Source organism: Haliotis cracherodii, unplaced genomic scaffold, assembly GCF_022045235.1.
Source record: "Haliotis cracherodii isolate W230 unplaced genomic scaffold, xgHalCrac1.p SCAF_2, whole genome shotgun sequence".
NCBI lineage: Eukaryota > Metazoa > Mollusca > Gastropoda > Lepetellida > Haliotidae > Haliotis > Haliotis cracherodii.
Window position 1 is genome coordinate 43,405,630 of NW_027266275.1, and position 144,179 is coordinate 43,549,808.

General features: G+C 38.3%; 1 protein-coding gene and 2 pseudogenes across 1 annotated transcript; 1 reads left to right on the forward strand and 2 right to left on the reverse strand.

Annotated features, from left to right (window-relative positions):
- Window positions 1–2,079: 2,079 nt before the first annotated feature.
- Window positions 2,080–103,088, forward strand: LOC139468134 (uncharacterized). The gene is made up of 4 exons (XM_071249906.1): window positions 2,080–2,512; window positions 33,659–33,889; window positions 97,540–98,049; window positions 99,459–103,088. The coding sequence occupies exons 1-4, from the start codon at window positions 2,152–2,154 to the stop codon at window positions 101,144–101,146; spliced, it is 2,790 nt and encodes a 929-aa protein (XP_071106007.1). The 5' UTR covers window positions 2,080–2,151; the 3' UTR covers window positions 101,147–103,088.
- On the reverse strand, window positions 53,991–55,692 carry LOC139468966 (uncharacterized; annotated as a pseudogene).
- Window positions 90,920–94,508, reverse strand: LOC139469182 (uncharacterized; annotated as a pseudogene).
- Window positions 103,089–144,179: the final 41,091 nt, after the last annotated feature.

The window sequence follows — 144,179 nt, forward strand, 5'->3', positions numbered from 1 at the left end:
CTGATAGCTTGGCGCAAGTTGACGACGCGCATAGGGAGCCGGGAACCAGCTTAGGGAAACCAAGGCCTCATAACGGCATGACATTTTAACGCCTATTGTGAGCTTCGTACTTTCACTGTGAGAAAAATGAGTGTATATTCTCAAACACTGATAATAACTAATTCCAAAATTGCGTTTGATTAAAATAAGAAAGAAAGTGATATTTGCGTGTACACTTCCCCTTTAAGAAATAATGAATGATAAAGAAATCATTACACTCGTTTGTTTGTCATACTGGTTTTACGAAACACGTGAAATACATTCTGACACTCGTTTTGTAGAAACAGCGTGACACATCATGGGCGGATACAGCTTTTTTTAAAAAGAGGGTGGGTGGGTGCACAATTAAGATCTATTTATTGTCTTTGGTGGTAATTTTACAGAAATAAAGATTTTTTTCGAAATAAAAAAAGTGTGTGTGGGGGGAGGGTGGGGGGGGGGGGGGGGTATGCACATATGCTCTCACAATAATCTCTATTTATTAAAGAGCTCAAAAGACAATGTGTGTGACTTTGCGCGAACTTATGTTGATGTATGTATCATAATACTGATTCTTTACAACAAGCAATTATTTATCTTGAGAAGAATGTTTGTGAGTAAGTGAGGTTAAACCCTCTGGGTGGCTAGTTATTTTTCTGACGCACATTTTCATAAGTTCTGAAAAGTGAAGGTTGTGCGGGAAATGCGCTCGCGCGGCATTGGATCTACCCTCGGCTTTTTAATTACGCAGAGATGTGCAGTATTAAATTTCCTTTCTAATGATGTAAATGTAACTGCAAGTATTAAACCGGTTTGAAAAAAACACTGCTAAGTGTTGTCCGAGATTTTGCTCTGCGTTAAAAAACAGCAAATTTCTCCGGGTTTTTGTTTGTTTTGTTTTTTGTATCGGACACTGATTTATTAAGCAACTTTACGGAAACTGTGAGCGAACAAAATACAGCCTAATATCTGAACGACATAAATGTATATCATTTGGATTAGTATGTTTATGTATAATCCGAAATTTAGATTTCAAGTCATACTGTAAATAACGCCGTGATTGTTGATTTAGTAATGTGTAAAATATGGCGACATTTACGTTGTACTTAAGTTTCAGAGGTCATTTACAGTAATTTTGCTTTGCCTCAAATCGCAGTGGATGATATCACAGAACATGGAATTTCTCACAGAGTACCAAACTTAAAGTGTATTTGTGTGCTTGATGTGTGTTGAATATCATTCTACCTCAAAGTGAGGGTTGAAGAGGAGGGACATATATGTCCCTCTGGTATTTGTATTAATCACAATTATATTGTATTCGGACAATTACGCACACGCAAACATTATTTGAAAGGCAAAACACATTATCAAAGACAATGCATGTCGTTTAAGGGTAATTAACGTATGGGGGCTTCAGCTAACAGTAGGTGAACTGTTCCTACCACATTCAGGCAGAACATATTATTCAATCTGTAATTCCCCTTGTTATGCTTGAGTCGCTGAACTATGAATTGTATAAAGCTCCTGACCGGGTTATCCGGCTCAGCGGTAATAGATGTTATTACATACGAATGTATACGCCGATAGAGTCTTTCTGTAAGGTAATACCATATCAACATTGTTCGACCCTCTGTGTAATAAAATCGATATAATCTACACTGGGAACTCAGAGGTCATTGCCGGAGGGAGCCAGTGTTGGAGTCAAAGGTCAAGTAAGCGCAGGTTTCCAGTAACTCAACAGGCATCTGACACAATGCAATTACAGGTATGTTGCAGACAAGACACGTCTCGGACAGAAGCTACTGGACGTTTGATAACAGACGTTATTTCTCTGTTATGTGCATATATAGGATGTGTACTAAAATGTGTGATAAAATTTGATGCGATAAAAACTAACAAAAGCAATGAAAACTATCGAAATACTTAGGCGTTTTCAAAGCGATTGCTGCAAATTTTTAACAAAATTAACCTGTGGTTGTGCCTCAGAGTTACATCCCTTTAGAGGAGTAAACATACCACAAGGCGGCGCAGACAAGCGCGAGACTCGAGCTGGGAATCAAAGCGACAGGTGAAGAGGTGGAAGTGTGTTCATTTCAAACATGAAAGTTTTACAAAATCGAACAATCTAAAATCATGTCTTCCCGTCACAATCAGGACGAGAAAAGGTTATCCAAGCATCTAACAGTGACGTCTAAATGTCTCGCTATCGTGCTGGAAGAAAGGGAAAAGTGTGGAGATGAAAATTCTGCTACACTTGAGTCAACGGTCAGTGTTCACAATGGGAAGGAACTACTGGAGGATTTCAAACTTCGTAACAAGACATGTTACTGGAACCCCGCTCTTGTTGAAAGTATAAGGAATTTAGGATATAAAGGATTTGTGGAACCGTCCACTGTGCTCGTAGTGGGGAATGAAATACATCTAGAAAACCTGCGCACTGCGTGGGGAAGAAGATTGTTGAAGGCACCAGCAGGCTTTACAATAGAGAGGATCGGTAAGATGTTTGAATTTTTTGCAGCCTAAGTGCATTAGTGCGTATTGCCTGTTGCAATATGGGATACGCAATGCACGTACTGTTGTCTACGGGTATGTCTGTGCCAGAGTAACACCAGCAGACCACATTTAGAGAACCGTTTCCGTTTCTGTAATGCTTTCTCATTTCTAGATCTGGAGATGATCGCACAATCGGCATAGCACCGTAGGCCTGTATTTGTGGTTAGGATTAACATTGGAAAATATTTCGTCTTCGTAATTTTATCATTTGTTTTTCTTACTCGCATTTCACAGAAGAAATGATTTGGTTGGTGGTATATTTAGTTTATGTATTCTTTCTAATGTGTTTTCTATTTATTGATGTCATGCTGTGTTTTCAGTTAGGCTATCAAAGCTCCGCTTAAAACGAATGCCAATATCTCCACAAGCTATCCTATTAATTGAGTTGCTTGTGTAGATATATGTGCACAAATATATCCATGTACACTAACACGTGCCAATTACAGTCTAGCATGCATATCTGTAGCTATTTCCTTACATGCTAATTGAATGCTGGCATCACATGCATGCACTTTAAGCTGACAGGCAGTAGGTAAACTCGTACCCAAAATAATTCGTAGCCATGGAGAATTCATAGACACTCCCAACTTGTTGAACTAATTCACAGTGAACTTGTAGACAAAACAAATAGAATTGGGACATTGGCTTGAATATTGATTTATTGCATATGTATATTGAATTATATGGCAAATGTGTTAAAAAAATTAAAACTTAAAAATGACAATATGAATAAGTATGTGAGGCATTTGAATCGAATGATATGCCAGTTCTGCAAGTTGTCTATTATATAGGATGAGATAGAAGCTCTAGTCTCCAATCAAAACAATAGTACTCCTACTCCACTTACCACTTAACTTTTTGTCAACAGCTAGAATATACTTGCCAGGATATTTATTTACAATAGTTAGTATTTAAGGATCCTTCAAAAGAAATGCTATTACTGACCATATTTTTTATTTAAAGTTTTATTCACAATAGAACCTGCAAACAAAAACACTCAGGAAACATTAACAAAACTTGCAATCAGTGGAAATGTGGGCCTACCTTTAGAATACAGTACCACAAACTTTTCAAACAGGTCACAATACCATATGACGTAATTTGTAGTATTTTGTTGCCAGTCACACCCACGAAACAATGTCCTTTGGAGTCAGGGGTCATCGAATGTGCATAAGCTACCATCATGTGGCTGGAATATTGCTAAGTGCAGCATTCTTTTAAAACAACAAACAAACTTGAAAACCTTTCAACATTTGTCAATAAAACTTGCCATAACACACTAGTTAAAGTCACGAGCAGTGGCATTCACTACTCAAGGTGGCCGAGTGGGTTAGACCGCTGACTTTGTGTGCTAGTGATTAGGTGCCTCACTGTGGCAGTGTGGGCTTGAATCCAGGACGTGACTCAACCCCAAAAAGTATGCGAGTCTGTACTTTACTAAGAAATTTCTTAAATTTTTGAACAATTTGGACTTTGTCTCAACATGCTCAAAGAACTCTAGGCTTTGTTTTCTTAGCCATGACTCTAAAACTAATTGATATATTTGCAGGAAAATATACATGTGCAATGACCAAATGCTCCACTTTTGCCTGTTCAAATTTTTCAATTTTCACTTTTTTTAATATCTTGTGTTTCCATGGAAACCATTTGGAATTTCTCACAAGTTTTTCTGCTAAGCATAAAGCCAATAATTGTTCATTATGGGAATGTGTATTTGCACAATACAATCTATCATCAGATCATCCAAACTGCTGTTACAACCTCAATAGTCTTATGTTCCCTAAACATGATATAGTAATGCTGCTTCATTAATGCATTGATCAGAACATGTGTGAGTATTTTTTTTTCTATTATTGTTTTTTTTTCAGATTTGCAAAAACATTTATTGGAAACTAATGCATCATTAAAAATAGAAGGAGGGGACATGTGTCTATGAGTAAGAACACTGAGCTCCAGATAAGCTTTTGGTGTTGTGGGTATTTAACCCATGTATTTTAAAATCATTGGGTATCAGTAATTCTACCTGGGTATTCAAATCTCTCTGTTACCCACTAGTTTTTACACATGTGTGTATTTAAGTTACATATTTAAAAACACTATTCATCTAGACCCTGCAAACTGGTGTCGTGTGGGTTTGAGAGCTTTATAGGACTCAAAAATACCACATACTTCCACAAGAAAGTGTGATGGCAAATGATCATGATGTAACTGTCATCATGGAGTTTGCCAAGGTTGACGGAATGTCCGTTTATAATTTCAAAATAAGTTGCTGATTTGCTAATCGAATATGCAGGGTTACTTCACAATATTTTGATGATTCGCACAAGTTTTATTTTGTAGCGAATCTGTAATGTTCGTGCGTATTTGATACGCTTGGATTTTATTTTACTGCATATTTCTGCATTTTTGATGCGTTTTTTATGCAGATATGCAGCTTATCTGGAGCTCTGAGAATATGTTGTAGTTTATTGGCTGACAATGTGCACTATTTTTAGAACCATGATTTCCACTAGAAGGTTACAGAGAATTGACATGATAGCTTTTGAAACAGTGTGATTTTGTTGTTTACAGTGACTCACAGGCTATGTTATGCATTTTTCAATGGAAATTTTTGCTGGACACAGGGACCATGAATCCTCACATGGACCGGTCCAAGTCATATTTTGCCACTCAATATCTGGTATATACCAGGAAATGGAAACACTGGTAAATGGTATTATTTCCATCTTCACTGACATGCATTTTGTGGTTATATCATGTGAATACATATGAATAACAAGTGATGAGGATGTTTTTATATAAGTGTTAGGTCACTCTGACCTTCTTTTGGTGAGAAGCATATAATGATAATTGCTAGTCTTCCATTGTTTCACTAATTCTGCCAAGTCAGTCAGTGCCAAAATTTTGTGTCCACAAGCCTGAACATGGGTCTTTTTGTGTCATGTTTAGTACGTTTAGTGTTCTGTCATATTTTATTTGTTTATTTGTTGTTAAAACAGCAATATTCCAGCTATATCATGTCAGTCTGTAAGCAATTGAGTCTGGACCAGACAATTCAGTAATTGATATCATGAGCATTGATCTACTTCATTGGGATAGGATGACATTCATCAACCAGGTCAGCAAGCCGGCACTTGATCCAATAAGCCACCTGCATAGCCATGGGTTGCTGAACTGAGCTTACTAGACCTTACAGAATTTTGCAAGACTCAGGTTCCCAACTAGTGGCTAATGTCACAGACTGCCAAGTGATAATCGACTTTCTGTGTTTGTGTGAAATGTTTGTGAGGACAAGCACCCATTGTTTCAAGAAGAAATAATTAAGCATGTGTTTAGCTGAAATTGAGGGCCAAGGTAATTAAATCGACTGTGCCGGTAACTTTCTTAATAACCTAGGTAGAGGCATGGGAATTCCTGTTTTCATGTTGTGCATTAAGTGCGTTTTTCCAAACCTGGGAATGAAGTCATTAAACCTGGAAGTGAATGTAAATTTCTTGTTGACATAGCTGGAGACATGAAGCTTGTTGTTATGGTAGCCACACATGTGCTACTGGCATAGGGCATTTTCTTTCAAAGTTGTACTTCATTCTGCATATGATTTCCCAAACCAGAGGTGATGTAATTAAACTGAAAGACTTTATAAGTTTGTTATTAAGGTGGCTAGGTGCATATGACTTTCTGTTTTATAGTTACACCACATTTGGCACGTGTTTTTTCCAAGTGATAGAACTAAACTGGAAATGCTTATGACTTTGTTATTATGGTAGGTTCAGTTGGGGGCATTCAGGAAAGGTAGGGATGGGCTGCTTCTGCTTTAGCATGTTTGTGTGTGTAAGAAATCAAACTGTTGTCAGTAATCTGGTAAAGTCAAAGAATATTATAATAGATTATAACTGGTAGTTCAGATGAAAATGTAGATAACTGATGATTGTTTTGTTAAGAATTTGAATTGATTTGAAAATGAGCTGGTCCATTAAATGTCTTGGTTCCACGTGAAATAAAGTTCTGTCCCTAGTGTAGATAGTTGTGTTAATACTGCTGTTAACACTGTCAAGTGTGATATTCTCCATTGCTCAAGCTGCAGCAAAGCCGAATATCTGACTAACTGTTGTGTTATCTAGACAGAGTTGCTTCTGCTGCAGCTGCATCAATCACGTGTTTATGTCAGTGCCACACTAATTTGTTTCAGTAGCTAAAATCAGAGTAACATGATGCATGTGTTAAGGGGCATTCACACGGTACAACTAGTTGTATACAATTTGTTGCATGCAACACATTGCATCGTGTGAACGGGCAAGTCGGTCCAACTTTTGACGCATGCAACTTGTTGGACGTGAGTTGTACAGAATAGGACATGCTCTATTTTCATGCGACAAGTTGTACGTATGCAGCCAATCAAAACGCGTATGAAAATCACGTGACATTTACACGTCAATTTGTAAACAAAAATGGCGACTCCGATTCACGTCGGTAAGTTCTGCTTTTCGGTATCCTAAGTGTCACCACTCAATTAAGGACCTATGAAAAGTAGGTACCACTGTCTCAAATTATATATTTTGACATTTGCATCGGTCTAATTCTCCAGGTTAAACTGTTTATAGTGTTATTTGAAACGACAGGCTATGTGACTGTATATACTGTAGTGTAGACCAAGGTGAGATTAGGTCCATATACGTTTCCAAAACTTAAAATACATCATACACACAAATAAACGTCACAGTTTTAGATTCTGAGGGGAATTATCTATTATGTAATGCCATTAACAACTATGTTAGGCAAAGCATATGTATCACTAACGACATCTGAAAATAGTGTACAGCGAAAATATTGCCATTTTCGCATTTTACCAATTCACTGTTCTAAATGTCATTATTTATTTAAATAAGGTATAGCTACATGAGAATTTCAATTAAAAAAACATGGGGTTTCTGCTCTTTGTCAAAACACCAATCATCATTCCAAAAAGACTCCAATAATCCTATATTCGTTTTCGAAACAAAAACTCTGGACCGAACCGCCATGTTGATAGCTTTGGGAAATCACGGTTCTTTTCGCGTTTGACGAGATGCCTATCACATCACATGTATTTCACATTCAGCTACGATACATACATCCCTGAATTCATCATACCATTCAGAATCAAATGACATTTTGTCTAAGTCACCAATACAAACGGTCCAAATGAAATCAACCGCATTATTCAAGTGTGAAGCCAAACCCTGTGCTCTTCTCATTGAAAAAAATGTAAACAAAGCAGTCTTCTAGTTTTACTTAACATTTTCTACTATTCCGAGAGATTTAGTCGTCAATTTGTTGCCTACATTAGCTCGGATTATTACGATTATGCAATCCTTGCAAAAATTGAGGAATAAATAATTAGAGTCTAGATACTTTTTTGGAAAAGTCAACAGAAATCGTTCCACGTGACGCCATGATATTGACGCAAAATCACACACACAAACGACGGTATTGGTCTGCCATTCCACATAGTATCAAAGCGAGAATGGAAACATAAAAACAAACAGAACTTGTTGATTTCAGATTGATTCTGATTACTTATCTTACATGACACATTTATGTATGTATATGATCCCAGCATCACGGTAAAACCTGCTCCAAGCATTCCGCGTACTGCTATCAGTGAACTCGCTATGTTATGACGGGAGGTTACCGGTAGTGATGTCATAATAGTATACGTCAACATCAACATCGTTATACATATTTGTTATTTTCTTTGAGGTGCGGGTGAACTAGCACACAACGCATTCAGTTTATGAAGTATAGTTTACTGTATCAATCTTGAATTATAACTTGAATATCTCTTCAATATCTTTTCACCCAGTAAAATAATGCACTGCTGCAAAATGGGTACATGTATGTAGTACTGTTACTAATATAATCTAAAATGCCATAGAATTTATGAAACTCAGAATAATCAGCTGGTTTTTTTATCACAGACATTCATCGTGTTATTCTTCTTATAATATGCTTTGTGAATGTACCACACTGCAGCATATACATATTTCCTTTGGAGAATTGTGAAATATTCATTGTGGCAAATTTATATAGATAGGTTAAATAAAACATGCCCTTCATTTCTTAAATTAAAGTAAATGTACACCTGAAGGAAATTCGTCACGTTATATTTTTATTAATGTATAACTCATGTGTGGACAACTATTTGTTTTACATTTGGATTTTATCGTCTAATTGGCGGAACATTGACAGCTAAGGCTTTTTGTCAGAGATCTCGCGAGACCCGAGTTGTATGCAACTCGCCGCCGTGTGAATGCGGAGTTGTATACAACTTCAGTTTGTGCAACTAATTGCATACACCAAGTTGTATACAACTAGTTGTACCGTGTGAATGCCCCTTTAGACTAGCTGATTGACATGCAGGTATTACGAGGATAATGAATGTCCCTCAGAAAGCACCTCTTTAAGCTTCCCTGTCAAGAAGGACAAGGTTAATGAGCTTTGTTCATGATGATAAATTCAATGTAATAGCAACTTTCCCACACATTTCTCCTTGATTGTCAGGGTAGATCCAGGAAGTAACTAATAACTGTTGACACTGCTGAAGGGGTTACTTTCTGATTGGGGGCAGCGGAGTGGGTGCATGCGTTTGGGAGTTTTGTGTGTTTCTTTTGTTAAAACTGAATCCGGGTGGTAAATAAGCCGAACTGTTTTTAGAAGCCGGGACATCTGGTTGACTCTAAAACCCATGGATCCTTCAAGAGATTTATTTGGACCAACTCAGAGGCTGATATTCAGCCAAAATTCCCAAATGTGCCTGCATGTTTTCCCAATGGGCGATCTTTTTGTTCCAAAGGGCAATAACTCTCCTTTTGAAATGATATAAGCGACGGTCCAAACTGTCGCTTCCGGTCTGGTTCCCGGATCAATGCGCGCTGCGACAACTACTGACATGTAGAGACGGAGCCAAGCTAAAGAGTTATCCTGTTGCACCTTCATTCAAAAACGGTCATTTCAACTGAATATTTTTAACTAGCACATATTTTGTAGTGATTATTAGTTTATAATATCAACATTTGTTGAGTTTTCATCTACAAGACGAATTGTCACTTTGGAATATAGCGGGAAAAACGTCATGAAAAATGGTATATTGCCACGGTATTTTCTACGTCAGAAAACAGCGAGGCATTCTGTCAGTCAGGGCTAACATATTGCATCGATGAAATAATGCAAACTCATTTTATATATCAGCCTTTGTGTTATTTCCCACAACAATTCAAGCATTCAAATCTCAACAAATACTACCATGGACTTCAATTTAATCAAATTAGTGATACGCAAACATTTGCAGCACACAGACATCTTTGACAGGCCTTAACCAATTATCTATATAATAAGTATTCATCCGAGCCTTTACAAATATTTTAAGAAGAAATAACTTTAAAAATAATAAAACAACTGATTTTAAATGTTACTTTTTAGATCAAAATTAAAGTTGCATCTGAATATTTGAATTTATATAATTTTTTTAGAAAAAGGCCAAATGAACATCTACCATGCATCTATTAGTTACCCAGTTGCAATATATATAACAGTCATCATACATTGAAATAAGAGATTTACCCATATTATTCTGCCCCTCTTAACATGTGTCCCACCATTAAGTGCTCTGAGTCATCACAGGTGTTAATTAGTTGATCCATCATTTCTTACAGAATTCTGATACTCATGCTCTTAAAATAGTAGTTAATTACAGAGATGTGTCCCAACAAAAAACAAATCATACTGACTACCCCACAAAATGTGTATGATGCATAAATAGAACTAAATCATAGTTTTATCTTCTTGTTTTAGTAACATTATATTTATTTTAATGTTGACAAATTATTTCCCATACAAACCAACACACTTTCCTGCTGTATTTAAGTATCCTCATTTTCATTCAACAGTACTTCAAGACACCTGTAGTATAAAGTATATTTTGTAGATATTATGATCATATAGCAAATATGAATTTTATATGAAAATATGAATATGAAAGTTTATCATCAAATCTTCTGATGGTTAAATAAATGCAAATTGAACCCCACAGTCATTCCATGTAGATACATGGATTTATTTATGTTATTTGTTTTTGCATATACCAGATGATACTTACATATGTTACAGTCAGTGTCTATAATCAGGCCCAATATGTATTTTGACTCAACATTTCAGTCAATATGCATATTGATTGATTCACTCAGGTAAGGTATATTTTTTCTTACATTTTCATTCATTTATTATTGCCTGAAAAATAGGACCAGATTTTAGACAGACTGGCTGAAATGAATAAGACTGCATAATTTAATGTCCTCAATTTAATTTGTATCAATTTTGATCTAATCAAGATCAAAGTAACTTATGTAAGAAATTAAAAATGTTTTCACAATGAATTGATTGATTCTCCAAACATGAAAGAATACCAGAGTCCCTTTTTTATGTTACTTATCTTTATTAGCATAAAATTCAGTTCAGAAACAGATGACAGCTAAAAAGTCATGCATGTGTAATCAAATACTAGTAGACATGCACAAGTGTGCCAGGATATTAAATAAACTAATAAGAGTCATTGTGTCATTGTGCAATGAAGATATCTTTTGGTGTGAAGAGAAAAAAGAAAAACATTAATAATTTGTTTATGTTGGAATTTGAAACATCAGTTCAGAACAAGGAAACACAAAAAGCAAGGCCTAATGAAGTTAAGAATCAGCTTTATCTGTGTCACAATCATATGATTATGGTCAATCGAGACACTGCTTTGTTAATACAATCAACATTTTAGAGATTGGCAATTAGTATGAATATATTGTTTTATTTAAAAAAATGTAGTTTGTACAAATACTCTTGAATATATATTTTAACTAACATGTAGGGTCCTCTGTGTCTGAATTTTTTTTAAGGCCAACATAATATATATCTTTCATTGATCATATTGAAATATAATGATGGTAGTATTTGGCAACAAACAGCTACCATTCATATACCTAAAATCCTTGTATACAATATGCACCAATTAACCCTTAAATATCAAAACAGATTTCAGTGATTTCCATTTCTTTTATTTTGAACATTGTAACATGATATTTAGTTTATGACGTAATTTTACAGTGCCTGTTACTCTTTCTTGAGAACATTCCTCATTGCTCTCTGTTATATATCTGACAAATACTTGCATGTGTTGCTGTCAATATTCACAACATTGAGGCTACGGGCACCGTCGCATGAGACCTTCACATTTCGCGTACCGTAGCGCCTCACCGTTGTACATACTGAAATGCATGCATATAATGTAGCCTGCTCGGCGATGCCACAACATAGATATAGGAACGTATACAAAATCTACTTAATTTTCATATTCATACATAAAGGGCAACACTTTCAGTACCGATTGCAAAATGTCAACAAAGCGACATGGGATGAACGATCAGCTGATCTCACCGCATCGCTTCGAACGCCTATCTAGTGGATAACTATACAATATAATCAGTCGTGGTCATCCCTGATGTATCATTAAATCAAGGCACCGTCGCATGAGACCTTCACATTTCGCGTACCGTAGCGCCTCACCGTTGTACATACTGAAATGCATGCATATAATGTAGCCTGCTCGGCGATGCCACAACATAGATATAGGAACGTATACAAAATCTACTTAATTTTCATATTCATACATAAAGGGCAACACTTTCAGTACCGATTGCAAAATGTCAACAAAGCGACATGGGATGAACGATCAGCTGATCTCACCGCATCGCTTCGAACGCCTATCTAGTGGATAACTATACAATATAATCAGTCGTGGTCATCCCTGATGTATCATTAAATCAAGGAACATTTTTTTCCGGACATGGCAATAGATAAATCATTGTTTAGGCGAAAAGATGTGCTGTCCACACACAAGCGTGATCGTTGCCGACAAAGTGAAGATTATACTAGTTAACTGTCAAAAGGCGTCATAGTAACATGTACGGCTCGTATATGTGCCGTCAGTTTAAGGTTGGACCGTCTGGGTCAGCGCACCTAGCGGGTTAGTGAAGGGAAGATAAATTGAACAAGATTGCCCATTCATGTAATACCATTATGACTACTTTCATGGCTTAGATGGCGTGTCTTGTATAGGAAGGAAGAGACTAAAAATGCTTAGTTTTGCATTATTACATTGAATGTCATGTTACATAACAATGTTGAAAGGTCCCTAAAATAAGGATTTTGAAATAATCCCACTTTTGAACAAAACAGTAGCCATATTGAAAATCTACTTATGGTCATACTCAGCCACGAGTATGTCGGATTAACGTAATTAATTGATTTGTGATCGAAAATCGGACGTCTTCGCGATAGATAATAACCGTGTGTACCTTGTAATAAAATCATTAAAAACGAAATATTAATATTGTTATGTTGTTTATTCATTCATTCCTTAATTTATAATTAATGACAGTGCAAAAATAATAATAATTTTCCCATTTGTACATAACAATAGAGACATTACTCACTGAATTTATCATGTCAACGACACACGTTTCCTCGTGTAAATGCAAGTGCTACTGTCTTAACAACTTGCTTCATCTACTTAAAATAGTCTGTCAGTGTTTTCTGTTTCTAACATTTTGAAGGCACATTTCTCAAAGTCCCCTGCTCGCTTGACGTCTAGGGCTTGTGGTTGGGAGGTGTAATTTCATTTGCTGTTTCTTATAATAAAGCTTGAAATTCTTTATGATCCCGGCATCTAGTGGCTGAATGTGCGATGTGGTGTTTGGTGGCAAAAAGTGACATTTCACATTAGTTATGTCGACAGCAGCATTGGATGGGGCGTTGTCCAACAGTAATACCACGTGGCATTGCTCCAATCGCATTTACCGATCCAAGATCAGTAGCCAGGCTTTAAATATTAATGAAGTCATCCATGCTTTCTTGTTTACATACCAGTCAACCATTGTGAGTCGACCATATTTTATATACCTGTTTGTATTTTTAACTGGCTTCATGCACATTATTCTGGCTTCAATTTGTAAACTACATTTGTATAGCTTTGTACATACAGGTTTGAATAGCTTTTCCTGTTAATTGTTAAGTTAATCTCTGCAGCCAGTGCGTGTCAAAACACGGGGTTGTGTACTCGCGGGCAGATGACCACGGAGTACACTGACTACTGTGTCGGATTAACGAGACTGATTAATGAGTGATTTTGGTAATTCGTTGCAAATTAGGTGTGTTGGAGTCCGAGTGCGAGAATGTCAGATTAACGGGACTAAATAGCACTGAATCAATCGGTTCCCATCACTTGTGTCGGATAAAGCTGAGTGTCGGATTAACGAGTGTCGGATTAACGAGACATTGAGGTAGCTGAATGAATGTTTCTTCTTGTGATGATGGTGATGTCATAATATTTTGTGTTCCAAATTTCGAATATGCTGACGGCAACATTAGTTTTGTGGCTGTCTTTTTGGACATGTTAACCTGTTATGGGTGAGCTACAGCATTTTGGCATTGTTAATGCTACTCAATGCTACTCTCAATGCTACTGTGGAACCTATTCGACAGGCACATGGTCAAAGGCGTGTTCCTTGCCAGAAATGTCACTTGCTCATTCTTGGTTGTGTGTGTCATTGATAATGTCATGTCACACAATTGTTATAAGCAAGGCAAAAATTAAGAAAAATACAATAGTCACTATTATTATCATGATTATACACATTCAGCCTGGTTATGAAAGGAGGGACAAAATCAGCTCCTGTCTTGGTTGTCTCCAATATGAAGCGTCAGAGCAGTGTTTTCATTTTATTAAAATCTATTCCATTAGGCATGTTATGTTTGAAAATTTATTTATGAGATTGATATTACAAAAGATGAACTTAAAAACTTTTCTTCCCCTCATCTGCTGAACATATCAATATGATATTCATGGTGATATAGTTCTTTGTGACTGTTCATGATAAAGTTACCTGTGTGTTTTCATGTGCTTGTGCATGTGTGTGCATATGTGATTTGAACAGCAGATGAGGGGAAGATAAATTTTCAAACATAACATGCCTAATGGAATAGATATGTTTTGATATGCTGAACTTTGTTTTGTTTAACCATCAGCATTTTGATAAACAATCTGTGATATCCGTCCCTACAACACATGCTAATAGTTGTAAATGCAATAGAAAATGATTTGATTTTCACTAGACTTTTTTGTATCCCCCTCGATGCGTCGGGTTAAAATTAATTTTGTTAAAAGGTTTGCAAACAAGTTGCTCCTTTTATTTTGTAGACAATAAAACATTAGTCTTTGATCAGTTGGGACTTTCATTCACAATAATTGCATTATGAACATACTTCAGCAACATTCCTTACTCTTTAACCATGTTAACTCTTTCAACAATGCAGGCAATACACTGGCCAAGATGTCATGAGTCACCAGGCAGGCAGGCCGATGTTCCAGCCAAGCCATGGCAATATCAGAATAGAATGCAATTTCATGAACCGACCTGTCATATCATTCATTTATTAAATAATTTTACATGATATAAGTTTACATGATATACGGCTCAATTGGACAACAGGTCGGTCACCTGACCGCGTGATTGACGTTCATAAGTGCATGAACAGCACAATTTGACATTCATACGTTTTTCACGAGACTGTGCTATTGAAATGACGTTAAACACTGACGGACTACTTCCACATTCCTGGGGAAACTTAAGAAAATTCATCCTTTCTGATCATTTAGACCCTTTAATCTTGAACTCAGCATTTTAGTATACATTGAGAAACACCAGAGTTTGACAGCACGATCATTCACGAATATCCTCGCTACGACCCATCTTAGATATGCACATCTAAACTATGGTAGTATCGAATTGATCCGTGTCTAGGCTGACAGTGACTGTCAACAGCAATCTATGACTTTACCTTAGTGTCTATTTGACACATCTTTAATCACTTTTCAATGATCGGCCAATTGATCAGTGATGACTAAAGCATGTAACCATCATGGGTTCATAAGCAACTCCCGAATTCTCTCCTGTTACGTTTATCGCGTTGGCCATTTTGACGTCTTGTGCTTAATGTAAATGTATTATGACGCTCTGTCATTGTGACAGACTTACTAGGGTAGTTCTTGACAGACCTTTCTCATCTAATGGTGATATCATTTGAATACATGTGTTGCTTAAGATGTTTCTGAAGAGCAAGTTGTGAATACATAGGCTCATGTTACAGTGTTCCCTCGTTATTGCGTTATAGCACTAACTCGGTTATAGCGCGCGGTAAAGCATGGCTCCCAAAATTTACTAACATTTGCAATAAACTCAAGTTTTCCAATGACACGATGTTTTTCCCCCATCACAGAAAACATTATCAGCTCATCACTGTGATTACGTAACGCCGGAAATACCTGTCAACAAATCCGAACGGAAGTACGCATTTTAAACCCTTTTACTATAATATCTGGTAATAAAAAAATAATTCATTGTTTATCTGGACTAATGTTTGCAATATATTTTAATTATATTCAAAATTTCGTTCCATAATTATGATAATGTTTACAATAATTTCAGCGAAATCGTATGAGAAGTGACCGGTAGATCTCACAACTCACCGTTATCAACTTATTAACAGCAACCGCGGTCAGATTACCGCTATTGACGCCTTAAAACAAACTTTAGTTGCAAGAGAATGGGTACACATATCATAAATGCCGTACCATGACTTGCTAAAAGTTACATTTGAGGCAGTTTGACTATTAAATGTCAAAATCATGTTTTCGCAATCGAAATACATGTAGCGTGGTCAAAATCGTTCCGTACGTCAAAAAATATCCTGTATACAATTTGTACTAAAGTGCTATGCTTATGGTTCTTATAACTTTAAGTATATATGGTGGAAGCTGCAACTAATATAACCTTACTTTTGAATATATTATTCCTGATAAAATAATAATTTCAGATACAATTTCTTCCTACCATTGCATCAAATTTCTTTCAAGTGGTATCACTGGGTATGTTTTAACTGAATCACTGGTAGATTGGGAGGAAACGTGTGCACAGCTAATTGCTATTTCCGGCTTAGTTTACGAGAAAATACACACGGTAATCTTAATCTCTGCATATAAAACAATGCCTTTGAGAGCAGGAAATACATTTTAAATGGTAAATCATCACGTTTAGTGATGTTTTATTTCAAATTTCATACTTTTATTGACCGTTTGTTATACCTGGTTATTCGGCTGAAGGGATACGATGTTGTTGGGTTTTTTTTTAAGGCGCCTATATATACTCGATAAATCTTTTTTTACACTATGAATCATAAATAACTTCTATTCTGATCTTTTTTGAAACTCTGAAACATGCAACGTAGATCAGGTTAGGTTGGCAGAGCATGTATACTGTTTTGTTGGTCATCTACCACCTATGACTCCACCTTTGATAAACCGCTGATCATCTATAACGCTCATCAATTATTTGGACCCCGAAGGTAGCGTTGTAGCGAGGGATCACTGTACCTCTGTTTTTAAGGAACTATTTTATTCCGCGCAAGGCTGGTTGTTGTATGGCTGTCATTGTAAACATGAAGTCACACGTACTACATAAAATTGTGTACAGATCTTGGCCTACATCCTTTGAGGTAAGAAATTGTGACAAAAAATGATATGAATTGACTTTCATTTTGTGTGAGTGAGGGAGTGAGTTGGGTTCTACGCCGCTTTTAACAGTATTCCAGTTATATCACAGCGTGTCAGTTTAATGTGGGCGGAAAGCCCGAAGTGATGCAGGTCTCAGACGTTTACCACTTCGGTGAAACCCACGAGCACAGGCATGGTGCTGACAAACCTAGAAACATAATCGGGGCGAACCGGGATTTAAACCCACAATCATAGGTTTCTGGCGTGCCCAAGCGATGCAACTCTGACCAGTGAATCTCGGCGCCTTAGAGGTCTGGGCCACCCGTGCCCCCTCATTTTGTGTGAGTTCATTGGAGTATGAACCTTAATCATATTCATAGAGTGAGGGCCAAACGTTGTATGAACGTCGTTGCAAGCTACGACGTTCATACAGTTTGGCCCTCACTCTATGAAGGTTCATACTCCAAATGAACTCACACAAAGTGAAAGTCAATTCTTAAATCTATCACTTTTCACAATGTCTGAAACATGTATTTCATTTCAATTAATCATATTTTATTGATATATTAATAATTTATTTTTTTAAATTATCCATCTTACGCTATGCATTCCGCCTCCTCCTTTGGATCCCTTGCATGGAAACTTTATTTGCCCAGCCACAAATGCATCACCATGACGACCACCCTAGTATCTTGTGCAGCACGCTGTCCTCAATCTGGTCCATTGACTTCGTAATCATTCTCTTTTTTTTCGCCTCCATGCAGAGATGCATTTTTTAGAGAATATAAAGGCCTTACAGGAATTACAGGAATTTGGGGGCACGAATTGCATTTAAATATGGGTAGTGACCAAGCTAAATGTCCAGCCTGCATAAAGTGCTGCCACATGTTTCACTGGTTGTTCCTTATAAATGATGCTTCGATTGTCGTGGAGTCTGTTTGGAATGCTCTCACATGTCACAAAAGGAATTTAAAGACTATGTAAAAAATGCCAGAATAGAGGGATTGATTGCCGATCTAAATCCAAGGATACTGACCACTCTATGTGTGTGACCAAGACTAGCAGTCATCTTTGAAATCTGTGGTAAAGCAACCACCATCAGCCAGGATTAAACTTAAAGCTTTAGAAATTGGCACTAGTCTTGTAGTCCTTGCCAAACTGGCCAACAGTTAATGTATCATAAGGACTAGTAGAAATGTGCAATTTTTAAGGGTTTTGCTTTATGTTGTCATTGTGAGGACTAGTAGATGAAAAATGTTAATTTCTACCCTTGGATAACTTCCCTAACAGCAATCCACCGACGACAGCAAACTCCCAGTCAACACATATGTCAGGCAAACGTATAGTGCAGGCAGTAGATTTTGACCAGTCTATCGACTTATGTTTATCTTCTCCGACCCGATCTACAGGTATCGACTTTGGAGATTACAGCGTTAATTCTACATCGTCCAGCCATACCACTACTCTCATTGACCAAGCCATTCCGAATTATATACTGCAACTACTATCGACTCTATGCATCGACATAGCCGACAGAGAAAGAGTAGAGAGCAGTCTTAAACAGGGGCCCGGAAAATTTAAAATCCTAATCGGATATTTGCATTTAGGCCATGCCCCCTTCAAATAGCATATTTTAGTACGACTTTTCACACACATTACAAGTTGTTACGTATTCATAATATGATGAATTATTTCAATCTAAATTGTTTAATTCACCGGACAATTAATAACAAATAATATCATTTTAGATATACATGGAAAACATGTTTGCTTCTGTTATAATAACGATCTGTTAACGTAGTGAACGGTCTAATTAATATTCATGAATTATATCTGCTCAAGTGTACGCATTGTAACATCTGGATCGAGACTATTATCCAATATTTGGTTATTTGGTTTTTAAACTAAAGATTATTTAAAAACAAGACAGATACTATAATCACAAATACTAAAGTATCGTTGATAGCAATAGTTATTTGAACACTTTTTTCATCTGTACTTAATTATTGACCATATAAAAATTTGATATCGATTGTCACAGAAAGCAGAATGGCGGTCAATCAAGATTCAATTTACGACTAGCTACTGAAAACAATACAATCTGCAAATCCACATTGTATGTCAACCAAGTGAAAGTCGTTTGCCACGAATTACAAAATGATCGTCCAGACTTTGAGGGTTTGGCAGATCCACTCGACTGATCTGCATCGGTCGACTGGCTGTCGTCATGCTTTCGCTTCTTGACTGAGGTTATGTATCGTAACATTGTGAGGATAATTAGGTACATCGATGATGCAAGGTATTTATGTACAGTTGTAAACACCTTTCACTCAAATTAACAAGATGTTCTCAGTAATTTTATTACAGTGCTTGACCGATTGGACTATCATGTAGGTACGATGTATTTACAGCAATCAAAACAAAAAAAGCTTGTCAGTGTAGATAATCTTCATTGTGTTACAACTGCAGACAGAAACTGCTCAGTCCTAACTGTTGATCATGTCCAGTCAAAATTTAACCAATGAACCAAGGACATTTAAGTGTCGACATTCAGAGTCGACTCAAAAGGGTCAACATGCTACAGAAAAGTCGACATCGAACCACTATTGACACTCCAAGGGTCGACATTTGGCAGGTCGACATTCTTCAGATCAACATTCCAAGGAAGGCACTCATCATAGATCTCGAGGATAAGGATCGACTTCCTACAGCTCAACTCTCTAAGGGTCAGCATTCAGATCAATTTCCTCAAGGTTTATCGTCTCAGGAACACACTTCAACATCGAAACAGGGAGATTACCCTGATTCAGAGCGTCACCTCTCTACAAATCGATTGTATAAACACGAAGTAAGGCCTTCTCATTCTACAGATCGAAGGATATTCAGCGTAGGGTGATTCCCTTCATTGGATTCAGACTCACAGCGTGATCCCATCCCTATCGACAGTCATCTTGACACTTTGGTTACGATAGAGATGTCGACTGGGATCGACATTGATCTCCATCTCACCGATACCAACCTAGTCATTCTAGCAATCTCTCATTGGGCAGAAGTACTGCGATCATCTCACCTGATGATAGTCCGACAACGCCTCAGTTGTATGGTATATACCCAGTCAGCTACCCTGTTGGCTCTGAGGATGGACTTATATTGACTGATCGATGCATTGAGCTTGACACATTCCGTGAATAAGCATTGTCATAGGAGACTCCCTGTCCATTCCGGATCAACCATCCTCGACAGAATGGCGTTTTCACTCAAAGACCTTCGATTTGCCACCTCTACCACTGCCCTTAGGTTGACTTGTTCGCCACCAGGTTCCATGCTCAATTCCCCAGGTTTGTCTCTCCAATTCCGGATCTAGAAGCATAGGTCTCCACTCTGGCCATATCATGGGAGAATCTTCTTCCACGGGTAATCCAGAAGACATCGACAAAACACTTTCAACTGATTTTGATTGCATCAGCTTGAAGCTGCTTCACCGTGTTGGTAGGCCTCGCAATGGGAAACCATCATCCACTTCTCTTGCGAAGAGATCTTCTGGCTCATTTACAGAAGTCCTTAGTCGCTAAAGGGTATTCAAGGTTAGTAGCGAGGACCATCACAGAAGCTCATTGTACTTCCACAAAAGCATTGACCAGTAATAAATGGAAAGCTTTCGAGTGGTATTGCCATGGTAGATCAATCGATAAACGGACCACGTGTCCCCTCAACAAGTTTTAGAATACCTTCAGCACCTTCCCTCCACTCAATAGTTGAAGGGCCCTACGTTATTCACAGATCTAGCAGCTCTAAATTCAGTCATCGCTACCACAATGGGCGTAAAGATCGCTGTAGTCCCTGAACTCTAAGCGCTTTTCTTCTCTTATAAACTCACCGACCAGTCATCTAGATTTTGTCTGCCCAAATGGGATTTGAACATAATATTACGACACCTCACGTCAGCAGAATATGAACCCTTGGCAGAAAAAGTCTTTCTTCTAGCCCTGGCTGCTGCTGCTGCTGCAAGGGTCAGCGGAATACATGCCTTGGATGTAAAAGGATTCGATTAGAGAGGCACAACCACAGAAAGGTCCATCTGGGTCTGCGATGGGATTGCATCTCTAAGAACCAACTTCCTGGTCAACCCGACAGGCTATTTTTACAATTTTACATCCCGAGGATTACGAGGACATATCCCTATGTCCCGTTCGAGCTTTACGCCTATACCTGCAAGCCTCATCGACACCTAGGTGATCCTGGAAGAGATTGTTTATCCCCATCTCTCAAATGGTTACCTTAAAGGTCTCATTTTGATTACGATCTACAATACCCAGTGCCTACAACTTTGCAGGATTTCCTCCAACTCAGACATCGAATCCTCACGAGACGAGAGCTGTCACATCTACCATGGCTCCACATAGCAACTGTTCCCTCAGTGCGATCATGGAAGGATGTTTCTGGATGTCAGACACAGTCTTCGCCGCCCACTACTTACAAGATATCGTCGTAACAATTAACAACAGCCCGTCAACACAGCTAAATTGGAAGTACACTCACTGCAGTCGCATATTATTCAGGTTACCAGAATGAGGCTTCAATGGAGAAGCACAAAAAACTCATCTGTAGAGACCATAAAAAAGTCTTATCATCATGAAATTGTTGCAAGGCACGTCTGTTTCGATGGTGTCCCAATTCCATTATCAACCCACTGCTGCCTTGAGCATGTGACGCAGTAAAGATCCTCTTATCGTTCTCCCATCTTGTCTTAGCTATTCGATCCTGCGGTAGGATGGATAAAAGAACTTCAACAAAGCGTAAAACACCGAACAAATAATACTTGTGTCAGTAGAGTGTACTGACAACTTTGTTTGCAGAACTAATTGACTGGAGACCCCTTCGGATTTGGTTAAAAGTCGTTGTTGAATAGCTTGCCTAATTTGAAACCATGCGGTGGTCAAAGTACGATGTCCTATGCAAAAACACACAAGGGTGTGTTACACCTTAAGACATAACACTGTGTCCTAGTAGGGGCAAGGGGTTTTCAAGATCACTCTATAGCAACGATTCACCCATAGAAAACACGAGTAAATCTCCAGACGCGGATGTGTGACAGTCCCAAGATTGAAGCATGTCTGCACCAGCTTCCTCGTATAAGCGACCCACTGTCCAACTGTGGGAAAAATGCAGAGAGTGAGATAGGATAAGTTTAAAAATTTGTACATGATCTATGCCATCCCATCCGACCCAACATCACAGTTACACTTGCCTGTCAGCTCCAAGAAAGAGAGTAATGAGGCAGTCAATGGACCAGATCGAGGACAGCATGCTGCACGAGATCTGGGTGCATGACCTAGATACTGGGGTGGTCGTCATTGTGATGCATGAGTGGCTGGGCAAATGAAATGAAGCTTAGAAGCCAGAAACTTTGATCAAGGACGTTTCCACACAAGGGATTGAAAGGAGGAATGCATAGAGTGAGATAGGATAAGTATTATAACGAAACAATTTATTGTAAAATTTACAATTCACTATTTCCCGAAGTGTTGAAATATATATTCTCTCGGGCACATATTGCTTTGACAACTAGTCCATATCAAAGATCAAAATAAAGACGTTCCTTTATATATATAATATAATTTAATAAATAAAATCAACAAATATATATATAAAAGTTGTCATACTTTCATCTAAGATCGCATATAATGTAAGTCAAAGGACATCTTGGCTTTCGTACTTTGTTTTTCTGCTTGGACATGATGTTAAATGCCAAAATAATCCTGCTTAAAAAGTTTAGAGAACACGATTTAACCAAAACCTTTCGTCTAAGCCTGAAATTTGTCATACACAAGGACGGTATCCATTGCTGCAATTTAATTGGCTGCCTTAGGCCACATGTTTGAATTTGTCCAATCACGATCATTGTAGTAGATTTCGGCAAAAAAGCAATTTACAGCCTCGAAAATACAGGGGAGGTTACTATTTATTATTGACGTCATAAGCTATCTAATCTTAACAAAGATCAAACTATTTGTAGCAAGTGTCGCAAGGCTCGAAAACGGACGGATTTTGTCATGTTACAGAGCGAAAAGCCACTTTTATCTGGAAATTGGTTATACCAGATAATATTAAGAATTCTTTGTAAAACAAAATTCCGATTACATAAACAATGAAAATATATGAGAAATAGGTAAGTGGATATTATTAAATCTTATGATTGCCAAAAAATTTCAAATTTTCACTTGCTTGGTGCTTAGTCTGGACATAGTGAATATGTTAGCTTACATTTTTATTTAAAATGAACTTGAACAGTAGTAGTGCCTTTTGCTATTTAGAGATTTTTAGAATTTTTTATTTTTGTCGTTTCCATGGAAATATGATGAACTCAGGAAATTTTAGGGTACTGCTCTTGTCCAGAGCATATTTTCTAAACCGTACAACCTAACTTTGCAAAACTTGGTACACTTAACAATCAGGCTAAGTAGAAGTGCCTTTTGCTATTTACAGATTTTTAGAATTTTATATTTTTGTCGTTTCCATGGAAATATGATGAACTTAGGAAATTTGAGGATAGTGCTTTTGTCCGGACCATATCTCCTGAACCATACAACTCAGCTGCTCAAAAGTTTTTACACCTATCAAGCAGGTTATGTAGTGGTGCCTTTGCTATTAACAGATTTTTTCTTTTTTTTTCTTTTTTCAATTTAAATTAAAAATTGATGAACTTAGCGTAATGTCCTCGTCTGGAGCATATCTTCTAAACCATGTGACAGAGATTCACCAAACTTTATGCACATATCAATCATGTTCACTACTATTGCAGTTTGTTATCTATAGATTTTAATCTTTTTAATTTGTAGCCCCTGATATATAATTCTAAGGTGTACTATTTACCGATATCATATACTATATATGATGTGAGCTACATAACCTAGTACATTCTCTTTATGCCTTTGTGTCATGAGGCTACTACAGAGCTATTCATATGCGAATCTGCGAAGTTGTTGATATTACAATTTCATGAGATCATCAGAAAGTGAGCTACATGAACCAATATTTAATAACCTTCATTATATTTCTGGTTTTGGCATCAAGGAAAAAGATTTCCCTGCCAATCTTAATACATTTGAAGGTACACACAGTTTACCGACATGCCACGTCGGGGGGATATGTCATCTTCAGGATGACTCTTGTTAATATGTATCATGATTTCCTGCTTAAAACGTACAGAATAAGACAATTTAACAAAAATCATTCATCAACGTCTGAAATTTATAATATACACGAGGCAGTACCATAGCTTTAATTTGATTGGCTGCCAACTCATGTGCCCAAATGTGACCAATCATGAACCTTGTAGCAGAATTCGGCATGAAAGCGTCATTAGAAACCATCTAGCGATGTGTCATATTCCAGTCTTCGGCAAGTTATTCATACGAAGTATCGAAAACGGGGGTATTTTTTCATGTTACTGAGAGGACAGCCGCTGTTATCAGGAAATGGATTATGACAGATACTATTTATAATTCTTTTTAAAATGATTTTCCAATTGCGTAAACAATGAAAATAAGACAGAAATAGGTAAGTGGATTTTATTAAATCTTATGTTTGCCGAAAATCTGGACGCTATCAACGTGTTATGTTAGCTTACATTTTTTATTTACAACAAACTTAATTAAGTTGTCAAAGTATTATTTAAATAATGTGATAAACTTTCGTATTTATAAACCATAGGATCAGACCTTTCAAATGGTGTATAACATGTAATAGCAAAGATAATTTACAAGCAGATATTTATTTTGATAAATGTTGGTTTCATCTACCACTCAAGAGTCTCTTAGTCCTTGGTCCCAGAACGAAAATTTGGCAAATTGGTACCACTTGGGGGGGCAAAGGGACATATACATTTTTGTACAGCCTAGTATACATTAGTCATATTATGATATGAAAGCAAGGTTTTTACGGCAGCTTATTTATAGAAATGACCTTTGACATTTGAGAGTGTCTAAAAATAGTAACAAATATTAAATATTGGAAATGAAAGATTTTCTGTCCCTTTTACACATTTAAAGCATAAATATGTATGTCTTGTTGATACTTTAATATCATATAGCCATATGTATGCTCATCTTGGTTGTGAAATGATAATATGTAATTATTTTAGAACTTTTTCGTAAGTTGGACATGATTTTGTCCACCACAAGGTATCAAAATCCCAATAATAGAAAATAGAATCTGTTAGCAATCTTGATTGTCATTAAGGTTTTGTCTACTGATTCTCCATCCACAATTTCATTGAAACACAACTAAGTCACACTTGAATTCATGGTATCTACATGCACTAGTGTGTCCAAGGTCAAGGTTAACATGAGAGAACATGTCTAAATAGTCAGAGATAACATGCAATCCCTCTTTATGCTGAGTGGTTGAGATTCGTGAAGACTCTATGTCCATGTTGTTAAAGAGTGAAGTGCTGTCCTAAGAACTGTCTTCCAAGGTAAGCTGTTCTTCAACAAATACAGGCTGGATCTCACATAGAAGAGCATGGGGTGAATGACTACTGTCCTTGTTGTTATGTTGAAAATATTGGCATCCACAAATCCTTTCTCTCTGTCAGTAATCAAGTTGGGTGAGATGTCAAGGTCATCGGTTATACCTGAATGGCTAGTTCTTTGCAATATAGCACATATATTCTGTTAGGGAAGCGCCTTGTCAGTGATAGTGACGTCTGAGTTGGGTGGAATGACAAGCTTCCCAACTCCTGTGCACTTGACTAATCCAAGCTGAAATTGTCTTCTCTCAAGCTCCCATTCCTGTAGCACGATGCCTATGCTTGAGGGTTGTTTAACCAGCACTGTAGGCGTCTAAGACCTGCCTTACTTCAGGCTTTTCTCCCAAATAAGAGCTGACATTAAAATACACTTGATGATATCTACATAATTACAAATATTATCAGTTCAAGTCAATCTTCTTAGTCTCCACAACTGTCGCCTGACTCGCTCTCCTCACCAAAGTTGGTGCATGTTTGGAGTTTGCACATGCTAGTACAGGTCAGTCCATTTAAGATGCATGTACAGCTTGGAAGTTTGCATGACTTGGGACACTTGCAGGCTAACAGCTGCAACACAGCTTCAGGCTCTGGAAGACCACTCATCCAGTCAACTGCCAGATCATATCCATCAGCCGTCTGTTCCATGGTCCATCCAAAGCCATCAGGTGATGGGATGTTGGGCCTGTTGTCGAGAGCTTTCTTCCATATTGCTGTTTGATAGTTGGCTCTCTGTGAATGTTTCATCAAACAATCTCTGCATGGTGGAAGTTGGTGGGATTCCATTTCACCTTTTTTTGAAAGGAAATGGTTGTGCCGCAATATATTCACATGCTTGAGAGAGAAACCATACAAAGAGCAAGTAAACTCCTCAAGTATGGAAAACACTTCTTCTGGCAACTTATGATGGAGTCCCAGTTCTTTGAAGCAGGCTTGGTAATTCTTGTTACCTTTAAGTAATCTCAAGGCAGACAGTTTACCTTTCCCAGCAAAGGAGCTGATGGTGTCACATCCTGTGAAGGCATGGCATCCAAGAATGGCTTCAGATACATTTTGACCCAGTGCCTTCCTAACATTGGATATACTGATGAATCTTGTTCTGTTTCTTGTTCCAAGCTTCATGAAGACATCCGACTGCAGGTGGGAAAGCAAAGACAGGCATAGGAGAAATACATCGGTATCCTCAGAACATACAATAATGGTGCAGTTTTCTCAAATTCCCTGGCCAAAGTTGATTTACTTGTCTTTCTGAGTGATCCATCAGGGTATGCAAGTGACAGTGGTAAAGGTCCAAGGGGGTGGCTGAATACAGATTTCATATTGAGTTGTTTGCTCTGTGCTATTATGACCATATGAGCAAACAGATTTCTATCTGCTCTGAGCACTACTTCAGCTTGACTAGTTTGAACCTTTTGCTTCTTCTTGGTCAGATTGCTGAAGGTTTTCAAATTGTTTCTTGGCAGCCGATAGTGAAATTTCTGCAAAGGAGGGTTGGTAAGAAGATGTCTGGAATGAAAGTCACTGAAAGACTTTTCTCCTATTTCTTCTGCTCTCAGAAGGTCAGAAGTGATGTTTGGAGTGGCTGCAGCAGCAGTGGATAGTGATAGAAAATTAAAAAATTGGGCATAGCTTCCGCGTGCCGGGCTACCTGCCCGGTCGAGGGAGCATGACCACTAAATTTCTTCAACCCCCAAACCCATGAGTCACAAGGGCAACTGCCACATGTATGCAATGACTCCCCCATTCCCCAAACAATATGATCACAAATATCAACTTACTTGCAACAAATATGTCTCTAATTGGTCTTAATAGAACAGCACATACTATTACATTAAAACAGTAATATTCAACAGAGTACTCATGCCATGATAATATAGTCTTAAGAAAATACTATCTTCTGTTGTTTGTTTACAGTGTCACAACAGATCTAATTACCAAATCTTTGCATAGATACATTAAAACAACAAGAAGCATTGCACAGTGGATAACTAATAAATGTTTTTTAACTGCTAACTCCCAACTTTGAGGATCATTTGTATGTTAGATTTCATTTTTGAGCAGATTAAAAGAAAAGTTAATTGGACTATATTTAGACATGACCAATTTCTGAACAAAACTTTACCTTCTCTTACAGTGTAACAATATTCAAATAAAAAAATAAAGAAAGATAATTGGACAGCAACAGTAACTTACCTTGTATAGACCTTGGTTCATTGATGGAATTTCATATGTAGCAGTGCATGACAAAAAATAGTAGACCTCTGTCAACCAGTGCTGAGACCTGGTCCCATGCTGCTGCCACCTTGACTGTGCTAAAAATAGCATGTGGCTACTACTAGCCTGCAACTTGTTCCACAATATGTAATTAGCTGGCAGCAGCAGGGCACTAACTAAAAGTGGCTATAAATGTTAAAAGCTGTGAAATTAACTTTGCTATCACATAAAATCATGTTAAACACATTAATGTGTAATGTTTGGTATATGTGACACTTTGCCCCCCCCAAGTGGTACCAAAAACATATTGGGACCAAGGACTATCTGGGAACTCGGTGTCCCAGCAGTAAACACTTCTGGTTGACTGGTGTTGAAAGAGTTAAGAACATTTGACACTTTAATTTCAACCTTGATCAGTTTTGCCAAGTTCCATCTTTTTGATATGTCTCAAAGTATGTTTACAGTATCCATGATGATGGTTCTTTTGCGGTTCAGTATATATGGTAAAATCTGCTTCTGAAAAATCAATTTTTAACTTATCCTGCTTTACTCCTTAATGCATTTACTGCTTACCTCATGACAAAGAAGACTGCACCCCACAATACTCCTGGGTGAAAAAAAGAAAATAATGTTTCCGACTCAGGTCCACTTTTAAAAGGACCACCACTGCTGTCATGTAAGAGATTGTGATGTCACATCAAATCCATATTACTGCTTGTCGTACCCAAGGAAGGTTGTGTTCGCATGGCACCAACAACTTTGGCTTAAAATGCGAAAAACTAAGATCTGATTTTAATGAGATTGATTTGCATGCTCAAGTCTACTTCAACTATAATATTTTTGGGTAACCCATACCTGCGCGGTGTACAGATTGTCATTATATGCTCTCCAAATTTCAAATGTAATTTTTGTTCGCCTATCTCCACCGAGTTTCTCCATTTATGGACAGCTCACTGCCATACAAATTTTTACAGCAGTCCTGTTGTGTTGCTAGGAAGATGTCTGAGTCAAGGATGCTACCAGGCTCCAGTTCCTGGTTATTACCACCCAACCTGCTCGGGTGCAGCATTTTCCACGGTGATAGTGACTACTGATATTCATTTACCTCCATGTAATACGACATTGGGCTCGATCGTGAGTATCGTACCTGTTTCAAATTTTCAGACGTCCTTGGCCTCCACAGTGACGGTCCCAGCAATGCCGGCGCACGAGTCTTATGGTGTTTCTACTGGGTTGGCGCTGGTGCATGCCACGATCCTGTCAACAACTGAAACCTCAGGGCTTCCAGTGTATCCAATGATGTCATTGACGCTAGGTCAACTAACCGCTGCTCCTCATGCCTACCCGGTAGTGCAAACTATGTATGCGCAGCCTGCGGCGCCGTACCTGGAGAACTATTAGATGCAGAATTCATGCAAACTATGTTGCAGCAGTCCATAGCACATCCTACCAACCCCCAGCATCAGCTACAATGCTTATGCCTTGAACAACCCAAGCGCTAGCACCTACACCTGTCTAACGTACACCAGACACCAGATGTGCGCTCTGCAACACCTAGTACGGCATCGGTTAGCGCATACGTGGATTTTGTCGCACTGGTGTCCTCAACCCGTGCAGTGGAGCAGAATTTATCCGCATAGACTGTTTTCAGACTGGTTTGATGTGTCGACCACATGAGGAACCACCTGAGAGTAGCTCTTGCAGAGATCACTGTTATGCAGACGCTTTGTTACCTGGTGCTCTCCACTATCTATTTGACTGGAAAGACGCATTATCAGAATTAATGTAAGCAAAATCGTGTGTATAGCTACCATGTGCGAAGGAACAGTTTCAAATGGGATACAAATGCAGCAACTATCGTCGAAACAGCGGTTCTCATTGGAATTACCACACAGCCGCTATTTGGAACTGACAGCGCCGGCAGCAGAGCATATTCAGTCATATATGTTAAATTCCGCATTTCGCCGAACTACAACCTTACTGTCGTGACAGCGTGCAAAACATGGCTGACAGTAGCAGAGAAGAGAAATGGAAAAAGTGTTTTAATCAACGCTTGTTTCCAGAGAGAGAAATTCCTATTAAGAAGTTAAAAGGCATTGAACGTAAATTATAATTCCTCTTCGATACAGATTATTCATTTTCATCAAAAATGTATTTTGTATGCATTATCGATTTATTTTGATGGGAGTCGAATGGAAAGCTTCACCCATAGATTCATTCACTGTTAACGTTTTAGAGCTAGATCTAGTATTTGCCCAATAATTGTTGATATGACAGGGCTAATAAAAAATTCTGTCAGTCAATATGAACATAAAGGGATTTGTCTGTGGCTAAGTGGCACTAAACAACAAATTCTGATGTATATGAATACTAGTTGCTTCATACCATAGATTTTATGTTTTATTGTCAAGACTTCGAGTCAGACAAACCAAAAGAAATCACTTCTCTTGTCACATACGTATTTGTTTATCACAGCCATTTCTATGATTGGCTTTTGACGGATACAGCCGAAGTTATTCTGCTGCATTTGACCATGTTTCCCATAGCAGTTGTGCACTTATTCCTCTAAGTGTTTTTTTCGTTCGCATAATAAAAGCATTCAGTTCCAATATGGAAGCTATGCTACCAATATGCCTAACCATGTCACTGACACGTTATCTCCCATAATGCTGGGGATGAGACAGCTCTTTAGGCATTGGAGCATGTGTCTCATAACTTATCCCTACGAGCAGGCAGGTCAGGCAACTACAGGCCGAGATGCTCATCCCTCAAGGAGCAGGGCCCACTTGCACAAAGCGATCTTAGCGCTAAGATATTCGTAACTCCCATACTTTAACATAGGCTTAAGATAATCTTAACGCTAAGATGGTTTTGTGCAAGCGGGCCCAGGACCCAAGATTCCTTTTGTGGCTATATGGTTGAAATAATGCCGACATGACGTTATATTTCAACTCACTCGTGGCAAAGGGTGTGGCAGAAGCAAACCACAAGGCTCATTTCAGTCCCACCATGGAAAATTCCAAGGCAGGGACAGGGATACGAGGGGGAACACTGAAGCGTTGGACAGTCACGACTGGGACCTCCCACCCACAGTCGTCTCAATTGTCGACACCCCCATGGGTGGAAGACTGAGCCTCTTCTGGCAGAACTGAGTCCGCCTCCGTGGTCTAGTGGTAGTAGCGTCCGCCCGGAGAGCAGAAGGTCCGGGGTCCGATCCCCGACTGCGTCATACCAAAAGACACTAATAGATGGTACTTGTTGTTATCCTGTCTGGCGCTCGGCATTAATAAGGGGCTAAAACAAGGACTGGTCGGCTCGGAGTCAGAATACTGTGTCTGAGTTGGGTATTCATGTTAAACTGCGTCATGGTATCTCAGTGGGCTAGCACTATAAATCGGCATCAGTTCCTACTAGTACAAGCAGCCACACACACACACACGTGCATGCATGTCGCTATATAAGTGCAATAATCTTGGACGCGACGTTAAACCCAATTTCACTTCACCTCTTTCGTACTCAACCTACTGTGCTATGGCTACTGTCTGAACATAAAAGTAGATCCACCGTTGACCACGGCTCCTCCGCCTTGGGATTCAAGGAAGCAACATCTGCTACTAACATCCAACATAAACATCTTGTTGAAGAAAAGAGATTGTACACACCCCAGAGTTGACACCAGGCTTTTACTCTCCCATCTTTCTGGTATCCCAAAAGGACTGAGACAAGATGCGGATAATTCACAATGTCTCTGTGTTTAACGAGCGCTACCTGCCTTACTTCCACCTCACTATCTTGAGACTGCTCAGGACTAACATCAATGCGTTTGATTCCCTGATCGTTCTGACTTGCAGGATATGCCAGCAGGTAACCAAACCCTGACACAAATAATTAACGTCCTGACCAGAGCTAGTCTTATGTGTCTCTCTCAGGACTGTCTACGACACTACCGATGTGAGGATTTTTCAAGCTTTTTGGCAGCTTTGACTTTAAACACAGTGTGTAAATATTTTACGCTTATATTCTGTTTGACTGATTCAATTCACATGTTCCGTCTGTGAATAAGATTAAACCAGCCCTACCGTCAAATGTTATATGTTTTTGTCCACCTTATGGTTTCTGACATCTGAAGGTATACCCACCACCATACCGTCTGGTACAGATGCATTAGGATTAATGCCGTATAAGTAAAAACATTTGTAAGATCTGAATTATTTTTTACATGTGTATACTTATCCTGCATTACTATGTCTAAGTACCAACCCACGCAGACTTGCCTCCCTCCCCACTATAGCTTCAGTAATTCTTTTTGTTAGCTCGGGTGACGAGCAGTAATATGGTTTGAATGTGACATCACAATCTCTCACATGACAGTGGCAGTGGTCCTGTAAAAAGTGGACATTTCGGAAACAGTTGGAAACAGCATTTTCTTTTTTTCACCCAGCACCATCGCGAGGTGCTGTCTTCTTTGTCGTAAGGTAAGCAGTAAATGCATTGAGGAGTAATGCAGGATAAGTATACCAATGTACAAAATATTTAGATTTGACTAAGAACAGAAAATACATTGTGATGTTTTATCGCAAATTTCACATTTCTATTGACCAAATTTATTATCACCTGAAGGGATGCTATGTAGTTTTTCACTGTGCATAATACTCGAAGAATCTATGTTCAATCATTTTTGGGGAGAAATTTGGACAGATCTGTAAAACAAGAAATATAAAAATCTGGCCTATTTCTCCCATGAATGTCTGGGTAATAACTGATCTTCAGCAACCCATGCTTGTCGTAAGAGGCAATTAATGGAATCAGGTTGTCAGACTTGCTGACTTGGTTGATGCATGTCATCATATTCCAATTGCGTAGATCAATGCTCATGATGTCAGTCACTGGATTTTCTGGTCCAGACTCAGTTATTTACAGACTGCCATCGTAGGTAGCAGAATATTGCTGATTTCAGTGTTAAACAACAAACAATATTAAGGTAATTAGAGACATATGACTTTCTGTTTTAAGTTGTCTTACATTGGACATCTGTTTCTAAAACCAGAAATAATTTCATTTGACATGAAGTGATGCCATAAAGTTCCTAATTATGTCATATTGAGGCCAGGTATGTTAATCGAGGAGGAATTCATTTCACAAAACCAAAGGTAATGAATAGTGTGACACTAGAATTGCATAGTTCTGAAAACTTTAGAAATGGCAGTCAGGTGGGGCTGTGCCTGTGTTTGCAGGTACTTGCAAACAATTTTTATGATATAATGTTGTCATCAACTTTTGACAAATTCAGGTTAGCTGTAGGACAGTCTGGCTCTATTTATTCTTCAAAGTAGTGTATCATGCAGAAGGCAAAATGTGTCTTCTGTCTGTTGTTTTAATGCCAGTAATCAACACGAATAATGCCACTTTTTGTATTTTGGATTGTAAATGTTTTACGCTGTACTTGCCTTTGCATACTATCAGTATCATGACTAAGTAAGAAGCTTGTAAAATTAATGACAAATATTACTAAACATCGATGCTCCTCTTACATATGGTGTCTGCATTATATGTAGGTGCCTATTCTAAATCAAGTGTGCTTAGATGACTAATAAACAATGATAAAAATCAAGTTTAGTGACATTCAAATTCAAGTGAAAAGGCTTTCTGCATTGTCTTTACATGTTCTTCTAAATGATATATATGTTAACATTATTTTTTTGCATTATGTTCTTCAGGTGATGTGAATGGTATTGAGATGCAGGTCATTCCCCAGACCCAATTCATCCCTCTGCCAGATGCTTTGTGCTTGATCATAATGGATTTAAATAACCGACGGATTGTGGCCACATTGGACACTATCAAGGAAAAACTTGTGGAATGGTACCGAGAGATGACAATGCCCAATGATCAGTTAATATTTGACACACTAGGAGCTCTGATTAGAGAACGCAAGGTCTTTCACTCAGGTAATTGGATTTATTTTTTTAATGTCCAGGTACAGTGATCCCTCGTTATTGTGCTCTTCGATAAAGCGCTACCTCGGTTACTACGCGCGGTAACGCATGGCTCCCAAAATTTATGTACACTTTTAATACTGAGAGTTTTACACAGACATAATTGTATTGTTGTTCGTTGTTCATTTGCACATAACGCTTCTAATTGCATAATCAACCGTTTATCGCTGAATAGAGTTCTAATAATCTGTTTGAAAACATCCGTGGCAAGTCCCAGAAATACGATTGTTCAACTAGTTAACTTTTCACACTATACATCCTTTGATCTTAGAAGCGCATGCATGCAATAAAAGAGAACCACAAGCGAAGTTTATATTCTTAATTAGTGGGCAATCCAATTTGAGACGACACTGTCACACACATGTAGTTGCTGTCACAACACGGCAGTCATTCATTTCGTAATCAAGCTTTCGTAACATCGGCTGTTTTTTTTCAAGTGATTTCATTGGATTAAAATTTGTTTCTAATGACGCTTTCTTGCCGAAATCTGCTACAACCTTCGTGATTGGTCAATTTTGAGCACGTGACCTCAGGCAGCCAATCAAATTATAGCTGTGATACCAAGCTCATGTTTAATAAATTTCAGAAGTTGGCGAAAGATTTTTTGTTAAATCGTGTTATTCTGAACGTTTTAAGCAGGAAATCATGATATATATTAAAAATATGCAACTTCGTGAATGTATCGTGCTAGGTTACGAGCTGTGACAAAGATTTTTCATGCATATATTTTTGCATTAAAACGTTGTGTCCGAGCCGAGAATTCAAGGCGACGAAAGCCGAGATGTCATTTGACTTACATAACACGAGATCGCACGAAACGATGGAAATAATAACTTAGATGTAAGTTTGATTACTTTTAGATATATTTTTGTTGATTTTATTTATCACTTTGTATAATATATTTAAAGATTTGCTTAAAACGTCTTTATTTTGCTCGTTGACATGTTCGATGCGGACCCGTTGTCGAAACGTGTGTCCGAGAATTTTATTTTCAATAACATCGCGGGAAATAGTGAATATTTTTTTAATTTATAGAGAAAAAATGATAATTTGAAATGGAATACGTATTTCAGACATTGTGAAATGTGACAGATTTAATAAATGAATGATATTACATGTAGATCTAGGTCCATAAAAATATATACTATTTTGACGTGACGTGAGATAAACACATTGATGATTTGAGATTTGCCGAGCACGCTTCCCGCCTCGGCCTCGGTTAAACGGCTCATCGTCTATAACGCCCACCAATTATTTGGACCCCATTGGTAGTGCTGTAGCGAGGGACCACTGTATTTGGTTGGTATCATTCTTGTACTTATTGATCCTCATGTATTGTCACGTCATGTCAAGGTGAAGTTTTTTTGGTGCTGCTTATGCAGAATCAGTATATCGTGTGTGGTCACCCTTGCTGGGACAGTGTCGCATGCGTGGTCAATAATGGGTGCATTACCGTATTTTCTTGAGTATAGTGTGCACCCATGTATAATGCGCACCCCACTCTAGCGGGTTCAATATTTTGGAAAAAAAGAAATTTGAATATTAGGCGCAGAAAAAATTTACACCGTACCCTTTCAGCGAAGTCTGGCAAACGAACAGGTGCTGAGAAACTTTGCCAGTACAAATTCGAAATTTGAGATAAAATATCACCAGACATGTTTATTTAACAATAGTATTTATTGTTCTGCTAGGCATTGTTTTATATCTAGGGATTAAGATTACCTTGTGTATTTTCTTGTAAACTAAGCCGGAAACAGCAATCAGCTGTACACACGTTTTCTTGGAATCGACCGGTGATTTGGTCAAGACACACCCAATGATATAACTTTATAGGATTTTTAATGCAAGGATTGGCAACAATTGTATCTGAAACTATTTTATTTATCAGGAATAATATATTCCATTATTTTCTTAATTATATGCAGCCTTTACTAAACATATTTAAAATAATAATAACCCTAAGCAAAGCAGCTGATCGCTATTCCCGGGTATTATTTTTTACATGGAACATGTCTGACCAGTCACCGTCAAGGCTCAAGCGCACGTGATCACGTGAGCGCGAGAATTTCATGTTGACATAGAATCGTCAAACAAAATCAAATATGACCAATGAGTCAAAGTATGTCATTTATGATATATGTATCCATTCTCTGTCAACTAAAGTTCGTTTCAAGGCGTCAATAGCGGTATTCTGACCGTGGTTGCTGTTCATAACGGTGAGTTGTGCGATCTTCCGATCGCTTCACACACGATTTCGCCGAAATTAATAAAAACAATATTAAAAGGAATTTTGAATAAAATTAATGAAGTAAGTTACAAACATAAGTCCAGAAATACAAAGAACGCTTTTTATAGCCAGACAGTGTAATTACTTGATTATTTTGCGTACATGGATTTGTTGACATGGTATTTCCGATGTTTTGTGCTCACGGTAATGTCTTTCCATGGGGGAAAAAAACATCCAAACTCATAATTCGTGTATAATGCGCACCCCCTTCTACACAGCTGTGTTTTTTCGAAAAAAAGTGAGCACTATACTCAAGAAAATACGGTATCTTATGTTTGGTCACTCACTGGTACAGAATCTTGTGTGTGATCACACTTGCTGGCACAGTGTCACATGTGTGGTCAATAATGGGTGCATTATCTTGTGTTTGGTCACTCACTGGTGCAGAATCTTTTGTGTGGCCACACTTGCTCGCACAGTGTCACATGCATGGCTTAAACAACAAACCAAACAAACAAAAATCATTAAACAAGAGCCAATTGAAGAAATATTTAGCTCATTTATTCCTGATAGAAAACTACACATTACTATCTAAAAGTTTCCTGATGTTTTCAATCATACCAAGGTTAAGACCAAAGCGAACACAAAATTTGTAAATTTTCGTGACCCTGCCTGAATTATGTTATTGAAGGTAGTTTACGTTTCATGTCAGGAACCTTTTAAAATCGTTAAAATTGTGCAAATTGATTTCAATAATCATATCTGTGATATCTTAATTTTAACTGAGTATAGATATGATGGTTGTGAAATGAAAACACAACAAAGGGTAAAAACAATATAATTTACTACACATTGGGATATATGTGATGTATACAAGGGGGCTGCTCGGTCACACACAGAATGTCCTGCGGATGGGAAATTGGTTCAGAGGGCCGTGCCAGCCTGCTAGGATATGGATACCCTCCAGGTAGAGAGGTGTAGAGGGAGCAGATTATTATGAAATTGAAGGGTAGGGGTACCCTGCGTGTAGAGAGGTGTAAAGGAAGCAGATTATTATGAAATTGAAGGGTAGGGGTACCCTGCGTGTAGAGAGGTGTAGAGGGAGCAGATTATTATGAAATTGAAGGGTAAGGGTACCCTGCAGGTAGAGAGGTGTAAAGGGAGCAGATTATTATGAAATTGAAGGGTAGGGGTACCCTGCGTGTAGAGAGGTGTAGAGGGAGCAGATTATTATGAAATTGAAGGGTAGGGGTACCCTGCGGATAGAGAGGTGTAGAGGGAGCAGATTATCATGAAATTGAAGGGTAGGGGTACCCTGCGGGTAGAGAGGTGTAAAGGGAGCAGATTATTATGAAATTGAAGGAGAGGGGTACCCTGCGGGTAGAGAGGTGTAAAGGGAGCAGATTATTATGAAATTGAAGGGTAGGGGTACCCTGCAGGTAGAGAGGTGTAAAGGGAGCAGATTATTATGAAATTGAAGGAGAGGGGTACCCTGCGGGTAGAGAGGTGTAAAGGGAGCAGATTATTATGAAATTGAAGGATAGGGGTACCCTGCGGGTAGAGAGGTGTAAAGGGAGCAGATTATTATGAAATTGAAGGGTAGGGGTACCCTGCGGGTAGAGAGGTGTAAAGGGAGCAGATTATTATGAAATTGAAGGATAGGGGTACCCTGCGGGTAGAGAGGTGTAGAGGGAGCAGATTATTATGAAATTGAAGGGTAGGGGTACCGTGCAGGTAGAGAGGTGTAAAGGGAGCAGATTATTATGAAATTGAAGGGTAGGGGTACCCTGCAGGTAGAGAGGTGTAGAGGGAGCAGATTATTATGAAATTGAAGGGTAGGGGTACCCTGCGGGTAGAGAGGTGTAGAGGGAGCAGATTATTATGAAATTGAAGGATAGGTGTACCCTGCGTGTAGAGAGGTGTAAAGGGAGCAGATTATTATGAAATTGAAGGAGAGGGGTACCCTGCGGGTAGAGAGGTGTAAAGGGAGCAGATTATTATGAAATTGAAGGAGAGGGGTACCCTGCGGGTAGAGAGGTGTAAAGGGAGCAGATTATTATGAAATTGAAGGAGAGGGGTACCCTGCGGGTAGAGAGGTGTAAAGGGAGCAGATTATTATGAAATTGAAGGAGAGGGGTACCCTGCGGGTATGGTATTGGAAACTGTTGGCTTCACCAGACCAGGTAAAGTAATGAATTCTTTGGGGCCCCAAGCCATGTAATGCTGCTGCCTGAGTTGCCGAAATATTGTACCTAAACCGAGCAGCCCCAAGGTGGTGAAGGGGTGGATGGAGGGTAACAAAGTGACTTGACAGAACAATGGTTACACTGCAAGATGGAGGCTGAAAGGAATTTACATAAATATACATTTGATGTCATTTCCTTAGCACTGCACATGCCCGGTAATGAAAGATATTATGGGAGTATATTAGGAATTTTATCTACATGAATGTTGTTTAAAGATAACAGGGCTATGGGAGAATAATACTAAAACAAGGGCAATCAGCCTGACAAGAGTGATGAAAAACATTGTAAACAATTTAAGAAATAAACTGAGATCGAGACAACCGGAAGTGGAAGTGTAAACAATCTGCCGTACAAGCACATGGGCAATGGATACAATTTAAAGATACTAGTGGTGAGTGGAAAAGTCTAAGTGTTTGGGTTGAGATACTACTAGATGAACTGCATAATAATGACATAGATGGTATTATCATTGCACAAACAAAAATATAAAATTCACATTTTTTTTGTTGGTAAGTAACAGCATGATGGTAAATTATGAACCATTTCAGTAGAATTATGAACCATTTCAATAAATTTATTAACCATATGTTAAACAGAAAAAACACTCAATTTTCGAGGCAGTTGCAGAAATACGAACCTTTGGGTTAATTTAAAGTGTCACGTTATAAAATTTGCTGGAAACCATTAACGGTAACTCTTCAGTGTTTGTGTTGTTCATCCCTGGGATGCGGTAGCCGCAAGCGCCATTGGATGAAGCTATCTAGGGGGGTTTGGGGGCATGCCCGCCCCAAGAAATGTTTTTAAATGTGGACCTGAAACGGTAAACTTTAGGCCATTCTGAGCATAATATAGTGTGTGGTTAAAATCTTTAAGTGTCAGTTTTTATTTTATTTTCATTGTTTACATGAACGAAGGAGTATTTTAAAAATAATTGTAAATAGTATCTGTCATCACCAATTTCCCGATAACAGCGGCTGCCTGCTCAGTAACATGAAGAAATATGTCCGTTTTCGAAGCTTCGTATTAGAAAGTTTATTTTTCATTTACACCTACCTCGCCCAGAGTCTTTCTGTAGCTGTAACATGCTTTCTTGTCGATATCTGCTACAAGGGTGGTGATTGGTCAAGCTAGAGCACATGACCTAAGGCTGTCAATCAAATTACAGCAATGGTATGTGTGTAATGAATTTAAGATTTTGGAGAAAGATTTTTGTTATTCTGAATGTTTCAATCAGGAAACTCGTGATCTATATTGAAAACATGGAACTTCGTGGATCTGTCGTGCTGGGTTAGGGGCCGTGTCAAAGGTTTTTCAGGGACATTGGAATCATCGTATCCAAGCCGAGAAATCGAGGTTGACGAAAGCCGATATGTCATTTGATTTACATTACACAAGATCGCACGAAAAGATGGAAATAATAACTTAGGTGTAAGTTTGACAACTTATAGATATATTTTATATTTTACCACACACTTCGACAACGGGTCCGATCGAACATGTAAAGGAGCAAAATAAAGACGTTTCAAGCAAATCTTTATATATGTTATACAAAGTAATAAATAAAACCTACAAATATATATCTAAAAGTTGTCAAACTTACATCTAAGTTATTAGTCCCATCTTTTAGCGCAATCTCGTGTAATGTAAGTGAAATGACATCTCGGCTTTGAATTCTCGGCTCGGACACGATGTTTAATGCAAAAATATATGCATGAAAAATCTTTGTCACATCTCGTAACCTTGCACTATACATTCACGAAGTTCCTTATTTTTAATATATATCTAGTGATTTCCTGCTTAAAATGTTCAGAATAACACGATTTAACAAAAATCTTTCATCAACTTCTGAAATTTATAACACGAGGCACTACCATAGCTGTAACTTGATTGGCTGCCTTGGGTCACGTGCCCCAAATCTGACCAATCACGAACCTTGTAGCAGATTTAGGCAAGAAAGCCTCATTAGAAACCAATTTTTATCCAATGAAATCGCACGTTATAACTACGAAAAAACTCCAGGCGATGTTACGAGTGTGTAGATGAAGGAATAAGCTTTCTGGCGATGTTTCATATGCCAGTCTTTGACGAACGTGTTATTCATACGAAGCCTCGAAAACGGGGGTATTTCTTCATGTTACTGAACGGACAGCCGCTGTTATCAGGATATGGGTGATGACAGATACTATTTATAATTATACCCCTGACCTTAAAAGGTCGGGGGTATACAGTTATACCAAGGGTCCATCCGTCCATCCGAAAGCTTTGTCCGCGCGATTTCAATTAAACAATTCAGTGGATTCATCTCAAACTTAGTACATATAATCTGTGTCATATGGAGGGGTGCAGTCAAAAGAAAAAAATTGTTTTCATTAATTTTTCATCTTCAGATTCTTACATATACTGCTCCACAAAAAGTTAAGAACTACACAATTTTTTCATATTACTGCAGTTAATCTGTAGTGCCATGACAGAGTAATTATAGTAATATGAATGAATCAGGGTGTTAATTTAATTTATTTTTGAGTAGTATACAATGTTATTATACCCCTGACCTAACAGGGTAGGGGTATATAGTTATACCAAGGAATATATTCGTGTGCGACCTACAACTTGAAAACTACTGCGTAGATTCTTTTCAAACTTGGTGAACCCTTTCTTTACCAATAGGAGACTTTTTATACTTTTGCAGTGCAAAGTTTGATTTCAATATTTGGATTTTCTGAGAAAAAGGTGAATTTTTCCATGTTTTGTTTATTTACTGTAAAGTTTGTGCAACTTATAACTTGACAACTACTTCCTTGATTCTTTTCAAATTTAAGGAACACTCTCTATACCAATAGGAGAGATGTAGTTTAAAGTTTCATTATTATGAAAATATTGCTTTTTTCATGTTTTGAACTAAGAAGTATGTTGGAGTCAAAGTCGGGGGTATTAGTGAGCCCTGCTCACTTTTTTCCTTGTTCTTTTAAAAATTATTTTCCAATTGCGTTTACAAACAATGAAAATAAGACAGAAATAGGTAAGTGGATTTTGTTAAATCTTCTATTTGCCAAAAAATCATCAATTTTTCGCTTCCTTGGTCCTTAATCTGGATGTTATCAACGTGTTAGCTTACATTTTTTACTTACAACAAACTTAATTAAGTTGTCAGTGCATTATTTAAATAATGTGATAAACATAACTTTCATATTTATAAACCATAGGATCAGACCTTTTCAAATGGTGTATAACATGTAGAAGCAAAGACATTTTACAAGCAGATATTTTTTTGGATAAATGTTGGCTTCATCTATCATACAAGAGTTTCTGGGAACTCGGTGTCCCAGCAGTAAACACTTCTGGTTGACTGGTGTTGAAAGAGTTAATGACTCATAAATATTCACCAATCCGAATTTCATGTGTTTTGGTTGAATATTTGTGATATAAGCAAATACAAATAACATGTCATGATGCAAGCAGACACACGTTTAATATGACAAGAGAAAAACGAAAATAAAGACCGTGTATTCTGACAGCAGTATTTCGTTAAGTGCAAAGGTCATCGGACGTGATGTCACAGAAAGAATTCGTCAATTTTGAAATATTTCGCCTGTCACATACAGAATAACACAAATCACTACATATTATCAGTAAAAACAAAGTGATTTTCACGATATAATTGGTGTACTTTTTTATCTGTTTGACCTTGCATGCTCTCGTGAGATGATGAATCAACACGCCACATGCAAGTTTCTCTGTATCTTTTATTTGAACTTTTGTTGATATATAAAGATCACCATTCGATGTTAGGTTGAATATACAGTATATGATTCACATATCTGCGATGTACACTCTGATGATTTTCTTTTATCTATAATAATTGTGTGACAAACAATACGCCATCATATAGCTGGAATATTGCTGAGTGCGGCGTTAAACAACAAACAAACAAAAACAAACAATACTTCTATAGATATTGTCGATCTGCAATGATCACCCTCCACAACATATGCACGAAAATAGGCGTGACAAAACGTGTTTTAAAATAGCATTCAAGCAATGTCGAATATGATAGGATATGCGCAAGTGTGTGACGTACATATCAATAAAATACTACATACATATTTTCAGTGTTAGTTTCTAATTAAATGTGAGAAAGTTTTAAAGAATTTTTCCTTTTACAATACATTTATTGATTCTAGCATGATTTTAGAATAATTTCACGGAGCATTTTAAAATTTATGTCGTCAATACAGAGACAGCCATGATTGCGTATTGATGATATATTTGTTAATGTTTAATTATTTATGGCAGTTCACAGCTTCTAAAATATTAAGTTATGTTTTACCCAGGGGTCCGGAAACCGTCATATGCGCCGACATGTTCGATTGGGAATCACAAATGTCCGGTTTAAAATATTGCTTACCGGACATTTTAAAAAGTATTGACATTCTTAAATTTTGACCGGACATGATCAACAGTTAGGACTGAGCAGTTTCTGTCTGCAGTTGCAACACAATTAAGATAATCTACACTGACAAGCTTTGATTGTTTTGATTGCTGTAAATACATCGTACCTACATGATAGTCCAATCGGTCAATCACTGTCCTGGTGCCGGTTCGGCGCCTACCCAGACGAATGCATCCTCTGTCGCAGGTTCATGAGACCCCGATTCTTCAGCACGATTTCACCCGTCGCCTTCTCCATTGGTTAGGTTGGATGATCAACATGGACTCCTTCTCGCTATGTCACTTTAATAGGATGTCTCTTTCTGACAGAACTCTCCTTGATACAGATTCCTCCGGATCGGTTTGCAGCTATTCAATCTGGGGTCAAGAGAGCCCTTTCTTAACCTCTCCATCTCCGCCAGTGGTAGAGCCTTCTCAGGCTGTTGGCTTCAGCTCAGGATCTTACGGCCGCCAAGGGTCGTCTTCAACTGTGTCCCCTTCAGCGGTTTCTCCTGCCCTTTCTGCGTTCCTTTGGAAAGTGTGTGGCACATAAACACTGGAGTTGGAGGCGGTCGTTGGGCGATTCGTCGTTGGCGGCAGATCCGCCGCAACAGCTGTCTCATGATCGTATCGGACAACTCCATGGTGGTGTATTACATCAACAGGCCTGTTTCATCTGGACGGTGGTCTGCCTGTTCTGATCCGAGCCTGTCACATTCCAGGTTGTCACAACGTCTTAGCAGACTCCCTGTCAAGACCCGATCGTCCGTTGCCCACAGAGTGGATGCTCCTCTCTGGTTTTTGTGTGATCGCCTGGGGACTCCCAACGCAGATATCTTCGCAACGGGGTGCAACCACCAATTGCTGGTGTACATGTCTCCTGTCCCTGATGCAGCTCCCTGGGATGTAGATGGCCTCGCTCTGTCCTGGGTCAACCTAAGTGCATACACTTTTCTGCCCCCAGTTCTTCTTCCCCAGGTCACTTTGGTTTCCCAGGCTCCTTCAGCTCACAGGAGAACCCGTGTCTCCCGAGTGGCCAAATCTGCTGCTCAATCCTCACACCAGATGGATGCATCCCGACGGTTACAGTCTGCACGTTTGGCATATCTCTAGAAGTGACTAATCGCTAAAGGATTTTCAGCTCGTGCTGCCGGCCGCTGTTTCCCGAGCTCATCATTCCTCCACTTGTTCCCTATATGATGACATGTGACGGCCATTCCAGGCCTTCTGCTTGTAGTTTTTAGCTTTTCCTCGCCAGTCCCATCACCTGGCTGGTTCCACGATTGTGACCTACCTTGCTGCGCTCAATTCTGTCCTCAAGATCGCTAGAGGTTCCCGGCAATCATAGGTCCCTGCCCTTTTTGCCATTGTCTGAGGTTTTCGGGTGGAGGACCAGACTAAGAAGTTCCGTCCCCAGCTAGGGATCTCGATGTTGTTTTTATTTACGCCAGGCCCTGTATGAGCCGCTTGCGTCTGCCTCATTTGAAGATCTCACCTTGAAGACTTGCTTTCTCCTAGCCCTTGCGACACCTGCCAGGGTTAGTGAGCCTCGCCCTGGATGTGACCTGAACCAGCATCCTCATGGCTTGGTTCATCTTGGTCTTTGTTGGGACTTTGTTGCCAAAAACCAACTGCCTGGCCAACCTGATCGGCAGTTTCACATCCCGTCTCTTTCGGAGATCGTCAGCCCTGATGATGGACCTGGAGCTCGCCCTCTGCCCTCTTCAGGCCCTCCGACATTATCTTCAGGTGTCACAGCAGCATCGTAAGCAGCACAAGAGGCTGTTCATCCCTCTTTCCAGCTGTGTCTCTGCAGAGCTATCCTGCAGGCTTATCGTTGTGCTGACTTACCACCACCAACAGCCTCCAATCCACCTGAGATCCGTGCCCTGTCTTCTTTGCTGGCCCTCCATGCTAACGTCTCTCTCGGTCCATCATGGAGGGGTGCTTCTGGTCATCTACTACTGTCTTCGCCAGCCATTATCTTTGCAACATTTCTTTGGAGGACGTTGAGGGTACGCATAGCTTTGGTCCACTTGTCCGTGCCGTTTCCGAGGAACGTGGCTGTCTACGGCCCCACTTCCCCCGTTGATTCCTATTGCCAAAGTAGGACCATCCCATATGCTGTTTCCTCTTGGGTTGCTGGGTACTGTTATGTCGGTACCTAGTAAAGTTTGTTATCCTGTTTTCCCCCTCTTTTTGAGCCGGACACGGAATACCATGCTTTTACCCTCTGTCAAACATTGTTCTCTCTACCTTCAGACCACCATTCTGTTCCGAGAGCGCTTGACCTGCATCTTATCCCCTTGCCTGCCGTTCCATTAGCCGTTACCTTGCTGTCACCTGCTGGGTTTCCTGCTGGTCGGTTTTGTAGTGCTTCTTCAGTGTGCCTGGCGCTTCTCACGGTAAGGCTGGTAAGGTAAAACATGAGCATTTCTGATTAAATGCAATGTTTTTATACTTACCTGAGGCTACACCTATTGGCCAACCCAGACTCCATCTGCCTCCTCCGCCTTACCGTTGGCGCCACTGTGTTCTCTATGTCTGATGTCATCCAGTGAAGAATATGAGGATGAGGGGCCAAGTGGGATAACTCGTGGATGCCGAGGCACGGGCTGTAGTCTGTTTAAACTGTCTCTTCGTTCCAGTACTGTCTGTATGTATAAGGTAGGGAAGCTAAAGCACTGTGTAACGTCAGCTTAGTATAAAAACATTGCATTTAATCAGAAATGCTGATATTTTTATATAGTTCGTAGCTATTATTTTTGCCTCACGTGAGCAAATTCCATGATGTGAGGCACTGTCTTCATCAGCTGATGAACGTCAACAAATACAACTTCAATCCTTATATTGACAGATACATAAATCCTAACAAAACTATCCATTAAACATCAAACTTTAATTTTTTAAAGCGAACTATATCAACGTGGAAAGTCGTGACGTCATCTGTCCCTAACATTCCATTTGGAGTGACATCCCTTGGTTTTACAAAAGGTAGCAAATGGTGGCTACGGAAATGTCATTCACTGGAAATGAGCACCCAGAAAAAGTTTGCCTTGGAAAGAAATCCAGACGCAGCTGATACTGAAAATGGATTGATATTAACGTTCTGTGAACTTAAGGTGTGTGTTTGAGTGGTACTACGGCTGCTGATGACAGAAATTAACGCTTGATGCGGTGCGGTTGGATTTCCCGAAGCAATACATGGCAGTGTGGAGCGCAGTGATTTCTTTTGGTAAAGCAAGCATTCTCTGTTATAGCTTCGAATGGACGCTTCATTTCGACAGTCGAATATGATCTGTCTGGCCTCAGAGCCTGCATCATTCATAGCCTGAATCGATGTCGTCAGTTTCCCTAATGATTTTTAATGTTATTTTTAGACATTGAGGAATTCCCCTAAAGTAGTTCTGTATGACTCCGCCCGATTGACAATGTAATCACTTGACAAAACTGACGTTCATCGGGGAATGAACGACAGTCAGCTTGGAAGTGTTCACCTAGGCGAGGTCACCCGCTACTGTCAATATTATGTGTATGGACACTAAATATTGGTCAATGCATCAACACAGTGTAACTGATCAGACTTCAATTATGATCTTTAGTTTAAAAATTTTGTAACGTTCTTTCACCTGAACATTAATTATGTGAATAAGTAACTATTTGATGTCATTATTTAAGTTTTGTATTCCATAAGAAATAAAAAGTAGATAAGATCCTTATTAACATATACATACACAACTCATTTGGACATTAATCTTGTGTATGAAGTTGTTTGTTTCCAAAAAAAACCATTCTTAAATATATGTGTAATATGAATATGATACATTAATTTCTTCTAGCAGTACATGAGATTTTTGTTTGTTTAATCACAAGAACCAGGGTGGCACTTAAGCTGGTGAGTTGGCCATATATTTATAAGAGAATGTCATCTTTTAAAAAAGGAATAGGGCATATGTATACGTACATTGACAATTCTTGCAGTTCTTTTCTGTTGGAGAAAGGTACATGGAAATATCCTACCTTATGTATTTTTTCAGGGATCTCACCAATGAAATAATGTGTAATTAGTCTGGCATGTCTTTCCATGTTTGCTGCAGTATGCTCAGGTGTGTGGCAGTGACGCTCATGCATGTCCCTAAAGGAACATGAACCATTGTGAAATGTGATCAACAGATTTTCCTCTATCAGTCAGTGTGATGTACAAAAATTCAAAATAAATGCAGATCATCACCAGCTTTGGATCTGACTTCCTTGATCATTTGATTGGTTTCTGAATGTCCAGTCAGCATAGGTCCTTATCATGTTCTATGTGTCTCAGCCTTCTGGGTGGAGTGAAAAGAAATGTCCCTGTATACATGATTACCCTTGTCAGATGTATTTTGTCCTGTCAGCCACACACCCTGACTTTATGACACCTTATGTGGTTTATTTTCACATACATGTACTGCTGCAAACCTGTTTTTTCCCTTGTATGCAATGACAGTGTCCAACTTCATCAGCTGGTGTGTCACAAGTTCCTCAGTTGGTGTATATAAAAGTGCCCTTGCCATCATGAAACAAGAATTGCCGGATCTTTTGTGGGTAAACAATGTATGCTTCTTCAAGAACATTCAACTCTTGACTCATTACATACAGAATTGCACATTTACTTGTGGTTACTTTACAGACAGCTGTCGGGGGATATGTCATCTTTCTGATGACTCTTGTTTAAACAGGTGAAACCTCATGCTAAAAGCGCTTGGTACCAGATTGAAATAAGAGGTATCTCATCAACAGTTAGACTACCTTAAATTTCATTAATCATAGGTTTATCACCTAATTTGATCAATGACATGTTAACTGTTAACCCACATATATTTGTTCATACAATGACATGGCCAAATGATGATAGTTTAAGACAGCATTGTCTGAGATAATAAGACACAGAAAAAATGCCACGTTGAGTTGCAGTGTAAAATGCCAAACAAAATGAGTCACTAAAAAGGGATGTATTATTGAAAAACACATGATACTAAACTTTTTCTGTGCAAAATTCTAAACTGATCAGCAGCAAGGCCATAATAGCGATGTCAGTATATCATGAAAAATAAAATACAAGACCTATCTCAAAATATAGATTACCGAAATGCATAAATCCTACCCAGTGCTGGTGGCGCATGTCTGGCATCATCAATTATCTCATGACAGCAGATTGAAGAAAAAGAAATACACAAACATGCAAAAAACTGAAGTTATAAATACGTCAAAATAAATTGTGCCTTACCTTTACATTTTAATTTAGGGATTTGCATGTTTTAAGAGTGCAAACTTTCCAGCAGGGATTGTGAGTGGAAAGTTGATAGAAGGGACTGAAGGTGGTTTCTACCGCTCTGCTAGTTGGTTCTCACTTTTCCCGTACATTAGCTGCCAGAACACCCCTTCAAAGACTCTATCTTGAAATGGAGGAAAAAATGTAATTAAGATTTTAGCTAACCAGAATTAAAAGTTCAAGGAATATTTCGTTCTGGCATGTTGTCCGTTGTTTGCCCGTCCACAACGTTTTGGGTAAACTTTCTAACTTTAAATTGACATCTCCTCTAAAGAAAATAGGGTCATATTGTAAATGTCATTTCAGTCCATCACTGTAAGTATCATTTAGTGTGCAATACCTATTTGTTTGTTGTTTTGTCAGTACAGTAAGCAATACTGCAGCTGAATCATGGAGGCCTGTAGATAAATATGCCCAGGGCCACACAATTATCACGCATAGAATTTTTTATTTTGAAGTTTACTCGATATACAGCTTTTCCATTGGAAGAGAGGCCGGACACATGACCGTGAAACTGTTCAAAGTTCATATGCGTATGAATGACACAATTTGACATTCAGGTTTTTCACGAGACTGGTTTCTTGAAATGATGTAAGCACTGTCTGTAAACACTGATGGACTACTTCAACATTCCTGGGGAATGGCTGTCAGTGTAAACAAATAAAATAGCGATATCAAAAATTACTGAAGTTATAAATACGTCAAAATAAATTGTGCCTTACCTTTACATTTTAATGTAGTCAGAAAAATATCAGTGCAGTAATAACATATGTCTTCTGTTCATGGCTCATGTCGCAATAATATAAATACACAAAGTTATGATACTCTTGGTGAATGTTGGCAATAGTTGGAGTGAAGTGTAAGTGAAGCAGTTTCGAAAAACCAAATTTGTCCCAAGACATGGCCTTCTAAGATTCCTTTTCTGCATGCTGGCAACATCAAAGAGTAGTAATAATCATTCATTTGAATGTTGATTATGGACAGTAGCCCTCAAATCTGCAAATATTAGTCCATTATTGTAGAACATCAGAGCAGAAATAATAGTGAAGAATCCATAATTCTACTTTGATCTCGGCTTTGGAATGAAGAGATTTCCATTCATTGCCTGAGATGCAAAACAATAAACTTGTTGTTTTTTGCTTGTTAATTCTTTTGAGGTATTTTATGAGCTATTGATCCGACTTTTGGAGGGAGCCTTTCTGTGATCTAATTATGGACCTATTGTAATAGATGTGTATACCTAGTGTAAATTTCTTTGGTCTCTATGAGCATTGATAATTCAAGTTGTTTCCATCTTAAGCTTATGTTATTATGTCAACCGATGCAAGTAAGAATTTTTAAATTGACAAGTGAGTGTTGTGGAATTTTTATGGTCCTTGTGCATGAAACACTTGCACATCAATAACACTGAATAATCAACTGTGTCATTGAAAGAAATTACCCTTAATTAGGGATTTGTGTGTTTTAAGAGTGCAAACTTTCCAGCAGGGATTCTGAGTGGAAGGTTGATTGCAGGGACTGAAGGTGGTTTCTACAGCTCTACTAGTTGGTTCTCACTTTTCCCGTACATTAGCTGCCAGAACACCCCTTCAAAGACTCTATCTTGAAATGGAGGAAAAAATGTAATTAAGATTTTAGCTAACCAGAATTAAAAGTTCAAGGAATATTTCGTTCTGGCATGTTGTCCGTTGTTTGCCCGTCCACAACGTTTTGGGTAAACTTTCTAACTTTAAATTGACATCTCCTCTTAAGAAAATAGGGTCATATTGTAAATGTCATTTCAGTCCATCACTGTAAGTATCATTTAGTGTGCAATACCTATTTGTTTGTTGTTTTGTCAGTACAGTAAGCAATACTGCAGCTGAATCATGGAGGCCTGTAGATAATCATGCCCAGGGCCACACAATTATCACGCATAGAATTTTTTATTTTGAAGTTTACTCGATATACAGCTTTTCCATTGGAAGAGAGGCCGGACACATGACCGTGAAACTGTTCAAAGTTCATATGCGTATGAATGACACAATTTGACTGGTTTCTTGAAATGATGTAAGCACTGTCTGTAAACACTGATGGACTACTTCCACATTCCTGTGGAATGGCTGTCAGTGTAAACAAATAAAATAGCGATATAAAAAATCATAAGAATTCACTTTCACTTTGTGAGAGTCCATTGGAGTAAGAACCTTCATAGAGTGAGGGCCAAACTGTATGAATGTTGGAGCTTGCAACAAATTGAAATACAAATTTTCAGACATTGTGAAAAGTGATAACTTTAATTAATTTAGGTTTATGAAACTATACTGAATCACAAAAAAAACGTCACCTCAAGTAACATTGCATGAAAAGTTGTCATTTAAATATCTGGGTAATTTTTGTCAAAGTTTCTAAAATTTAACATTACCTTGTCCGGAAAAAATGAAATTTGATGATAAAAATACAAAGCAGATGACAATAAAACCGATCGCCCAAATGCATGATGGCAATGGCCATGGTTACCCGATGCACATGCGTTCCCCCTTCTTGCCCTGTAAACATCCACCCAGATCGGATAACATTCATTCGTTATTGAATTGCTACCACCTGCCAAGATTGACAAGAAATCAACAACACCAAGCCCTTGGACGATTTCAAGCTGGACAACCCGCCCCGCAAGTAGGCAATGCATTTCAAGTCCACATAGGGCCATATACAGGCTCCACCAACATACCAGTCCACCAACACTACAGATGACCGACCACATTGTGGAAGACCAAGGGTCACTACCCGACGTCAGGATCGTCAGATTGTGTGACAGCATCTTCAAAATTGCTTTGTTACTGCTGCGGAAACTGCTCGACAGACCATTGGGACACACCAGCAACACATTAGTGCGGACACCTCCACTGTCACAGGCCACACCGAGGACCCATTCTGACACCATGTCATCGCCATTACTGTTTTCAACACAGCACCAGCATTGGTGTCACCAACAGTGGAGAAGAGTCCTCTTTTCAGACGAAAGCTGTTACTGTATCTCAACAGCAGATGGCAGAGAGAGTTTGGCTACGCCGTGGGGAACGTTATTTCGGATGCTTGTCTTGTTGAGAGAGACTCGTTGGGTGGTCCGAGCATTATGGTGTGGGATGGAATTGGTCTTGCACAGAGGGTCGGCCCTGTCGTCTGCAGAACATCGGTCCAGGGAGAGGCAATGGTGTCACAGCAGCTCGGTACATTGATCAAGTCTTGAGACCACATGCCATACCTCATTTGGCACGTCGCTGCAACCACAAGTTTCAGCATGATAACGCCCGTTCCCACACTGTGAGAGCAACAAGAGACTTCCTCCAAAAGAATGGCATCAGAACCATACAGTGGCCTGCCCTCATTCCTGATTTAAATCCCATTGAGCACCTGTGGGACGAGATTAAAAGACAGCTGAATGACGTCCGACCAAGGCCGACAACTGCAGCTGAACTGCGTCAGGCATCCCTATCTATATCCCATATAATCTATATCCCATTATTATTAATCATTAGTAAAATTTATTAATGAATTACGAATGTTGTCATTTTTAAAGCTAATTTTACAAATAAGTAACAAATCATAGTTTGAAGATTTGTGACGGTTTATTCATTGTTTGTGACAAATAATGCACAAGTCTATTTGTAATTATTCTTCTAAACATGAACAGAGCACAAACATTGTTCAGTTACAACGTCTGTTAAAAATGGCGAAACCAGTCAGGAAAACAATTTAGTATTATACTGAATAGTGTATCAATGCAAAGAGCCAATCATATAAAACTTGGTATTATGATCTGATAAACATGTGAGTGAGGCCACCTGTCAGAAACTACATTTGCCCCACAAATCGATACAAGGTCTGCTTAACTCTTTCATCCCTGGCTGCCCCAGAGTTATGTCCCTTGAAACCCTGCGGTCCTTGACACTTACAAGGCCTGCACACTGGCCTCCCTGGCAGTATTATTGGAAAATCACACTATCATTTTTGATGTACTTTTTCTACCAGAAACTTGCTTTTAATATACATTTATCGTATACCATTGTAAAGAGGATTAAGTATACTGTAATATTCTTTGTTGTTATTGTCTCTAACATTTGTTATTTTCTAATTACAGGTGTTTACAAGTGAAATAAAACTTGAAAACACTGAAAAAATGATAACAGACAATGAATTTTGGCTCAAATTGTATTAAAAATCACAAAAATAAATCACAGATACACGGTAAACATAACACGGTGGTCTTGTCATCTTGGACGGCACAGGTAATCCCAGGTGTTACAGGTAAATTCTCTTCATGCACATCTGTAAACAAATAAACAAGTTTACAACACTTGGTACCGACTTTGTTTTCTATACTGATGTCACATATTACTTATGATACACTTACATCCTCTTAGGTAAACTCGTTAACACATGTAAAAACACAAATATCAGATTTATTTTGTTCTTTTTCAGGATTTGAAACAAAAATTAAGTATTTAAGTAATTAGATAGTAATTTATTACATTAACTGAACATTGAACCACAGCTACTATAAGAATGACATCACAGGGAAGATATCACAGATTATCTGAAAGGAAGGAAAGATTGTAAAAGGACAGAAAGATCGTAAATTCAAGTTCTGCAAATATACAAGTTGTGATAACATATTTACAATACACTGCTATTTACAATTGCATAATAAATTAAATCAGTACTTTATAAAATCAATTAATAAATAAATAATTATTACAGTTACTAAAATTTAAATTAAGATGTAAAAAGCAAGAAAACGAACATGAATATGGAAATAAATTTTATTCAAATTGAGCGAAATACAAGGACATACGACAAACCGGCAAACTACAATTCGGATTGCGATCAGAAAAATAAATTTAAAAAAAAAGAAAGAGATTTGTCATGCCACTCACCTTTGTTGTTGTGATCGCTCGTTCACGTGTAGGCTGCATTCTCATTCGTCGCCCTGATAATCTGTTCAAACACAGAATCGTTGTAAAACAGTTAGAAAAAATCAATAGCACGACTCTTCACTCACCGTGTCAATAAGTATTCTTGAGTCCGGTTGCCTCTTCAAAATCCCTCATGTCTCCACTGTTGTGGTCCCTCTGCCACTCCCATTCTTGAAAGTTGGCGGGGGGGGGGGGACACCTCGTCAAAACCGTCTAAATCTTGAACAAAATCTTCACCAAAATCTTCGCGAAATTCCCTCTCCCCTTCGCATAAATTATTCAGATCAAACACATTATTATTCCCGATAGAGTCGTTGTTAGTCATCTGATCGCTATCCGAATCGTAGTTGGCCGCCATACGCTAGATTTACGATTCAAGCAAGAAAAAATACCTGTCGCGAAAACAGGTGACATCTCCGTGATTTTCGCGCCAAAAACACGGGGAAATTCCATGGAATAACGTGTCATTACGTGTAGATCTCGTTTCTATTTTTAGAACGAGATTACACACGATAAAGGAAGTAGAAAGAGCGATTTTGTAAACACGGTCGTGCCACCCGATTTATCGGGGCGCAGTCGGGGCGAAAGGGTTAATCAATAAATTATTGACTGACGTTCTTAATATAATACGTTTGAATAGGGGTTTCCCGCTGTGTTAATTTGTGTTTCAAACTTGACTGCATGCAAATAAGTTGGCTCAGTGTGACGAATGGGGCGGTTCGCTCAAAACTTGTATTGCAATTTCGAAAGTTACTAATTTGATTAAAAATGCGTCCTAAACTTTGGGTTAGGAGAAGGAAATTATTACCCTCTTGTGTTTCCGTATACCATATGTTAGAACTAAGATATATACAGATCTCGTCTATCTCTTTATAAGATAACTTTAGCGTTAGAAGCTGACTTTTGCAATTGCGGAGCTCACCTCACTTCCATACGCGCTTGTTTTTCTTTCTTGCTTTTCCTTCTCGTCTCTTTTATCAGCCTTCATCATAATGATTTCATCGCTTGTTAGTACGCGGTGGGAGGTCAGCTTCCAGGGATTTGATTTTGAACTTTGTTCTTTAACTAAAGGAGCAGGAAGGGAAAACTCAGACTTAATAGCATCCATTGCAACAGCTTCAGAGACCGTGGCTAGTTCCACAACTAAATTGCCAGATTCGTCCAAAGAATAGGGGGTATCACCTGTCAACACAGATGAAATGAAGTCAGTGGGAGACAGGAGAGATGCACCCTCTGGTAACACTGCTTCAGGTGTAGAAGGAACCACTGAAATTCCAGCCATTGGTGTAGCAGACACTCCGGCATCATGTGTCATAGCTGAACTATCTGTATTCCCCAGGGTGTCAGCTACAGCAACAACAGGAATATCAACAACCCCCACTTCTCTGAATGAATCAAATCTAACGTCAAAGGGTTTGCTGGGGGCAAATGCCTGATCTGGAATTGCTTTTCTATTTACGGGGAATATTCCATATTTGCGAAACCCACTACACACATTTGAGGGTGTGAACGCCTTACCATAGGCTTCCTTGAACAAACGGGGCCATTCCCATTTAGTTACTAAGTTGTTCGGGCTTTGCACCATAAACTCACTACACACCCTGTTCCACTCCCTGCTTAGTGGACCAAAGACTGACTTGTCCAGAGGACACAGCCACTGGGTCGTGTGAGGAGGGTAAGGCTAAGATGGTTAAATCATTTGCCTTTGCCTTCTCAAGAAGCCCAAGCGTTTCGTGTGAACTGTGGCTGTCCAGCACGATAAGTTGAGGCCTCTCTGGTCCACAGTGTTTGAGGAAGTGGGCCTCAAACCACCCTTCACCCAGAGTGTCCTCCATCCATGCACGACTCTGGTATGTATAGGCCGTGCCGGGCACTCCAGCCGGAGTATTTTATGCCTGCAGGACTTTTGGCGTCTTCCCCTTCACTATGGCCATAGGGGGAATGTTGTCACCGGCTGCATTTATGCATGCCAGCACAGTTACATTATCTCGGGTGTTTCCCACGCGCCCTGGGACATTTTTAACTCCCGCTTCCGCTAGCACTTTGGTTGGTTTGTGGGTCAGTGGAACACTCGTTTCGTCCATGTTCCATATATGATGGGGCTTATCTTGGATCTCCAGATCCGTGACAATTTTTTGAAGTTCATCAAAATATTTGGTTGTCACAGAGGGGTTGAGCATTCTTGCTCTGACTGTGGACAAGGGAACAGGAGATCTTAAATTAATGTTGGGGTGAGGCTTTAAAAATCTAGCAATCCAGCCCTTGCCAGGCACAACATTCTTGAATGGGGTCTTTAGTTTCAGCCTCTTGCTTATACGGGCAACCTTTAAGATGAGCTGACGTCAGGTTATTCCAAAATCTGTCAGTGCAGCAGCCTTAATTCGGGTAGCAATTTCATCTTCAATTGCTGCCGTCAGCACTGATGGGCGCCCAAGATTACCTCCCTCCGATTTCCCACAGACATGATCACTAATGGTCATGGCAGGTACTTTGTAATGTTTGGATGCTGCCCTAAAAGACAGACCCTGCCCCGTAACAGCCGCAACGGCACACTCGAGGGCCTGCTTAGAGTACTGGCGTCTTTTTCTCATCTAAAAAATTAATACTGCCCAATTTGAATCAAAACAGAACGAACAAGTTGGAGCATATTGTCTTGATGAAGCCCATTTTTTTCGAAGTATTCGAGAATACATCTTGCCCAAAAGGTGGCAGACAAGGGGTTGTTTATTTTATTCCGATTTACTAGAACACGACAAACAACGTTTGCCACTGCAGACCCGCATTTGGGATGATATAAGGATTTCTGTAGCAAACCAATAATCATTTCTGCTTCATTTTCAAAATAAACATCATCCAGGGTTAAGGTGTTTAAAGTTGAACGTGCGACTGCAATCGCTATTTCACGTCCGCTTCCAAATATTTCACGGCGCTGAACTGATTTTGAAAGTGCCATTTTCTGTAAAGTTGACAGAAAACGTATAAACAGATGAATAATTGTAATTAATTGTAATTAATCTTTGTATTGGGTTAAACGTATTCCTGATTTTTTATTAGCTACAGTATGAATACTACAGTTGTACCTCGCTGATACCGATTGTTTAACCGAGTTTGCTCATCAGTTATCAATACTGACAAAGTCAACACTTATTAGATAGAGTTTTGGTGTTGACTAGAAATTATCTACATGTTCGTTAGTCGTTAGGCCATCTATATTATTTTATGTGTTTGTCATCTCCAACCTCAACCAGCAAGGAAGCGGGCGGGCGGGAAAAAATAAATAAAAAATGTTTTCACTAATTTTTAACATATTCTTCCTTGGTACCAGTCTTCGAAAACAACTTTTTAATACACGTAGTTGAAGAAAGATCAAGCTGACCTGGGCATTTTATGAATGTGCAATGATAGTTGTACTTTTTTTATTACGTCGGGGCAAAATTAATACAGAAGCCTTACAATGTTTGTTGTATCTTTTTGTAATATATCTTAAAACATGTCATTTTAATTTGTTTATCAATGCTTATTCTTGAAAGCGTTTCATTATAGGGTACATCAAATGGAAAATTGAAAATTTCACCGTACGAAATTAGAAGCATAGCAAAATATTATAATAATTTGGGCATCAAATATCGTATGTCCCACATTTCGTTAATTTTGAAAAAAACGTGTATGAAACCTATTAATAATTTTCAATATTAAATGTTTATGGCAGCTGATATGCATTATTTCGTGATTCCTTACCGTTCCTGCTTTTTAAATTTCCCACTATGAGCTGTCACGTGTACAGGTTCTCGAATACACATAATAGCTGAAAATAGAGTTGGGGATTACCACATTTCAACCAACGAAAGTAGTTTGACGCCGCATGAAAGCAATCAAGGAAACATCAAAGTGTACGGAACTTAGGAGCCTGTACGATATTTGGAGACCTGACTCTATATTATGATTAGACAATGATTACTATGATTACCCACCCCTCCACCGAAGCTACCCAAGGCCACTCTGCGGCAGAGATAGAGCACGAAGATCAGGATGATGACTCACCCCAGCGGGACTACACCAAAGGTTACACCTTCATAGAGCTAATAGAGGAACTCTGCCATCTTGTTCCGGCACTCCAACTTCCTGTAGCACAGAATGAGCCACCCCAGATGCCAGGATATGGGCGATGTCATGCTCCTTTATCGTCTCAGCGACCCGTGAAGATCCGGGGTCGGATGGGTCTTCAGCAACCCATGCTTGCCGTAAAAGGCTACTATGCTTGTCATAAACAGCGACTCACGGGATCGGATGGTCAGGCTCGCTGACTTGGTTGATGCATGTCATTGATACAAATTGCGTGGATCGATGCACATGATATCAATCACTGGATTGTCTGGTCCAGACTTGATTATTTAGAGACTGCCATCATATACCTGGAATATTGCTGTGTGCGGTGTAAAACAACCAACCAACCAACCAACCAACCAACTACCGGTACATCGTCTCACCACATCCATCAGACATTACCTTGGCCCAGCTACACTGGCAAAGTTGTAGACAACATGTCTGAGAGTCTACTCAAGCTCAAGCATGATGAACGACTACTTTTAACTCCAAGCCAGAGGTAAAAGGCGACTATGCTTTTCGTTAGAGGCAACTAATAGGATCGGGTGGTCAGGCTTGCTGATTTGGTTGATGCATGTCATCAAATCCCAATTGCGTGGGTCGATGCTTATGATATCGATCACTAGATTGTCTGGTCAAAACCTGATTATTTAGAGACCACAGTCACATAGCTGGAATATTGCTGAGTGCGGCGTCAAACAACAAACAAAAAAAGTTGATGAGGGTTATTGAATGAAAAAAGTGACGTTTTCCCGCCTTGCGCATGCACAGTTGCATTGGTGCAGAGGATAGGGTTTGCGTCGCAGCTATTACTAGATGTGTTAGGAGAGAAAAGGACATCTTTTGAAAGATCTAATGATTTTATGCTGTCATTATAGCCAAAATCTGAAGTTTTAGCTATGTTTAGTATTTTTAAAATATCTTAAGATTTTACACTGTGTATTCAGCCCATAATTTTGGGCTATGATGTAATAGCATTAGTACGCTTAGAATTGTACACAATGATACCAATTCTTTGTTATTCATTAACTTCTGTCACAAAATAATCAGATATATTATTCCTGGTAATTGAATTTCTGCTATATGATTCAGAAATAAGAAAGATATGACAATCAGAATTTGGAGAAAAAATTATGTGTAAATTGTGAGAATGTCCGGGAAATACCAAAAGTAACTCCTTTGTACATAAAATGGACTTGTCCAACATTGCTGAAGTTGGATTATATTCAGAGAGTCATCATTATTCAAATACGGGTAAATACTTCGAAAGCTTCTACATATTATTAACATCCTCAAAGAGGAAGTACAAAATAAATGACTCCTGGTCATTGTTTACTGTAAAATGAAACACTGCAAGGAGAACAAACCACTCAGGTTGCGCCCCTCATTGTTTATTCTTCTTGCAGTGTTTTATTGTATGACCACGATTTATTTATTTCTCTAATGCAATTGAAATTGTAAATCAGCCTGTTAAGTGAAGTTGTATCCGAGCATTTACATTTTCATGGATCTTCATTGTGATCTTCAGTTTGTTCACCTGAAGTGATATGATGTTTTTATCAAGTCATGTGACGTGTTACTTGATAAATTACAAAAGTGTGCACTGTACATGTACAGAATATATCCACTTCAATCACTGTGTTACTATTCTTAATTGAGGTTGTAATTTGAGGACAAGGTGTCAGTAATTACGAGTAAATCAATTGTCATCAATTGTTTATTTACGCTTTGAACAGCTTTGGCTGCGGATGTTTTGATAGGCAAAATGGTGACATGTGAGGAGCACAGGGATTAACTGTTTGTTATACACTAAAACATTATCATTGACAGAGTAGATGAGGGACAACAATGTAATTTTTTCTATATCCATTATTTCGTTGTGGGCGTGTTTGTTTTATCCATCAACTTTATATGATAAAATATATGGCAAATGGCCGGGACGAAAAGAACAGTTCGTTATATCTGTCAGTTCATTATAAACATGTTCGTTAATAACATAGTTTACTGTAACAATATCATAATTTTTTTAGACTTGAACCCCAAAATACGCAAGATACTCAAGAAAATATATCATTAGGTTTAGCTGGAGCAAAGGACAAATTTTAAGTGGATTTGACAACACTAGGGATCATAGATGAAAAAAGATTTATCACCCCAAACTGGCTATGGTAAAATCAATGAAATTTATCACAATGCTTTCTGGACCATTGTGACAGTGGTTACCATTGACATCACAATCAAGTGACATCACTAATTTCTCTGTCACTGAACTTTGCTGAAGCTAGTTAGCTGTACCTTTTACACTCAAGACATTGGTTATTACCGGTCGGGTAGCCTAGTGGTTTAAGTGTTCACTCGGCACGCCGAAAACCCGGGTTCAATTCCCGACATAGGTACAATGTGTCAAGCCCATTTCTTGTGTCCCAACCCCCGTGATATTACTGGAAAATTGCTAAAAGCGGTGTAAAACCATGCTCACTTACTCACTATTACCATTTACAAACTGAGAAAAAGTATGATTTTGAATGATACTTAGAATTGGACCTGAGTGGCTTTTGATATCAAATATGTCAACACTCATTAAAAAATGTTTAAAGCCTTTATCGAGTAGTATTGATATATTTGACATCAAAAGCCACTCAGGTGAGTTTCTCTCAATGTTGGTGAGATCAACTGTCAACTAATTTGGTAGTGATAAATTTTCATTCTTTGTTTTGTAGAAACGTTGTAGAGCAATGAAACTCTGAGAATAAAAAGAGACCTGATTCCTTTCAAGAAATCCAAGTTAAAGATTCTTCTCAAATGAACAACTTCATGTTGATTTGGAGGAATGGCTGTGAATAACACCAATAAATGTCACTTCTTGATAACACACATTATAGAAATTAATGATGTTAACAGTAAAAGTTCCTGATGCAGAGAAACCTTTTAACCAGTGATTCATTCTTTATGGTATTTACTCATTTCATTTGGTGAATCATTTTCTTTCAAGATTAATGTTCTTGCCTGGAATCAATACAGAGCTCCAGCTCGGAGAGTCTATTGAAATATTAAAATAATGGCAAGTCTTCGCAAATTCTTTGCAGTGAAAAGAGTACTACAGAATACTGCCATAAGCATGATAAGGTGACTTGTGAGGCTTGGATGAACATGGTGAAATGCTGACAACTTGTTGAAATATCCCAATGAATAACTTGGGTCTTCATTTCATGTTGTTGATGGTAGTTAAAAAAAGAATTTTGCAGAGATATGGATATAGAATTATTAATGATAACTATTTACAGACACCATAAATACCATAAATTAAATAAATGACATTAACACATGTATTCATACCCCAATAACATAAGTATGCAAATAAGATAACTGGATCACTTTTTTCACTGGTGCACTTGAACTGGTGTTAAATACAAACAACAGAACAACGTAAACTCCTTTGATCATGTTGCAGACAGCCTTAAATAGATAAAATGGGAGTTAAAGAGTGTTGCCAAATTGCTGTTAAAGGTTACCAGAAGAATACTGATTGATGGTATCAAAAGTAAAGTTGACTGGCACAGATACAGTCTGTAAATCAATCTCATTAAAATCAGATTTTAGTTCTCTTAGGGTCACGTCAGACCGACCTTGGGTGAACTTTGACCGACCAATGGAATGACCAATCAGAAGGCAGCTTTCTCGTGCTTTACGGCACTAATTTCAAATTGGCGACTACGCTTCGCAAAATATTTTGAAAAATTCTCGATTACAAATTTGAAACCTGAACAAAAGAACATTCTGCAATGGCTAATAGATCTAAATCTAGGTCTAGATTGTATGGATTCAGTCGTTAAACCCGTAACCATCATTCGGAATACCCCGTGGTAATGTTTTCGAGGTTGTATGATTAGAAATCACATTCCGACTGTCACTTTCATGATCTTGTAAGCGACGCCTTGATTGGTTGGATGAAAGGTCGTTCTGACGTGACCTCTAATGGGATGTCTTCAGATCTTTGTTTAGCGGTAGCGAGAACTAATGTCTTATTTAAATGAGATTGTCTGTAAATAACATCTCCATGACCAATATTTTGTTGAATGATGATGAACTGTTTCACACAGGGACACACTTCCAGCGTGCCTAAATGTTGCAACTAAGGGTATGTCAGAATAGTACTGAGAAAGTCAACCCATCCACTGTCATGAAAAAGTGAAAGCGGCTAACCTCTATGCGTGAAAACAACTTACAAATCACATTACGCGTACACACCTTGTCCAATAGTTGAATGACAACATGACACGAATATCCAAAATAATTTCAGGAGACATTTCATCGAACACATTGAACAGCTTGATTTGTGAAGCTCTTGTGCTGTTTAACAGCAGCTCATGCATGCGTAATGTTCAAATTGCTAGGAGGCAACAGTCAGCAATCTCAAATTATCCTTTCTTCTAGAGGCATTAGCACTATATTTGGTCACTGTAATATATATTCGTTCCGGATGACAATCTTGGTTTTGTGTGTGACAGTTCGCTCTAGTGTGCCAATGAATGTTTGTGTCCTTATGCATGCAGGATGGGTCATGTCATGCCATTTGTGATGCCACCAGAAATACAACTCCTCGATAATACCAAGTCATCCTGTCACTTGCCCGGTCAGTACAAAACAGTCACAATGTCTAATACAAAAGGTGCATCAGCAAAAACACCCCAAAATGGTTTTGTTAGGAAAACATCAATTGCACTTATTGTCACCATCTTCTACGAAGGGTGTTCATTAAAGATTTCCCCTGACCCACTTCTGATGGACCTAGTGGAATGAAACTTGGCATAGGTATTAGTCTTTCTCCACATAGGAACCACCAAGAGTTACACACTTCTCCTATCGTTTTATGCAACTATGGAGACCTCTCTTGTAAAAGCCCTCATTTTGCGTCTCAAACCAGGACTTGACTTCAGAAATCAGTGTTTCATCATCTGTGAAACGTTTTCCCTTCAAAAATGACTTCATGGTTGGAAAGAGGTGGAAGTCAGATGGTGCAAGGTCAGGAGAGTAAGGAGGATGTGGAAGGATTTCTTAGCCACAGGACCGCGCTTCTGTCTGGGCAACATGAGAGTTGTGTACTGGAGCATTGTCTTGCAGGAGACCGACACCCTTGGTCAGCATGCCACGCCTCTTAAGCTTGATAGTGTCCTGCAATTTTCGCAGCAGTGAAGCATAATAAGCTCCTGTAATTGTGGTACCCTTTGCCAAGAAATCCATCATCACTACTCTGTGCTGGTCCCAAAACACCGTGAGCATGACCTTGCCTGCAGAGGGTTGGACACGTGCCTTCTTTGGGGGTGGTGACTCCACATGCTTCCATTGCATTGACTGAACTTTAGTCTCAGGATCATAGTGATGGACCCATGTTTCATCCTGTGTGATAAGTCTGTCACAAAAGTTTGCCTGTTTTTTTTGGCACATGTCCAAAAGATCCTTTGAGCAGTTGACTCATTCCTGCTTTTGGAAAGGTGTGAGCAACCTGGGAATCCATCGTGCAGACACCTTATGCATGTTCAAATTGTCATGGATGATTTTTTCCACAGACCCCACACTGATCTTGACATCTTGTGATAACTGGCGAACAGTTATACGTCGGTCTGCCAAAATGGCGGTCTCCACTTGATGGATAGTGTCCTCATCAATGGCTGAATAGGGGCAACCAGGAATGGCAGCTGTTTACACAGATGTCCGACCACACTTAAGCTGGCGATGCCAGTGTCAACACCATATGATGGGGCATCTTCCCCATAAGTTGCTTTCATTTCATCAAAAGTTTCTTTTGGTGTGCGACCTTTCAAATATTAAAACCTAATCACTGCTCTGTATTCTACTGGCTCCATTGTCAAACCCTACTCGATCATAACACCTATAAAAGTTGTAAGATTAATAGTTCGGTGCTGCAAATTCAGACATAACCCATAGATACATATATCATTACACATGTGAAATTTAAACCAAATATGATAACCCTAAGTGGTTTAGGGGAAATCTTTAATGAACACCCCTCGTATATCAGCTTACTTGCTTTATGGATCAGCCGACTGTAAAGTTGGCATCAGTGGGTTCCACATGAATGACCTACGGGGTTTCACATGGTTGCGAACTTACGTCACACGTTGCCAATACCTGTAAAAGGAATGAAATTCTGGTGGGTGTTTTAACTTTAAATGTTGGCTGGAAATCCAATTTATTGAGTGTAAAACTGTATGTAGTTCTATTTCCTTTCTAACTCAGACAAATCTCCAGGTTTTCCTGCGCAATATTATTAACATGAACATGTTGCGCTTTCGGATTTTTTGCTTTGTGATTTCGATTTTTGTTTAATCATTACAAAATAGGACCTATTGCATGAACAGGATAATAGAGATCCAAGTTGTTTTGATATAAGGTTATGCAAGAAAAGTTCAAATCCTGTTTAAAAATTACTGTTGCTTGATATTGTTCAAATACTGGAATATGATTTTCACAGAAAGATTTACAGCACAGCTGTCCCAATTGTCAGCACTCCCATAGGTGGGAGACTGAATAGGTTCTGGAAGAACTGGAGCATCCTCAAAGACTATTATGTTCTCAAAGTACTACATCACGGTTATCATCTAGACATAGAGGTGCTTCCAGCGTTGACCACAGCTCCACCGCTTCAGAATTATCCAAGAAAGCAACATCTACTCTTAAAAGCCAACATAGACATACTGTTTATAAAGGGAGCTGTAGAGATTGTATGAACCCCAGCCTTTACACCGGGCTTCTATTCTCACATTTTCCTGGTACCCAAGAAGGACTTAATGAGAATGATTCACAATATCTCCATGTTAAATGAACGTTACCTGAAGCGTCCACTTTACTTCCGCCCCACCACATTGAGACTGCTCAGAACCAGCATAAAAGTGTTGGATTCCTTGATCAGTCTCGACTTACTGAATGCCTACCGTGGCTATTTACAAGAGTAATGAAGCCAATAACTGCGTATCTGAACCTGAGGAACATTTGGTTTGAGTTGTACATAGATGACTGTCTCCTGTGTCATCAACACATGCAGACATTAGTACGCCACCGGGACTTCACCAGACTATATCAACTGGGATGGATAATCTATGAGGCAAAGTCAGAATTAACTCCATCCTATCAGCTCCAGTTCATAGGAGGCCTGTCCCAGACAGACCAGGATCTTCTATCAGTACCGAAGGACAGATGACACAAAATCTTACGCCTCTTGTCACCTGCGTTACACCAACCACGCACACTCCGCCAATAGTAAATGTTTCTAGGGTTACTCACCTCGGCACAGGACTTAAGCAGCAGAAGCGGCTTACAACTGCGTCCAATTCAACAATTCCTGAACCCTTACATCAAGCGGCAGGATACACTCAAGGCCATCACTCTACCGGCTCATCTAAGGCCTTATCTCAATTGGTGGACTGTAGAGTTTAATGTCTCAGGAGGAGTCTCTTTATCCGGGTTATCCCAGAGTCTACTACCCTTCAGGGGTGGGGTGCTCACCTGCAAGGCCAGACAGCCTCAGGGCTGTGGTCCGGCAAAACTCATCGAAAGTGGAACATAAATAACTTGGAGTTGGAGGCGTTAATTCTGGCCATATCCCATTGGCAGAATCAGCTACAGTCTGCCCAACTCCCAATATCCACAAACAACAGCACTGTGGTGTGGTGCCTGCGCAATCAGGGAACTCCCACTCCTTGCTTCAACAGACATTCAGGGTTTTTTCATCTAGTGGAACGTCTGGAACTTCAATTATTGTTCAGCACATCCCTTGATGTCGAAACATACAGGCCAATGCGTTACCGCGTCCAGACAAGGTCGCTCCAACCGAGTAGAAACTTCACACAGAAGCATTCCAGTTACTGCTTCAGAAGTTCGGGCAACCAAACATTGACCTGTTTGCTACATGCCAAAACCACCAACTCATGATTCATGGCTCCCCGTTTGGGCGGTGGACGCGTTCAGCATCCCTTGGGAAGAGCTAAAGCGTACGCTTTTACGCCACCAGTTCTACTTCCCAAGGTGATGCAAAAGATCAAGGAGACAAGGAATCTTGCTCTCACTTTGGTCGCACCCTGGTAGCCGGCGAGAGGTTGTTTTGTTGAGCTCAGAAATCTAGCAGAAGACGATTCACTACCCCTCCCACAGTGGTCCAACCTACTCATCCACCCTCACAGCAAATTGCCTCACCCAATACCAGACAGGTTTTTTCTGCATGCTTGGTTCATCTTAAAAAGGCCTTAAGCGAGGAGGGCTATTCGGCGTGGGCAATTCGGCGTGGGCAGCAAAAGGTATAGCCTTAGCTTATGGTTTTGCAAGGCAAAATTTCAAGACCCTACTACTATGTAACCACAATTCCTAGCCGAATACCTCCTACACCTGTGTACCCATAAACACTTGAAATTTGGTTGCACTACGTATTTGGTTGCACTTAACTCAGTGTTGGCCGTTCCGGAAAGTCGTAAGATGACTAAGGTCCACTAACTACAGGCCCTACTTAGCTCAGGCTTGAGGATCAGAAGGTCAAGTTCAGCCCACCTGCTGGGGACTTGAACGTGGCCCCTCTGCGAGCCCCTCCATGCATCCTCATTTTATGACCTCACCACGAAAACAATATTTCTCTTGGCTTAAGCCATGGCGGCACGGATGAGCGAGCTACGCGCGATCAACATCACCTGGGTATGCTGAGCATGGGATGCACGGAGCGGTACATCATGGCCGAAGATGAAGGTAAAAACTTCACCTGTGCCCGGTGCGAGCACTTCGAGTTTTCATCTGCTACTCAAGACTAGGCGTTGTTTGAGGAAGCAGTTATTTATCCTATGTCCATGACTGAAGTCGCAACACCATATCCCTGTGGTTACACGCAGTCATCCTTCAGGCCTATGAGATCGCCAAACCCTCATGAGATCAGGGCGCTCTACCATGGCTTTACACAGCAACTGTTCTATTAGAACAATCATAGAAGGACGTTTTTGCAGGTTAGACAGTTTTCGCTAGTCATTATCTTCGCGATATGACTTCAAATAATGAACTCATCCTATACAGAGCCAGTCTACTTCCCTGTGCTAGTCACTGAGATTTCAGTCTGTGGAAGAATATAAGATGTCTTTTTTGTCAGACCTCGGCTCTATGACATAGTAAGTAAAGAATTAGCTGGCTAGCTATTATTTTCTTTATTACTAAATATGTATAGGGAACTACAGGTTAATTCTTATGTTCAATCTGTTTGATATTTGAAAAACCCGACCGTAATGGCGTTTTTCTGAACTTTTCTGCTTCACGGTTTAACAACCAACTTGTGGCATCTTTTTCAGGGTGTGAATGTTTCTGTATTCTGAAGGTTTACCCACCTCCAAACCATCCGATACAGATGCATTAAGGAGTAATGCAGGATAAGTAAAACATTTAGTAAAATCTAAATATGTTTTACATTTGTATACTTATCCTGCATTACCCCATTTAAGGACCCACCCATCGCAGACTTGCCTCCCCACTTTGGCTACAGAAACCCTCAAACGTATGTTTTTTAATCTCAGGCGGCAGGCAGTGATGTGAAGAAGGTGACCTTACATGTCATCAAGGTCACATGACAGGCAGCGGTCCTTATAAAAGTGGGACTTGAAATAACATCTTTATTTCTTCTTCTTGTCATCGTAAGGTAAGCAATGAATGCAATAAGGAGTAATGCAGGATAAGTATACAAAAGTAAAAAATACTTAGATTTTACTAAATTCGACAAGACTACATTTTGTCTATGTGTCTATCCTTTTGTAGATTGCATGGGGAATCCAGGTGAGTGCTTTAATCACATCTTTTTGTATCTGGTATTTGACCGCAGCACCTGGCCAGCTTCCACCAGTTTGTTTGGTAGTCCTAAGTACTACAGAATTATTTACAATAGCACTTCTTTGTTCTTGATCACAAGTCAACAATGATTTTATATTTATGAGCATCTGTCTGTTGTTGTTACATGTGTTTACACACTTGTCGAATGGCCTTTTACATTGCTACACTTCTAATCACAGTGAATTATCTCAGCTTACTTTGCCAAACATTTACATACCTACCTCACAAACAAATGAAACCACAAAGCTCTGACAGCTGAATCTTGATGAAGATTATTTGCCTATAGAATTGGAAGAGAAAATAGCATTTACCTCAGGGATTTCCCTGGACATTCTCAGAGGCGGATATACAGCCTGCAGTCTGCAGCAAATACTGATTAAAAAAATCCTAAATTGGAATTTTGTATAGCATAATGCTAAATATCTGGATTTTTTTCCAAGGAAATACATCATATATTTCAATGTGCTTATATAATCATAAGCTGTGTAAGGGTCCATTCATTCACGAGCACAATATTAATATTCAGTGAGGGCACCCTGTCTGTGGAAAGCCTGGTACAAGCCCCACATCATTCTGCCTATAAAACTGTTTATAGTAGATTGGGGTAGATTCAACCATGTCTCACTGATCAGTTTTTTTCCTTGCGCAAGATTTCCAGGCTGCAAATTTTCAACAATGAAAATATATGGCTGCTCATTAAGGACAATGGGATTAAAATCCAGAGAAGCACTCTGAAAATCCACCACTCTGCTGTCATCTGTAAAACATCATGGTGATCAGGCATTGTCCTGCTGTAGTACAAGTAAAATGGTACTTTGTCCTAAGGGCCTTTATTACGGGCCTTCTGAAGAATTTGACAATACTTTCCTCAGTGAATGTTACCTTTGGTGAAAAATTATTTTGATGAATTTCCCTCCTCTGGATCACTGACTTTATATAGATGTTACAAGAAGGGTTTACCGTCAGCAGACAAAACTTACTATTCTATGATATACATCATTTTTAGGCAGTGGAAGTGGTAAATGTTTTAGTGATCTTCATTAAAGATTGAGGTCTCTGTGTATTGAAGCAAGGTTCTGTGCTGGTGCAGCATGGTTTGTAAGAGCTTGCACCAAATATTACTAATTAAGGTAGATAGAGTCAAGTGACTTTCTGTTTTAAATGGACTGCATAAGACATGTGTCACCCACAATACAATATTTTCTTGGGTTACATATTATGCATGAAGATAATGCACATACCCTAATCTCGGGTTCAAGTTTGAAGGATGGTGCATCATACGGGGCCTCGTGGCACTCTTGTATACTTCTCCTCCACAACAGTCCACATTAACCATTGTGATCAGTTTGAGATAGAAGGGGGCTAATGCAGTGATTGAATGCTTAATTGAAATGCTGATCAGCAACCAGGAGAGATACTTGACAAGCTTCGCCTCCTCTTGTCATTGTTGCTTGTCAAACTTTCTGACAGTCATATATCTCTTATATCAAGAGTCACATACCTAATTTTATGGTAATAGCCAAATGTTAATCACAACATGTGCAACAAGTTACAATTTAATTGGCATTCTAGAAGTTGGTGCGAAAATAAGCTTGATAATGGAAAAGAAATCGACATGTCCCTAAATGCAATAAATCAGAAGTTATCCATGAAGTTGTATGTTTTCTTACCAACATGTTTAACATGTTTATTGGCAGAAGTGATTTATTTTGCATTGGTTTGAAAATAACGATTCTACATAGAAATATTTTTATTGTGCCATACACATTGACAGTGAATTGGTCTCAATTGTAAGCCCGTGGAAACTTGGCCAATGGATTTTGACAAGGGTTTTAGGGTAGTCTTTTATGAAAAACGGGCCAAGTTGATAACCAGTTAAGTCAGTCAGCATGAAAACAAGGCCAAGGGTCTCATGAAAATGATGATCAAAAACAGATTTTCTTTGCTTATGGATGATAACTTTGACAGATATCAAATATGTATGGATTTAACAATATTTGATATGTTGATAGTTAATTAGTCAGCCAAATCATTCAATATCTATGAGGGCTTAAGTCACATGATAATGAATACAACTGACTGGGAACTAATTATCTAAATAATAGTGGTAGTCTGATTTCATATGTAAATTAAATAGAATAGGTCTTCACCAACCCATTCTTGCCATTAAAGGCGACTATTCTTGTTGTAAGAGGTGACTAGTGGAATCGACTGGTCAGACTCGCTGTCTTGGTTGATGCATGTCATCGTATCTCAATTGCGTGGATCGATGCTTATTATCTGAATCAGTGGATTGTCTGGTCCAGGCTCAATTATTTTTCAGACCACCATCATATAGCTGGAATATTGCTGAGTTCAGTGTGAAACAACAAACAAACAAACATCTTATTTAAATTGATGCGTCGCATAGTTTTGTTCTCTCTTGTGTTGTTCCCCAAGGGTCAGCTCTGGGCCCCATTCTTTTCACACTGTACACTAAAAGTTTGGGTCATATCATCTCTGAGCGACTACTGAGCTACCATTGCTACGCCGATGATGAAGACTTTAATGCCATCTGAAACTGAACTTCAAAAATTCGAAGATTGCACCTGAGCCATCAAATCGTGGATGATTGCTTCTTTCATCTCCGCAACATTGGAAGCGGTCGACATCTACTCTCAAAAGAAGCTGTACACACTTTGACTAGATCTTTAGTCATATCACGACTTTACATATCTCATGAGTAACAATACAAATGAACAACTCCACAGGCTCCATGTACAAAATACAGCAGCATGTATAGTCACAAAGACATCAAAATGGACTCCAGTAACACCTGCTCTGATGTCGCTGCACTGGTTACCACTCAAAGCCAGAATTGAATTCAAAATTCTAACCCTGGCCTACAAATGCAACATGGAAACAGCCCCATTATATCTTACCAAACTACTGCCTAAATACAAACCTGGAATTTACATAACTGGAATACTGTTAAAAGCGGTGTTAAACCCAACTCACTCACTCAGAATAACCACCTGTTACAAGTCCCGGAAACTCGTCTCAAAACCTTTGGTCAGAGATCTTTCCAGTTCTGCGCTTCCTCGCTATGGAACAAACTACTATCTGCCTACCTTTAGAATACAGTACCACAAACTTTTCAAACACGTGACAATACCCTATGACGCAATTTGTAGTATTTTGTTGCCAGTCACACCGGGGAAACAATGCCCTGTGACGTCAGGAGTCATCGAGTGTGCATAAGCTCCGCCAAGCGATCTATCATCTCTACATGAAATGCCACTGAATACACCAAGCAGTGTGGAGAGTTTTGAATATTTGTTTACTAAATATAGCCTGTGGCAGCGCATTTTATAGCAAGCGTCAGTTTACGAAAGCACTTTACGAAAGCACTTTTATTTTTTATATATTTTTTATTTCGTTTTTCTCGTAATTCAATTGGCTAAAATGGTTATAAATGGGAACTAATATAAATATATTATTTTTTTGGTTCATTAATTTTCATTATTATGCATAAGAATGCAGTTTATTAGGGATATTATATTGGCGCTGAACACATCCAACTATCGCCAGTGTTAGGGTAGGTTACCCCAAACTCTATTCTTAGCCCTTGGATCCCCTTTACGATCAATCACCCCATTTCAATCATTAGGGTTAGGTGCCCGTTTAGTGGCTATTAGATTACCTGAACTCTGTCCTTAGCCCTTGGATCCCCTCTACGGTCAGTCATCCCTTTACGATCATTAGGGTTAGGTAAATCTACCTGTTTAGTGGCTATTATAGATTCTATAATATTCTTCACACAAAAACGTCGAGTGAAATGGTTTTATGTCGAATACTTTCGCTACTGGAAACTGTCCTGGAACATGCACACAAGCCACTTTCACCGGCTATTTATTTCAGTACTGATTCAAAAGCGAACTCACCGTTGTGTCGTCACTCATTCACATGCCTTTCTCATTCCTTACTATTATCCACATCATCCTTTCAGTGTTCCCTACCACACTTTTCTGTCACAAAATCCACCCGACGAATGATTAAATACCATGTCATTCATGCGTACTGGAGCCTGGAGCCGTTTCCAGTTCGCACCATATCGGATCATTCCTCGCCACTCGGTATGTTGTAGATTACGGAATGGGACGAGTGTGCTAAAATGGCATCGGGATAATTGGTAAGTGTCTGTAGACTAAAGTCGGGAGACACCATGCCTACCCGTAACATTCGCAAGTGTCCATCACCTATTCGACCCTTTTCTTTCAGTTCCGTAAAATCGTTGGCATGACTAGGTAAATTTGCGCTTTGTTTCACGGTGTGGACGTAGCTCAGTCGGTTAGCTGTCGGGCTAACAATCCGAAGGTCGCGAGTTTGCGAAACTATGTAGCGCCATGAGCAATAACTTGGTGAATGGAATCTGGTGCAGTATAAATAGAATAATTATTATTAGGGCTCTAAGCCGAGAGGCTGTAGAGCCCTATTGTAATCGTTTGATTTATTATTATTATTATTATTATTATTATTAGGGCTCTATGGCTGAAAGGCTGTAGAGCCCTATTGTAATCATTCAATTATCCCCCGCCACAAAGTGGAAGGGGGATATAGGAATGGGTGCCGTCCGGCCGTCCTTCCGTCCGTCACATTTCGTTTCCGGAGCAGGTCTTGAAAACCGTACCATTTTTCTTCACCATATTTTGCACATTGATAGGTCAAGTGGTGAACTGGTGTCTTTTGATAGTTTGGGATTTTTAAAAAAAGTTATTTTTCGAGTTTCCATGGCAACGACTTTGACTTAGACTGAAAATGGCGGTAGTCCTCATTTCCGGAGCAGATCTTGAAAACCGTACTATATTTCTTTACCAAACTTGGCACATAATGTCATCTCACAGTATTGAATACATTTCCTTTCTTGTCGGTAAGTTCTGCATTGCTTGGGTGTATGTTCCTCCAAAACTGTCATGGACACAGTTGTTGCATTCACTGACTAACTTAATACGGAAACACAACTCATTACAAATACAACAGTGTAACTGATCTTAAACCTACTCAACTGTTTAAACAATATATATTCTTGTCAACCATACTCTGTACTTCACTTGCTTGATAACGGTGTTAGAACCTACACCGAAACCATCGCTCCTAATTGTAATAAAGAAGTTGTTCGTCCATAGGTCTCATCCTTACTCATTACAAATTCAGTAACATATTCTATCATAAACTGCAGATGGAAAAACAACACCAGTAATAACTTTTTTTTAGTGCTGCAATTAGGCCATTTACAAAAAGGCCCAGTGAACATAGTTCACAGGAGCTAATGCATTACACACACCCGACATGTCATACTGGCGGGGGATGTAAGTATTTCATGCTTGTTATTATTAGGGCTCTATGCCTGAAAGATATGCCTTTAATAGCTGTTATTGCCTATCTTTGGTAGTTGCGGCCAAATTGGATTTTGAATTTGATCATTTTTTTCACCGAAATTTTACTTTAAAGATCATATCTTGTAAGGTTCTTTACAGAAACAGTTGAAAGTTTGCATGAAGTTAGTTTCACACCGCTTGGTTGTAATATTTGATTTCAAAATACTGAAAATGAAGCTCTATGTAGGATTATCTCCCTTTGACTGTCGACGACCCTTGAAGATGAGGGTTAGAATTATTTAGCAACCCATGCTTGTCTTAAGAAGCGATTATCGGGATCGGGTGGTCAGGCTCCCTGATTTACTACTTTCTTTACCCAATTGCCAAATGCTACGGTACCTTAGCTTTGACGGCATTGTTAAAGCAAATGATTTGTAGATTTCTTGATCGGAATTGGGTTAAGGACACTCTGGTTCACTCTGGCACACTCCATTTTCGTAGCAGTGATCTCCTGCAAATTGTTAACTATCTTTTGACGGAGTTGGTACAAGCAAACCCTTTGAGGATTTGAACATGAGGATTTGAGGTCGGAAATGGATTAAGAACTCACTAGGACACTGTTTTAGTTGCGGTTGTATTGGATTTTGATTTTGATAAATTCTTTTACTGAAATTTTACTTTAAAGATCATATCTTGTTGGTTTGTTGACAGAAACTATTGCAAGTTTACATGAAGTTAGTGTGTCATATGCATCTTATTTTCTGTTCTTGGGCGCATGTAAAAAGTAACAACACTTGGTGGTAATATTTGATTTATATTTGGGACACAGCTGGAACACACCAATTTCGTAGCGGCGATGTCCTGCAAACGGTGACTGTCTTTTGAGGATTTGTGCATGTTCGATGTCAGAAATGGGTTTAGAACAGACCTAGCACACACCAATTTTCGTAGTGTCGATACCCTGCAAGTTGTGCCTACATGTGACGGATTTGGTACAAGGAAACCCTTTGAGGATTCGAACATGGACGTTTGTGCCCAGTGTAACTTGGAGCCCGCCATTGCTGTTTTGCAGCTATATTTATTGTTATTAGGGCTCCCTGACTAAAAGGCAAGAGCCCTATTGTAATTGTTCGATTTAACATATTTTCTTAAATATAGTGCGCACCCATGTATCATATATCGCTGTGTATAAGGCGAGTTTTTCATACCTAAAATGAGGGGGTTAAGCAGGGGGGTCGTTTTATACACGGAGTCGAAGATCTCACATTTTTTACCACTGGCGATGTCAACCGGCGTCTGATAGCCAGCCCAGCATTTGGCAATAAAACTTCGCATTTCTTCCTAAATAACTGTTCCAATAACTATTTCCATACATAAACATGATTTGTATCTCTTTTCTTTGAATAAAGTTTAATAATTTCTGCAAATAAAGTTGAAATGACCCTTGCCTCGATGCAGATTGTCAAACCAGCTGACATGGTAAAACAATCAACATCCGTGAGTAGAGAGCCGGAAGTACCGGTAAGCACTTGCATATTGCACATGTGACCTAACATGTGATAACCGGTGAAGCTGAAATCAATTCCCGCTGTTTTTACAGTTTTATTAACAACTGTTGGAGACGGTGTGTATAAGTGATTGTGGAATAAACACGCTGAATGTGAAGCAAACATAAGCCTAGTTAGTTACAACATAGTTAATTGGCGATTAAATTACTCACCATTGTCTCTTATATGTTATTACTTCATATATGAATTTTATTTTACGGGCAATAATTTGGTGTCGTACCGTGTAAACACAAAATGGCAACATGTGCTGGAGTTACACACGCGACCAATCATCGTAGAAAAAACAACGCAAGATAAACATATTTTTATTGCATATATAAGGTTTGTGTGCGCACTTGTGATGTGCTTCATTCCAGGTTGCCTTATACACGGAGTATAGGATTTTGGGTTGATTTTGAAGGCGTGAAAAGGGGGGTCGTCTTATACGTGGGGTCGCCTTTTACACAGCGATATACGGTATAATGCGCACCCCCCTCTAGCGGGTTCAGTATTTTGGAAAAAATAATTCAAATACCAAGCGCAAAAAAAAAATACACCTTACCCCTACAGCGAAGTCCGGCAAACGAACGGGTGAATTTGAGATAAAAATAATCACCAGACATGTTGATTTAGCGTTTAAATAGTATTTATTGTTCTGCTAGGCATTGTTTTATATCCAGGGATTAAGTTTACCTTGTGCATTTTCTCGTAAACTAAGCCGGAAACAGCAATCAGCTGTACACACGTTTTCTTGGATTTGACCGGTGATTCGGTCAAGACTCACCCAATGATATAACATTACAGGATTTTTAATGCAAGGATCGGCAAAAATTGTATCTGAAACTATTTTATTTATCAGGAATAATATATTCCAATATCTTGTTTATAAATATAACCTAAAGCCTTTACTAAACATATGTAAAATAATAATAACCCTAAGCGAAGCAGCTGATCGCTATTCCCGAATATTATTTTTTTCATGGAACCAGTCTGACCAGTCACCGTCAAGGCTCACGCGCACGTGATCGCGTGATCGCGAGAATTTCATGTTGACATAAAATCGTCAAACAAAAACAAATATGACTTTCAAAGTATGGCATTTATGATATATGTATCCATTCTCTGTCAACTAAAGTTGTTTCAAGGCGTCAATAGCGGTATTCTGACAGTGGTTGCTGTTCATAACTGTGAGTTGTGTGATCTTCCGATCGCTTCACACACGATTTTGCCGAATTTAATAAAAACAATATTAAAAGGAATTTTGAATAAAATTAATGAAGTAAGTTACAAACGTAAGTCCAGATATACAAAGAACACTTTTTATAGTCAGACAGTGTAATTACATGATTAATTTGCGTACTTCAGTATGGATTTGTTGACATGGTATTTCCGGTGTTTCGTGCTCACGGTAATATCTTTCCATGGGGGAAAAAACATCCAAACTCATAATTTGTGTAAAATGCGCACCCCCTTCTACACAGCTGTGTTTTTTGGAAAAAAAGTGCGCACTATACTCAAGAAAATACTGTATTATTATTATTATAATATTATTATTAGGGCTCCAAGCCTGAAAGGCTGTAGAGCCCTATTGTAATCGTTGTGTTTATTATTATTATGCCGTCGTTTTTTGTACCAGACCTACAAAAACAACCAGTAGCCAGAATGGCTTCAAAATCGACAGCAACATCGGCGCCAACGTGACGCAGATACCAGCAAAAACCCAAGGCCATAGGCCCAATGGCTAAGGGCAGATAACTCATCAAAGTTTCAACTTCAGCAGCAATAATCTTCAAAACTAATTGTCCAATGACTTCCAGATTTGCCACGCGTCAGCGCAATCAGATGCCCATCATTTTGTACTGCAGGACCATGGTAGCTACAACGCACTGTTTGGCAGCCATATTGGATTTAAAGGTTTTGGCACTTCTTTTCACCATTTTTCTCAGTACTTGTCTCTCAAAATCTGCTCAGCTCAAACTACTAGCTCAAAAGCTTCCAAACTTTCCATACTTTGTGTCCAAGTACCATACTAACAACTTCCGAGAAAACATACTGAGATATGTCTTCAATGGCCGCCATATTGACTCCTACTTCCGGCTCAAAGTTATCTTCCAACTTTTGACAGAACTTCTTTAGGAAGCTCTGGCACTTCAAACTGATCAGGTAAGGCACTTGAACAACCTCTGTTGTATCTTGCTTTGGTTGCTGAACTAGTTCTCTTCTTGCTCTTATGTCAAATATCATGTGTTTTCCTGATAGCCCATGCCGCCCTGGTGATTCCAGAACTCCAAACCGTTTGACTGTAGCTCAACGAACAACAGAGCTACAAGCTTGTCAAAAAGGGAACTCTTTGGCCAACTTCCCATATAGCAGAACTCTAAACACCTGTAACTCCGAAACTACTTGTCCGCCATGTGTGCGTCTGATAGCCCATGTCCTGGCGAATCCGGAACACTAATCCGTTTGAGTGTAGCTCAATTGACACATAAGTTACAGCCTGTTGAATACAGAACTCTTTCTTCTAGAACTACTTCTCGGCCTTGTTTTACCGATTCACTCTCAAGACAAAACTGTGTTCTTACTTGCTCTGTTTCTGCGATCTGCTCAATGTTTCTGGGTCTAAATGTTTAAACAGCTGTAACTCTGAAACTACTTGTCCGATTTCGGCCAACTTTCGTGTGTATGTGTAGAGTGGGATTGGCTGTTACCATGCCTAATTGTAGTCACTTAGCATACAAGATGACAGAGAGAAAAATGATGCATAATTCATGTATAACAACATCTTTTAACCTATTTACTCCTCACCAGATCAAGGACAACGCAGGAAGAAAGGGACTATAGCAATAGCTTTATGTTTGGGCTGGTATTTTCAACGGTTCTGAATAGAAAACAGTGCAACTTGGTATAATATATCGACATCATAGTTTTTGTTATGTGAAGCTCATATCTTCACTGGCGCGAATTCACAACACACATTGTCAATAGAGTTAAGCAAACAAAGAATGGCGCATGCATGCTTATTGGCCTCACAGCGTGTCAGCGTGCCTGAGTCCCATGCAGCTGGGACAGTCAAGTGCATATTGGAACGTGGTCAACGGGCACGGTAATGGTATAGCGAGACAGCAGTAGTGCCATAGCGGTAGAGGGTTCATCCAAGAGCCGCTTTGGGTGCTTCAGTCAAAACATGACCTACATCCCGCCCGAGAACACCTCCTTCATAAATCATTCTCAGACTCTGGGATTTATGGTAGGTTTGTGATTGAAAGTTTGATATAGCTGAACTCTCTCATTAATTTACTATCTTTTAAACGTACTAGTCATAATTTTGTTACCACAACTTCAAGTAATACCAGAACGGTTATATGTTGTTCACTTCATCTTTCGACGGTAGCTATTTCTATAGTCTGTTTCGGTATGGATTTTCTTCAAGCTGTATGTAGTACTCTCTGCCAGCGGAAAGCATGCAGTTTCACGCACTTGCACGAGTGGAAGATACATCCAGTTCTGTGTAAAACGCATAACAGAACCAGACACCTTGTAATATGATGTATGGGGAGCATTAATGTTTTCAGCTGGATCTATATCAACATCATATTTTTTGTTAGTTAATGGGGCACGTGAAAGCTCATATCTGCATTGGCGCGATTCACAATACACAAAGCATGTTTATTGACCTCGCAGGGTGTAAGCTTGAGGATAGGTCAGTCGATTGCATATTGGATCGAAGCCATGGTAATGGGTATAGCGAGATAGCGGTAGCGTTGTCGCGCAATAATTAAACGGTATTGTATTACCACAACTAAAGGTAATAACAGATGGGTAATCCGTTCACTTGATGTTTTGATGGTAGAAGTGACATTTTAACATGGTGTGAGAGTGCTCTAGATTTCTATAGTCTGTTTCTGTATGGATTCTCTTCACGCTGTATGTAGTAAACTCGGCCAGTGGAAAGTGCACAGTTTCGTGTACTTGCATGGTAGATCCATCCAGTTGCACCCTGCCTAAAAGGCAAGAGCCCTATTGTAATCATTGTACAACATGTTTTTTTCTATAAAGTGCTTTGTTTTTTCTTGGAACGGTTTTCCTCACTATCAAATTACCTTTTTATAATGCGAACCTGTTCATTATTGAGAATTTTTCTGAAGACATCCCTGATATAATGCCAACTTTAGGAAGTGTTATTTACCAACATCATTATCGTTTAGAAACCAGTCACTTTCTTAACTTACTAAAGAAACTTTAATCACAAAAGCTTGGAAGACTGGGGTTTTCTTTGCTGATTGGTTGAATTACTTCAACAAGAAGATGACCAGAGGTGACTAACATCTGTTGTTACTGTTAGATAATGTCCCAAGCCATCTCATCCCTTAGCACGTGTCAAATGTCAAGATCCATTTCCTGCAAATTACAACAAGTCACCAACACCCCTGCATGCTGGTATCATCCATCCTAAACAGGTACAGAGCCAAAATGGACATTTTTTTCTTGGTCAAAACGGACCAGTGAAATATCCAATTGATAATCTAGATCATATTATAGTTGTACACAGGAGTGCACATATCCTTCCGCATATCGGTATGCACTTACAACAACAGTAGAAAATGCCTTAATGGTAATAGATTAGGGTCATTAAGAGCTCAGTTTCAATGGTTTTTAGTACTCTGTATAACCAAAGTGCGATTTTGTAAAAGGACCTCTATGAATGGAGAGCAGGATCCACTGCTACAAATTCTAATAGGGAGCCCGCATTGATGCTTGCAACTATATCTATTTATTATTATTATCTAATATTCCATCGATTTTTGTACCAGAGCTAGCAAAATAACCACTTGCTCGATTTTGTTCAAATTTTGTATGTGTATGAAAACCGTTGAGTACTAGATTCCGGCAAAATTCCAAGGCCGTAGGCCAAAGGCCAAGGGCAGATAACTGAAAACCAATAATTATTTTTAGATGTATCTCGCCCTATTGCTCCGCAACCGCTTATCCAATTACTTTCAAACCTTGCATGTATCTGCTGCTTGAGCTGCTTGACATTTTTTGTTCTTTGACTTTGGTCATTGGTCACATGGTTTGGCAGCCATATCGGATTCAAAGTTTTCACAGTGTCTTTTGGGTACCTGTCTTTAAACGCAAACAAATCCGAGTCCACTGCATAAAATGCTTTCAAACTTTCTGATAACTGTCTCGTCACATAACACATCAAACCTTAATAGCCGATTTTGGATATCTTTTTTAGTTGCGGCAATATTGGATTTTAATTTTGAAAACACCACTTGGTGGTAATATTTTATAATAATTATATTGCCAAAATTAATGTAAAAAATATTGAATGAAACTTTAAATTAATAAAATAGATTATAAACATAAGTCCAGATATGTTATGAAGACTTTTAGAATCAGACATGTGCATGAATATGTGTGCTGCAATATTGTAAAGCACATGGTATTGACAAATGAGGATCAGAGTTGCCTTCTTTGTCAGTTCCATGTGAAACATGATCGCTATTTTGGTGTTGAAAGTCATTTTTAATCATCGACTTTCAAAATTATGTATGGATGTTGCCTTTAATGTACAGGATAGAAAGTGTGTTTTTCCTGCTGTAAAAAATATTTTGCTCAATCTCATTAAAATCAGATCTTAGTTTTCGCTACCGCTAAACAAAGATCTGAGGACATCCCATTACTGGTCTCGTCAGAATGAACTTTCGCGAATTTTGACCAACCAATGAAATGACTGACAAGAAATTGACATTAGCCAATCAGAAGGCAGCTTTCTCGAGCTTTACGCCTCAAACTGGCGACTACGCTTCGAAACATATTTTGACGTATTCTCGATTAAAAAACATTCTGGAATGGCTTATAGATGGCCTAGATTGTATGGATATAATCATAAAACCCTTAACTGTTGTTCTGAATACCCCGTGTAAAATATTTCGTGGTTGCATGATTAGAAAACACATTCCGACTGTCACTTTCAAGATCTGGTAAGCGACGCTCACGGTTGGATGAAAGGTCGTTCTGACGTGACCTGTAATGGCATGTCCTCAGATCTTTGTTTAGCGATAGCGAGAACTAAGGTCTGATTTTAATGAGATTGTATTTTGCTGTGTGTGAACGTCGTAGTTTGGCTCAACATGTTTTATTTTGGGGGATATTGCCTGATATTAAAATTTGACATTGATTTGACCTTTGCACTTCAACCGTACTGAAAGCTGAAACTTTTTATGGCCATTTTTCAGCCATGTTCTTTCAAAATGCTGACACTGACACGATGTCATTTCCCCATCGCAAAAACATTACCACCTGCACGCAACACCGGAAATACCAATCAACAAATTCCGCAATTAAATCCTATTATTACTATCTGGTTATAAAAAAAACACGTTTGTACCTTGACATATGTTTGTAGCATATTCTATTAATTTTATTTAAAATTTCATTCAATACAGTTTAGATCAATTTTGCCGAAATCATGCGTAAAGGGGTCGATAGATCGCACAACTCACCGTTATTTACAGCAACCACGGTCAGCGCCTCGAATGAACTTTAGTTGACAACGAAAAGAAACACATATTAAATAAATGCCATACTTTCACTCGTTAAAAGTCCCGTTTGTTGTAGTTCGACAAAAGTATATTTCATCAAAGCTAGGCCTAACGAAGCAACTAAAGTCGGAAAATGTTTCAACCTCGCGTTACAATTTCCAAGAAATTCCATTTCCAAGAAACATGTGCCATATATGGAAGTGTTACTACGATTTAACAATGAAACGAGCCTGGTTCTCGTTGTTGACCTGCCTGACATCGAAATGTATTAATCCCATTGGTTGACTGGCGTAGCTGTATGCAAATTACATTGTCAGTCTGGGACACTAACAAAATATTAGCCAATCAAATACCGTAACATGATCACATGATTACATTCGCGTGAAACTTGACCCAGTTCATTTTGTGTGCTCTACTTGTCCACGGGCATGCTAGAAAACGTATATTACACGCCCGACATCTAAACCTTACTTGGCACGGGCGTCGGGCAATGGTATTTTTCAAGCCCAGAGATTGGGTGTGTCGAAGTCGGAGTGTGAGACTGTCTGATCAATGGGTCTAAATAGCACTGATTGGTTACAAACAGTAGTGTCAGATAAACCGATTGACAGATTAATGAGTGTTGGATTAACTGTATGTAGTTTAGTAGTGGGGGTCAATACATATGTTCCATTTGTCACTATTTTTCAGATTTTGACCTTTGTTTCCCCTTTGCACTTTGACCATGCTTCTAAACTCTCAAAATGATTTCCTGTTGCTGTAAATATCATTTCCTCAGAAACCACTGAATCAATGAAGCTGAAACTTCTTGTTTTTTCCCCCACTAATGATGTCAACTGAAATTGTTCGAGAGTTCCGAATACAATTTCCATGGCAGCCATATCAAACAAACGTTTTATGGCAATTACTCAACAATTTTTGTTCAAAATGTAATGAAATTTGGTACATGTGTACATTTGCCTCTGTAAACTTCTCTGAAGGCACATGGGTACAATGTGTGAAACCCATTCCTAGTGTCCCCAACGTGATGTTGCAGGAATATTGCTATAAGTGGCGTAAAACCATACTCACTGATCACTCTTCTCTGAAATTACCAGAGTGAAGGAGATGAATTTTGGCATGAATGTTTCTCCTTTTGATGATATAATTTATTCAATTCATTAGATTTTAATGTTAGTTATTATTACTTTTGTAGAAAAATAAACGATTTCAATAGTAACAGCAACTTTTGGTCAGTGGCTGTCTTTGCTTTTTAAACTGTTTTTTGACTGACTACATATCCAAGTGAGCTATAGGAGCATGACACTATTTTTTAACCAATTCCCAACACTAGTATTTAGTTCATTATCTCATGGTATAAATGAATCAGCAAATATTTTGTAGGTTGAGAGATGTTTATAGATGGGAAGGATGAAGTGGGTCTGTGTGTTTGTGTTTGCTGTACATTCAATAACAGGGCTATATTTAGCTATTTAGAACATGCACAAGTGCAACCTTTTGATGAAAAATGCAACCTAATATTTATGTCTACATGCACCAAGTGCATGTAAAAAACAAATCAAATTTTTGTCTTGCTAACCCTTATTTGCTCACATAACATCAATCTTGGAACACATTCAGCACCTCTAAGCTAAATTTACCATACTACATAAGTCATATGACACAGTCTTCAGAGATTTGAGATTTTGCTTATTTAGACTAGTTATGCATCTATGTTTTAACTTTGATAAATTTATGGGACAAGAGTGCAACCTGGTTTTGTCAGTTGCAACTATCTTTTCATGTATATCAAGTTCCTTAAATTGAGCCCTGAATAGCAAATGTAGCTGTTTATAAGCACAGGGCTATGAGATGTCAACCAAATATTGCTTGGGGATATGCCATTACATCATGGACTCCACGTGTGCCTGGATTAATGTCTCATCAAGTCTGCTACAGTTCTTATGCCAAGATACAAGTCCTTGTGTCTAGTGGGGAAGTTAAACAGAGTTATCTGAGGGGAAAGATGATAAATTGATAATGAGTAAATAAATTTATTTACCCAGCTTGCTCCTTTGTCTATTGGACAATATAACTACATCACTAAAACTGCTAAAATTGGTTTGCTAATGCTGAAAAAAAGACAAGCATATGCTTTCTAGCATATTGTATGAGTTTTGATGAAGTTGTTTTATCAAAGAGATGTTATTTAAATAGCTGTGATCACACTCTCTCTTTCCCTGTGTTCAGTACTTTATGATGAGTGTTGATCAATTCACATCACAATCAAGCCAGTTTGTTTGATCTCTCGTCAATTGAAACGGACATTTTCAAAGCTTCAAATTTTGTTGGGATTCTTTCAGTCAAGTGCAGAAAGAATTATTCAGAATCTCTTTGATTTTGCCCTGGAGTTCACTTTTCTTATCACTTGAAATAATGCTATTTTCCTGAAGATTATAAGATGCACTGAAAGTTTTCCATCATGCTTCAACATGTTGATGGTTGTGAGTTGTAAAAATTGGTAAAAGTGCCAGCTTGGGACACTTGCAAACAATGTCTGCCTTTGGAAAGAAAATATTCCCGTCACACAATGTCTAACCTTTTGAGAAATTCAGGTCTGAAAAGATGGTGATAAAAAATATGCCTTTGATGCAAACATTTTTCCTCAGAGACATACAATCAGAAATGGCATATTCTGAAAATTTTACAACAAAAATATTGAATCTATATGAAGTAGGCAAATTGTGTTGGAAGATATTTGTCTTAACCATAAAAAGACCTAATTAACATCCTGATTAGAATTTCCTTCCTTCCTTCCCATAGATATTAACCCCAAATGCTTTTTTAATTCTTTGAAGAAGATGATGTCAAACTTGGTGATGAAAGAGTTTTCTGCAATTCTTGACAGAAATATCAAATTTGAAGTTTTTTAAGATCGCTATTTCAACCCATGAAATATTTTCTTCAATTCAGCCTGTAAAAATATGTTTTGTCAAAACTACAAGTCTTTTTATTGGATTGTTTACATCTGTATTCTTGGTACAGACAGTTTGTGTTTTTATCTTGAGTTTTGCTATTTAAGCAATGTTACATAAAGGGATGTAACAATAACCTTTTTTGCGATATGATAGATCTCTGAATGATCAGCTCACTAGACTGTCATGAATGACATTTGGTTAACAGTGACATTTCAAGAACATTTGGTTAAGAAGGCTAATTATGATGTAGCCTTGTCTATATATGTCTATATTCACTCACCTGCCTAGAAAGATGCTAATTCCATTTTTATCTCCATTGTATTGAAGATGTTTACTTTCAGACATCTTGAAGGTGCTGGGCAACAATGTCGTTCATAATTACTGTTCTCAATATGTATGACTTAATCTGTGTCAGATAACGAACGTTTAGTCTTTAAAAGTATATAATTTTGATGGAAACAAATAGCTCCATTTAAATTGAAAAGAAGCCCCATTGAGAGATAGTTTCAAAACCTGAACCTGAGGAATATCTAAACTTGCTTCTTTTAGGGCTTTTGCATAACAGAAAGGGCTAGGTGGAAGAGAAAATACTATGGTTGAGGGACTGTGAGACAGACTAACATTTTCTATATGTAAGCCTTGGTCCCCTGAGAAAAATGAAAAGGAAGTATCACCATTAGCCTAGCCAGATGATGGCTAGCTGCTACATGCCTCCAACACAACCACTACTACTACCGGTATTTGGTGACCTGTCAGTGGGGTGTCACAAAGTGCTTCCTTTTGTATGTACCTACCTGCATACAGTAAAATTGTCTATGCATGTATACTGCAAGATATCGACTCAATGTTGTCACTTTTGAGCAAGAAGCATACAACGATCCCTTTGATTATTGGGATATGCAGATAATCATTATCAGTGTAACAAACATACACTACTCAACATTTAGTAAGTTGTTTGGTCCTCAGCAAATGTTGAGTGGAATGTGCAACCTATGTGCACACACCACACCATACATGATAGCATGCTTGAAAACACAACACCCAGCTATTTTCAATGGAAAAGAATAGTAGCCCGACAAGAACATAGTAGATTTTATTATACATCAACCTAAAAGGGCGGGGGTATATAGTTATACCAAGGAATTCTGTCTGTTTGTCCGCCGTTCCGAGGACATTTTTGTGTGTGGCCTATAACTTCAAAACTACTGTTTAGACTCTTTTCAAACTTGGTGAACTCTTTCTATACCAATAGGAGAGGTGCAGGGCGAAGTTTGAAGCTTCAAACCATGACTTGTCAAACTGTTTTACATGTAAAATATATCTGGCAATTTACCAAAGTGCAACGCTTACGGATATTATTACTTTAAATGTTGTCAAAGCTTGTCATCTTGAATGTATCGATGTCTCTAACCTATTCTCCACTTCCTAACACCTCACTATATAAATACATATAAATTTGGCCACCTATATCAAAATTGAGTTAAGGATTGACTGTGTATTTTTTTCGGTTCATTGAGGTATGAGTCGAAAAACCGATGTGCAAACTGTATGAATCCGCGTAGCGGATTCTCGGCCTTCGGTTTCAAAGGGTTGTTTGGACAATGAATGTGCATGAAAGTCGCTAAATGTCCTGTGCATGACGATACACTTGAGCAAAAAGGGAATTCCCTCGACTGTAATATTGGGATTCCCCGACATTCCGCAGTAATAAAAGTAGTGCGCCGCGGTGGGCGTGGCTTAATCTTTTACATTCATTGGGAAATGAATGCAATAACACGTGACCAATTCAGCTAATCAGAATGCAGGAATTTCCATGAACACAACGAAAATTTAATTATATAAAAATACATGGCGCAACCTTGAACCTTTGACTTTTCATGAGCATGTTGTGCCTTTTATCTCGAAGTTGACATTTGTATTAACAGTTTAGAAGTGCAAGTATATCTAGTACCTTTCCTGACACATCTAACATAGTTGTAAAAGTACAAGGCAATTTATACCAATTGTTCAACCAATTATGTACATATCTGTAATTACGATTGTAACTAATATTTATTGAGAAATAAAACAGCATTGAATAAAACATGTAGTTTCTTGGTAAATATCCTGTATTTGGAATAAACACTTTGTATATAGCTAGCTATATACAATGTTTATTCCTAATACAGGATGTTTACCATCCCCAAACTCACAAGCAGGATGACTTCATTTTATTACTCCTGGTTAAACAATAGCTTCAGATACCATTTCTTCCAATCATTCATCAAAACCAGGGGTCCGGAAACCGTCATATGCGCTGGACATGTCCGATTGGGAATCTCAAATGTCCGGTTTAAAATATTGCTTACCGGACATTTAAATTTTTCTGTCTGGACATTTTAAAAAGTATTGTCCGGACATTCTTAAATTTTGATCGGACATGATCAACAGTTAAGACTGAACAGTTTCTGTCTGCAGTTGTAACACAATGAAGATTATCTACACTGACAAGCTTTGTTTGTTTTGATTGCTGTAAATACATCGTACCTACATGATAGTCCAATCGGTCAATCACTGTAATAGGCAATAAACTGAGTTGACACTGAGAACATCTTGTTAATTTGAGTGAAAGGTGTTTACAACTGTACATAAATACCTTGCATCATCGATGTACCTCATTCTAATCTTCTCTGTATCGTTCCAATTTTAGTATATGTACTGCGTTAGCAATACCCCACAAACATAACCATAGGAAATACAAACGTACCAATACAAACAGAAAATCAAGAACCAAAATTCCGTTATAACCAAGCTAACTGGGACCAATTTGAAGTGATCTGCAATCAGGCTAATTTAAACGAATTGGAAAATAATGATCCAGAAATCTACTGTAAAAACCTAACAGATTACATAATAAAAGCAGCCAAAACCTCCATCCCTTTTAAAACAACTAAAACAGGCAAACCAACAGTACCATGGTGGAATGAGGAAATAGAACAAACTAGACGTAAACGTAAATCAGCCTTCAATAAAGCCAAACGCGACTATAAACATCTAAAAATAGCTCACGAACTAAACCACCAAGTTCAAAGTCTAGTCAAAATATCTAAAACCAGAAACTGGAAAAAATTCTGTGAAGAAATAAATAACCGTACAGACGCCAGAACGGTCTGGCGCAAAATCCACGCCATTAGAGGCTTAAAACGTCATAAAAAAACACCTAACATTAATAATTCAACAAACCCCGCTGAAAAGGCAAATAACCTCGCCAACCACTTTTCGGCTGTAAGCAGTAACAACTTGAGCCAAAAATTTCAAGATAAACTTAAAACAGAAAACAAATCCACCAAAGAACCAAATAATGACAACCTAGAAATAAAACCACCCTTACACAATGGAGGAGCTACTCTACGTCATCCAAAACAGGAAAAAGGGCACAGCCCCAGGATTGGACCTAACTTCCTACCAAATAATTAAAAAACTCCCCCCTAAACCACTCCATGCACTACTTAAATTATACAATCTCATCTATCAAAACGGACAAGTACCTACTCCCTGGAAACAGGCCTTAATCATACCAATCCCTAAACCTAATAAACCAGCTAATCAGGCTAACTCCTATAGACCAATTTCCTTAACTTCAAACTTATGCAAAGTAATGGAATCTATGGCTAAAAACAGACTACAACATTACCTAACTCAAAATAACATCATAAACCCAGATCAAAGTGGTTTCACTCCTGGCCGCTCAACCTTAGATAACCTCGCCCGACTAGAGCAGGACATTAAAACAGGACAACTCAGCAAACAATATACTACAGGCATCTTCTTAGACTTCTCCAAAGCTTTCGACATGGTATGGCACGACGGGCTAATACAAAAAAACAAACTACAAAAAATAGGACTCAAAGGTCAAATAATAAACTACATCCAAGACTTCTTAAACAATCGTAAAATAACCGTGGGTATAGACCAAAAGCTATCAGACCAATGTCCCCTAGAAAATGGCACTCCCCAGGGCAGTATCCTCAGCCCCACACTCTTCAATATAATGATAAATGATCTATTCGAGGGCCTATCCCCTAAAATAAACACATCTAAATTCGCGGATGATGGAGCCCTCTGGATCCGCACAAAAAGCATTAAAATGGCCCAAAACCTACTTCAAAAATCTCTAAACAAAATACAGCAATGGGCTGACAAATGGGGCTTCTCCCTTAACTCGGTAAAAACTACAGGAATAGTATTTAAACACAAAAACATGAAACCCGCCTCCCCAAAACTCCAGCTAAACAACAAACCAATCCAATTCCTAAAACAAACCAAATTCTTAGGACTAATTTTCGATGAACATCTCTCCTGGGATGCTCACATAAATAATCTAATAACTAAATGTAGCAAAGATCTAAATACGCTAAGATGCCTCACTGGCTCAAACTGGGGGGCCTCCAAAGACACCCTCCTCTCACTCTATATATCACTAATTAGATCTAAAATAGACTACGGATGTGCCATATACGACACCCTAAACCAATCCCTAAGCAAAAAACTAGACTCAATCCAATATCAGGCTCTCGAACTAATAACACGCACTCAACATGGCACCTCCTACACTTCACTCCAGGCCTTAACAGGAGAAATGCCACTAAGTCTACGTAGGGAACAATTAACCCTAAATTTCTGGTCCGTGTCTCAATCCAACCCCCTAATTCGAAGCCTAATAAACAAAAATATAAGCCCAAAAAACCAAGCCCTAGCTCGAAAACACCCTCTACTTACTCCAATATCCCATAGAATAACCAATTACTTAAATGAACACCAAATAAACAATCTTAAACAAAACTGTAAAAAATCAAATATCTTCACCCCAAAACTTAAAACACCCAAAATAGACATAACACTAGCTAGCACAATAAATAAACAAACCGACCCAAACATAGCCAAAACCACCACACTAGCATACATACATGAAAATTGGCCAAATTGGTGTCACATTTACACAGACGGATCCTCAGATCCGATCTCCAAACACTCAGGTTTCGGAGTCCACATGAAACGACCAACTAAAGCCACACAATCCTACCGACTCCCACACAATCAATCAATATTCACGGCCGAACTAATGGGCATGGCCTCAGCCCTTCATAATCAACAGTCTAAAAAAACAAAAAAAAATCCTAATACTTACCGACTCATTCAGTGGACTACAAGCCCTCCAAAATAAAAACACCAAAAACCGCCCTGAACTAATAAATCAGATACTAAAAAGCTCAAACGATTTAACTAAGGCAGGCAAACAAATAGTATTCATTTGGATCCCCGCCCACGTAGGAATATACGGCAATGAAAACGCCGATAAAGCAGCTAAACTATCCCTTAAAATCCCAGAAATAAGCTTAAACCTACCCATCTCCAAATCAGAAATTAAAAGTGTTAACAAACAAAAAATCACCAAAAAATGGCATAACCTATATCAAAACTGAAATAGCCAAATCAAAAAGGTTCTCAAAAAACCCCTAACCAAACCAAAAATGCTACATCCGTCCAAAAAAATCGACAGAGTAATTACTAAACTCCAAACAGGACATACCAACCTAAATAACCACCTCAAAATAATAAGAAAACACGCAACAGGAACCTGCCCACATTGCAAACAACAAGAAACCCCAGAACACGCACTCATCCACTGCACACACTACCTAACACACCGAACTACACTACAAACCACCCTAAATCTAAATAAGGCTCTTACTCTAGAAGCAATCCTAAACCCACAAAATAAAATAGAAAAATTCAAAGCCTTAGGCGTATACTTAATCAAAACAGGACTAATAAATCGCATTTAAAACCCCAATAAACTACCAAAACCAGACCACATAATCAAACTAACAAACTTCCATAGTCAGGTCCCTTAGTTTGTCCCCCAAACCCTCTTGGCATTTTTTCAAAATTTCAAAATTACCAAAATTCTATATAAGCAACCACTAAAACACCCCTACTGGATTGCCAAACAACTTTTCCCCCTTTTCGGAAACACATTAAATGGCTTGGCCGGGCCCGTGTCTGAAATACGCTGCAGTCAGAAAGCGCATGTAAAATCTCCAATATAAGTAAGTATGTACCTCATTATCCTCACAATGCTACGATATGTAACCTCAGACAAGAAGCGAAAGCGTGACGACAGCCAGTCGACCGATGCAGATCAGTCTGCCAAACCCTCAAAGTCTGGACGATCATTTTGTAAGTTGTGGCTAACGACTTTCACTTGGTTGAGATACAATGAGGATTTGCAGATTTTATTGTTTTCAGTAGCTAGTCGTATATTGAAACTTGATTGACCGCCACTTTGCTTTCTGTGACGATCGATATCAATTTTTTTTACGGTCAATAAATGAGTACAGATGAAAAAAGTATTCAAATAACTATTGCTATCAACGATATTTTAGTATTTGTGATTATATTATCTGTCTTGTTTTTAAATAATCTTTAGGCCAGACCAATTTAATTGCTAGGATTACGGATTTTTTCGGGTAAAGTGGCTGAATGGAGGAGGGAATGTAAAAAAAAAAAAAGTACTTGAGAGAATTTTTTTTCGCAGGTATTACGGATTTTAGGAGGCAGGAATGCTGATAGGAGGAAATTAAAAAAAAATAAAAAATCCCTCACTTGTGCCACAGAAGCTACAAAAGTATTTCAGTATTACCCACCACGCATGTTGCAAGCAATTCACTATAGACCCTTTATCTAATGACACTCCTTACTGATGACCAGGGTTTACAGGTATCTTTTGGCAGTTTTCCACAAGCAGGTAGACTTCAACAACAAGCTTTTAACTTATTAAAGTTTTATTATATTTTAAAAATATGAAAACAATGTGAAATACACTGAAATTAAAACAGCACTTGGCTTCAAAACAAATATACATTTGGCACATACAAGTACTTGAAATACTCTGTCCAGTATAACTTTATCGTGTTAAATGATCAGGTAACACTCATGGCTGACGTGTTATGCTAACATGTGGAATGCACTTAAATTAAATAGCCCTTGACTTCAAAACAAAAGAAAACATTTGGCACATACAAGTACTTGAAATACTCTGTCCAGTATAACTTAATCGTGTTAAATGATCAGGTAACACTCATGACTGACGTGTTATGCTAACATGCTTTTTTCCACTTTCACTCAGTATCACACAGCATTTTCCTCATGGAATTATGAGGTACACACCTCCTGTTAAAAGCAGTCATAAAACAACAAAAGGATAACATACATGAGCAGAGACATTCTGCACAAATTCGGGCCAAGACTTCCCCCACATCACATCAAAATTGGAAAATGTATTTAAAAAATAAGAGGTACCATTTCTGATATCACACAAAACACAGGAGTTAACATATCTTCCATCATCTGAATAGTACCTGCATGATTTACAGGTCAGTTAATGCAAAATGATTTATGATCTCAGTTTTTTAACATTACGTTTCCCCCTCACTGCAGCTTCTTTTCCTGATTGTTTACAAGATCGACAGATAGGCCTCACAGTGCTGTACATAGCCTGAAGTTCATGGATTACACTGTCATCAGCAAAATCTTCTGACGTGGCAATTCCACAGTGAAAGCATACACTTGGCAAAGAACATGTATTACTGGCATAGTATGTAGTCTTCATTGTGGACGAACATCTGAGACTCTCTTTCACAACTAGTGTTTCAAAGTATGGAGATGCTGGAGGAAACAGTGGTGACCCACAAGTGTAAGAACGTCCCTCTCTCATGCGGATCAAGGCTGTTTTGTGTTTTGTAGGAAAGTCTGGTGTCTGAATAGACACATCTCGGTTTACGACATTCAACACATGTTACTGACTCTCGAACTTTGTTTGCAGTGAGAATTTTCCTGTTTTGCTTGTCTCTTATTGAAGACATGGTGACAGAACTCAAGGAGGGTCTAGCTCAATCAGTAGTGTCTGTACCATGGACAAAATGAAGCTCTTCAAACTTATCTCCACTTTCAGGAGATACAACAGGATCAGGAATGAAATTCAATTGTTCAAACTCATCATCAGGCAGTCTTGGAGGATTGATGACACAATACCAACAATCGTCAACTCTGTGAGGATCACATTTCTTGATTTGAAAGATGTACTGCCGACAGCGACAAGGGCGATCCATGAAGTCATTTAGATTATCTGATTTCTCCAGATCTTTCTTCGTCAACTTATTCATATCAAGTTTATCATCTATATGATCTTTCAAAATTCCGAAGAAATTGTCAACACTCTCATTGCTTGCAGCACTGTTTCTTATCACTGCATCCCCCTTGACTTTCAGGTGAGAAAACCTTTCCTCCAGTAACTTCAGAACTGGCAAGACGGCAGCTGTAAGGCCTTCTTTAAAAGCTGGATACCTAGAAGCAATGTCTCTTGCAGTTTTCAGGGTTGACACTCTCTTCATTTTCATTTCCAGTTCCTCTGTCATCCGTTCCATCTCTAAAGAGACATTTTGTAGTGCAAGGTTCAGAACAGAGTTCACTCTTTCGGCCAGGTTTGCCCAACTGCCCATTGGTGCTGTCCTTGCCGTGATCAACATGTCCAAATCGAGCCATGCAAACATGGCTATCATAGCCAATTGCACAGATCCGAAAGTAGTGCGGTGATCAGGGCCACCATCAGTGTACATTATGAGTATAGCTTTCTCTGAATTTCCATCATCAGTACTGAAATGGGATTTGATGATGTTTGTTGTTTCAGCACCATGACGAATAGCATTGGACGGACCGAACACTTTGTCCTTTACAGTCACAAAGGCTGTTCCATTGAAGAAAGAATCACTGGCATCCTGTGGAATGTCACAGTGCAGAGCAACAGAGGGGATGGCCCCGCACACATTATAATCATGATCTAATGCTGTAAGAGAGCTGGCAGTAGTACTGGAAAGAGAAGCATTCTGTGGGCCAACAGGTAACAGGTAATCCAGGCTCTCCAATAGGAACAATGGCTTTGTCATCAAGCCAAAAGAAACCGACATGCTCTCTCAATGTCACAGCAAATTTCTTCAAGTAGACCAACTGTGCAGCCACATAGTGACTATCCTCATGTTTTCCACGTATCTGTCTTGTTTGAAGTGAAAACTTTACATTGAAACGACCAGTGTAGTGGAATGCAGTCCTCGTCGTTGGATTGGCTGGCCAGAACTGCAGTCTCACCCATTCATTGGAGGGAATGAGTACTTCTGGATCTGTACTGTCTGGGTTGCCATTTAGTCTCCGTAAATCCCATGCCACATCAGGATCATTTAACTCCAACACATCTTCAACACGTTGATCAATCGCAGCTTGTGCAGTGTTTTCAGCACCACTACTGTCATTGGTCAAGAATTTGTACATGTTTCTGAGAAGAGCTGGAGACACTCCTGTAGACCGTTGGTATTTCGCATAGAACTCTTTCTTCATCTGTCTAGTTGAATAATCTGGCAATGACTTGTCGACTACCCGCACAGTTTTAACTGTATTTTCATCTGACCTCTCGCTCTTATCACCTGGCAAACGCCATACAAAATGTATATTTGCCCTGAAAGTAACTGTAATGTACCACTGGTACAGACAAACTTAGATTGTCAATCCATGTTCTTCTCTTGTATCTACAAGTTGGGTGATAGTTGCTGATTTCCACAGGAGTGTATTCATCCTCAGAATGTATTGTCAAGATCCAAATAATTCTCCCCCACAGGACCAACAGTTGCCTCAATAACTGCAAGAGAAAAATTCACAGAAGGATTTCGCATAGGTGCACTAGCATTGTGTCGTTCTTTGGACCGCTGGGACTGTTGTCTCAGGAAGTCAATGTACTTTCTCATACACTGGACCAGTTGCTGAATATCTTGATAGAGTGTCTTAAATTTGTAGGTCCATGGCAGCATGAGGAGCTCAGAGAGGGCATCAATATGCTCTTGAAGTTTTGCGACTTCCATCTGAAAATACAAGTCATCAGATGTTTAAAAATCATTGTTTGAAGTTTGTATTACAATCTTGTAACACTGCAGTTTCATTAAAAGTAGACAATTGTTCTATATTAAAAATTTAATAAATGCTAAAATTATTAACCTGTATTTATTCTCATCACGTCAACATATGACTTTATTCAATAATAGTTCCCTTGACCATTTGGCAAAACACATGCACACACACTGACAGAGTACTAGTTTAAAAGTCTGGGTTTGTCTAAAACAATCCAAGTTTTATACTAGCTTCAACAATCAACATAGTATTATTAAAGGTTTTCAGGTGTCAAATTATTTTTCAAAATTTTCCCTAAGAAATTGATGTTTACAGATTTTGTTATACATACCTTTGGTGGTGGCTTATGTGCTTGTACATGATCGAAGTAGCCTTCGAACTGTTGGAACATGTTGGGAATTTTCCCCCCCCTCTCTTTCAGTTTACTGTGCTGTGCTGTGATGTACCATAATATTCTCTGAAGAGTCTTGCAAACAGTTTTTCCTACTGATTCAACATTATTTGTTGTAAAACCAATGCCATGTTTGTGAAACATGCCGAGAATGTCATTGAAAAGTTTTCGATCGCCAGTTAGTTTGTCACCAGAATATTTCGCCAGCAGCTTGTCGAACTTTTGAGAACTCATCATAACATCAAACGCACATCGGCACTGTTTTTTCTCGATTTTGACACCACTGTCACATAATTTAGTCCAAAGTCTGCTAAAACTTGCATAGGTGTTGTAAGTTCGACAATATTCTCGTAGGAACCAGCCTTGGATTCTGTTGCATGCACCTCTTGTATAGAAAGTCCATCTCCATTGGCGATTGACGATACGGCTTCCGTCGCCAAATCACCAACTGTGACATGTCATCCTTCAGTGGACTTTCCATGATTCGCTTTGATAAGCACACGCTACCCTTCAGAACGCTTACGCTGAAATACTTTGCTGACATTGTCGAAAGACAGCAGATAATAATAGGCATTAAAATACCAAAACTGACACCCCATGTCCACATGGTCCCGGCATATTCAATACACGTTGTGCGCATATGAGAAACGCTTGTAATTGAGAGTAGGCATTCGATTGGCTATGTTCGCGTGGAACGACCAATGGAATTTGCCAACACATGTGCGTAAGGAATTTTAGTTACAAACTAGAGTTACTTCCCGTAACATGTATTTCTATAACAACAAGGCTTATCGATCGGTGTCGGATGTCGGGTAGAATATTTTTTAAAAAAATGATAGAATTTCATTTATATTTTTCCCGATTTGACGAAAAATGGTGTCGCGGAGCCGTAATCCTAGCAATTAAATTGGTCTCACCTTAGTTTAAAAAAATCTTTTCCCGTGAGGTCACGTGATAATCAAATATGGGATAATAGTCTCGATCCAAATGTTACAACGCGTACACTTGAGCAGACTCATGAATATAACTCATGAATATTAATTAGACCGTTTACTATGTTAACAGATCGTTATTATAACAGAAACAAACGTATGTTTTCCATGTATTTCTAAAATGATATTATTTTTTATTAATTGTCCGGTGAATTAAACAATTTAAATTGAAACAATTCATAATTCATCATATTATGAATATGTAACAACTTGTAATGTGTGTGAAAAGTTGTACTAAAATATGCTATTTGAAGGGGGCGTGGCCTAAATGCAAATGTCCGATTGGGATTTTAAATTTTCCGGACCCCTGATCAAAACCATTGAATTATATCATTGGGTATTTTTTTACATCTGGGTATGAATGTGTGCACATTAGACATATATCACATGTTATATTGGGGATGTTAAAGGGGAAGTGTACACGCAAAAATCACTTTCTTTCTTTTTCTAAACAAAACGCAATTTTAGTATCTGTGTTTGAAAATATACACTCACTCAGTGAAAGTAGGAAGCTCACAATAGTGTGAAAGTGATATGCCGTTATGATGCCTTCGTTTTACGAGCGAAATAGGCCTGAGTTATCCCCCTTAGATTATGACGTAATTGGTGCCAATTCAACTGGGTACCTGTCTATTCTCAACGCAAAAGATATCAAGGACCAGTTTGCGGTAAAACAACATGGTCTACGACACACTCCGGCGCAGTGGTGACTCAGCATAACACAATTCTGGCTGGCATCTGAGATGCTAGAATCACAAAACTGTACCTACACCACGTGAAGCGGCTCTAACAAAGCATGATGACGTCATAATGTTTATCAATTGGCACCAATGACGTCATATTGCAAGGGGCATAAGCCATGGTGTTTTTGTTATGGAAATAGAACACTTGGTAAATGTGAAAAATATGAATCGTTTTAGTGCAAAAAATATGTTAATTAAATATGATGTTTTTATATTTTTGTCTATGACACTTCTATGTTAACACTTTTAATGTGGAAAAAGTACAAGAAAAAAAGGTTCATTTCCGTGTGAACTTGCCCTTTAAGTGGTCAAGTATAATGTTGGCACTCAGCAGTTATACTTAGGCCTTCTCTGCTTGATGAACAATTGTAAATTTACAATTTTGGGGACGAAGCTGAAAGCATTGGGACCAGTGAAATTTTTCAGCTTTAATGGTCAATGACCAGGGAATTTATGCTAGGTTTTTCAACTCCTGCATCATAATTTGCATTCAACCTCATTATTGTAAACAATGTTGCAAAAATACATAGAGGATATTTCATGTGTCTCACGAAATATCATGTTTCTCTCATCTTGTGACTGGATCCTATTTATTATATACATTTTGTGTAGTTAAATTAAATCATTTCATTACAAATTCTCCCTACCCATCACACAAGGATGGTTCACTACCCCTTGTATATGTGACTAAAAAAAGTAGTTTTGTGTTTGCAAAATGTTAAAAAATATTAAGGGTCACGGAAAATTGGTATTATACACAAAGATGTGATTATATACAAAATCAAATTTAGCAAAAAATATTCTTGAAAACTACAAGATTACTGTTTGAAGCAAAGAAAAGTCACTGGTCAAGTAACAAAAATGGCGCTTTACGAAATGAAGAGTCTCGAGTGAATAACAAACGTCATGAAGCGATGTTAACTCCATAAATGACCACCTGACATTATTTCGCCTTGTCAATTCGGAACTAACATAAAAAGGAAGTCAACAGTTTGTGTAGGGGGCCATGCAGACACTTCCGATAAATGGAGACACAAGCTCCTCACAGCGATAGTCCGTCAGCAGAGCTCTCTATACTATCACTGCCACCAGTCAAAGCTCCCCACTGTGATAGGTGGCTGCAACCATGCTTGGAGTTGTACTTGCAACCGACTCATTGTTATGTTTCCAAACGAGTGATGACTGCAGTGAAGCCGAATACTCTTACCCCTGCTTAATTATTTTCTTTGTTTGTCAATTTGAATTTCTGTTTCATTACAACTATGATGTAATTAATATAGTAAGAATGTAAGGGGGAAGTTGGTTGATCTGACTGCAATCTCGAAACAATCTAATCAAACAAACAATAAGGTAAATTCATCTGGGAAATATGGTCAGTCGTAAACCTATAAAAAAATAACTATGATGGCGTTCCAAAACATAAACAAAAATATAAATGTTACTACATTTGGGGTTAGAGGGTAAATTTCAAGATTCTTGTATTGGCCCCGCCCACACTGGTGGCAGCGATGTTACAGAGAGTAACAAAGGTGTAAGGAAGGTGTCGCACACTGGGAAGGAGCTTGAGGGAGACATATTTAGGGGAGGTAACTCTTGTATGACAATAGCTCCGTCACAGTGTTATGTTCACTGCAATAAAAAAATCAATTTTCTTAACTTCGTAAAATTCAAGTCTTACACACTTAGGTATATCATAAATATATATATCCTTTTTCCTGGAATCTTTTGCACTATTTTTGATTCACCTCACTATCAGTGTTTGTCACCATAATAATAAGGTTGAAGCCATATAATTTTGTGAGCTACAGATTCTTGTTGGTCTGTTTTTGTGAAAAATATATCCAATAATCACATTTTCATTTTCTTTTTCTTCAGAACTAAAATAATATGTGAAACTTTGTGTATCTTGTTGCTTAATTTGTGTCGCTTGTTTCAGGGACTGGGTATTTTGTCGTGACACCAGAAACATATCGACTCGCATCTGATGATCAAAATGTAACTTTCAATACTTCATGGCTGCCATACCACCCCATGTACATTCCAGTGTTCCCACAAATTCAGAATATACCCACGCAGCTTCAACATCTGCACCACCTACAGCACATACAACATCAACAGCAGCAGCAGCTCCACATGCGGGCCCCAATGAGATCCATCTCATGCCAGGCTGACATGAATGGCCAGGTGCATGCCCATCACAATACTGCTGATGTGGGCAAAGACAGCAGTGAGAACAAAAAGGCAAATAAGCAGCGACCTCGCAGTCAGAGCATGCGGGGCCTTAAGACTAGGGAAAAGGAAAAGGAACGGAACAAGGCTACAGTCAATGAGAATGATGATGCACTGAAGCGTACCATGTCCGTTAGGTACAAGACCGACAAGGTCAAAGCCATCAACAAGGACATAAACCTGAAGACCAGCAACATTAATCAAGACAAAGAAAAAGGTAACTGCTCGCTTCAACATTTGTTTCATGAAACAATTGTAAGCCTGAAATTGTGAATGGCTGCATTTCTTAAATTTCTAGTTCACCCATTGACAACTTTTGCTGACCCTTTCACTAAACCATTGGCTGACCCATACACAGCAATAAAAAAATTCATGTTTTCATTGGCGGACTCTTACACATGTTTAAGTTATTAATTAACTTACTTTTACACATTAAGCATGTGTTTTACCATGTGATGTCATTAAATGGAGATTGTTATGTATGTTAATACACACATATATTAAGGTAGCTAGGCATGGGACCTCCTGGATTAAAACTGTGATGTCATTCAGGTTCCTCCTGTTATCTGGAGGCTTGTATTTCTCCACACTGAGGCAATCACACCAGAAGTGGGTGGTGCTATGTACTGATTTCTTAGGCCTTCTGGGGGGCACGGGTGGCCCAGTCGTCTAAGGCGCTGTGACTCGCTGTGCAGAGTTGCGTCCCTTTGGCACACCAGCAACCTATGATTGTGGGTTTCCAATCCCGGTTTGCCCCGATTATGTTTCTAGGTTTGTCAGCACCATACCCATGCTCGTGGGTTGCACCGAAGTGGTAAACGTCTGAGGCCTGCATCACTTCGGGTTTTCCTCCCACATTAGGCTGACACACCGCAATATAACTGTAATACTATTAAAAGCGGCGTTAAACCCAATTCACTCATTCACTCTTAGGCCTTCTTCAAATGGCAGTGAAATATATGCTTCTGTTTTTGTCCAATACAAGCCAACATTTTTCTACTCTAATATATTAATTGTGCTAGTATTGGAACAAAAGATAAAATGAGTTAAGAGTTTCACTTCTTATGATACATTTCTGAATGTCTGTTTACATGAATTTGACTGCAGATATGTTTATCAGAGAAATATGAATGTGGAATATGACATAAGTTGATTATTTTATTGTCAGCATAGACCACACAATGTAATGTCAATCGAAAAAGGGTTTCACAAAAAATGTCTTTCTACCAAAGTGTTGAGAGGTATGTTTTTTATACAAACTTGCTTGTTAAACACGTTCTCTCCCCTTAAACTGTTATATCATTGAAGAAAGTTGAGCTTCTGGACTGGCTTTGTTTTCAATAACAACAGGAATCACTATCACTTAGTAAAGGTTTTGGTATGTTTTCTTTGCATAGATTGATATCTCACTAACTGTTGAATATCAGTCATTAGATATTGCTGGTTTAGGATTTTGTTCCTTTTACTGATTCAAAGCAGAGTTTATTTTGGCCCAGTTTAGTCTTGTAAGCCATGTTTAATACATTGGTATATTTCAGTCCCTGTTAAGAATATTCCATGAAACAGAGGCAGTGATTCTGATAAATTGATGTATCGTGACCTTATCTGTATCTCATCTTGTTTCAGGAGAGAAGGAGAAGATTTCTCTATTCTCTAAAATATTTGGCCGGAATAAGAAGAAGAATGTAGCAAGTCCTCCGCCAGCTGTTGTGAAGGATGTAGAGTATGCAACATTCTCTGCACAGTTCCCTCCCCCTGAGTGGCATTGGTATCAGCAACAAGTGGAGAAACAGAGACGCACAGAAGCGTGGGTTAGTCAGCAGGTAGCAAAGTCGTGTACCCTGCAATACCTCCAAAACATGGCGCCACCTGACAGCTCACTGAATACTGTCCACTACACTGAGGCCAGGCTAGCTGTAGCAACTCATGGCAGTCAGGCCTTCTCCAGGCCACACAGCAAACAGCAAGAAAACAATAACATCTGCGATAGAAAAGTGCATGGACGACGCCATGGAACAAAGTCAAAAAAAGATAAGACAAATGTGAATGAACTGAATCTGAGAGAGAATGAAGCAGTGTTGTTTGTTCATGAAGAGACCATGCCGACAGTATCTCTGTCCCCTGTACCAGCAGTGGATGATGAAATTTATCAGTCTGTCATTGGCAGTAAGTCTGCTGGACCAAGACATTCAACTCCACGAGTTTATGATACTATTCCCTTACATCGAGATGTTGGGGGCTACCGTGAGCATACTCTTAATAATCAAGATGATTTAGATCAGTTTTCTTGCCATCCTCATCATCAAAGACGTTCTCATCGCCCAAGAAGGAAATGGGATCACAACAGTGGAAGCTATTATGATAATCAACATCAAAGTGACATAAGTTTTGAGTATAAAGGAAGAATGCCTATAAAAAATTCTCTGTGTGTCCAGTCCAGAGACAGTGGTGTCAACTGTGTTGGGCTGTCCACTAACAGTAAAAACAATGATCATCAAGGTGTTCACATTGCTACTGTTCAGACACCAGATCCAGTAATGGTGAGAAATAAGTTGGATAATTTGGAGGAAGAAGCCCAGACCACGGGGCAAGAGTTTGTGCATCTCAATAATACCATGATATCAGAGTACCAAGCAGAGCTCGGCCAACCTTCTCTATACAACAACTGTTATGATAGTTCTATGAATGAGGACAATGGTGGTATGCGAATAGTATGTGAAGCTGAAATCAATCACAAACTGATACCTGAAATTGTTCTTGAATCAGAGCCTCACCGAGTGATGAGTTGTCAAGATGTTGCTGAGCCTGCTAGTAATGGTGGCAGTCGGGATGCTCTCAACAGTGAGAAGAGCTATGACACAGTAGTAGCTGTCAAGAAGTGTGAGGATACCTCTCTAAGTAATGACAAGAAGAACTCAGAAATTTTCAGTGGTGATGTGTGTGAGCTTAGTCTTGTGGATAGTGGATTCAGTTCTCCAAGAAATGTTAACACCGGTGCATTGGAGCCTTCAAAACAATCTAACAACATATTAGAAGGGTGCTCTGACATTAAGAATCACAAACAGTTCATGAAGACACAACCTCAGGTCCCTCATAATTCTCCAAAGGAAAAGTGTCCGATGAATGTAGAACACCGTCACAAACACTCCACTCACATGCTCAACAATCAGAGACACTCAAGAGGCTACAAGTATGACACAGGAGATAGTGTACCAAATAGAGTCTCCAAAGATCTCCATGTATTTCAGCAGCAGCAACTTAGTTCCAAAAGGTTTGGCCTGAATGGAGAGTTTGAAGTGGTTGGAGTTGTGTGAGGCTTGAACTATAAGTCATTCTTCTATTGACTTATACACCTTCATCACTTGAAGGGTATGCAAAATATCACATTTACAGAGCAGAGAGCATTTTTTAAATCACCTGTACTGTTTAACAAGACTTTGATGTCTTATCATTTATCAGTATTGTGGTTAATTAAGTCAATTTCACAGCCATAGCCAGCACCACATTGGATGTGCTAAAAATCTTAGTTCTCATACATCTGGCCACAATAGCTAAACACTCCAGCAGCATTCTACTTCAACTTTATATATAGCAAAATGACTTAAAGTACTAACAACTCTCACAAACACTCATTTGTAGGTGACTGTTCAATGGCTCACAAGACTATAATTCCCAGTGTTCATATGTACATTGACTAGCTTCTTAGGTTATGGAATTTTGAAAACGATAATGAACATTCCGGTATTTGTATATTCATATGTCAGTTATAACTAATACTGGCAATTCATGTGTTTGCTAATGAGTAGGTTACTGCACTATTGTTTAAGCTTTTGAATAAGCCCTATATCATGCAAGTACTGTCAAACACTGATATGTCAAACTTATTGTTTCTTGAATTAAAAACTTGGTCCCTGCTTATTCCTTCTTTATTCATCATTTTCGGTTGTGTCGAATCTCAGATAACTCAAAGTTTTTAGTATGTCCCTTCAACTTAGAAACAACAGTGTTTGACTGTACTTAATCTAGTTTGCTGTTAACAGGCTTACAGTGTCCATTGATTTTTTGCACTTTTGTAGGTGATCTGTGATCTAGACTGATAGAATTGATGATTGTAGAATTGATAATTATAGAATTGCGATTGATGTGCGAGTCGTTTATGAGGTCCCTGTCAACTAGAACTACCTTTGTTTTACTTTTGATCACATCCATCATTCATAATTCTTTTCTCAATCACAGGCTAAAAAGTCTTGATATGCCAGCTATATACCAGTAATTGTTTCTGATATATGATGGAGTAAATTCATAGTCCTTTATGGACAATGTAATTGGATGTGTATGGTCAAAGTTGACAGAGGTCAGTCAGGGCACATTAACATGGACATTATCAATATATCAATTAGAAATTCTGGCTGTACATGGTATGGTGTAAAGACTTTCATTTGTAACACTACAAAGTTGTTAAATTGAAACACTTCTGGCATGTGTTTACTAACACTGAAGGTTACTGATGATTAAATGAACACTTGTTTGATTTTGGTATTTTCATTCATCTTGAAATATATAATCTTTTGATTCATGTTTCTATCTGGAAAGGGTTTGGTTCACTTAATTACAGTAGGTAATTGTTTTGCCTAAAATGCAAGCAACTTTCCATCTCTCTGTATTTATTTAGCGATTTTAGCTTTTTGAGGAGTTTTGAATCAATGATGGTACCAAGATATTCATACTTGTCTCTAACTTCTATCACCTCATTATCAATAACAACTGGATTAAAACATGAGTAATCTTTTCTAAAATCTATGATCATTTCTTTTGTTTTCTTGACATTTAAAAGCAGATAATTATACTAACACCAAGATATATACCATATATGACCGTAGATAAGCCGAGGTATTAACTTTTAACTTGAAATCAGTATCAAAATGTTAGGCGCGGAAGATAAGCTGGACCCCCCAACCTAAAACTACGTCTCGTCATGATCTTTTATCGGAAATAGAATATCAACAAATCTGTAATGAATTTCTCAAGTTAATCCAGTCGTTACACCATCAGTAAAAAAAGTGTTTAATTGTATATCTAGACTCTATGTTTGTAATCTATGTTATCTATTTTATTCATTTTTATTAAACTCTCAATAATATTTACATTATTTTCGGTGTCCCTTCAATACTATCCCTGCTTAAAAAACTAGCATAACGAGAAATTCAATCTAGTGATGTTTAATCGCACATTTTTTCACTTATCCTGCATTACTCCTTAATGCATTCACTGCTTACCTTATGACAAAAGAGGAACAGCGCAACGGTCCTGTGTGAAGAAATTAAGTTGTTGTTCTGAAGTCCTACTTTTACTGACCACCGCCGCTGTCCTGTGACCTTGATGACACCTAAGGTCATCTTCTTCACATCACTGCTTGTCAGCGGAGCTCTCCTTTTGGATTAATTTAGACCATCAGTTTTCGTCTCCAAAAAAAATCGTCCAAAGATCCATATCCACGTTGTTTGGCATGCATGCAGATGTGCTGCCAAACTCTAAATTCAATTTTTGTGTATATCTCTCTCCAACAAGTTTTACTATATATAAGCAGGTTACTCACAAACATTTTGCAGCAATCCCATCATGAGACGAGAAGAACGTCACAATCGCTGAATAGTGAAGGACATGGTTAGGTCTTTACCACGCAGCCGTTATCATCTGTTGGTAATATGATGACCGGGAACTGTGACTGCAGAAGTGCACACTCCATCGAAAACAACAATACCAGAGGATTTTGTGAGTATTGTAGCTGCTCCTAATTTTCAGACGCCCAAGACATCCAGTTTCAGTTTGCAAGGGCCCCCCTCGAACCCCTCTATGCATCCTCATTTTATGACCTCGCCAAGGAAACAATGTTTTCTCTTGGCATTAGCCATGGCGGCATGGGTAAGCGAACTACATGCCATCGACACCACCCTGGTCCGCTTTGAGCATGGAACACACAGAGCGGTACATCTAGGGTTCTGCTGGGATTTTATTGCAAAAATCAACTACCAGGCCAACCCCATTGTTCCTTCACCATCCCACCAATATTGACAATTGCTGGAGCCATAGATGAGGGTGAACTTCTTCTGGGCTCGGTGCGAGCACTTCATGTTTCCATACACCGCTCCAAGACTAGGCTTGGTTCAAGGAAGCAGTTACTTATACCCGTGTCTCCTACGTCCACGACCGAAGTTAGCCGCAACACCATATACCTATGGTTACTCGCAGTCATCCTTCAGGCTTACAAGATCGCCAAATTGAATCTGCCGAGAGCGAATTACTCTCACGAGTTCAGGGTGTTAGCCTTTACCATGGCTTTACACAGCAAGTATTCTATCAATCATGGAAGGATGTTTTTGGAGGTCCAACAAAGTTTGTGTTAGTCACTGTCTTCGCGATGTGGCTCTCGAGGACGTCGAAGGCGTGCAAAGTTTTGGCCCTCTGGTTTTAGCCCAGCAGGTTACCAACCCTCGACGCAAATAATGAACTCATCCTATACAGAGCCAGCCTACTTCCATGTACAGTCACTCAGTTTCCACCAGTGGAAGAATCTTAGATAATCTTGTTTGTCAATGCCGGCTCAATGACGTAATAATTAAAGAATTAGCTGATTAGCTATTATTTTCTTTATTACTAAATGTGTATAGGGAATTTCTCTTTAATTCCTATGTTCAATTGTTTTGATATTTGAAAAACCCATCCGTTATGGCGTTTTTCTGAACTTTTCCGCATAACGGTTTATCAACCAACTGGTGTCGTATTTCAGGGTGTGAATTATTGAGGTTTCTGTATTCTGAAGGTTTACTCACCTCCAAACCATCCGATACAGATGCAATAAGGAGTAATGCAGGATAAGTAAACATTTAATAAAATCTAAATATGTTTTACATTTGTATACCTAACCTGCATTACTATGTTTAAGGCCCATCCATCGCAGACTTGCCTTCCCACTTTGGGCTCAGAAACCTCAAAAGTATGTTTTTCTAAGAGCTCGGGCGACAGGCAGTGATGTGAAGAAGGTGACTTGAGTTGTCATCAAGGTCATAGGACTGCTGACCCGTGAAGATCCGGGGTCGAATAGGTCTTCAGCAACCCATGCTTGCCGTAAAAGGCAACTATGTTTGTCATAAGAGGCCACTAATGGGATTGGGTAGTCAGACTGGCTGACTTGGTTGATGCATGTCATTGATCCCAATTGCATGGATGATGCTCATGATATCAGTCACTGGATGTCTGGTCCAGACTAGATTATTTACAGACCGCCATCATATAGCTGGAATATTGCTGAGTGCGGCATTAAACAACAAACAAAACAAACACAGGAGAGGCGATTGTCAGTAAAAGTGGGACTTTATTTCTTCACCCAGGTCCATCGCTGTTGCGCTGTCCCTCTTTTATCATAAGGTAAGCAATGAATGCATTAAGGAGTAAAGCAGGATAAGTATACAAATGTAAAAAATATTTACATTTTACTAATTTCACATTTATTTGACAAAGTTTTTTATAGAGTTGTTCATTCACCTGAAGAGATACAATGTAGTTTTTTTATCAACAGAGAAAGAGTTTGATGAAAGTGTAACCCATACAGAAGCTGACCTCTTTCTACAGAATCTTTTTTCTGGTCCTCAACATTCAGCTTATCTATGGTCATATACGGTAATTTGAACATTCATTTCTGTACTTAAGTTCTGATAAGACCTGCAAGTGCAGTATCAGCTTCCAAATTTACAGTAAAACAATTAAAATAAGCTAATAAAGGGATTGGTGCACAAAAGAAGTAAAATGATACAGCCTTGAAGGGCCCCTGTAAATGTGAGAAGAAAGGAAGAGCGTTAACAGTGGTTAAACAATAAACCTTTTGATCCATTTGACAATATTTTAGTTAACACCCATGATATTAAGCTTTTGCTTAAGTTGAGTGAGGCTGTATGGTATTGAAAGCAGATGAAAAACTTGAACAATATTCTTGCATACGATTTAGCGTTATCTAGATGGCTGTACATTATATGCAGAAGAATCTGTGTTGCGTCCTTGAATCCTCTGTTGGGTCTATATGCAAATTTCAAAGGGCGAACTTTGAAAAATAACAATGCATTCAAGGCATTTCATAGCTATTGATATTGAGGCCACAGGGCATACATTGTGTACAGTTGGGATTTGCGCTTTGGGAACAGGTACAAAGTTAGAACTTTTCATGATCGAGGTATGTGATGGAAATCTTATGAAACTTGAAAAGGTTTTTGAAATATGCTGCACAACTGCTCACTGCATTCTTTTAATACTATGCCAGATAACTTTTCCGGGCCGCATGTATGATAATTGTGCCAAAAGATTAAAAGACGTCAGCATTAGATATGGCTAAGTTATCATCCTGCTGGACGGAGTGAAATACATATTCAACATTTGAGGAATAATCATAAGTTTCAGAACAAGCATAAAAAGAGATCAACTCGTTGGCAAAAGACTCATCATCCTGTGCACTTACGCGATTGTGTTTGTTGTAGGTCCCAATGATGGTCTAAATGCCCTTCCAGGTAGAATGTAGGTTATTCTTTGAGAGTTTATTTTCAATTTTGTCTATGTAAAATGATTTGCATTTCCTAGTTTCCTGATGTCCTTTTGAATGGATTTTACTTTTGTCATGTCGCCTGCGAAAAAATTTAATCTAATAAAATGGATCTCATGCATCAGCATAATTCCTCATATGATCAAATAATATTTTAGAAATAATTTCACTCATAAGAATACTTATATCAGGTGAGCAAAAGAAGACCAGTTTTTAGCTTTGTCTATTTTAATAGATGAACTGTTTTGCATTTTTATATCTTTGAAGTCAAGTAACCTTTTAGGTTCAGTGTTAATTTAAATCTTTACTGCACCAATACATTGGCTGGACTTGTTTTAAGTTCACCTGACTAAAATTGAAGTGAGCTTATGTCATTGCATGTTTGCCAGGTTGTGCCATCTGAATTTTTGTGATAGTTTTGTGTATGCTATTCACCATGGAAAGGTCTTATGAAAGTACGAAGAGAAAATGAAGTGAATTGTTAAAAAGAAAAATCTTTTAAAAGGAATTGAAACAATATTTTAACTCATCCTGCATTACTCTTTAATGCATTTACTGCTGTTTTTTGACAGAATGATGAGCTGTGACAAGTCCAGCTGTAAAAGAAAGTTATTCAAGCCTGAAGTGCGTTAGTACCTTCACACAGCCTCCATGTGACCTGGGTGTGGTGACGTCACATCAGAGCACATTACTGCTTTCTCAGTCTCCACGGACAGACATGTTTTTTTAGAAATAAAGCTTTACAGTTTCCAGCATCCTTTGTTTATTGATACTGCATCGTTTTTCTACTTGCCATTGTGTTGTTGTCTGTGGTTTCTGCCTTTTTGGTATTATCCATATGTAATATGTAGCAGTTTATTGCCCATTTGTGGCTCCCGGTTAGGGTAATTACGGGCATATTGTTGTTCCAGGCCGCCATGCAGTCATGATCTTTGTCCTGTGTTGTGATTACCTCATTATATTTGTGTGTTTTAAGTGTTATATTACTCTTATTTCATCTAATTTCTCTTTTATAAACATTTTTTGTTTGTGCAGAACATCGCGTGCTCGCCGACACCCCAGGATGTCCAATATTGCAGCTACACCATCTACTTCAGTTACAGATGATGTGCCAGTCTCTACAACTGTGGTGCAGTCTACCACCTCTTCATCTTCGGTGGTGACTACTAGTACAACCGACGACTCGGGTTCGATTCCCGACATGGGTACAATGTGTGAAGCCCATTTCTGGTGTCCCCCGCCGTGATATTGCTGGAATATTGCTAAAAGTGGCGTAAAACCATACTCAATCAATCACTAGTAAAACCCTGCAGACAATGTCTGCTCAGCTGATGGTTACGTCTTTCCTGTTGGTGACAACTCGTCAGGAGAACATGGCGATCCTGCCGTCGACAACTGCGCCAATCTACGTCTCTGCTGCAGCTCTGGTGCATGCACCACCCTTGACGATGTCGACTTCCTATATGTCTACGCTGACGGTGCCGGCGCCAGTGCTCTTCAACCCTTACATGACTATGGTGAGAGCACCATTGGCACCACCCGGTTACAGACCACTTCCTTGATTCCCTGTTCAACAGCTGCCCTACCAGCCGGCAACATAGCATGTCCTACCTCCCTCCTTTTTGGACCTTAGTACCTCCTGCCTCAGTGATGTCAGCGGTGCTTCCTGCGATGGCTACTCCACTTGTGGCTCAGACACCCTTTGTGGCGCCAGCACCACCAGCACCTCCTCTCAGTTCCTTTGCTCAAGTGCCATTGAATGTACCTCCATTGACGCTGCTAGCGCCTTCCACATCTCCACGCATCTTGGCACCTTGTTTGTTGGTAGGGATCCTCCTCTGTCTATCATTACGAGATCGTCACGTGGATCGGCGTCACCCGGCGTAGCTCTTAGTCTTCCTGGTCATGTAGGGGCTCTTGGAGACGCTCTGTTGTCCAAAGGAAGGATCATGACTACAGATCAGACTCATCGGTGGGATCTTTCATCCCGAACTATGATCTTCTCTCTCCTGAGATAGACAAACATCAGGTTACAGACTGGATGGCCGGCCATTTGTCTTCTGTTGCACCATCTCCGGAACCTGACGTAGTTGGTCTTTACCTCTGGATCCTATGCTGAAAGTCTTCACCTCGGTGCTGAATGAGAACTTTGGGAAGCTTCCCTTAGTCTGTCATTTAAGGCTCCTTGCTTTAGGAAAGATGACTTCCCAATTTACTCCTTCTTAGTGGCTGATGGCACTCACATCCTCGACAAAGATCTCCATTGCCTGATACTCGCCTGGCCGCGCTCTCAAGCCCTTATCAACGCTTGCCTCTGTGGCGAGGGCGGTTGACCAGGATCTGTTGGCGATTACCGCTTGTGGACAGTGATGGCCTACCAGTTGCAACAGGTAGACCACATGCGCAAACACTTGCAGGCCACCTTGGCTGAGATCACTACCACCCGGCGCCTAGGCTATCTTGCTCTCACGGAATGGCATTCCAAGTTCAAGAAGAATCTCTTACAGCAGCCTTGGACAAAGCCCTCTTTATTCAATGGTGAATCACTGATATTCTCACACAGGTTTCAAGCTTTGTAAGAGATGAAACAGCTCTGAAAGGCAAGGCAAGGGTGCCGATCAGAAGGGGAAATGATAAACGCTTGGTCGACAACGACTGGGTTCTCCCACTCCCAATCATTCCAGTCACCGACTCAGCTGGAAGTGGGAGGTTCGGCAGGTTTGGGAAGAATTGGGCCATACTAGAGGACCCGTATGTCACCAACGTCCTCCTCTGACATCACCCTGCTCAGACATCTAGATTTTACTTACCTGTGTTTCTGGTCCCCAAGAAGGGGTCAGACAAACTTCGCATGATCCACAATCTTGCCATTTTCAATAGACGCTACCTGCAACGTCCACCGTACTTCAGGATGACCACATTGAGGCTGCTCAGGACCAGAACCAACACCAACAATTCCCTGATCAGCCTCGACATCCAAGATGCGGATCTTCATGTGCCCATCCACCCAAGCGACAGGCGGTTGGGAAGGCCCATCTGGCAGCTCACGAAGAAGAACATTGTCACTGTCACAGCAACAATCTAGAGTTGGAAGCTCTCTAACATACCCAGTTGAATATATCCCCAGACATCTCAGTGGTGTGGTGTTATCAGAATCAGGGGACCCTCCACTTTGCCTCACTACTAGAGCAAACAGTCTTTTTTTACTGGTGGATCATCTCGACCTGCATAGCTCCCACAGAATGTAAGCTACATCAAGAATCATTCGTCATGATCTGTCAGCAGATCGACTTTTCCAACATCGACCTGTTTGCCACCAGCCAGAACTTTCAACTGCAGACCTACATCTCTCCGGTCCCAGATCCGCAAGTGTTTGTGGTTGACGCCCTCAGTGTTCCCTGGGAAAGACTAAAAGCGTATTCTTTTCCGCTGCCGGTTCTCCTTTCGTGGTTTCTCCTAAAGATCAAGGACACTCGGAACCTTGTTCTGAATTTGGTTGCGCGCCACAGCAGGTGACCTGACACGGCCCATGACAGATTACATTATGTATGTTATGTGGCCTTGGAGGATGTTGCTGTTGTTCATAGTTTCGGTCCTCTGGTGGTAGCTCATCAAGTCACCACCCTCATCGTCATTCATCATCATAGATTATTGAGCAGGCCCATCGACCTCTCCAGTTTTTGTCACCCCAGATTTTAGGGTTCACATGCTGTAAGCATTCACTCGGTAGGTCGGTTCTAGATTTTATTGCATGCTCTTTTCTATTACTGTTCCATTACCCAGTCTTCCTATCTTCCTCACACTTTTGTTTTCCTTCCTGACAGGAATGGTCATTGTTTCCTGTCATTGCTCAGGATGCTGTACTGTTTTCTGGGACTTTGACCCGGATTTATTCTGCTCACATCTGAAGGTATGCCCCACCTCCATACCGTCTGAAAAATATGCATTAAGGAGTAATGCAGGATAAGTTAACACATTTAGTAAGATCTTAATATTTTTTACATTTGTATACTCATCCTGCATTACATCATCTAAGTGCCCTCCCAACACAGTGCTACCTTCCCACGAACTCTTCAGATGTTACGTTCCAAAGCAGTAATGTGCTCATCTTTCTGTAAAAAAAAACAGCAGTAAATGCATTAATGAGTAATGCTGGATAAGAATACAAATGCAAAAATATTTGGATTTTACTATAAATTTTTTTATTGCAACAAAATTACAGCTTAACATTCATAGTTACAGATTAAGGTACATTTTTGTCTATTGGTCCTGAATATTTATGCCATTATTTATTGATTTTCAATGTTGACGGCAACTTATTGGAACTTATCCAGGAACAGTGCACTATTTTATTGGTTTAATATATTATACAAGAAAGCCAAGAAGGACCCAAGGGGATGCTGTAACCTGTGCTTGTCCTGAGGGGCAACTAACTAGATCTGTGCCCACTTGCACATAACAGTTACAATTGATCTGAGGTTGCTAAAATCAACTTAACAATCACCATACAATTGTCCTATTCTGCTTGCACAAACCGATCTTAGCATCATTGTGAGACTGCTTGGATTTAAGATAGTGATCTTAGCTAAGATTGAAATCTTCAAAGGTGAAGGTACGATTATCTTAAACTCAACACCTGGCTACAGTTGTCTGCAAACGCGCATAGCTTGCTGGGCATACAACCGGTTACGACACACCTTGCACAATTTTAAGAAAGGTCCCAATTATTTGTAGGAAACGATTACTAGAATTGTGGCATAATTTTTTCGGTATTGATACTGTCGTGATTTTGGAATTGTTTGATATTGCAAGTAGAGAAATACCTACTCATGTTTTATTAAAAGTATCAAAATATGAATAAATATATTCATAAATTTGGCTCTAGATTTAGTGACATAAATATTATGAAAATTAAAATAAAAAGTATAATATCTCCTTTTAACATAACACGTAAATGCATGATCAGCATCTATTTGCAGGAGGTTTTCGAATCCTGAATATATCCTTCATGTTTTCGTTTCGCTGATATAACAAAGGGTGTTATGACTACCTTTTCAAAACACAGAAAGTCGGGGATTTCAAGAATGCATAGACGGGAAAGAAAAATAACAAATAATATTTCAAGGAAGCAGTTGTTTATTATTATTATATATATCCACAGGGTATTTATTATATTGATAATTGTTATTAAAATGTGTGAATTTTACTTTTGCTATTTATGGGATATTATAAGCAAATTTCAAATATCTCATGTGTATTTGCTTGTTTGATGAATACTTGTATTTTTTTCTTTTGAATTCCCACTCGATTTTAGATTTAAACATGTATAATTTTGCACTTCAACTTGTATTTATTTGCAGATTAATAGAATGATAAACTAAAGACAAAATAACTGACACAAATGTGACCCAAAAGAAATACGGGGGAGCTCAGTGATTCAACAACATTTATACACCAGGCAAGGTAGACTCTACTCTATGGGCTTATACATAGAGAAACCACACCCATCTAGAGTATAAACTATGATTAGCTGCCCTTGAGTCATCCAAAAGGTCATGGACATTGCTAATCGCTTGCAGACAACTTTTTATCCTTCCCTTGATTAGAGAATAGGTATGTTGTTTCATTCTTCTTTCAGCATTGAGTCGGGTGGGAATAGTCCTCTTAGCTATCGACTCTATAGTTATGTGGTTCACTATCGCAATTAACGATATTTCTGATGTTAAATCTGTGGTGTATTCTTCGTGCTGTTGAAGTGTTGATTTGAATCATAAAGTTTAACTAAATAAATAGGCAATGTTGGAACGTAAAACTGAGTAATTATGTGAAACAGACTCTTGTCTGGCATGCCATTTTGTCAAGTTTATTCAGGGACTACAACGATCTTAGCTACTTAAGATTGGTGTGGACTAATTGTAAGTTTTGATTATAGCTTACAATGATCTTAGCCTACAATCTCTTTGTGCAAGTGGATAAGCGATTGTAGCTGAAGCCTAAGATCGCGATCTTAAAGGGGAAGTGTACACGCAAAAATCACTTTCTTTCTTTTTCTAAACACAACGCAATTTTAGAATTAGTTAGTATCTGTGTTTGAAAATATACACTCATTTTTTTTCACAGTGAAAGTAGGAAGCTCACAATAGTGTGAAAGTGATATGCCGTTATGAGGCCTTCGTTTTACGAGCGAAATAGGCCTGAGTTATCCCCCTTAGATTATGACGTAATTGGTGCCAATTCAACTGGGACCCTGTCTATTCTCAACGCAAAAGATATCAAGGACCAGTTTGCGGTAAAACAACATGGTCTACGACACACTCCGGCGCAGTGGTGACTCAGCATAACACAATTCTGGCTGGCATCTGAGATGCTAGAATCACAAAACTGTACCTACACCACGTGAAGCGGCTCTAACAAAGCATGATGACGTCATAATGTTTATCAATTGGCACCAATGACGTCATATTGCAAGGGACATAAGCCATGGTGTTTTTGTTATGGAAATAGAACACTTGGTAAATGTGAAAAATATAAATCGTTTTAGTGCAAAAAATATGTTAATTAAATATGATGTTTTTATATTTTTGTCTATGACTCTTCTATGTTAACACTTTTAATGTGGAAAAAGTACAAGAAAAAAAGGTTCATTTCCGTGTGAACTTGCCCTTTAAGTATTTACAATAATTGTAGTGCTAAGACTGTTCTGTGCACAGTGGACCCTGGCCTGAATCCTGTACCAAATGGAGGAATCCATCAATATAAATGCATAGGGGCAATATTTTATTTGAACAAAAAACAACATATTGGGTTTATCTGTTCACTGAAGCTAATCATTAAAGAAAACACTGTTTCAGTTGACAATTACTTATGGGCTCCTTAATCCCAGTATAGCAGTTGAGATGGACTAGCAGTTCTAGATGTGTGTTAATATATTAGGGCTGTAACATGTAAGTTTACTCATTGTTTGTTGATCCTCATGAAATAAGGGTTAACTTTATTCTTGTTCTGCAAATGCCAAGTTTGGAAGTAGTCTATGTGTTTTAGCGCTGCCGTTTCCATGTTTTCGGCAGCATGCTGTCAGGTTTTTAATGCTGTCTTTGTTTCATGTTGCCGATTCTTTGTGTATTGTAGATATATGTCAGCTTTCTTTGTTGCAGTTTGTCAGTTTTCATTGGTAAACCTGTAATGTTAAAATCATGGTTAAAAAGAGATTTTTACAAATTGAAATATTGATTTCTTATCCTGACATAACATTTTGCAATTTCTTCACTTTGATCATTTAACACAGAACACAAAATGTGCCCCTTCATCTAGGGAGAACCAGATTTACCTTCCGTGTTTCTCTCACTTTCCTTCTTAGCGTTTCACTGTGAGCTGATGTACTTGTGAACTACAGGGATGTATCCTTTCAGGTGCGCAACTAGGCTAATTTTAAGTGTAAGGAAAACCAATTTTACGAGAGCGAGAAGCGCCTAAACCCTCTCAGGGGATTTGGGGGCTTGCCTCTCTCCCAGGGATTTTTAAAAATTAGATGCTCTTCAACGCAATTTCCTGCATTTTGGGACTGTTTATGTTAATTTGTATTTGTCACAAATATTGGTAATATATTTATTACAATTTCTTATTAGTAATATATATACATGTTTCAGCAACGCATTTTTTACTTTCATTCAAGAAACATCTAGGATGACAAATGAAATTTGAACATTAAAACAAATTGCTAAAATTACTTTTATGTGTTTTCACATGTTAATTCGGAGTATGTGATGTTTATTTATTTATTTTTATTTGATAATGTGAGCCGACCTGTATTATAGAGAAAATTAGGGGAGCACAGTTTGCTTACGTCACAACGTAAGTATATTTTGTGAAACACTTACTTCAAAGGTACTTGAAATACTAGTAAGTTTAGTTATTTGAAGTTTTCATATAATTATACTTTCTAGTATTTCTTCAGATTATTTCATAAAGGTTTGGAGATGAATTTAAAATACAACAAATGTTTTGTTTTTTTGTATTTTTATAACTCAACTTTGAAATGAACACTGAACACACCTTTGACCTTGAAAAAAGGAAAGGAATCGATTTTTCTATAATGCGCCCCTGATTTCAATTTTTTTATCATTTAAGGATATTGCAGTTCAGAATATATCAAACAGACAAAAGTTACTGGTAGACTACTAATAGGCTATTAATTTGTCATAAATCCACATGGTGTCTGCATTAACAACGTGCAGCGTGTCAACAAAGGGACAACTTGATAAATGATCTACCACTAAAATCCTAAGATGCATAAGATTCTGATTTTCAAGTTAGACGATAAATACCATGTTCAACCATGTAGAGTTTGAAATATTATTTTACTGCATAGATGATAAATTGAGGTTTTCTCATTTTAAAAAAGAAAATTGTGCTTTTTGGGGTGTAAAAAATGTGCTTTTTTTTAGGTGTAAGCAATTGCTTTTCTGCTACAATAGTAGTTTCGCTCCTGCCTTTAGGATGTCTATGTGTCTGTAATAACAGTATTCAACTTATTCTGACTTATTCTGTTTTTTTCTGAAGTCTTTATGTTTTCAATAAAGAAAGAAACTGTTCAAATAAAAAAAGCAGTGGGTTAGTGTGCATTTTATTATACTTCTACTTCTTAACTACCATTTCTAAATTCACGTTATATTGTAGAGGCATTTTGGGAAATCACTTAATTATGGATATCAAATGTCTCCAATTCCTGCTGCAGGGTGTGGGATAAGATAAGATGTGTCAGAATATTAAACAAATAATTTGCATAAATGAGAGTATTTATGACATCAGTATACTATCGTGACACAACAAGCCTAAGAACTCCCAACCTTCACCTGTCTGATGAGAAGAGAATGAGAAAAACAAGGAGAAGTGTTGATGGAAATTGCAAAATTGTTGTATTTCACTTTTAAATACTGAAAAAAATTGTATGTTCTTCATTGAAACCACCAGGCCTTGGTCGCTTCAACTTTTGTATATTGTGTAGCAACGCAATTGGATTTGTTCATAGAATTTAAATCAACAATTAAGAGTTTTAGGGAAATAAATGGGAGGAAAATATAGTGGAAATCTCAGAAACCACAAGGTCCATGAAATTTGAAGTTAAGTATGATGTGTAGCATTTGGGTTTCTGATTTGCTCTTGCGGTAAAATAAATCAGTATCTTTCTGTAATGGATAAATCTTTTGACTTTGAAAATGGTTAATATATAGAACTTCAATGCCAGAGAATAACAAGTTTGGCGTACAAGTAAAAAAAGCAGTGAAAATTATATGAATGGATCACTGAAAATCAGTGATCACACCAAGTGTTCGCTAAAATGTTAAGAAAGGAAATTTCTCCACCAAAACCTGGAGGTCTTGGAAACTGAAACTTGTAAACCATATTGTGAAGCAACACAGTGAGACCTGGATTAAAAATTAATTTTGAATGTGTTCATGAAATCAGAAAACCCAAGGCCCAGATATCTGAGAGTTTGATGATATGTAAGATCTGACTTGGATATACCCATGGAAGGGAAAATTATATATGTCCATAACCACAAATGCCAGAAAGCTGAAAATAGGTTTTACTTCAATGGTTCACTTTCAAAGAATTGAAAGGTTTATTTGCACTAAAGTTCAGACTACCCTTCCCAGAAGATGTGTCACAGTGTATATAAGGCCTCATCTGCTAACTGTTGTTCACAATGTTACGAAAATCAAACTATTTCCATCTCAGAAACTACTGCTCTAATGTGATAATCCCATAGCATTGTTTGAAGTTTAATTTCATTGTTTTTTTTAAGTTTGATTAATATCACATTTGCGATAACCACTCCTGATTCTGGTACCAATACTTTTTGTAGACTAGGTATGTACCTAATTAGCAACAGGATATTGGTTCTATTTTATGTTGGAGGTTAGCTATTATTCACCTGTTCCCTTTAAGTATCCCTTTTGGAAACTTTCGGTTTCAAATGAAACTTTGAAGTTTGTGATAAATATGCCTTAAAATTCAAAACATTTATATGTTATATTTTTCTCCTTAAAGTGAACTACCTGAAATACCTATAGCCTATAGGTATGTTGAAATAAAATGCCCCATGGACCTAGAAATCATATACATGTATATGGATTATTCATGATTAAATATGGGAACAATCTGATTTTATGGTATTGTAAAGAATTTACATTTTTAGGAGTTTGAAAGGATATGATGAACCTTAATTCCTAGAGTGATTTCTGGTGGAAAGGAAGCCATGAAAAATATATTTATCCCCTTCACCTTACAATTATTATTGCAATCTCTAGCTGCAAGAATCGGTGAATTTACACTAAGAGATTGTGTTAGTCAAACAGATCCAGTCAGATAATTTACAAATACACTGTCAATGTAAACTTGACTGAAGAATGTTTTATTATCATTTGGATACAGCCAACAAGTTGGTGTGTGCCTCTACTATAGTACACACAATGAAGAGATTTGTACATATATTGCATACACATTCATATTACTCAGATATTTGAATATTTACTGTAGTGGCCTGCATTTGCAAACACTTGTTAACTTGTCTATAATGTTTCATAAACTTGGTGTTACAGGACATCAGTGATAATGGTGTGTATCATATCCTTCTACTGGCACTCAGCTTGACAGTCTGCTGTCCTGGGGATTGAATGGGATCATATGAGTTTTGTAATGGGACTCCTACTATACTAAATCACATGCATTGTTGTCTTGTTCTTGCACACTTTCTTTACAAGAAATACTAAAAGGTTTTGATTGGCAACTTAAGTCAACTAAATTGTTTTAATTTACTGTCTTTGTTGATTAAGTTATTGTTGTATATTAATTTATTTTGTGTATATGTGTTGTATATTGTAATTTAATCATGAGACCTTTTATGTGTAAACAGCATTGATTAAAATCTATCTTTTCAGTAAATGTGTGTCAGATTTTTTGAAAGTCAAGTGAGCTACTGTCTTGACCTGTTTGTCAGTATCTTCTTCTCTACAACCACTTATCTATGAGCTAAAGTTTCACATGCAAAAGGTTTTACCTAACTTTTGTACTTGGGCCATGCTCTTAGTTCTCTCAAAATGCATTTTGGGCTCTGTCAACATCTCATAAACGACTAGACCACCAAAACTTCACATGCTTGTTCCCATTGATGACACCATAACTTCAAATCCAGTTTTCAATGACAAATATATATATTTGGAAAACCCTAACTCTGTTACATCATGGCACTATTTTTTTTTTATCTGATCCTGTATTTTCCTTAATGCATTTGCTGCTTTTGAAAGTAGTCAAGCTGTGAATAATCCTGCTGAAGAAAGATAAAGTGTTGTTGCGTTCAGAAGCAGGATCCCCCAAAATCACTAGCTACCAGGTCATACTGGAAGTGGTAGACAAAAGATGTCTACATGTCACTGTTGGTCACGACACAGTACAGACGTGGTTTTAAATTGATCCCCTAATTTTGCTGTTTGCTGTCTTTGTGGTTTTCACCTCTCATATATACTGAACACCAAAAGAAACGCGAAATCTTCAAGTTCCTATTTAATATGGGAAAATGGTTGTGAAAACGGTTGGCTGCTATGGTTCCATCGTAATGGGCTTTAATTGTTTCACGATGACCCTAACCAGAGTCTAGGGCAGTGAACTCTTAATCCACAGCGCTCAAACGCACCGACGTTGAAGTCAGTGTGGGATGGATACGCACGAAATGCACGTGCTGCTTATGCCGCAAAAACTGTCCGTGAAGATGTTGTCTTTAAAAGCCACGAAAGTGTCACTGTGAATCATTCACTCATCAACATCAGTGACAATGCCACGACTGTCACAGATCGATCGAGAGAGAGCTATTGGGCAACTTCAAGCTGGTTAGAGTGTTCAGACAGTTGCAAACACCTTTAACGTCCACGTTTCCACCATCACAGCAAAACATCTGTAGGTTTCCGTCTTCCGGAAACCTTTCCGGATACATTCCTATTTTGGATCCGACCCGGATACCTTCCGGAAACCTTCCAAAAAAAATGTCAAAATTTGGGGGGTGCATTTTGTTTACTTAAGTGTGAAACACATAAAAAATTAACTTGAAAATACCAAGCAATATGAAGGTTGCTGAAGGCATCTGGAAGGTTTCCGGAAGGTATCCGGATGCAAATTTTCTTCATGACTTGCTTCTGGTAAATGATGTTAGCCTGTGCATTACAGGTACCTGTTGTAATATTCTGTGTTATTTTAGTTGTAAATATCCTCCTCAAACTGAGATATGTGGGTATGCATTGTACACAAGTTGTTTCGCGACATTGGTCTAATGTGTGAAGCTTATTGCTGGTGTCCCCCACCATGATATTGTTGCAATATTGCTAAAAGTGGCAAAACAGCATTCTCACTCAGAAAAAAATGGAAAGTCATTGGCTATGTGCTTTGGCAATTGGCCCTGGTGAGATTAAAAGATTAGTTTGGAACGGTATCAGTACTTGTTATATTGGGACAGTGTAGTTTCATGGGAATATGAAACAGAATACAATTGTCCCAAATTGGTGCATAAGACTAATGGCTTCCATAGAAAACACCTAAATAAAGTACAGAAAAAATATCATTGTCATTTGTCTACTAAGGTGGAACTACAACTTTTGTTAAGTGAGCTGTATTTATAGTAGGAAAACATTCAGGGCATTAGTACATTTTATATTTGTTCAGCACCTATGTTATTGCTGATCAGTATTATATTTCTTTATGCTAATGAAGCAAAACAAATCATGTTTTTGGAAATAAATCTTATTTATTGATTATATGGCATTTCATTGGTACATATCACAAATTGAAATTTGATCAAGCAAGAAGAGGAACTAGCATAAAGTAACCAGTGGTGTTTGCAAGGCCTTACAGAACAGACGCTTTAATGCCATTTTCTAAATAAACAAATTAGTCAAATCTCAGAAGAATTTCATTGAAGAAGAATATCTAAAGTCAATTATGTTTCTGCAGTAAACCACAAAAGTCATTCAGATTTGTATAGTCAGCATCGGTGTACACAACCTGGACATAGTCACAGTGCTTTGGCATTAATTCATTCAGACTTCTTTAGTGTCATAATAAAACCACCTACAGTCACAATGATGTGGCATTATTCATTCAGAATCATCACTTTCTGAGGTGAATCTGTTGGTTGTTATCAGGACTGTTCATCATCCGGCGAGTCCTTTGTCTGAATTGTTTGAGCAAGATCTTCTTAAATGTAGCTGGTGTCAGATTGTGAAATCCAGGTACCTGAAACATTTCATAACATCTTTAGAAACTTGTTAGTCAAAAATTCTGAAACACACACATATTTACAAATGTTTAAAGTTATTTTCTTGAACAGTGAGGTATTGACAATTTATCTTGCAACTGATATTTAACCAATCTTTGAACATGTAAATAAGCCATTGCAAACAGAAAAATGTTCAGAAAATACAAAAATGTATCCGGTCTTCTAAAACAATACCTTAAGCGCCACAAGGTTCACCTGAATTTTACTTGAATGTTTGCATTACATCAAAATGTAAGGAAGGGTAAACAAGACAATGCAAAACTAAGTTACACAGGTTCTTATACATAAATACATAAATACAACTATTCATAATTATCAAAACACATGTCATGTAAGTGATCTCAAAATAAAACATAACGAGCGAGTGAGTTGGTATAGTTTCATGCAGCTTGTTAGCAATATTCCAGCTATGGGCTTCACACATAGTACCCATGTGGTGAATTGAACCCGGGTTTCAGAGACTGTTTCACCCACTAGGCTACCCTTGCACACCAATTACAAAAGAAAGTATATCAGGAATTCAGACAATAGATATTCTCACCAAATTCATTAATGACAAATTAGGATGAGACTGTAGAAGCATTTATCTAAGTTATTATGGATTTTTTATATCTACCGTTAATTGGTAGTCCATAATAGACAGTGATAAGAAATTCAAACTGAAAAGTACAACCCGAACCATCAACTAAAAACTATGTATATTACATTAAAGGGGCCGGTCATGTATTACCAGTATGTTCTCATTCATTTTTGGCACAACCCTCCCTGAAAGAAAATGCAAAGCACTTTATATTTTATTGTCCATTTTGTCAAAAGCCTCCTCTAGAGACTCTCACATTTTGGGGTGACCCTCCCTGTTTGTTCTGATCTGAATTCAAATATTCATGACTCATTATCATATTTTATCATTTATCCTAACTTTTTTGAAAATTAACTTAATGAAGATTAACAATAACATGCAAATCTGCCAAAATATTGGCCTGGCAAAGTTTAAATTAATCATAATTACTGTTATAAAGTTTTGGATCCATCGTCTGTTTCTAAATACAGTCAAACCCAACTTTGACTTGTGTGGCATTATTGAATCATCTACCTAATGTTCTTTATGCATTGATATGCATCCGCACAGAGTGGTCAAAGTCCTTGTCTGACACATAGTGTGCTACATGGGAGACATCAGTTTGTGTCTAGCTTACTTACTTACTTACTTTGGAGATTTAACGTGCGCTTTCCCACTGATGCGTATTTCGCACACGGGCCCGGCCAGGCCATTTAATGTGTTTCCGAAAGGGGCGAAAGTGGTCTGTGCAACCCAAGAGGGGGCTTTAGGGGTTGCTTATATAGAATTTGGGAATTTTGAGATTTGGAATAGATGCCGATGGGGTTGGGAAGGAGAACTAAGGGAGCTGGGTATGGTGGATGTTTGTTTGTTTATGTGATTTTGATTTGATAGGTTATTGTGTTTTTAGATGCGTTTTATTAGTTCCTTTTTGATTAAGAATACGCCTAAGGCCTTGAAGTTTTCTAGTTTATTTTGTGGGTTTAGTATTGCTTCTAGAGTGAGAGCCTTGTTAAGATTGAGGTGGTTTGTAATGCGGTTCGATGTGTTAGGTAGTGTGTGCAGTGGATGAGTGCGTGTTCTGGGGTTTCTGGTTGTTTGCAGTGTGGGCAGTTACCTGTAGTGTGTTTTTTTAATTTTTTTAGGTGGTTATTTAGGTTGGTGTGTCCTGTTTGGATTTTAGTGATTACTCTGTCGATTTTTTTTGATGGATGGAGAATTTTTGGTTTGGTTAGTGGTTTGCTGAGCACTTTTTTGATTTGGCTATTTGAGTTTAGATATAGGTTATGCCATTTTTTGTGATTTTTTGCTTGTTTACACTTTTAATTTCTGATTTTGAGATGGGTAAGTTTAAGCTTATTTCTGGGATTTTGAGGGATAGTTTAGCTGCTTTATCGGCGTTTTCATTACCGTATATTCCTACGTGGGCGGGTATCCACAAGAAGGTTATTTGTTTGCCTGCCTTAGTTAGGTCGTTGGAGCTTTTAAGTATTCGATTTATTAATTTAGGTCGTTTTTTTGTATTTTTGTTTTGGAGGGCTTGCAGTCCACTTAGGGAGTCGGTAAGTATTAGGATCTTTTTGTGGTTTTTGGATTCTTGATTATGGAAGGCTGAGGCCATGCCCATTAGTTCTGCCGTGAATATTGATTGGTTGTTTGGGAGTCGGAAGGATTGTGTGGTTTTAGTTGGTTGTGTGGTATGGACTCCGAAACCTGTTTGGAGGTCGGATCTGAGGATCCGTCCGTTTAAATGTGACACCAATTTGGCCAATTTTCGTGTATGTATGCTAGTGTGGTAGTTTTAGCTATGTTTGGGTCGGTTTGTTTATTTATTTGGCTAGCTAGTGTTGTGTCTATTTTGGGTATTTTAAGTTTAGGGGTGAAAATATTTGACTGTTTGCAGTTTTGTTTAAGATTTTTAATTTGGTGTTCATTTAGGTAGTTTGTTATTCTTTGGGATATTGGGGTAAGTAAGGGGTGTTTACGAGCTAGAGCTTGGTTTTTGGGGCTGATGTTTTGGTTTATTAAGTTTTGGATGAGAGGGTTTGATTGGGACGCGGCCCAGAAATTTAAGCTTAGCTGTTTCCTGCGTAGCCTTAGTGGCATTTCTCCTGTTAAGGCCTGAATTGAGGTGTAGGAGGTGCCATGTTGGGTGCGTGTAATTAGTTTGAGAGCCTGATATTGTATTGAGTCAAGTTTGTTAGATAGAGAGTTGTTTAGGGTGTTGTATATGGCGCAGCCGTAGTCTAGTTTTGATCTAATTAGGGATATGTAGAGAGAGAGGAGGGTATCTTTGGAGGCTCCCCAGTTAGAGCCAGTTAGGCATCTTAGGGTGTTTAGGTCTTTACTGCATTTAGTTGTTAGGTTTTGGATGTGAGCATCCCAGGTGAGATGTTCATCGAAAATAAGTCCTAAGAATTTGGTTTGTTTTTGAAATTTGATTGTTTGATTGTTTAGCTGGAGGATTGGGGAGGCGGGTTTCATGTTTTTATGTTTGAATACTATTCCTGTTGTTTTTTCTGAGTTAAGGGAGAAGCCCCATTTGTCAGCCCATTGTTGTATTTTATTAAGAGATTTTTGGAGTAAACTTTGGACCATTTTCATGCTTTTAGTGCGGATCCAGATGGCTCCATCATCCGCGAATTTTGATGTGTTTACTTAAGGGGATAGGCCCTCAAATAGATCGTTTATCATTATATTGAAGAGGGTGGGGCTGAGGATACTGTCCTGGGGAGTGCCATTTTCTAGGGGACATTGGTCCGATAGAGTTTGGTCTATACCCACGGTTATTTTACGATTGTTTAGGAAGTCCTGGATGTAGTTTATTATCTGACCTTTGAGTCAGTTTTTGTATTAGCCCATCGTGCCATACCATGTCGAAAGCTTTAGAGAAGTCTAAGAAGATGCCTGTGGTATATTGTTTATTTAGTTGTCCTGTCCTAATATCTTGTTCTAGTCGGGTGAGGTTATCTAGGGTCTAGGGATTCCATTACTTTACATAAGTTTGAAGTTAGGGATATTGGTCTATATGAGTTAGCTTGATTAGCTGCTTTATTAGGTTTAGGGATTGGTATGACTAGGGCCTGTTTCCAGGGAGTAGGAACCTGTCCGTTTAGGTAGAAGAGATTGCATAGTTTGAGTAGTGCCTGGAGTAGTTTTAGGGGGAGTTTTTTAATTATTTGGTAAGAAGTTAGGTCTAATCCTGTGGCTGTGCCCTTTTTCCTGTTTCGGATTACGTTGAGGAGCTCCTCCATTGTGTAGGGTTGATTTATTTCTAGATTGTTATTGTTTGGTTCTTTTGTGGGTTTGTTTTCTGTTTTAAGTTTATCTTGGAATTTTTGACTGAAGTTGGTGTTACTGCTAACGGCCGAAAAGTGGTTGGCGAGATTATTTGCTTTTTGGGCGGGGTTGGTTGAGTTGTCAATCGTAGGTTTTTTTATATGTCGTTTTAAGCCTCTGATGGCGTGGATTTTGCGCCAGACTGTTCTGGCATCTGTACGGTTATTTATATCTTCGCAGAATTTTTCCAGTCTCTACTTTTGGCTATTTGGACTAGTTTTTGAACCTGGTGGTTTAGTTCGTGGGCTATGTTTAAATATCTGTTGTCGCGGTTTGCTTTATTGAAGGCTGATTTACATTTTCGTCTAGTCTGTTCTATTTCCTCATTCCACCATGGTACCGTCGGTTTGCCTGTCTTAGATGTTTTGAAGGGGATGGAGGGTTTGGCTGCGTTTATTATATAGTCTGTTAGATTTTTACAATAGGTTTCTGGATCATTATTTTCTATTTCGTTTAAGTTACCTTCGTTGCAGATATCTTGGAATTGGTCCCAGTTAGCTTTATTGTAATGGAATTTTTGTACTTGGTTTTCTGTTTGTATTGGTACGTTTGTATTTCCTATGGTTATGTTTATGGGGAAGTGGTCACTACCTAGCGGGACGTCGTACACTTCCCATTGAGTACTTTGGGCTAGATCTGCGGTTCATATGGTTAGGTCGATAGCCGACATTTTTTGGTTTATCTTATCGTACCTCGTGGGTTGGTTGCTATTAAGGAGTACTAGGTCGTTTGTTTCTATCCATTCGGAGATTAATATGCCATGATTATCTATTTTATCATCTATGCTCCATGTAGGATGGTGAGCGTTAAAGTCTCCTAGGAATATAGTAGATTTATCGCTTATTTGGAGTAGTTTGTTTAGATCCTCAAGTTGGACTTTTTGTTCCGCCCAGTGGTAAATATTTATGATGTTTATGTTTAATGTGATTTTAATGCCGTTGGCTTCTAGGTTTGGCGTGTCTATTTTTATTTCTTCGTAATTTATATCTTCCCTGATACATATGATTAGTCCTCCTGCGGCTCTTCTTGTTTTCGGTTTAGCTCTGTCAGTTCTAACTGAGTTGTAGTTAGGTAGTGTGAATTTGGATTTTTTTGAGAATTTGGTTTCCTGTATACAAGCAATGTGAGGGCCTTTATTTAGTTTAAATTTAGTTTTTAGTTCATGGCCGTGGGAGGTGAGTCCGTTGGCGTTTCACTGAAAAATATTTAGTCCTTCCATTATTGGGTTCGGGTGATTGGTGATTTAGTTTTTAGTTTTTATTTTATTCGGTGAGTTCTTTTAGATGGAGGTTAAAGAGGAAGAAGGGAAGATCGGTTAATTTTAGATTGAAAGCTACTTTGTGGAAGGATTCCATGCTAGCTTCCGGTGAGTTTTGACTATGCATGTATGCTAGGAGTAAGGTGAGGTTATTTAGGTTTTGGGTGTTGGCTGGTTGGGGAGTTTGGTTTGTTTTAGTTGGAGTAGTGTCTATTGTTTCCTCAGTAGTGGAGAAATCTTCGTCATCGGTTAGATTAGGTTTAGCTGATCGAGTTTCCATGGGGAGGCATGTGATGTGGAGAATTGTGAAGGTGTTTGCGGGATGGGTGTAGCTGATGATTTCTTAGTGTTTGTGTTTTGTTGTGCTTGCTTGTGGGAGAGTGTTGTTGCCATATGGGCTGTAGGGTGCTTGGATGAGGGTCGTGTTGTGGTGGTCATTTTGAGGTTTGTTTTGCATGCGGGGGTTGATATATTGGCTATGTGAGATGTGGGAGGGTCTGTGGTTGGTTATGTGTCTGCTTGTGTATGTGAGGTGGGTGTGGTTTCTCGGTAGGGGCCCCAGGCAGAGCTGTCGGTTATGGATGTGGTGTTTGTTTGTGGGATGGTGTTTGGGTGTGGTGTAGGGAGGAGTGGTTTAGATGCAGGCGTAGCAAATTTTCGTGTTTGGATTTAAGCCGTGTCTATGTTTATGTGTTTGTTGGCCTGCTGGGTGAGTGTGTGTCTGTGTGGGCATTGGTTTGAAAGTGAAGTGTGTTGGGTGGATTTGCAGTGGATGCACCAGGGTGTGCATGTGCCTAGGCAGTCTGTTTGTGCGCATTTTTTACATTTAGTTTTACGGTATGTGCATTAGGAGGCAGTGTGGTTGTATTTGAGGCACTCTGAACATTGCTTAACCTGCTTTATAAAGGGTTTGACTTCTAAGTTGGTGTGGGCTCCGAAGGATATGTGTTTGGGGGCTTCAGGGAATTTAGCGGTCTTTTTGAAGTTGATTATGACGATGGAGGTTGGGACCGTTTTTCCGCTTCTAGTTGAGGTTATTCTACGCGTGCTGGTGATTAGGGGTTGAGGGTTTTGGTCTTGGTTTATGTTAGCTTCTAGAGAGTATAATTGTAAGTCCTCAGTTGTTTCCCTTGGGTTAACCCTAATTACGCCTCGTGTATATTGTTGCCAATGAGGTATTTGTTTGATTACCGTGACGTGGAATATTTGAGTTATTTTATTTGCTGCGTTGTAAGATTCTCGGTTAGGGAAGATTATCTGGTATCCTTTGTTGGCTTTTTTAATATTGTTGTAATTTATTTTTTCTCTTTTAAACCAAAGTCCTATTTTATCTGCCGAAAGTTCTAGTGAGAGAGTGGTGCCTGAGCCTGCTGAGAAGAAGTAGAGGGCGAAGGTGGTGAGGAAGGCCGGGGAGGGTGTGGGCGATGGAGGTGGAGTGGATGTGTCGAGTTTGCGTTTTTTGGTGTTTTGAGGTGGCGAGTTAGCTGGTTTGGTGGGGGTGGTGTGTGTCGTATTTTCACCATACTCGGTCGGGACGATGTTTTCGAGTGATGTCCCGGAAGTGTTGTGCTCTTCCGCAGGCGTGGGTGAGTAAGGAGCTGGAATGTCTGCAAGTGTGGCGTTGCAGGTGTCAGTCATGTTGTTTGGGTGTTGTGTTGGAGAGCGTGTGTTGTGGTGAGTGGTGAGGGAGTGGGAGTGGTGTTTTGGGGAGGTGAGTTGGTTTGTTGTTTTTACTGGGTGAGTTGTGTTTAGGAGGCGGAGGAGGTTGCGGTGGTTATTTGTTGTTGGTTTTAGTAGGAGGGTTTGGGAAATGGATTAATTATTAAAGATTTATTTTGTTGCTGGAAGGCTGGGATTAGGTGAGACAAGTCGAAAGCGGGGATTAGGAGATATTTAGTCGAAGGAGTGGAGGTATGTGAGTGGTGAGTAGGAAAGAGCGTGCGTTGTGTTAAGGAGAAGGGGGGATTAGGTGTTTTTTGTTTTTAGGAGTTGGGTCAAGGGGTGTGTTTGAGTGGTGGGCGTGGGTAGTGAGTAGAAATGAGGGCGAGCTGTGTTAGGGAGATGGGGGAGGATAAGGTGTTGGTTATTTATAAGAGTTGAGTGTTGTTGTTTTTAAGGATTTAGGGGTTTTGTGATTAATTCGGTGAGAGTGATGTAAGTGAATAAGGATGAAAGGATAACGTGATAATTACCGATGATGGAGTTTCCTTGGCTGGCTATCAGGCAATGCTCTGTGCTGGCTTGGAAAGTGTTGCTCGCTTGGAGTACAAACTGCAACTGATTGTCTGGCCAAGACTCGATTTTTTACAGACGCTGTCCTATGGCTGGAATATTGCTAGGTTCAGCGTTAAAGAGGCACTGATCTAACGCAATTCCCCAGACTTGTTGTTGCCTTTGTTATTGTTTTTTTCCCCGTGAGTACCCGGATGATACGCAACACAACTGAGCGTGACCAGAGACTGGGCTACCGTCTGCAAGGAGAGCTAAATAAACTTGGAGGCTGGAGGCAATATTTGTTTTACGCATTTTTGCATAAACACTTTTTGGTTAACTGTGATCTATAAGGATTTCGACAAAGGGTGCATGTTACCGGGTAATTAATTTCTTCAGCCTAAACAAACAGACAAAAAGAACGACGGAGCTCATCGGATGTCGTCATTTGGAAATACCCCAGGTGGTTATAGTTTAATACTAAAAAAAGTATCCATGCAGTGAAAGCATTTTCGGATTTCCGATTGCGTTGATAATACGATTACTACTCCCTTGTCACGTTTTCTCGTATAACCCTACACTAGTGTATTTGTCGTCATTCACTTGATGCTCAGTTAATGAATTTATTACAGGTACAATTAGTGGTAGCACCACTTAGATTACCTGACAAAGGTTCCCATTTGGCATTTATTGTGTCTGGGGTAATTATTCAATCTAAATCCAGGTTTGAAGTGAGATGAAATGTGTGTTATGTAATATGCACGTGGCAGCCCAGCAAGAGATGAATGATCAGTTGATTTACTTTTTTTGTAAATCAACGGTTCGTCCCTAGTCATCAAAGGATTAACAGAAAATACGTTGATTGATTAATCACTGTTATCTTGCACAGTGGATATGTCAAAAGTGAGTGTTTACATGTCTAGGTTTACTAAAACAAAGGGAATACACTCATATCATGGCGTGAAGTGCCGATGTAAAAACAACATACTTAGTTCAAAGGGTTAACTGATAATACGTTGATTGATTGATCATTGTTATCAATCACTCAATGGATTTTTTAGGAACTGTGGACGTTATGAAAATAGTTGTCACGTGGGCTTTCTCACGCCGACCTTTGAGACTTGACACCTATGTGAAACACCTGAAACAATCCAAGTGATCAGTTGAGAAACGAACACGGGTTATAATATCCCGAAACGATATATATCTTTTAAAATAATGTATTGTTACAGAGACACGTGTCATCGAATAAGTTTCTTTGTACAGCTGCAGACGAGTGGGATATTGTTCCTTTGTGTGGATATTCACGGATACATTCCTCGAACAAGGAAGCTGCTTAAATTTTATACACGTAAATTTGGTAGGTTGTAATTATGGTATTTGCATTTTGTTCTTTTGAACCGATTCGTTCTTGTTTCTCTACGTCTTGGTTGGTAAATTCTTCAATGCGCGATAGACGTTGTTTTCACAGGTCTTTTCCTTTGTAAGGGTGTATATATTACCGTCAATTTGTAAAATGTGATTCTCTCAGGCATTTATAAAATGTGTCAATATTTCAGTCATTTTGCCTAAAATATCTGTCCAGGTTGATTAAGACGATCAAAACGGCCTTACAAACATTACAGATTATTATGTGGGATTAGAAGCCAAACAACATAGAAATGTACTTTACAACGTAAAAAATTCAGTCTCTTGGTGATGACATTAAACATGAAAATGTTTGGAATTCGTTATCATAATAATACAGATGGAAATGTTTTTCAGTCACTTTGTAAAATAACTGAATATTTAGACGTTTAATAAATGTGTTACACATTTTGAGAGTAAAAAAATATACACACTATAAAAAAAGCAATGCTCAGGTGAAATATTTACTTGTCGAAAAGTGTAAACAAAAAACGCAAAATTACCAAGCAAGTGACTTATCAAAACTTCGTCACCATTACCGATGCTACCCACAAAGATACCTACATTTCCTTATTATCTCGAAAACTGTATTTCATTTCGCTGATCAATGTGACCATACGCCCTCATTACTACCCATAAAAGTGACTAATGCCCTTACGAATGGCGCAGCAGAGGTCGCGAACTAGTCTAGATTTCTGCTATACAATCGGGTACTCACGGGGAAAAAACAATAACAAAGGCAACAACCAGTCCCGGGGAATTGCGTTAGATCAGTGCCCCTTTAAACAACAAACAAACAAACGATGAGAGTGATTTTAAGAGTATGTGAATAAGGCTGAAAGGATAACGTGATAATTACCGATGATTGATTTCTCCTTGGCTGGCTATCAGGCAATGCTCTGTCCTGGCTTGGAAGGGTTTGCTCGCTTGGAGTACAGACTTGTGTCTAGCCCAAACTGATAATCTCAAGGGCTGCCTTTGTAGCATCAAGGGATGTAGCTAATCCTAAATAAACATAAAACAAGTGACATCATCTCTTCTACAGAACAGTGAGAACACATGATCAAAGCCTGCCCCTCGTTTGATGTTTATTACCTTGCTACTCTAAAAACAGCTAATTAGCAAAATGAACTCAATGTCAACTCATTGTGGACTAGGGATTAACAGGGCAATTAGTGTCGGGTGGGTATTAGTACTTGCAATTGTCTGTTAATTACTTAATTCAGTAGTGACGGCTTAGCCAGTTGTGCCTTTACAACCACGCTGACTGCTATTCAACTTATCGAGTCAGTTTACTATGTAACATGCTTCTTGGGACCAAGGAAATGTATCTTGCTGGATAACAGTTTTTTTCTAATTTATCAGAGATCAGAAATAATAATAATGACGTTTTTGATGTGCTTTTCTTTGTTGTGTTCACTAGGATGATTAGTAGTGATGGTGTTTGAATTTTTAGACACTATTTATTCCAAAAGAGGAAGAAGGGTTGGTGAAGAACATATACATTTAATAAACAGAAACTGTACAAAAAACAGATTAACTGTATCTACAGTTGAAACTATCATGATGCAAATTTTCACTGAATCAAAGTCATATCTTTTCAAGACTCAGATCAGGTTGTAGTGATTGAAGGTCACATTAAACTTGCTAATTTCAAATCACTCATCCCCCACTTATGATCGGGTTTGTTGTTTTATGCCGCACTCAAGCAATATTCCGGTTATATGTAAATAATCGACCCACACAATTGGGATCAATGACATGCATCAACCAAGTCACCGAGCCTGACCGCCACCTGATCGCGTTAGTCAACTCTTTAGACAAGCATTGTCGCCTGTTACGGCAAGTATTGGGTTACTTTATATTTGTGTGTCCAAATTACGCCATTATTAGAAATAAAATGTATTATACACATGAATATGATATAAAAATGGCAAATATTGTTGACAATATGAGCATTGATCTAAGCATTTGGAGCAGAATTGTGAATATTCACCTAATGAAGGAGTAAGTACATACTCCGAAATGTTGTGATCATCATCATAAAGAAGTTGACATCAATACATTCTCCACCTTTAAGTCCTTATGTGTATAACTTGTAAATAACTTTCATAGACTTCAGGAGTTTATCTGTGATATATGTGTGTACTTAAATAAATCACTGCATCCTTACCTGAGGCAGGAAAAATTAATAGGCAGGAACAGAAAAAAATAGTCAAAGTTATAGCCAAATACAGGTATTTGAAGATTTTCAGTTGTGGCGACACTTTCAGTGAAACCCATACAGTATTTGATTTGTGGTAGTTAACGGTTCTGGTATTTTCTGTCTGTAACTCTAAAGAAGTTCCCGAAATTGTAGCGAGCAACTGCCCAGACATAAGGAGGAACAAGATGACATAGATATTAACCCATTTGTAAACTGTACAGCCTGAAGTATGTTTGTTGCCACATATCAATAAATTAGTTCCATATTGCCTGATTTATTTGTTGTAATGTAAGGGCAGAAATAGCATCAGTTATTACTGACAAAGATCTCTTGTAAAACCTTTCAACATGTTCAAATGACACATCGAAAGGCCATTGTGAAAAATTGTGATCTGACAGCACCATGTTAGGATTCTTAAATACAGCTTCAGCTTGACATTGAGTACTTTAAACTTTAAAGTGAAAAATACATTCACAAGTGAGCTGTGTCTGCCAATCATCAGAGTCAGTGAGTAAATTGGAGTAGGGGACTAATTTCGAAGGTAAACTAGTTTCAACGTTTAACAACTATTTGTGTTTGTATGAGCATGATGAGACGATGTGTGTTGATTCCATATATTTTACTTCAAAGTATGTTATCACAATAAATTGAGTCGGGTATAGGATAAGTTGGAGTAGAGGCTAATTTCTAATGTAAACTTGTTTTAACATTTCACAATTATTGGTCTTTGCAAGTTATCAATCCAAGTTTAATTTCATTTATTTTACCATGGTAAAAAAAAAAAAATAAGGTGTCATTTTCGTCAAGTAATAATCGCCGTTTTCGCTTTCAGCGAGTATTTCGCCAGTCAGTGCTGTTTTGCTAAGGTGTCGTTTCAGCTATAACCCGGTTATTGCACATTGTAGGTTTCAATTTATATTTATAATCATTTTAACCACTGTAATAAGTAAAAAATGAAATAAAAGCATATAGAAAATAAAGGTGCTCTCATAAACAAGCACTTGTTATAAAATGCGCATCCGCAGGCAATATTTATCAGATAATCCCGCATGTAGCTGTGACCATCACACTGAAGATGCACTTCACTTCTTTCTCATAATGATATGCCCAAATTACAATGATTTAAGACAGAATATGTACTATTATGTTAAGGGATATGATCTAAATTCGATTCTATTAGGTAATCCTGAAAGGACGTCAAAAATAAATTTAGAAATTCTTAAATCAGACTACATTCAGCTATCCAATAGGTTTTGTGATTTTACATAGTATCTTAAATTTATAATACTATTCCTTGCCGTATATTGCAGTACACTATTACTACTAAAAATGCGACCTGACAGCGCCAACAACGTAGTTTCTATAATAAGAACATGTATATAATTGTATTCCTTGACTGTACCTATGTCATATCATATTGTATTCTAATTCTGGAGCGGTATTCAAGTTTTTGCTTGTTTACCCATCAAGTTCACAAGTTGTGAAATAAATATGTTTAAAACAATATTTAGAAAACAAATAATTAAAACTTATGCAACAACATAGCGTATGGAGACGATAGACCACTGAAAAGAGCATATATATGCACACCCAATGACCCCTGACATCACAAGGCATTGTTTTGACAGTGTGTCAGCAAAAAATACTACGAATTACATCACATGGTATTGTGACCTGTTTGAAAAGTTAGGTACTGTATTCTAAAGGTAGGCCCAAGATTCTAGGCAATCCAGTGATTGATATTGTGAACATCAATCCACACTGTTAGGTGGTCACTGTCAGATGCCATGAACCAGGTCACCGAGCCTGATCACCCGATCTATTAGGTTATCTCTTATGGGTGAGGCTAAAACGGCAGCTCAGCAAAATGTCATTGCTTTCTCGGACGAAAACAGCACCTTGTTTTGGCAAAAAGGGCTACTAATGGGCGATCTTTTTGTTCCAAAGGGCAATAACTCTCCTTTTGAAATGATATAAGCGACGGTCCAACCTGTCGCTTCCGGTCTGGTTCCCGGATCAATGTGCGCTGCGACAACTACTGACATGTAGAGACGGAGCCAAGCTAAAGAGTTATCCTGTTGCACCTTCATTCAAAAACGGTCGTTTACAACTGAATATTTTTAACTAGCACATATTTTGTAGTGATTATTAGTTTATAATGTCAACATTTGTTGAGTCTTCAACTACAAGACGAATTGTCACTTTGGAATATAGCGGGAAAAACGTCGTGAATAATGGTATATTGCCACGGTATTTTCTACGTCAGAAAACGGCGAGGCATTCTGTTAGTCTGGGCTAACATATTGCATCGGTGAAATAATGCAAACTCATTTTATCTATCAGTCTCTGTGTTATTTCCCACAACAATTCAACAACATTCAAATCTCAACAAATACTACCATGGACTTCAATTTAATAAAATTAGTGATACGCAAACATTTGCAGCACACAGACATCTTTGACAGGCCTTTACCAATGATCTATATAGTAAGTATACATCCGTGCCTTTACAAATATTTTAAGAATAAATAACGTTCAAAATTATAAAACAACTGGTTTTTAATGTTACTTTTTATATCAAAATTAAAGTTGCATCTGAATATTTAAATTTATATTATTTTTTTTAGAAATAGGCCAAATGAACATCTACCATGCATCTATTAATATAAGCACTCAGTTACTCAGTTGCAATATACATACTAGTCATCATACATTGAAATAAGAGATTTACCCATATTTTTCTGCCCCTCATAACATGTGTCCCACCATTAAGTGCTCTGAGTCATCACAGGTGTTAATTCATTGATCCATCATTTCTTACATCAGAATTCTGATACTCATGCTCTTAAAATACTAGTTAATTACAGAGATGTGTCCCAACAAACAACAAATCATACTGACTACCCCACAAAATGTGTATGATGCATAAATAGATCTAAATCATAGTTTTATCTTCTTGTTTTAGTAACATAACATTTATTTTAATGTTGACAAATTGTTTCCCATACAAACCCAAACACTATCCTGCTGTATCTAAGTATCCTGATTTTCATTCAACAGTACTTCAAGAAACCTGCAGTATAAAGTATATTTTGTAGATATTATTATCATAGAGCAAATATGAATTTTTATATGAAAATATGAATATGAAAGTTTATCATCAAATCTTCTAATGGTTAAATAAATGCAAATTGAACCCCACAGTCAATCCATGTAGATAAATGGATATATTTATGTTATTTGTTTTTGCATATAACCGAATATACTTAGTCTAACATATGTTACAGTCAGTGTCTATAATCAGGCCCAATATGTTTTTGACTGAAAATTTCAGTCAATATGCATATTGACTGATTCACTCAGGTAAGGTATATTTTTTATTAAATTTTAATTCCTTTATTATTGCCTGAAAAATAGGAATGGATTTTAGACAGCCTGCCTGAAATGACTAAAACTCCATAATTTAATCTCCTCAATTTAATTTGGATTCATTTTGATCGTATCAAGATCAAAGTAACTTATGTAAGAAATATAAAAATGTTTTCACAATGAATTGATTGATTCTCCAAACCTGAAAGAATACCAGAGTCCTTTTTTATGTTACTTATCTTTATTTATTAGCATAATATTCAGTTCAGAAACAGATGACAGCTAAAAAGTCATGCATGTGTAACCAAACACTAGTACACATGCACAAGTGTGCCAAGATATTAAATAAACTAATAAGAGTCATTGTGCAATGCAGATATCTTTTGGTGTGAAGAGAAAAAAGAAAAACATTAATAATTTGTTTATGTTGGAATTTGAAACATCAGATTAGAACAAGGAAACATAAACAGCAAGGCCTCATGAAGTTAAGAATCAGCTTTATCTGTGTCACAATCATATGATTATTGTCAATGTAAACTGGATGTAGACACTGCATTGTTAATACAATCAACATTATAGAGATTGGCAATTAGTATGAATATATTGTTTTATTTTATAAAAATTGTAGTTGGTACAAATACTCTTGAATATGTATTTTAACTAATATATAGAGTCCTCTGTGTCTGATTTAAAAAAGAAAAAATTACTTTGATTGTTGTGTATGTATTATGTTATTTGTCCGACCCGCACATTGGAGGAACATCAAATCTTCAGTACATAACAAAATCGCAGTTGGCTCAATCACTGTTTAATGTAGAACTGGCACTGCCTCACACAGCTGCCCAGGTTACAACAACATAATGACGTCACACCTAAAGTGACGTCACTGCACGTGCGCATTGGCGCACTTACAATGTAAACATACCTAACATGCACAACATTTCTCCCCCTTAAAAGAAATTACTTTCTACTTCTCTAACCAATACATTTACAATATTCAGAACACAGTACTATGAGCTATTTTCTAAAGTTATAATTTAACAATGTTACAACTTTCAACCACAAATGATAAACTCATATATATATATATATATATAATATCTGCTACACATTGCTGAATACTTTATTCAATGACTTAATTGTCAAAAACTGTCAGTTTCTACATTGTGTTCTCACAGGGTTAGTCTATCGGGAGGTTTTCTCACTCTTTCTGAACGTCTCACGGTTTGTTTTGCTGGTACATTTGCTATTGTCACCTCACTGTCTTCACACTGGCGTTCATCACATTGCTGTGATGCACTAGGTATTACGATAGGGTCGCCTTTGTTGACCCTGATACTTTCTACAGTCCCTGCACTACAGTCACTTTGAACAATCATGTTCTCGTTACCATGTTTACTAGTTGCATCTCTACACCTTAATTGATCAGTATGACGCTTGACAGTTCTATTGCCAATGTCAACATCATAATGTCTTTCACCACATTTTGTCATCACCTTGCCAGCAGTCCATTTGTCTTCTTTGTTGTACTCACGCACCCACACCTTATCATTGTCATTTAGCTGTCTTGTGCCGCCAGGTTGACACAATGAAGAAGACTGTTTTGTAGCAACAACATCAGCATGATTAGGCTTGATTAAGTCAAGTCTACATCTTAGTTCTCTTCCAAGAAAAAGTTTTGCTGGAGTCTCTTGAGTTGTGCAATGGGGACTAGAACGATAGGCTAGCAGAAACCTTTCAATCTTCTTCTGTAATGTTGCATCATCCCCTCTAGTTGATTTCATAGCTTGTTTGAAGGATTGAACAGCTCTCTCAGCAAGTCTGTTAGTAGCAGGATGATATAGAGCAGATAAGATGTGTTTTACACCATTACTTCTCAAGAATGTTTCAAACTCATTTGACACAAATTGTGGACCATTATCTGTAACAACTTGCAGTGGTAATCCATATTTCGCGAACAAACCTCTCATCACTTTCACTGTCGCATCAGCAGTAGTTGAATTCATAACAATCACCTCTAACCATTTGGAATGAGAATCTACAACAATGAGGTACATGTGACCCATGAAAGGACCAGCAAAGTCCAAATGAATGCGACACCATGGTTTTGATGGCCATGACCAATGATGAACAGGAGCTTTTGTTGGATCATTTTGAACATTCTGGCATGTAATACACATTCTTGCAGTACTTTCAATATCAGCATCTACTCCAGGCCACCACACATAACTTCTAGCAACTGATTTCATTTTCACAATTCCCAAATGACCACCATGTAACTCATTTAGAACACCGTTTCTGAGTTTAGAAGGAATCACTACTCTCATTCCCCATACAATGCATCCTAATTGAATGGAAAGCTCATATCCTCTTGAGTGAAATGGTTTCATTATTTTGTTCTCACTGTGATCTTTATCCCAACCGTTCATCACTGCCATGTACACTTGTGAAAGAACAGGATCTCGCCTTGTCTCATTTCTCATGTCACCTGTTGTAATAGGCAGATGTTCAAACTGACTTGTATAGAACAATTCTACATCTTCACTCACACATTTCGTAGTATCAGGTAGAGGTAAACGAGACAACACATCAGCATTTGCATTGGCAGAGGAAGATTTGTACTGAATTTTGTAATCATATGCACTGAGAATCAATGCCCTGAAAAATAGGAATGGATTTTAGACAGCCTGCCTGAAATGACTAAAACTCTATAATTTAATCTCCTCAATTTAATTTGGATTCATTTTGATCGTATCAAGATCAAAGTAACTTATGTAAGAAATATAAAAATGTTTTCACAATGAATTGATTGATTCTCCAAACCTGAAAGAATACCAGAGTCCTTTTTTTATGTTACTTATCTTTATTTATTAGCATAATATTCAGTTCAGAAACAGATGACAGCTAAAAAGTCATGCATGTGTAATCAAATACTAGTACACATGCACAAGTGTGCCAAGATATTAAATAAACTAATAAGAGTCATTGTGCAATGCAGATATCTTTTGGTGTGAAGAGAAAAAAGAAAAACATTAATCATTTGTTTATGTTGGAATTTGAAACATCAGTTTAGAACAAGGAAACATAAAAAGCAAGGCCTAATGAAGTTAAGAATCAGCTTTATCTGTGTCACAATCATATGATTATTGTCAATGTAAACTGGATGTAGACACTGCATTGTTGATACACAATCAACATTATAGAGATTGGCAATTAGTATGAATATATTGTTTTATTTTATAAAAATTGTAGTTGCTACAAATACTCTTGAATATGTATTTTAACTAATATATAGAGTCCTCTGTGTCTGATTTTTTTTTTTTAAATTTACTTTGATAAATTAAAAAAAGGCCAAAATAATATATATCTTGCATTGATCATATTGAAATTTAATCATGGTAGTATCTGGCAACAGACAGCTACCATTCATATACATAAAATCCTTGTATAAAACATGCACCAATTAACCCTTAAATATCAAAACAGATTTCAGTGATTTCCATTTCTTTTATTTTGAACATTTAATCATGATATCTAGTTGATGATGTAATTTTACAGTGCCTGTTACTCTTACAATTTCTTGAGAACATTTCTCATTGAAATACTTAGGCCTATATGTGTTGTCAATATTGACTACATTGCTCAAGGCTACGGGCAACATTGCATGCGACATTCACATTTCGCGGGCCGTATCGCCTCACCGTTGTACATACTGAAATGCATGCATATGATGTAGCCTGCTCGGCAATGCTACAACATAGATATAGGAACGTATACAAAATCTACTTAATTTTCATATTCATACATCAAGGGCAACACTTTCAGTACCGATTGCAAAACGTCAACAAAGCGACCTAGGATTGAACAATCAGCTGATCTCACCGCATCGCTTCGAACGCCTATCTAGTGGATAACTATACAATATAATCAGTCGTGGTCATCCCTGATGTATCATTAATTCAAGGAACATTTCTTTCCGGACATGGCAATAGATAAATCATTGTTTAGGCGAAAAGATATGCTCTCCACACACAAGCGTGACCGTTGCCGACAGAGGTGAAGCTTATACTGGTTAACTGTCTATAGGCGTCATAGTAACATGTACGGCTCGTATCGCGCATACCACATGCGCCGTCAGTTTAAGGTTGGACCGTCCGGGTCAGCGCACCTAGCAGGTTAGTGAAGGGAAGGTAAATTGAAAAAGATCGCCCATTGTTTACTGTTATCTGGAGAGACATGTTGATTCCTGGCCGAAAGATATATAAATGAAATTTCTATAAAATTACTATTTATTTCCTACTTACTAAAATAAATATGAAATATATAGTATACATGTTGTCCAGTTTCTTGACATTTTCGCCAGACTCAGTTTCAGCTTGACATTGAGCTAATCTGAGTAAAGCTACTTAAAACTTCAAAGCATGTGATCTTTCAATGATAAGTTGCACCTCCCAATCAGAATCATGAGTAAATTTGTGCAGAGGCTAATTTCTAATGTAAACTGTTTTTAGGTGATTAACATTTAACAATTATTTGTGTTTGCAAGTTTAATTGCATTTATTTTACTTCAAAGAAATCAAAGCATGTTATATTTTCACAATAAGTTTAGTTGCATCTCCAAATCTGAGTCGGCGAGTAGATGCTAGTTTCTAATGTAAACCTTTTTGAACATTTCTCAGTTATTTGTGTTTACAAGTGCCCATGCAAGTTTAATTTCATGTATTCGGGCTTATTCAGACCCAAGGTAAAATAAATAACAAGGTGCTGTTTTAACCAGGCAATAGTAGGCGAGGTGCTATTTCGCTTTATAGTATAACCCTCTTACAACTAGCATAGGTTGATGGGGACCAATTCCAACCCGGAATCCCCACATGAGTGGGTATGTTTTTTTTAGCAATACCACAGCAAGGGACACCTGACATAGAGTAGTATAGGTAATGGGGGTTCTGGCTCACTTCCACTGGAGCCGGATTCATATACCTATACTGCTACTACAGGGGGAATTTTTTATGTGTAAATGACTATGCGATTCAACGATAGTCATGAGATTAAACTAAATTGACTCCAGCTCACCAATACATGGGGCCAATCATTGCTTTAGATGAGTCTAAATGGTAATAAAAATATTCTTCATTATTTTTATCGATAAAGCGATATTCAACATTTTTATTAAGTTCTTCGTTCATTTTACTAGGAGACCAGACTATATAACTACACTCTTTTTGTAAATTGATAAGAAACAATTGATTACCGTATTTGGTTGGTTTGACATCACTGATATAATAAAAACCTTGTGGTAATTCTCTCCATTTAATAGTTTTTTCCATTATTATATATTTATGTAAGCATTTGTCTAAATGTAATCACACGATAATAAGCAATTTATTTTTAATCTCCAACCAGTTCTTTGGTTTTGGCACGGAATAATTGACGCGCTTGTTGCCTCCCCTGTTCTATGAACTTTTTTTTATCGTCTTCGCTAATACCATTGGTCTTACGAGATTTTGATCGAATCTCCTGCTTCATTTCGTTGTATTTGGTGAGTTCCGACAGCACTACACGAAACTCATCCTCGGATATCTTACAATCGGCCACTGCTGTCGAAATATGATCCTCAATGCTGTTCAACTTTGCTTCGGCGAGTATCCGAATACTATCGTGTTTTAATGCTTTCTTTTGCAACCTACGAGAAATGAATTTTATCGCTATTCCTGCCAGTCCCGAGACTCCAGCCGCTATTTCCATGCCGAGCACGATAGGCGCGGCGATTATAGTTGATAGTAAACCGACACCGGCTACACCGAGTCCCATGCCAGCTGCTACAAGCGCGGTGTCAACTCCGTCCAGAGCATTCACGGCTCTGCGATACTTTTTATACAATCCAAGTCTCAACTCCCTATCCTTTTCTATTCGATGTTTTATGTCGCTTATTTGATGTAATCGAAATCCATCAACAGTTTCCATCTTTTCATCGAGCGCTGGATATAAACTCATAATGTATATTACGAATATATAATAGTCTTTAATTGGTCTTCCTTAAATGTTTTGAGAGTATACATCAACCTTATCAAATGTATATTATACGGCAAGAATATCTTAGAAAGGGAAATTCTACCACTTTTAATAATTTGAACCCCCTCGAGGGTTGTAACGGGTGATGCACCGACATGAATAATACTGCAACGTTGACGCTCGTGTTTCTTGAGCCATTTAATCGATAGACCTGGTAATATTTCGAAGGCATCTACCGGTGCATCTCCGAACAAGACTTCAATAATAAGCGTAGAAATATTAGGTATTGCACTCAAGTTAACTTTAATATTATCGAATTCTGTAACCAAATTTAAACTAACATTTTGGATTGCCGGACGACTATATAACATATGACCTGGTTTTTCTGGCAGGGGAGTGACTAACACACTTTTTCGTTTTGACGGGATATAGGCCGCGAGTACGATGCCACTATTTATTATCTTAGTTAAATTATGTCCCTTACCCATCATCGCATAAGGTGGGGTAATGAAGATATTCAGTAGCCACTTGATGTTTGCCTCGACCATAGTCCATTTATTCTCACTGTTGTAAATAATATTGTACGGAGTGGTTTTAAGGAGTCTACTAACGTCGACATCGCTTAAATCTTCTAGATTACCCGCGAATGTAACTTCTTTCCGCTTGTATACATTATCGTGTAAGTGTAAAGCGTATAACTTACCATTGGTACCGGGTTTACCGAATCCTTCCGTGTCTCCTAGATCGGAAAGTGCAATTGTATTACATTGTCTTATCGTTCCAGGGCCTGATGCATCAACCAATATTTATAATATGGAGTGTTACACTTAAGTATCCTATATGTACAGGTTGGTGTTTTACATCTAATACAGAAATTTTAAGGTCTGAAATAATACCCCGCTTTAATTTTTTATATTGTAATAACGAGAAAGATTCCGTTCTACCACTATTGTATTTTCCATCTTTGACCGGAACACTTCTGAGTAGAGTTGAAGGACTTTCTAGTTGAATATTATCCGTCGTGCTTATTTGATCAAGATGGATGAACAACTCTTTATAGGGAACTAAATCAGGTACTTCGTTAGTACCTGTAATCACTGTTGAGCCGAGTGGTAATGTTATTGCATGATTAGATCCAAGTGTGTATGATAAGTTCTCACTAATAACTATATTTGTGTTTCCATTGATGAATTTCAATGTCCCATTTGACTCATTTTGTGTGAGACTTATTCCTATTGGAATAAGATATTCATCATAAGAACTAAAAAATTCATCATTGAGTGAGCTTACGCTGTAATACCCATCAGGTATAGAAATAATTCTATGAATTCTACCTTTGTCACCCATTAAAAATATCTCATTATTACCTCTCGCAGCACTTATATTGGTCCACCATTGGTAATACGTTATATCACATAGAGCTACTTCGAGTTGTCCATCCGAGTTATCGATAGTTTGAAGCAGTTCAATAGACTGGCCATTTGTTATTCCCGGGAGTGTAACATACATATTAAATATACAATGGTACTATATCATAACTTAAATATGAAATCAACTTACATTACTAATCAATCGATTATAGTAACTGCCTCTGGTGCTGAATTTTTAGTTAAATTCCCTGATATCTTTGAAAAGTACAGGGTCACGGCAACTAGCGATAAAATGGTGCACGATTGGTTTCACAATCCGATGCAATTTTGGCAGAATCAGTTAAACTTTGCCATATGGTGTGCCACAACGGGATGTGGCGTATCTCTTTACGCTCCAGGATTTGAACTGAATAAGTCTGTTATGTCATTTCACGTGTACTATCAGATTAGACGTATACTTAAAGAAATTAGTGCTCCATTACCGCATGATCGAGCATGGAATTCCACAAATAATAATTACGATAGGTCCGCGTATGAGCGTATTTGTCAGGAATTTAATGTTTCTACGAGTAAAGATTGGCGTATTAAAGGAGCAAACCATGGTCTAGGTGTTCCTTACACAGAGGAAAATAAATCCGTCAAAGAAGAAAGCGATTATGTATATAGAGAACTTAATAAACCTAATGTTAATTTTGGTAAGTTGTATAGTACCAGCAAACTTTACGCAAGAATATATGATCATTGGCATAAAACCGGTGATTGGTATAAAGGCTGGGAACTTTATAGTAACGATTGGAGAGGGGATATTATCAGTTTTCAGAGTGTTTTAATTTACATTGTTACAAAATTTATACAAATGAACGATACCGCAAATGCTTGGAATGAATTTCTTAATGATAAAATGGAAAATAATTTTACTAATCCAGGATTTGTAAGAGTTAATGAATCGATAAGAACTTATGTATGGGCAATTCTCGGTGCACAATCTCAAACACGAACGTCCATTATCGGTTCTGGGACGGCGCTCGATGCGCAAAAAAGAGTTTGTCTCAAACGCTTAAATCTTCTAGATTACCCGCGAATGTAACTTCTTTCCGCTTGTATACATTATCGTGTAAGTGTAAAGCGTATAACTTACCATTGGTACCGGGTTTACCGAATCCTTCCGTGTCTCCTAGATCGGAAAGTGCAATTGTATTACATTGTCTTATCGTTCCAGGGCCTGATGCATCAACCAATATTTATAATATGGAGTGTTACACTTAAGTATCCTATATGTACAGGTTGGTGTTTTACATCTAATACAGAAATTTTAAGGTCTGAAATAATACCCCGCTTTAATTTTTTATATTGTAATAACGAGAAAGATTCCGTTCTACCACTATTGTATTTTCCATCTTTGACCGGAACACTTCTGAGTAGAGTTGAAGGACTTTCTAGTTGAATATTATCCGTCGTGCTTATTTGATCAAGATGGATGAACAACTCTTTATAGGGAACTAAATCAGGTACTTCGTTAGTACCTGTAATCACTGTTGAGCCGAGTGGTAATGTTATTGCATGATTAGATCCAAGTGTGTATGATAAGTTCTCACTAATAACTATATTTGTGTTTCCATTGATGAATTTCAATGTCCCATTTGACTCATTTTGTGTGAGACTTATTCCTATTGGAATAAGATATTCATCATAAGAACTAAAAAATTCATCATTGAGTGAGCTTACGCTGTAATACCCATCAGGTATAGAAATAATTCTATGAATTCTACCTTTGTCACCCATTAAAAATATCTCATTATTACCTCTCGCAGCACTTATATTGGTCCACCATTGGTAATACGTTATATCACATAAAGCTACTTCGAGTTGTCCATCCGAGTTATCGATAGTTTGAAGCAGTTCAATAGACTGGCCATTTGTTATTCCCGGGAGTGTAACATACATATTAAATATACAATGGTACTATATCATAATTTAAATATGAAATCAATTTACATTACTAATCAATCGATTATAGTAACTGCCTCTGGTGCTGAATTTTTAGTTAAATTCCCTGATATCTTTGAAAAGTACAGGGTCACGGCAACTAGCGATAAAATGGTGCATGATTGGTTTCACAATCCGATGCAATTTTGGCAGAATCAGTTAAACTTTGCCATATGGTGTGCCACAACGGGATGTGGCGTATCTCTTTACGCTCCAGGATTTGAACTGAATAAGTCTGTTATGTCATTTCACGTGTACTATCAGATTAGACGTATACTTAAAGAAATTAGTGCTCCATTACCGCATGATCGAGCGTGGAATTCCACAAATAATAATTACGATAGGTCCGCGTATGAGCGTATTTGTCAGGAATTTAATGTTTCTACGAGTAAAGATTGGCGTATTAAAGGAGCAAACCATGGTCTAGGTGTTCCTTACACAGAGGAAAATAAATCCGTCAAAGAAGAAAGCGATTATGTATATAGAGAACTTAATAAACCTAATGTTAATTTTGGTAAGTTGTATAGTACCAGCAAACTTTACGCAAGAATATATGATCATTGGCATAAAACCGGTGATTGGTATAAAGGCTGGGAACTTTATAGTAACGATTGGAGAGGGGATATTATCAGTTTTCAGAGTGTTTTAATTTACATTGTTACAAAATTTATACAAATGAACGATACCGCAAACGCTTGGAATGAATTTCTTAATGATAA

Coding starts and splice junctions, on each gene's coding strand:
- LOC139468134 (XM_071249906.1), top strand. CDS start 2,152: ATGTCTTCCCGTCACAATCAGGACGAGAAAAGGTTATCCAAGCATCTA. Junction 2,513..33,658: donor CTTTACAATAGAGAGGATCG/GTAAGATGTTTG, acceptor TATGTTCTTCAG/GTGATGTGAATGGTATTGAG. Junction 33,890..97,539: donor ACGCAAGGTCTTTCACTCAG/GTAATTGGATTT, acceptor CGCTTGTTTCAG/GGACTGGGTATTTTGTCGTG.